The sequence below is a fragment of the Cajanus cajan genome, chromosome 6 (assembly GCF_000230855.2).
Source record: "Cajanus cajan strain Asha chromosome 6, NIPB_CcT2T_4, whole genome shotgun sequence".
Classification (NCBI taxonomy): Eukaryota; Viridiplantae; Streptophyta; class Magnoliopsida; order Fabales; family Fabaceae; genus Cajanus; species Cajanus cajan.
Genome location: NC_138522.1, coordinates 38784103 through 38908889, shown reverse-complemented (window position 1 = coordinate 38908889; position 124787 = coordinate 38784103). Strand labels below are relative to the sequence as shown.

Below are 124787 nucleotides of genomic sequence, written 5' to 3'. Positions count from 1 at the left end.
TTCTTATAAATTGATACTTTAAACGTGAATATCATTTTAACTAATTCTTAAATTTTATATCTTCATTTAAATAGCCTATTCTATTAAATTAAAGTTAAATTACAAACGGAAAAAGCAATTATACTATTTTATCTAAATTACTTTAAACTTAAATCATTCATTAGTTTTATTTTAATAAATATTTTTCTATATATTAAAAAGTAAAAGAATTGGAGTTGAGAGGATCAAATGTTATACATGTATATTTATATATTTTTTTTATCATGTTTTGATATTTGGAAAATAAATTATAATAAAAAAACAAAGTGTGACAAAATAAATAATCAATTAGAATTTCTTCTGCGTTAATAAGATGTCTATATAAAATAAAAGAGAACATTTTAAAATTCAATCAAGGTAAAATTAAATTTCAAAAGATCTAAAATTTACAGAATTGAGTTTTTCTTTTCAGCAATAGGAGTTGATTGTTAATTTTTGATGTTAACAGAGAAAGGTGAATTGTGGGTTTGGGTTTAGACTTTGGAGGCAAAAGTGATTGGGGTTGTAATAAGAGTCGTCTCCTTTAAAAGTGAAAAGTTTGAGCCCAAAAGATAATTTTGAAGCACATGTTGCCCATAACTAACCCAGACCACACACATGAAATTTTTAGTTCCCTTCTTCTTCTTCTTCTTCTTCTTTTTCAAAGAAAAGATAATAATAAAAGTGATAATTTATTTACTTCAAAAGTAGTAGATTCAGAGTAACAAGGTCTTAAAAATATGCTGATAGCTAAGGAGGTTGATTCTCTTATCATGGTTGGGATATTCTTAGTTCAACAAAATAAAAATAGAAAATTCAGGGTCATATTGATTTTTCAATTATTAAAGATATTGTCTATTACATAGATACAATTTTGTGGGCATGCAAATGAAAAAGAACGCCACAAAAGCCACTTCGGCTGAGAAAAAGAAACCCATCTCTAAAAATTTGCATTTTTCTTCTTTGAAAAAGCACATTCACAAACATAAAGAAAGTTTTTAGTTAAGAAAACACATTGGTCACGTTAAATTAGGTTTGGCATGTGGAATGAAATTATCTGCAAGTAATAAAATTATATTGGAATGCTGAAAACTAAAATTAGAAGGAGATGTCCACTTATGTCAAATTTTTGAAAAAATTAGTTCAAGAAGGGAGATACTCCTTGTCCTAGGTAATTAAAAAAGTTATTTTATTTTTAAAAAAGATCTATTAAATTTTGATTGTTTTGGGGGATGTTTGGGCTTTTTTAAATGTATTATATTGCTCTCTTATCAGGAGGGCCTAAGGCCCAAAAAAATGTATTATATACCCAAGGTTATTGGGTCTGTTTTCAAGTATGAGGTGTGTCAGTGTGTGATAATTATTTAAAAGAAGGGTTCTTGTCAAAAGTAATTCTTTTTTAATAAAATTGATTTTTTTTCGTACTCTCGCTTCCTTTTCAATATCATTTTCCTATCACATTCAATTAGATCTAAAGGGTGATTATTAATAAGCATTATAATCTCTTAGTATAAATACCTTTTAAAAATAGATAAAATAACTAGAATAAATTTTTGACCAAACAAAGTTTTAAGTTAAAACTAATTATAAAATAATTAGAGTTTATATGATCAAATTATTTTAAGCAATTTTAAATTAATTTTGAAAGAAAATATTTCTTTTATAATATGAGTGAAAGCAGGATATTTCCTTTTCATGGTTTAGAATTAGAAGATTTAATATCTTTGCATCCTCGATGTATATAATTCTACACTATCAATGAATAAAAAATATAATTGCATTGATTTAACTTACAAACTTGTCATTAAAAAAAATTACAAGATAATTATCGTAAAAATTACCAAACTTGTCATACTTGCCGATTTGAAATCAAATTATAATAATGTAGAAACTCTTCGCACTATTAGTACATACCTTATTTTCTCTCTAGATGATTTGAGTGAACGAATAAAATGAGTAACATTTCCCCTTCTTTCTTGGGCCCTCTTCTTAATAACACAAACCCAATTCTAAACCCAAATCAACCTAGCACGGCCCAACAGAAACATGGGGTTTTATTTATTTCTGTATTTATTTTGCTGAACTACTGTGGCTAATCAAAAAGTTCTTACAGCAGTATCTGGTGGTTCCCATTCTCAAGCATCAAAATTAAAAAATAAAATAATAATAATAATAATAATAATAATAATAATAATAATAATAATAATGCCTCCCAAGTCTAATCACGTGCATTTAGTGAAAGTTGCAGAAACTTATGATACCCAAATATAGATAGAGTGTCTTAAATGTGACCTACCTCTAACTAAGCAGAAGAAGTGATAATAATTGGACATATTAATTCACTGTGACATCTTTATTGTTATGTTATTGAAAGAAAGACACGCGCTCTCAATCCAATTAATCACGCTCCATGTATGTCGTTTGGTAATGGAGGCTCCAACCATTCTTGCAAAACTTGTGTTATGGACCTAATTGCCCCTATCCAACACCTTTGTAGGTCCTACAACTAAAACGCCATTAACCTAAAAGTGGGATATATAAATAATTTGTAGGTTTTTTTGAAAGCTTTTATGCAGCTAATCGATCAAAAATATTTTTAGTATAACTTTTAAAATAATTAATTTTATCATATATGATGATTTATAATAAAAAATTATATACCAAAAGGTGATAGTAGGAGTAAAATAATCAAAGAATCTTCAATGAATCACAAGTCTTCGGTAAAACATAAAAACAATTAGAGTTCAGAAAGTCATTTAAAACGCTATAATTCTTAATGGGTCTCTTATAGACCTAAATACAATGAAGTTAGTATAAATAATGACATGTAAAAAGAAAAAAGGTACTTTTGCATTAGTAGTGTCGGATTAATTATCATTACATTTGTCTGATTTCGAAAATTAATTTGAGCGTTAGAATATCTTTTATAAATATCATGAATTAAATTTATCATATATGTGTGATTTTGTGCGCCGTACATGAATGATTTGATCCAAGCTATTTAGGCAACTAAATGTACTAATATTTAAAACGTGAATTTACATGTCAATAATTAAGAAAAAGCAACTAAGAAAATCATCATAATATTCAATTATATAAAGTTTTGGATGACCATGAGTAGTATATGTACTATCTGGTTGGTCAACAAACGGGATAATCTATTCAAATTGGTAACTTCAATTAGTGTCTTATCATGGAAAGTAAGCCCACCAGCTGACAAGCTAAGTTTCACTGTCATAAGAAAAATTGCAACGAATTAGTTTAGTAAAACAGAAATTGAGGTTTCAGAAGGATGAGGCTGTGGTTAATATGTCGTAATTGGTTTTCCCAAACCCCATCTAACGGCCATTTAAATATATTGCCAGAAATCGACTCAAACTACACCAAAATAAATCATTGCATGTAACTACGCCTTCACTATACGATTCTAATTGCTTCCTTTGTGTTAGGCATGGTTTGAGCATCATTCAAGTGTTTATTTGTTCCATAAGTTACCTAGCATTTGGGTAACCAAGAGCCATGTTTTAAATCCTTGATTAAGGTCCAAGAAATTGTGCCCCATTAATGTTTGTGTAGTTAATGAACCAAAGATGGATAGAACCTTTCATTTTTATGTTTTTGTGTCTGAATGAATGGAATGATTTGTTAGTAAGCAATTCTCTAATATATCCTCACCCTGTTGCTTGTAATTGCAGATGAGTACCACTTACATCTTCATAATTAATCATGGATATATTGTCATTACTGTAGCGATGCACACGTTTAGGGTATTGAATTTTTGAAGTTGGGTTTTATATATTCACAACATATATATAGCAATTGTTTTCGAACAAAAAGTTTAGAGAATATATCCACCAACTTGAGAGAGATGCAGCACTGCTGAAAATGAAATACCCAAAAATGGCAATCAAGTTTGTGGGATTGCGTGTCTTCCTATATCCATGTTAGGGCACATGCATGGACCTTTGTTTCCACTTACACGACTCTTTTTTTTTACTGTGTTTTGCAATTTATTATGTACATACGTTTTTCCCTATCTATACAAATAACAAATAGGCTAAAAACCTAATTTGGTCCTTTATAATCTTTTTTTTGTTTTAATTTAGTTCCTCATTAATTTTTTTGTCTCAATTTGGTCTCAAACTAATTAATTGATTTCAATTTAGTATCAAATTAATTAATTAGTTTCAACGTGGGACTTCCGTCCAAATTATTTAAACGAAGTTAACTTTTGGCCACGTGGATGCCACGTAGATGCATACGTGGCATCCATGTGGATGAGATTTTTTTTTAAAACACCTGGACCGGCACGGCCCGTTCTGAAACCGGAACGGGCCGTTCTGGTTGCAAAATTAAAACACCACCAGTGACGCAGAACGAGACAGTTCTGAAACCAGAACGGCCCGTTCTGCTTTCAGAACGGGTCGTTCTGGATTCAGAACGGCCCGTTCCAAAACTGTAAATAAAATATTCTTTTCTTAATTGTGTTTTTAATATTATAATTATGCAATTTTGATCTCTAAAGTTTTAATTGAATAATTTCAGTCCTTAAAAGATTATAGTTGTATAATTTTAGTCTCACAATTTTTAATTGAACAATTTTAATCTCTCAAATATCATAATTGTGCAATTTTAGTCTTTCTCATTAAAAAATTAATAATTTTAAAATTTTAATATATATATATATATATATATATATATATAATGTTTCAAAACTATATAATTATTTGTTTATTTAAATTAACGTATATTATTTTTTTAATATATCAAATGATATTTATTATTACTAAATTAATAAAATTTATATATTATTAGTATTTTAATATTACTGATAAATTAATATCAATAATATTTTTACTATATTTATAAATAAACTAATAATTTGATAAATATAACTTAATATATATTAATATACTTTTACAAAAATATAAATATATAAGATCAGATATATATTTCTAATTAATATACTTATATTTTTATAAAAATATATTAATATATAACAAGTTATATTTATCAAATTATTAGTTTATCTATAAATATATTAATAATATTATTGATATAATATCGAAAATTATAATATACGTTAATTTGAATAGATAAATAATTATTTAATTTTAAAATATTATATATATATATATATATTAAAATTATTAATTTTTAATGGGAGAAACAAAAATCATACTATTATGATATTTGAGGGACTAAAATTGTTCAATTAAAAATTGAAGGACCAAAATCGCGCAATTATAATTCTTTAAGGACTAAAATTATGCAATTAAAATCTTGGAGATCACAAAACTGCACAATTGTAATACTTGAGAGATAAAAAATGCAATTAAACCAATATTCTTGATTAATTTTATTAAAAAATATAATAATTTTGAAAAATATTTTTTTATGGTAAAAATTTTAAAATTACTTATTTTTATAAAATATAATTATCTTATAAATAGAGTAATAATTTTTTCTCTCTTTCTGCTTGAAGAAATATTTAAATATCACTTTATAATTTTTTGCAACTTATTTAAGATTAAAAGAATAAAATGATAAAAATTAATAAGATAAATATAATAAAATAAAATATAAAAAAATATTAATATATTTATTTTATTAGATATAATAAAATAATTAAAATATAATTAATAATATATATTTTATAAAATTATTAATATTTTATATATATAAAAAATAAAATAAAACGGGAACGGCCCGTTCTAAAACTAGAACGGGCCGTTCTGGTTGCATTTTCGGTGTGTTAATTTTGCACCTGGAACGGTCCGTTCCGGATGCAAAATTAACACACCAAAAGTGCACCCAGAACGGCCCGTTCCGGTTTCAGAACCGGCCGTTCTAGGTCTAGATGTTTTAAAAAAAATTCTCATCCACGTGGCATCCATGTATGCATCTACGTGGCGTCCACGTGGCCAAAAGTTAACACCGTTAAAGCAATTTGGACGAAAAGTCCCACATTGAAACCAATTAATTAATTTGGGACTAAATTGAAACCAATTAATTAGTTTGGGAACAAATTGAGACCAAAAATTAATAAAGAACTAAATTAAAACAAAAAAAATTATAAGGGACCAAATTAGATTTTTAGCCTAACAAATATTATGATAACTAAACTCCAAAGAGTGCCAAGTTTAACATACTTGTTAGTTAACTAAACAATTAATTTATAAATATTTTTGTGATAATACGACATCTTTTTCCTTATTTAACTTTATCAGGAGAGAATATGAAAAAATGCATTCATTTGATATTTACTTAATTTTCGTGCTCTACTATATATTTTAATTATTGGTCTTCTCGTTTCGTCAAAAAGATAATAATTGCATCCTAAAAAAAATCGTAAAATAATGATAGCATAAAAAACGGTAATAATCTGTTTATATTTCAATGTATATATGTCGCTATTTAACCGCCTAATTTTAGATGGATGTTCAGCATAATTAAGAATTGGATTTATATATAATTGTAAATTAAATTACAAAAATAAATAAGGTTGAAATATTGCGAACTAAATTGAATAATAAACAAAATATATATATATATATATATATATATATATATATATATATATATATATACTATTAATAGATGAGATTGTTTTATTTGATATTTACATTTTTGGACAATTTTATTTTTATAATTATCATTTTATAAATTATTATTATTTTTATATAAATTTTACTTCATAACCACCTCTATAATTTTAATAACTACTTTTTATTATATATTATTTAAAAATAATTCAAAAAATACGAAGTGTCTTTTGTCACATGTAGTGTATATATATAATGGCTTCGACTATCATAACATTTTATTATAAATACATAATATCTACTCTGAATTATTATAATTAAACTATCAAATCAAACCCCCTACCAAACCTACTTGAAACAATAGGCTCCGAACTATTTGATGATTTGATATCTATCAATCAGAAAAGTGTTTTATCGACTTGTCTTTCCATCCAATAATTCTTATAAATATAACATTAGCAAATGTTTTAAAGTAATATTTAATGTGATTTGTCTAAATATGTATTATATTATAAATTATAAATGATTGATAAAAATTATTTTAAATATTAAATTTTTTAAAGGAATTAATACTTTTGAAAATTAAAATTATTCATTTAAAAATTTCAAGTTAATATTTTTAAACTGAACTGTATTTATAAAAAAAATAAAACATATTTTATATAAAAAAGTGAAAAAGTTGTATTGCAATCTAAATTTCCATGTGAGGCCCACCAACATTAGTATATAGAGAAAAACGGGGATGAGAAAAAGAAGAAAAACTTAGAATTACTATTTTTCCCAAGAAAAAACACTTTAAATTTTATAGGTATAATATATATATTCTATGACACTTTATAATGTAATATTTTACTTAATTTTTTGTTGCACCATTCGTGACTAATTTTGTTTGAAAAACTCGTTTATTTTAAGGATTAACTATTATCTCTATAAATTAATATTAAATTTTTTTTATGTACGTGTTTTCTCTTTAATCATACACTTTTTTGAAAATTTTTCAAAAAGTTACATATTTTTGAATTACTCTAAGTCAAATACACTTAATTGTGAAATTTTTAAGTAATAGAATAATAAAAATTAGATATATCTTATTAATATAAGTAGTACTAATTAATTTCTTTAAGTTATTTTCAATTATATAGTCTCTGAATTTGTCTCATTTTGATGTATTTGGGATGTTACAATCCACTCGATATTTTGATGAATGTTAAATATAGTCATTGTTAGAGTGAGTAAAGATTTATCTTTATATGTTAAATATGACCATCTATTTTTTATGGGAGTGTTTTAATGAACTTTATTTATGGAGAGTTTTTTAGATGCTTTTCTTCCATGAGAGGGTATTAGAGATTATTTTAACTTCTTATTCAATTTAATTTTTATTTATCATATTTATTTATAAATTAAAATTTAATATTTTTAAATATATGATCAATAATTAAAAATAATCACATGTCACAATATTAATTATTTATTATAAATTTAAAACATAATTTATATGTTTAAAATCATTTATTTATAATTTTTAAATATAATTTATATATTTAAGTATAATATTTATTTATATATATAACTTATTATAAATTTTAGGGATGGCAAAGTGGGCTGTGGCCCGCGGGCCAGCCCCTTTTTGGCGGGCCCATCATTTCAACTCGCCAACCCGTCAAGCTTGCCCTGCCAAGCCCGCCAACCCACCGGGCCAAATAGCGGGCCGGCCCACCACAACCCGCCGGCCCGCATATATATATATATATATATATATATATATTTTAATTTAATTATTTTTATGTTTATTTTATTTTGATATAAAAGATGAGGATGAAGATGATCAAGAAAAAAAGTAGAGACAACTTCTTCCAAGAGAGCTTCTAATATTCTTAAAATAAAAATTTAAAGTTAATTAATTGTATTTGAATTTGTTTTTTGGACTATCAAAAAATTTAGTTTATAAGTAATTTGTAAGTTTATAATTTGGTTTTGATTTTGGTGTAAGTGGACTAATTTCTATTTGATTTTGTTTTAAGTTTGTAATTTGCTTTTGTTGAACATATATTATGTATAATATGTATGCATTTTTAATTTCATATGGTTATATTTATTTATTTGTAGCAATTTTTTTTATTTGAATATAAAATATATATTTTTTTCTATTTTTTTTTTGTATGCGGGCTGGCCCGCCAACCTGCCAACCCGTTCTTAGGCGGGGCGGGCCAGCATCCCCAGCCCGTTTTACATTGGCGGGCTAGCCTGACCCGGCCCGTTTTTAGCGGGCCAATGGCGGGCCGGGCCAAAACGGGCCGTTGGCCTGTTTTGCCATCCTAATAAATTTTAATTATATATGACAAATACATCGTAGGATACGTGCATGTTTAAATATAAATAGTAATAGGTAATCGTATATACAATAATTTAAATAATATTTTTTTTATATATTTACTTCTCTTCATATTTTAATTTTTTCTTTTTTCTTTCTTAATTAAGATTTGTGGTACAAGTAGCTAGTACCATTTCTTAATAATAAATAAAAAAAGAGAGAGATTTAGTAATTGTGAATTTGAGTTTCATACGTGATGGTTGAGACCAGACGTTCCATAGTAATCAATGGCAATGCGTTAATGCCCTCAAAAGTTGGGCGAAGTAGGATATTTTGCTCAATACAATTGCCATGTGATCATAGAAATTTTGTTGACTTGATTATCACCTTTCAACTAGCTAATTTTCAGAACAAAAAAAAGTTCAACTAGCTAAAAATTTATTTTACGAATTAAAAGTTTTCTTTAAGTAAAATAAACTTATTTAACCACTAATTACCCTAATGAGAAATTGGGATAAATGACTTAAATTATGTTTTTATTACCGTCGTTGTAATATTTTTTTATTAATAAAACATAATAATCTTATTTGATCATAATATTTTATTTTAATTATTTGTAATATTTTAAAAAAGTTATTCAAAGTAATATTTTGAGACACATGTATATTTTGTAAGAGTTAGTGTTGTATATGCCAAATAAGATCAATATAAACAAATTAAAATTCTTTTTCTAAATATTTATCTCTTAATTGAGATTTATTAATTTTTTTTCTTGATATTTTTAATCTTACAATTGTTTATCTAATTATTTTGATAAACCTAATACTTATTTACTCTTACACATACGTGTTTGGGATTTTCTTCACAACCTTTTCTCAAAGACAGTTTTACCCATTTATTTCATACAACCTTAAATATAGAAGATCGTACAAGTTACAGTGTATATGACTAACAAATACAAAGGACAACACAGAACGTGAGAATAACATTATTGTAGGTGTACCTTAGTGGTATGGTTCTGTATGAGTCATAAGTAGTCCTTGTGAAAGGCACCGACAGTGGATATTACTATTGTTCTTACCTGCGGTGACTATTTCCTACTTAATCACTTTTCACTTGAAGGCTATTGGAGAATCACGCACAAACACAAACACAAACACAAACACAAACACAAATGAAATGACCAACGAGGTCTCAGTTATGTATTTTGAATCTGATCGATATAATTGTGGTGTGGTAGACCACACCACTTTTTGTTACAAAAGCCTATCACGTGCATTAAAGCACCACAAATATTAACTCCTTCCTCCTGAATCCTCATATGGTCGGTTTCAGTTTCACTGCACACACGTACAAACTAATGTATTTAATTTACTTTTGTTCTTTAAATACTCAATTAATTGAGGCAATCTGTGTGTTTTATGCTACAACTAATAATTGAATATATATGTTGGCTTTGATGAGGTTATTATACAATTCAAAATCAACATGTTGGATATAATTAGTAGATATATAGTTGAGACAAATGTTTGATATGTTGATCGTGTGAAGAAGAGTAGGTTTTGTTGGAAAGGTAAAGTTCGCTTGGTAATCTCTATAAAATAAATTAGTTTTCAACAAATGATATGGAAGTTGAGTTTTTCTTACACTCCTTACATTTAATATTATTTAGCTTAATTTTGGAAGAAACCTTGGAAAACACATTCCTTTTATTTTGTGTCTGCGGGCTAAAAAATTAAAAGGAATGTTTGCATGCACATGTTTCTTTCTTTCTTTTCAGTTTGGAGAAACAATATATGAAAATGTTTGTTCACTTAACATAGAAATAGAAAACGTTGGCATCAAACACGGCATGTTTTTGTGGTGGACAAAGTGAAATTCAAGGAAGTGCCAAATTTGCCAACATCTGCGGATGGCTAGAGCCGACTTATCTTACTATAATATATTTGTTAAGAGTAATGTTTAATTAAACTTTTAATTATTAAACAACACTAAGTTTAATTTAATTCTTACATTAATTTATTTATAATCAAATTCTATATAAAAATATTTGAATTTAATTATAATTAGCATTTTAGCCTGTAGATTTCATAAGCTAAATGTTTATTAAATTATATATACAAATAAATATTGTTTTTGAATATATATGTTGTAATACAAAAGTTGTAAAATGTTGTAGTTGTTTTAATTATATATTAGTTGTTGTGCTGAAGTGTTGTTTTGTGTTGAGGGACTATATAATCTAAGAATTCATTATGAGTTTAAATAGTATTGAGGGCTTTTTATTTATTTATTTATTTATTTATTTTTAATAAAAGTCTAGTTTGATTTCAAGGGAAGGAGTATATGAAATTTTTGTTTACAATTCAGCATTATAACTTCAATTCTTTAGAAACTTAGAGAGAATAATTTTAGAGAAGTGTCCTGGTTTATGAGACTCGTTATTCTCTCAAACTTCTCTTGTAGAGTGATTCTTTTCTCCTAATCTCATGTAAGTTGTGTTCTTTGTTAATCCAATGCAAGTCAGTAGAACCTTGAATTCGAGTAGTAATTTGTTCGGTGAAGACTTGGAGTAGCTCAATGCTTTTCTTCTCTTTTCTTCCCCGGTCCTCTTCGGTTTAGAGGTAAAGGAAGCTGAAAATTCTTGACATTGTGAAGTTGTTGCATTGTTGTGGTTGATTTCAACTCGAGTTGCTATTGAGATGCATGATTTTGAGTGGAATGACCCAAGATTGGGGTTTTTGAGTTTTAAAGCACTTTGAAATGAAAATGGTTATTTGATTTATAGTTGTTGCATGTTAATTTTGGGGGAATTTATATGTTGGTTGTGATGTATCTAGTTGATTGGTGTTGTTGGATGTTTGAAAGTTGCTGAGTTTCAGGTGGATTGAGTAGAATTTGTGACTTGTAGAAGTATAGGACTCGTTTTGTGTTGGGTGCGCCTTCAAGGCATCAGATGTTATTTCAACATGAAACTCCTTATCTTGTCATGTTGGGTGTAGAATTAGTGGCACCGAACGTGAGGAGAAAGACTCAACTCAAATTGAAATGAAGTCGGACATGGTTTGAATGATGTTGGGCATGAGAGCATTGTTAAGTCTCAATTATACTTCTTTTTGGACAAGACATATTGAACAATTCCACTCATCCTTTGCACCATTGCAAGATAATTGTTCTCTTTTTGATTCATTTTGTGTGCAGATATAGCTAACCCAGAATTTAGCTAACAATACCCTAATAAACCTCATTTTTTGTGCAGGTATTGAGCTAGAGAATTGAGGATAGAAGACCCATAGGATTGGAAATTTAAGGAGCTAAGGACCAGGGAAGAGTAACTGCGCCGGGTACAAGACTACCCGCATCGGGCTTGAGCAAAAAAGAGTGTCACACCTCTGCAAGTCATAAATGCGCCGGGCGCGAGACTACCCGCGCCGGGCGTGATTGAGACAAAGAGTAACTCAAACTCTCTGGAAGACATTGTGCTCGACTTAAAAGGAATTGCGTCGGGCGTGTCCTGAGACAGAGAGTAACTAAACTATCTGGAAGGCCCTACGCCGGGCGTGTAACCCTAATCTGACTCCCCAAGCTTGTATTTGAAGAAATCTTCGAGGTTTTTCTCCTCATTCGCACATTGGACGCATTCTAGGAGCTGAGGAAGGGATTTTCAGAGCTTGAGACCGTTCGTGTGTGGGTCTTTCCTTCGGTTCTTCATTCTCTCTTCCACCTCTATTTTTGTTTCACCCTCATTGTTTTGAGTGGTTCTACCCATTATTTTGTGGGGTTAGATGTAACCAACGATACTCTATTGTAATCCTTACGCTTTTAATGATATATACATGTTGTTCCATTCATTGTTCTGTATGTTTCTATTCTTAATGCTTGCTTTGGATTGATTCTCCTTGCATGATATAGGTTCCATTGGGTATTGGAAAATAACCATTGAAACTAGCTCTGGAAACAAATACCTAGTGGGAAATGTATCTAGGAATGGAGCTTGGCCCATTAGTAGTCTTAAACCCTAACCCGTAATGCGGGTGTAGGTATTGAATACTCAAGGAATTGATATTCACTATCCGCACCTAGGCTCTTGCTTTAAGGGATTAGGTTTGAGTAAACTTATGGGTTGACTAAGCAATGGATGTAACAAGAGATTAATGATTCATTAGTGTGACGTTCGGTGATATCTAACCTCACAATCTCACAAAACCATAATATCATTTCTACCCTTTTCCACACACAAATAAATATTTTTATAGTTTAACATTCCAGTAGTCATAACCTTCAATTCACATTTGCATGACAAACTACTAAATTGGAATTATTCTTTAGTCACGAATAGTCAATAAATGCTTATTTTACCTACTAGTCCCTGTGGATACGATATAATTTACTACTTGAACGACCGGTATACTTGCCGTGTTTGAGTCCGTTGATATAATTAAAATGATTTACAATGATAACAAAAGTAATTTCAATGGAAATCTCGATAAGCATTAGGAGGTCTTTAACTTGGTGATGTTGGTCGAGCCCCGGAATGAGTGGAGGCTATGTGACTGAGCCAGAACTTTCTTCCTAGACGACGCAGGGCATGAGTCAACTAGAAACTCTCTACCTCAAATGAGGTCATGCGTGATACTTTGTCATGTCAGGCGTGAGATCTTAAGGGTTTCTACCTTATCCACGCCGGTGTAGGTTGTGTAGCATCGGGCATCGGTGAGGCACAAGATTCCCTACCTAGATGATGTCGAGCATTGAGTGTATGGCGTTAAGCGTTGATTGCTAAATGAAAACATGATTGTTTGGTTGATGAATTATAGAATATAAGATAGTAGATTAATCTGTAACGTGTTTTAAGTTGCTTAACGTTGATCACTTTATATATGATGATAATTTAGGGATATGATGAATGGTTGAGAGTTGAAAGCAAGTTGAGTTGTATGTTGTGTGTTAGTGGTGTAGCTATGTTGGAAATGCTACGTGCATGATGTTGCTTTGTTGTTGAGATGGTGAATACTTTAGGGCATTTAGGCATGGTGTTGATGAGTTGTGATGATGAGTAGAGGAGATGTTGTTTGTAAAGTTGTACATCTCATTGTGTGGATTATGTTATGATACTCTAAGAACCCAATTTGTTGAAAAATCCTTCTTGGGAAGTTGAACCTTAAGAAGGGTAGTTGAGTCTCCTCTAGGACCTTAGTTGGTATTGTGTGTGGGTAAGGTCAAGACACACGATTATAAAGTGATCACGATATAGCGGCAAAGTCAAGTTATACTAATTACAAGTGACCAACTAAGTAAAATATGAAGTCAGAAACTTAATTCCTAATTAAGTATCGAAAAGGCGTAATATTTGGAGGGTTGTTGGTGGGTTAATCCCATAGGAGGCTTAGTCAAGCTAACTAATGTCGTGATAGACCCGTATCCAGTTATTCGACCTTGACATTGGTGTTAGACTTCCTAATAGTGATGACATCCGAGAAAGCAAGTTGTGTTGTGGATTAATATTCAAATTGTTGTTAATCTAGCAAGCCCGAAAAGATCATCATATGTTGTTGGTTCGGTATGGTCAAATCACTTAAATTGTTCACACTGCGTTGTAAAAGATCTCCTAATTGAAGTGTGTGATGATGCACATAGTTGCTATTTTGCATAAACTGAGCTGAATTTTCTATGTTGTATATACCGTGTTTAAAGTGTTGTGATGTATAAGTTGTGTTGTTTTGTTGAAAAATTGAGTTATCGATGTAGAGATGTCCATGTTAATAAAAATGGTAGTGTTGTAGTGATGCATTTTGACAATGTTGGATGTGAAGGTAGAATTATGATTCTGAGATGTGGTGATACATGTGTTGTCTATAATATGTTATTCATGTTTTGTGTTGAATATATGTTTTCCTTAAACTTTAACTTACCTTTACGTATTTTCATGAGGTTTGGACTACAATGAATATATGTGGTATGAGAATAGAGTAGAGATAGATTCAAGGAAAGAGGTAGTTGAGGCCAACAGGTGGTGCTGGAGTTGATGTTTTAAGGCTACCCTTGTGTAGTCATTGTATAGATAGTAAAAGTTAATTTACTAACAACTTAGGTTGTACAATTTACTTCTATTAAATTATTGTATTTATATGTTATATGTTTACATAGTTGTTTCACTTTCATATGTATGATATATAGTACATCCTCAAATATCAGTAGACTAATGACTAACTAAGTGATTAGTTGTTGTCCACTGCTAGTAGTTATGTCATTTAGTGTAAGAATTATGACGAGTCGTTATATAAGTTATATTTAAAATGTGTATAAATAAATATTTTTAATCATATAAGTTATATTTTTATTTAAGATAAATAATTTATATTATAATATAAGATTATTTTTAATTATTGATAAATTATTTAAAAATATTAAATTTTAATTAAAAAATATGATAAATAAAAACTAAATTAAATAAAAAATTCAAAAATATAGAAATATTTTCACTTAAGATAGTCCTTTGTATTTAATATATATATAGAGATTAATGTTACGATTACTATATTATTTAATTTCGTGTACGATACGGTTTTTAACTTTTATAATTTCATTTTAAAATTAATCTTTAATTAATTAACAATATAAAAGTCTTCACATTAACGAAATAACAATTGAACTCAAAATCTCATTTACATGGGATGTTCATTTTCAATTTCAATTCACACGTGAAGTTTAATTTATTTTTAATTAATTTGGTTTATGGAAGAAGAGTTTTTAATTATATCCTTGTTAGGATCACTCGAAAACTATGCAACTCGAAAGGTACATTTACGAAACTACTCGAAAGGAAGCTAAAAGGCAACACTTACCACGAACGTATTAGGAGCCTTATTTATTCGTACTTGAAATGTGGTTGAATAGAATTGGTCGAATTGAACAAAGAAGTGCTCGAAAATAGATGAAGGAGGTTATTGTAGGTTTCCCAAAAGTAGTTATGCCAGAGCGGTTAATAAAAAACGAATCGAAGATCGTGGGACGAACGGTTACGAGAAGTTATATTTTAAACCCACGTAGTGAACTTAGTGGATAGCGGTTATGCTCCAATAACGCACATGATAATTTTAACCACCCTCAATTGGCTCTATAAATATGAGAAATGTATTGATTTACGGGGGTCGGAAACATCATACTTGAAACTCTCAAGCACTCACTGCCTGCACATGTGGCTTTCGTGCATGAAATTGCTTTTGGGTATGACCATTTCTTGGCCATATTTACTTTTTCTTTCTGGATTAGGATTAGTGTAGTTTGTACTTTTCTTCTTTTAATCACATAGTCATAGATTGTTTAACTTTAATATTGTAATTCCTGTCAATTATGTGAGGTGAACCATGATTTGTATTGCAAATGTATACATTGTTCATTCTGTTTATATGAGGATTTATATGCACGAACATTATTGCTTATTGATCATTAATGAATATGTGGAAACAAGTAATTACTAAATCTTTCTACTCCATTTCTCGTTCTTCGTAAGGTTATAAAAGCATCAACTACCTAAATTGAAACACTCTTCGTGCTAGTTCAAATAAAAAGAATCCATAAACTAATTCCACCGTAAACAATCCTTCAATGGGAAAGAAAAAAAACAACAACAAAGAATTGATTTGTGATTGAAGACTAAAGATAAAACAAAGTTGGATTTGATATGAGAAAATTTGTAGTTATTTTCCACCTGTTAACATGGGCTCGAAAGCACTTTATTCTCAACAAATGATCTTAATTATTTTTTGTTAAATAACTAATTAGATTGTTCCTAGTTTGAAATAGCTAATTACAACTTAGCTTAGATTATTCTTAAGTTTGATCTAGCTAAGATGAGTTCATTAGCTACAATAAGGAGAGAATGTCATTGTAAGGATTATACATTTACCTCAAAATTAAGGGCCACCATCTTAGACCATCTTTTTTTTTTTTTTTGTTCGTCCCTAGAGTATCCATCGCCGATAGCAGTGACTAGTCTCCTCGCTACGTCGGAGGCACCTCAAAGGGTAAGATAGCTGGCCCCAAGATTTAACGTGGCTGCATACTCAAGGCAGGATTCGAACCCCTGACCTTGCTCAAGCGTAGATCAACCCCTAACCTTTCTCAAGCGTAGATTAACCCCTACCGCTAAACTACACACTTAGATTTTTACACCATCTTATCTTGACTAGAACACTATAATTTAGGTGACATCTTAAGAATTACATTAATTCTAGCCCTTAGAAGAATAGTCAAGCGTAATTGAGGAAAATAAAATGATGAATACAAGTGAGAGTTAAATCAATGACATCATCAAAATGGAACTCAGACAAACATATATCCACCTGTAACCAACACTTATATATAAACATAAGAATATTCTCTAGGCATGTTTTACTTCCCCTATCTCCTTATTGTGACTCTACCAAAATTTATTCCCACGTATTGAAGTGTTTCTTTATAGAAACACCCATTAATTCCAACAATCGGAGAACCACCATCCTAAAACAACAAGATATTTCAGAGACGACAAAAATGATTAAAAAAATTTCCAAAATAAAAGTATTTACTATATTTGACATTTAGTATTAGAAAAAGAGTTTAATTTGACTTCAAGAGTTTATATTTTACATTCTGACAAGATTGTCGTCTTTAGTATTTTGTCTTTTTCCTCTTCTTGATTTTATCATTATTGGATTTTTTCTTTAGATAAAAATGTTATCACTAATTGATAGAAATAATAAAATTAATGTGATGTACGTACCAACAACAAACCAAAAAAAATTAATGCCAAATTTATAGTTTGTTATGTATCACACACACAAAATAAATGTGAAATAAAATTAATGTGATGTATGTAAAAAAAAAAAAAAAGATTAATGCCAAATTTATAGTTTGTTATGTATATCACACACATTTCTTTTGATATAAAAAACTTGTATAAGTGTTTAAAGAGTTTTTCAAAATAAAATCATAACATATCCATTATTAAAGTTACATTTATTTCAATAAGTTTTCTAATGCTTTGTTTGGATTAGAGTAAAATACATATGAAATAGGAAATAAATATAGAAAAAGAGGAGAAATAAAAATTTTCATCTGTTATTGAATAAATATAAATAAGAAGAAAGAAAATGGTAATAATTTCTTTTATGCTTATTTGGATGAATAGATCAGAAGAAAGTGAAAAGAAATAAATGAACTATATAAAATATAATGAAAAAAATGCAATTTTTTTAGTCTTTTATGTTTTAAAATAAAATTATTTGTTATTTAAAAAATATTACAATTTAAAAAATATAGACCAAAAATAAATGAGTAAAGAGGAAGATAATTTATCTCCTATTTCATATTCCAATTGAGGGTAGAATGTTCTCTAGTGCATCATGCAGAAACAACTTTTCTTTTTCCTATTTCTCCTCCTAAACAAATGATGAAAATTTAGTCTTCATATCTTATCTCTCTTCGATCTATTTCTTCACATTTCATTCTCCTCAAATAAATAGAAGGTTAGATAAATTATGAAATTAATTAACTTATGATATATATGAAAACAAATCTTTTTTCCCTTTATTCCAGAAAAAAAAAACTTATAGATAAATAATGATATAATAACTAATCATTTATATATATATATATAAAAAAACACTAATCATTCAGTAAGTCTTAAATTAATAGTTGATTAGTCAAACGGGACGTTAATTATTTTTGAAATTTGAAGTGTTAATACAAATTTGTTAACTAACACTAAGATAAATAAATAATTTAAGGGGGTGTATTACATTAGGATTTTAAAGAACTTTTTTAGTTAAAAAAAATCCCGCGAATTTTAAAAGACTTTACAGGATTTTCATGACTTTTATAGTGTGTTTGGATGGAGAATTTACATGGAGTAATTCATTTATTTGAAGAATTTCAATTTCTTTGAGGTAAAATACCTTGTTTGGATGAGGAATTTATAAGGAATTTGAAATTCAAGCATTTGTGAAATTCCTTGAAATAGTAGAATTTCAAATTCTCCCAAAAGAGTAAGAATTTGAAATTCCTCATACTTTTATCTTCTTATTTCACTTATATATTTTATCTTATCTTTTATCTCTTCATGTTTTTAATTATTGAATATTCAAAAATATATTTAAAATTATTAAATATTATCTACTATTAATTTTTAAAATTATTAAATATTTAAAAATTAGCTAATATTTATTTTTTTAAAATTTAATTTAAAAATCTCAACATATAAATATATTTTTAAAATCAATTTTATCATGGTGGAATCAACTTATCATATCCAACCTAACAATTTAAAATTTGAGAAATTTGAATTGACTTATCCAAACAAAATATTTTAACAATGATAGAAATTTAAATCAAAGTAATTCAAATACCAAGAATTTAAAATTCCTTGAATTTGTAAAATTCCTCACCCAAACACACCATTAAGATTTTCCAGGATTTTACAAGACTTAAAATCAGGATTTTAATGGATTCTGCAAGATTTTTAAGGATTTTGTAGAATTTTCGTGGATTTTTGATATTTGATAAGATTTCAAAAAAAATTTCATACATTCAAATTTAAAAAGAGTTAAAGACAAATAATAAAAAATAATAATGTCTAGATAAATAATAATAATAATTCTCCATAATATCATATCCTCTTAAATAACATTCACCCACATATCCATAGCTATACTAGTCCTCCAAGCATTAGCGTCTTCTCGCTCTTGCTCCTAGGTTTGAATAATAGGCTCAAAAATATAATCTTCATTAACTGGTAATGTTGAAGATGAAGGTTCATCCACCGCTTCAATTAGAAATTCATCAGAACGACATTCTTTACGTAGAAAGTTATGTAGTGTTGCACATACTAACACAAGTTCTATTTGTGTCTTAAATAAAAATGGAGGTGCTGACTTAAAAATTGTAAACCTTGATTTAAAAATACAAAATATTCTCTAGATCACATTCCTTAAAGACGCATGACGAAGATTGAACAATTCTTTCTCATTTTCAGGGTCATTACCTGACCTGTAAAATCTTGTAGATGATATCTTACACCTTGAAATGGAGCTAAAAATTGGTGTTGATTAGGAAATCCACAATCCACCAAAAAATATTTACCTAATTACATATGCAATATATATAATATCAGTATAATAATAATAATAATAATTATTATTATTATTATTACTATTATTTAAAGAATAAGCATTTACCTTGAGCCACTTTAAGCCCATTCCTCCTTGTTATAGCATTATTTAGTAGCTTAGAATCATGAGCTGAACCCTCCCACTCACTAAGAATGTACATGAACTCCAAATCAAAATTACAAGCGGCTAATACATTTTGTGATATCTTTCCATGACGATTACGATAACTACTTACATCTCGCCCCCTCACTATTGCTGAAATATGTGTCCTGTCAATAGCTCCAATGCAATCCTAAAATTTAATATATAACACTTCATCGTATGGAAAATATAAATATAGTAGTGTCAAATTTAATTATAATTTTTATTGTAATATAATTAGTACATACCTTGAAGAAAGGGAAGAACATTGTGCTTTCTCTAATTTTAGTTGGCACAGTTGATCCTGGTTTAGCCATCAAAGTAGGTGCTATCGTATTCAAAGCCTTCAAAATCTTGTGAAAATTTTCACTTGTAGCAAATTGTGATCGGCCAAATGTGTTACGAATTATACAATATCGAGTATTTTGACCAATAATTTGTAGGAATGATGCAAGCATTTCTTCAACACAAATATTTTGTGTATCCTCTAGAGGTGTTTTTACTCTAAGAATTTCTCATAACTTTCGAAATACATTTGGATACATCCTATAAACTTGTCGAAATATTGTAGGATCATCGTTTAATGCTCGGTGTATATAGTCATTTCCCATGTTAGAAATTCGTTGTCAATTTAATGGGTGCTCAATTTTTTCATTACGTATCATAACTGTAAACTGAGTCAACACATGCATTAATGCATGAATTGCCATTACACATGCATACATTACATCATAAAATTCTTTGTCATCTATCTCTATGTCACCCATTTCTTTTTCATTCATGTCACTACCTTCATACATGCTTGAATGTGACATTGTACCTATATAAAACAATATAACTAAAAATAATAATATAATAGAAAAATAAAACATGCTAAAATATTTCAATCAAGTACGACCAAAATAACACCAAAACAATATAATTCCACCATTCAAAATGTGTTCATACACAACCAAAATATAAAGCCAACACTTCAATCAAGTGCAACCAAAATAACACCAAAACAATATAGTTTGACAAATCCAACATGTGTTCATACACAACCAAATTATAAAGAAGACACTCAAATCAAGTGAACCAAAATAACACCAAAACAATATTGTTCATCCTAGCTTGTACTTTATCCAATCTGAACGCTCTTCTATTGACAACATCAAGAAAAAGTCTTTCTTTGCATTAGTATCGAGCAAATCAGTCGCCATGTAGCGAGTTCGATCATCTAAATTTGGGATCTCTTTTATGGCACTCCAGATATTTCCCTTTGCCTCTTGGTATCTTTCTCTTTTCTCCATAAAGTTAGACATTTTTTCAAAATTGGAGGCTATAGTCTTAATGCCAACAAATATATTTTCTAGAACTTTGGCTTGACTATTGTTCCCAATTAAGTTAGAACTCACTCCATACTCGGACCTACTCCGCTTATGATTAATTTGATTTTCAATGGGAACCTCTGATCTTAAAGGGGGTTGAGGTGGTGAAATGCTTGGGTGAGGTGATGGAGGCTGGTAAGGTGGTTCATAATGATCTAGTATTATGAATACATCATTGTTAAGATCATATGAAAAGTTTTCCATCCCAAAATCAACGTTTTCGCCTTTTCCTTTTCTTGACGTGTGTTATAAAAAAAAATTACCACTTAAAAGTTAAAATTTCAAGCATTTTTTTGTGTTATATAAAGGAACAAATTCAACTACATAGAATAAAATAAAGCATGTCAATTAAAGAGAACAAACAGAAAAATAGAGCAAGTCAATGACACTATCATTTACATATCAGAGTTTGACAAAATAGGGGAATGAGATGGGAATAGTACTACAATATTATATATGAGCAATGAACAATAGTGCAATATTATTAGCAGAGAAAAATGGAGAAGACAGGAACATAGAAAAAAAAGATGAAAAACTCACTTGAAAATTCTTGAAACACTTGAAAAGTCACTTCAAACAATCCTTCAAAATCCGATGGGTTTGGATGAGATTGTTTTATGAATTTGGTATTTATAGATAACACTAGAAAGTCCTTCAAAATCCATCTCATACAACAATCCTTTAAAATCCTTATATTTTTGAATACTAATGGATTGTTTTTAAGTTGTAAAAAATCTCAAATGAATACCAATAAATTTTAATGGACTCTTTAGAAAATCTTGAAAATCCAGATTGAATACTACTGGATTGTTTTTAAGTGACAAAATCTTGATTGAATACCAATGAACTTTTTTACTCAAAAAATATCTTTTAAAATCTTACGAAATCCTAAACCAATACACCCCCTTAATGTTTACTTCACCTATCTACAATTCAAACCAACAAGTTAATATGTCATACAATGAATATATTTTTTTAATATAAATGAAACAAACATAATTTAAAAAAAAATATTAATTTGTTAACAATAATTAAACTGAAACAAAAATGTGGGATTTGGAATTTTATGTTCGAAAAATATTAATATTAGCTTAATTAATAAATTATGTTTTTACCAATAATTTGTAAATACTTTTCTTATATGTAATGATGATTACAAAATTAATTAGTAACCATTTTTCTTGATAAAATAACTAAGAGAGAAACTATTAATTTAATATAATATAAAAATTCAAAATAAATATAAAAAAATACATTTAAAGGCTAATATTAATATTAAACAAATGAAATTTTTAAAAAAATAATTATTCAAACTTTTAATATAGAAATAAATTATATGACATTTTATTCTAATTATTAACGACTAATACCTAATACTTTTAGTGAAGTCTTCTTTTATAACTATTCTTTTTCTTCTTGAACTCGATATTTTTCTTAAAAAGACTAAGTTGATGATCATCTAGATCGAGAACTTATTTATCAAATATGTGATTACAAAATTATAGTAATTAATTAGACATGTTTTTAACGTTTCTGAGGCTACTTTTTGCTTTTGCAAAGTGAAGATGACATAAGAGAAGTGAAGAAAACTAAATGTTGTGAATGGTTGTTGAAAGAAATAAATAGAACGTGAAAAATGGAATAATTAAAACTTAAAAAGACAATCAAACCACTATCTAATAATCGTACTTACTTGGGATTCAGACCTCAAGCAACTTAGAAACAAAATCGCATATCGTGCATATGCTTTCAACTTTCAAGCATACGTAGACGGATGTTAACACAATTATTGAAAACGAAGCAAATTAAAGCGTGAAGTAATTGAAATGAGAATGACATAACAATACCAATTCCTACTCGAATAAAATACCTGCAATTTGTATTGTTATCGACACACTAATGATGGAACCAGCTTCTGTCTTGCAATAATTTTCCTATATCACATCTAACAAAACTAGCCCACCCTCCCATTCAATTTGTTATCCCCATTTCCTTTCATTTGAAAGCTCTTTTAAAAAGCTGAAAAGAAAAACAACCAATTAGATTACGATTTTCTTTTCTCCACATATTTTTTTCTTTTTAGGCAATCTTGTTTCAGTAAATGGAGATATTAGATATGAACACTCCTCTTAACGAATTCAATAAAAGTTAACCCTTTCTGTTAGAACCAAATTGTATTGATAATTATATATATTCTAATTCAAGAGAGATTCAAAACCCAACTCAACTAATTACTAATTAGGTAGCTAAAAGTAAAGGTTTTTATTTAGTGTTAAGTAAAGATATTTTTAACCAATAGTTGAAGACTAATTTTATTTTATTTTATATATATGCATGAAAACCACTAAAATGAGTACTATCGTTTTCAATAAAGTATTTTTCATATGCACAATTATGACTAAAATCAAATCAGAACAGTTTAGACTAGGCTAAAAATTTGACTTGGTCTGAAATCTATTTACATATTCTATTTTATACAAGATCTATAAATAGATCAATAAGTTAATATACCTTAGTATTAAATATATTATTATTATTAATTATATATTAAATATAAATCAATAGAATATATAAAATATATAATATTAAATTATTTTTTAAATAGATCCACTTTTTAGGCCTACTAAATTTTTTAAAAAAAAAATCTAAAGTCTAACTATTTCTAATTAAAAAGATTTTCTAAAAACTGAGTGTAACCATTTTAACAAAGAAGCTGGGTAAAACCGTGTGATCTATATGCTGGATCTTCTTGGTTATATGAAAGTAAAAAAAAAAAAGAAAAGAAAAAAAAAAGGGAAGATAAGAATATAATATGATTAAAAAGATACATAAATTTTAGGTAGAAATGTGTGACACAAAAAGAAGGTTGGGTGGAGTGGTCAAATCTGAAGGGCATTAGACTTGGTAAGTATGTATGTATCTTGTTTAAAAAGTCACATATTTAATGATAGTTTTAACTGAAAAGCTTTGGTTCTTAGTTTGGCGTGGGAGCTTCAACAGCAAAGCGAAGCAAACCAAACGAACCAACGACGGTTAAGCCGAACCATCCTCGTAGCTCCAAACCAAACCAAAGGCGTGGCAGCGTTCTATATCATATCATATCATAACACAACAACAACAACAGATTCACTTCATTCTTAGTATCACTCACTCACTCACTCTCATTGCGATCCCTGTCTCACTAACATAAAAAAAATGCTGCAAACGGCTCCTGCCGGAGAAGCCACCCGCGGCGGCTCCGGCAGCCGGAGGGTGGTGGTGGGGGTCAAGCTGGACTCCCCCAGCAAAGAATTGCTCACGTGGGCTTTGGTCAAAGTTGCACACCCCGGTGACACCGTCGTTGCTCTGCATGTGCTTGCTAACCATGGTACTCGAGGTTTTTTTTTTTTTTTTTTTTTTTTAATTTTGGATTTTGGTTTCTTTTTTTTAACGTGATGATTGATCGGTGAAATGGGGTTGCGTAGAAACTGTGAATGGAGATGGGAAATCGTCGCTGCTTTCGCTTATTAAGACGTTTGACTCTGTTCTTGCTGTTTATGAAGGATTCTGCAATTTGAAACAGGTTCAATTCCTCACCATCTTTCTTTGTGGGATTTTTTTTTCAATTTCGATTAGTGGAATATGTAAGTTCATTTTCTGTGCTCAAATTGGTTAGGAAATGCAGGACCTAAATTTTCGTCCTTTTGCTTCCTATTGGAAACCAAAGAGGGGGGAAAAAACACGCGATTTCGAGTTTATTGAATTGCTTATTTTTTGAATTCTCTCGAGAGAATGTATCAAATTTTAATTTTTTTTTTTGGTTAGGTGGATCTCAAGCTCAAAATTTGCCGTGGTTCATCAGTGAAGAAGATTTTGGTTCGAGAAGCTAGCGGTTATTCGGCAACTCATGTTGTGGTTGGAACTACTCATGGCCTGCATAAAATCCGGTCATCTACCTTTGTAGCTAAGTACTGTGCTAAAAAGTTGTCCAAGGATTGTTGTGTTCTTGCTGTTAACAATGGGAAAGTTGTGTTCAAGCGAGACGGCACGCCACTGAGTGTTGCTGACTTACAAGGTTTCTGATTGTTTTTAGTTTTGATTGTTGTGAGTCTCATGGTAGAATTCTCAGTAGTTGAATTTGTTTTTCAGGGATTGATGGTCATCACAGAAACGGTTTGATTAGTTCAATTCATTGGACACTCAGTAAGCGTACAAAGGTACTAAGTGATGACAATTCAGGGGTGGATGCTAATGAGAAGAAAATTGGCCAGATTTCAGATCGCAGTTTAGCCAAGTTTTTTCTGGATTCAACAGAAACTGTTACAAAACCAAGCTGTTCAATTTGTGGCACAACCCTGGCATTGCCAGACCCTTCTTGCTACCAATCTGCAGAAGGGTTTTCTGGTGATGATTGTAGAGAGAATTCTTTGGCTATAGTGCCTGTGCAACCAACTGTTGCAACAAAACAGGAATTGAAACCAGGTTGGCCTCTACTACACAGCAGAATTTTATCGGACAAGCAATCTACTGAAAGATCATTGAGGCGCCCCCAGATCTCCGTGGTTCAGTGGGCAATGAGGTTGCCTTCTAGAAATCTTTCATATGCTGTAGATCGTGATGAAAAACCTAGCATTTGTGATCTAGATCAACCTGCGGCTTTAGATAGTGAAAGTGGTGCTCTTGTTCCAGTAGATTATGAAATAGGGATCGCTTCTTCGCCGGAATGCAATTCAAGAAACATTCCTAAAGAGTTGGAGGGCCTTCATGAGAAATACTCATCAACTTGCAGATTGTTTGAGTACCAAGAACTTGTATCAGCCACATCGAATTTCATGCCAGGTTTGTTTCCTAGTGTTAGTTTGATTAAGTTCAATTTAACATACTGGTTTATTTTTATTACCTTTTAATGTGGTTACCAATGTGGTTTCAGAAAACTTGATTGGGAAAGGAGGAAGCAGTCAGGTGTATAGAGGCTGCCTCCCTGATGGCAAGGAACTTGCCGTCAAGATCCTAAAGCCTTCTGATGATGTATTGAAGGAGTTTCTTCTGGAAATAGAAATTATCACTACCTTGCACCATAAAAACATTATTTCCCTCCTGGGGTTCTGCTTTGAGAATGGAAATCTGCTTCTGGTTTATGATTTCTTATCAAGAGGAAGCCTCGAAGAGAATCTTCATGGTACACAAATATACATTACTATAGTCTATGTCCCCTTTTGCTTTTTTGTGGTTTGGTAACTTTTTATTTACTTCCTTCTATTTCATGCCAAAATAGGGAATAAGAAAAAATCACTTGCATTTGGTTGGTCTGAGAGATATAAGGTAGCAGTGGGTGTTGCCGAGGCTATAGATTATCTGCATTCTAAAGATGATCAACCTGTGATTCATCGAGATGTAAAGTCATCAAATGTATTATTATCCGAGGATTTTGAACCCCAGGTATTTATCTTTTGATTGAATGACTTTTAATTTTGAATGATTTGTATTTATCAATCCTCATTTTGTTCTGCTTTATTTTATTCAGCTCTCTGATTTTGGACTGGCAAAATGGGCATCAACCTTGTCATCACATACAGCCTGCACAGACGTTGTTGGAACCTTCGGGTTTGTACTTTCGAACCCTGCATAACTATACCATCCCTTCTAATCAATGCGTGCAGCAGACAGAGAGAGAGTGTATTTGAAATTATCCTAACTTTTGTATTACGCACATTTATGCAGTTACTTGGCTCCTGAATACTTCATGTATGGCAAAGTAAATGACAAGATTGATGTCTATGCATTTGGTGTTGTACTCCTTGAGCTTCTTTCAGGGAGAAAGCCCATAAGCAGCGAGTATCCTAAAGGCCAAGAGAGTCTTGTTATGTGGGTATGTTTCTGTGGTCCTATGGTTTGGCCTCTCATTTACTTCTTATTTCATAATCATATGTATCGGGAAAACTATAATAGAAACGCACTTTCGCAGGCAGGTCCAATTCTAAATAGTGGAAAGGTGTTGCAATTGTTGGATCCTAGTTTGGGTGATAAATATGATCATGAGGAGATGGAAAAGATGGTATTGGCAGCCACGCTCTGTATCAAACGTGCGCCAAGGGCTAGGCCTCAAATGAGCCTTGTAAGTGGTCCACTTTTGACTTTATCGCAAATTGTGGGCTCTATGTCATATAATAATAGACTCCTTCTTTGCTTATGGAGTGCAATTTCCTGGACAATGACCAGACTTTATGCATTTTGCTTATCCTAAATCATGTACCTGAACCCTATAGGCTATAGCATAGTCCTTGACTTTATCTTCTTGTTTGATCACCATAGAAATATTCTCATTTCGTGCACTAGTCCTTTGTTGTAAAATCTCATGTATGCTATTGGACCACAGATCTCAAAGCTCCTTCAAGGTGACGCGGATGCAATCAAGTGGGCAAGGGTAGAAGTCAATGCTTTGGACGCATCAGATATGCTTGATGATGAAGCATGTCCACCTAGTAATATGCAGTCACATCTAAACCTTGCACTGCTTGATGTGGAGGATGACTCAGTCTCCATATGCAGTGTTGAGCAGGGTCTCACATTGGAGGACTACTTGAGAGGCAGGTGGAGCCGCGAATCGAGCTTCGATTGAACAAACTACTAGCAAACAGCTAGAAGAAGCATCCTTTTATCTTAATCTTTTTGTAAATGAAGTTTTCTTGTGCCTCTTCCGTTAGCATTGGTATCTTCTGTGGGTTTTAAATGGATTTAGGATGAGAGGTTGTTTGTGTGTGCCCTCCTCCTTTCCTTAATAATGAGGAAACTAGGCCTTATAAGCAGTTAGGCGAGTTCCCCCCTTATCATTCTATAATTGAAATGGTGTCTATTTTTGTCCATGATATCAATTCGATCGAGTTTTGTAATATGTATTGGTAAAGAGATGAAGAAGTTGTATTTTAGAGCATAAGAATCCTATTTTTTTACGAAGTTCGCACATAATCCGTTTCTTTCTGCAGCTGCATTTGTATCCAGTTCTATAAATATGTATATCTTACAAAAATCCTTTTTCGCTGAAACATCAAAATGAGTGGTAAATGGCCAATGGGTCAGAACATAAAACTGTTAGGAAACTACCTTGAAATGCCTTGAAAGTTTAAACTCACAGAACACCAAACTTTTTTGATCTGCAAGGTTATTGTGGCTGAGTAGCATCATTCAGATCAGATGTGATAAACTGTAAGTTAACCTCTAAATTTGAGAAATTGACTTTATAGACAACCTTACATAAATTGCGTACATAAGATAAACAAAATTTGATATGTTGTTCATTTTTTATAATTACGTTATAATTGAAAAGAACGGACAAATTTGTCACTGTTATATTACACATATTTTCTGTAAAGCTAATGGAATTACTGATTGTTGATTACTTATAATTTGGATTTGGACCATAAGCAAATAATATAAATATTTCTATGATTGGTTTGTATTTTCTTTTGTGGTATAATAGTATAATGGAAAAAATACATTTGTTTTTTGTCTGGCTTTATCAATTATGATCATGTGCATAATTTCACTGTGGAATGCAGCAGATGATAAGAATTCTGACAAATCAGACCGTGATAGCGGCTATGAATATGATATTGATACAATACAATATATGATTATTCATTACAGCGTTCAGAGTTTTGCATTGTATAAATGGGACCCTCTTCAGAAAACTTTTGCAAGTCTATCTCATTCTGCCTCTCCGGTGTTTTAAAAACAGGATCGGACTGACTGTCACATCGGTTGAACAGGAAATCGATGAATTGAATCGATTATGCATTCGACCTGTTTTAAATCAAAATAAATTGATCAATTTTTTAGTTCAACTAGTTAATTGGTAGGTTAAATTAGTTTAACAAAAAAAATTAAATAATTTTTTTATATAAAATAAAAATAAAAATAATTTTAAATAAGATAAAAATTAAAATTTAAAATAAAATATGAATTTATTAAAATTTATAAATATAAAATATATTTAATATAAATTTTTATTTAAAAAAATTAATAAAAACTGAATTATACAATTTAATTAATAACCCACTAATTTAATCTTTAACCCGATAACTCATGACTTAATAACTTAATTGGTTCGATAACCCGTGTCATTTTTTTAACCTTTTGAGAATTGTATCAGCACATAGCTTTCTTAGTTTATCGTGATAAACCGAATGCCTACTACTTTTTTCAATCATTCTTGAGAACTGAGACAATTATAAGACTTGTTTAAGTTCTTCAAGAATATACTATTGGAGGAAAACTTGTTGAAATTCTTAAATCCTTTTGCAATATTATAGGGTCCACTAAATGTGAGTTAAGCAACACCATAGTTGCACAGTTAGAGATGCTCTTAGTTTTATATTTGAAAAATAAGCTTAAGGAGTTATTTCACATGTAATATCTTGTACCAGTGCGTCAATTGAAACTAGATAGATATTTTTATTATTATTAAAATAGTAGATAAAGAATCACACTTCCATGATTATTAAATAAAAAATCAATGATATATCCAAATTTCTCAAACTAAATACTATTCATTTAGTAATTAGCTAAAACTAATGGTATACAACTTGATTTAAAATTTTACTTATAAAAAACTTGCATTGAGTGAAAGTAGATATACTTAAAACTTAATAAATACACTTGAAATATATTAAGTGAAAGTATAATTATATATATAAATACATTTATATATCATATATTTCATTTAACTTATTATTTATCTATATCTTTCTATTTTAATAACACCACATTATTTGTTATACGTACATTGTTTTCTTTGTTTTCTATCATTTCATATAATAGAATGTCCGAAACCGACATTTCAAAAATCATTTTAATTAATTAAAATAATAATTTAAATTATAAAATATGAAATTTTATAATAAATTTATTAAAAAATATTAATATTTTAATATTTGAAGGATGATTTGGAGAAAAATTTTAAGAGCAGTGATTCTCCCAAAAAAACGTCCGAATCACGTTCTGAAAGATTAAAATATTATTATTTTATAATAAACTTATTATAAAATAAATATTTAATTTAATATTTTATTTTTTTGGAATGATTTTCGGAATCTTTTTGGGAGGATCTATCATTTTTTAAATTTTAAAGACTGTATCGTTATTCTATAATTTATCGTACTTACATTTATTTCTCTTTTTTCCTCTACATATTGAATAAAATTTAGTGTCTACTAAATAAATTTGAGAATAAAAGGCATTCAAAGTTGGTAACAAATTAAGGAAAATTCGTTCTAAAAAAACAAATTTAGGAAAAATATGAGAGCATGAAAGTTTTAAGCAGCAACAAAGACAAAATGACAATTAATGTAATTAAGTGTAATTTAAAATTATTTTTAAAATGTAATTTCTTTTTGGAGGTACATAATGGGCTTTCATGATAGTAGTTCACATGACAAGAGCAAGTTTTCATGAAAAATTATGCATATATTTATTTTCTCTCTTTTTTTTTTTTGCTGAATTTTATTTTCTCTTTTATTTCACTTATTTATTTAACTATCTCCTTATCATACTACCTATCATAGGATAAGCAATATACATAATTAATATGATTATTTTTAATTAATTCTACCATAAATTGAAGTTTTATTAACATACCATTTACTTTAAGTGGTTGTTATATTTGATGTTAGTTATAAGTGTACACACAAAAAAAAAAAAAGTTAATATAAATGAAAGATATATGAAAAAAATTTGTTTGGATAACTATAAAAACTAATAATTATTACTTGTAATTAATATAAAATAAATTCAATTTTTTACTTATAATTAAAATTAGAAGTAGTATCATTTATCTTATTTGTCACTTTACTTGTTTACTTTTTTTCGTCTTCTTTTTTATTCACCCCATTTTGGAGTGAACACTAATTAATGCCAAATCCACATTTATCTTTTGTATGTGTATGTGAACCCTATTAATAATTTAGTGTTTGTTTGAAATCAAATAAAAAAATGCATGTCTCTATGCTCTCTTCACATCTAATAGAAGTAATAAAAACTTAGGTTATATTTGGTAGAGAGGAAAGAAATAGGTGAGAAATAGAGTGGAAAGAAATACAAAAGAGAGAAATAAGTAAGAAATAGAGTGAAAAATTGATTATTTGGTTGAAAAGAAATAAAATAAGTAAGAAAAAAGTGAAAATAATATTATGTATGTTTGGTAAGATGAAAATAAATAGGTGAGAAATAAGGTATATAAAAAGAAGAAAAGAGAAATAAATAAATACAAATAACTAGAGCAAAAAAAGAAAGAAATAGAAAATAAAAATATTTTTAAAATGAGTTTTATTAATTTATTTTTATTTTAATCAATTAAATAAAAAAATTATATAACTGAATAAATGATATTTGAAATAAAATAAATAAATAAATAAAAGTAAGTAAATAATTCTAAAGTGCTTTTTTAGATTAAAAATTAATTAAAATAATAAATTTAAATTAAGTAAATAAATTTATACTATGTAAACAATTAAAAAAATCATATAAAATTTTAAATTTTAAATTGAATAAAAAGATTTTGTAATCGATTGAAAGTTATAAAACTTTAGACTTTCATTCGAATAAAAAATTTTGCAATCGATCGAAAGTTTCTTAAATGTTTTCGTAAGTAAACGTAATTATCAAATTAAACTTTTATTTAATTGATTAAATAAAAACTACAAACGATTTTGAAAGTGAGCGTAATTAAATAAATTTTTTATTTAATCGGATACGAATGAATTTTAATTGTATAGTGTTTATTTCCGCACTTTTGTTGGTTTCAAACGACTTCAAATTTTATTTCTTGCAAATTCTACACCTCTCCACTCTATTTCTCTGAAGTTTCTACCATATCAAACAAGATGTTAGTGCATGTTTAGAACAGATTTTTGAACGTGTTTCGGTGTTTTCTCTCTGCATCCAAGAGGCAAAATACGTGAAAGCTATTACTTGTTGCTTATGGGTAGATGTGGTTTTCACATCTCCGAAAGTTTTGCAAACACACGCTTACTTTCCTCTTATTTGCATTACTTTGATGTGATTTTGTAGATTACTTGCACGTTTGTTATAACTATTCTTAGAGCAACTTTAATGGGAGTTGCTTGTCTCATGAAGCAATTCAAGCTCCGATTTCTTGTCATTAGAAGACTCTGACGTGGCAACATGAGTTGCTTGAATAAGAGAGAGAGTTGCTTCCTCAAGCAACCGTTCCTTACCAGCTATGAAGTACCGATACTTCAATTTGCTTCACGTGTCCATATCTGATACGTATCTGACATGATACTCTTGAATACTTCACCGATACGTGTCAATGAAGTATCCTAGCCTTTAAAAATATTATGAAAATTTTATTCAATTCTGATACTCTCATATACTTCACCGATACTTATTGGTGATACGTATCGATAAAGTATTCAAATTTTTGAAAAATTATGAAATATCCATTACAGCTAAATAAGATATATAAACATATTTAATATAGAAACATAGAAATATTGGTCCCTGATGAACTGTAAATGAAAATTGTCTTCTATATGGATAATTTTAAGAAAGGACTGAAATTGATAATATTATTTCTATTTGTAAATAATAAAAATTAATTTATGATGAAATAATTTATAATTTATTTATTTTAAGTAATGTACAATAAGTATGTTTTTAATTTGGATTTGCAAAATAGCAATTATATATTTAATATTTATGAATTTTGATCAAAATTACAAGTACACAATTATTATATTGTATGAACATTGATATATATGATGACACGTATCTTACAAGTATCGTATCCTATATATTTTAAAATAATCGTATCGCCGTATCGGATACGTGTCATATCTGATACGCGTATCGTATCAGTGCATCATAGCTTACCAGATTTCAAGCAGATCTTAACGAGGGCATCTCCAATGGAAGCAACTCATTTGAGTTGCTTTAGGCATTGAAAAATGAAAAAAGTGGTTCCCAGTGTGTCATGTCAGTATTAAGTAACTCAAACTCAAATTTACTCTAATGGTAAAAAAATTTAAGAAATTCAACTTTTAGAATTTTTTTCTAATCATTTATGAACCAAATTTAAATTTTTATTAAAAAAGATAATTGCACTATAATGAAAGAAAATAAATTACGAGAAAAAAATACACAATAAGTAGATATTAAAAATAAAATAAAATAATAGTAAATACATAAACATTATATGAAATTAATTTTTATCATTATTATTTCTGAAATGTTCCCAAATATGTTCATAGGAACTCCAATAGGAGTTACTTGTTCCATGAAGCAACTCAAGCCCTGATTTCTTACTATTGGAGGACTCTGACGTGGCAACATGAGTTGCTTGAAGAAGAGAGAGAGTTGCTTTCTCAAGCAAACGTTCCTTACCAGATTTCAAGTAGATCTTATTGAACAGTTGCTTGTCCCATGAAGCAACTCAAGCCCCGATTTCTTACCATTAGAGGACTCTAACGTGGTAACATGAATTGCTTGAAGAAGAGAGAGAGTTGCTTTCTCAAGTAAACGTTCCTTACCAGATTTCAAGTAGATCTTATTGAACATGTCCCATGAAGCAACTCAAGCCCCGATTTCTTACCATTGGAGGACTCTAACGTGGCAACATGAGTTGCTTGAAGAAGAGAGAGAGTTGTTTCCTCAAGCAAATGTTCCTTACCAGATTTCAAGTAGATCTTATTGAATAGTTTCTTGTCCCATGAAACAACTCAAGTCCTGATTTCTTACCGTTGGAGGACTCTGACGTGGCAATATGAGTTGCTTGAAGAAGAGAGAGTTGCTTCCTCAAGCAAACGTTCCTTACCAGATTTCAAGTAGATCTTATTGAACATATTTGGGAACGTTTCAGCAGAAATAATAATGATGAAAATTAATTTATATAATGTTTATGTATTTACTATTGCTTTATTTTATTTTTAATATCTACTTATTGTATATTTTTTCTCGTAATTTATTTTCTTTCATTGTAGTGCAATTATCTTTTTTAATAAAAATTTAAATTTGGTTCATAAATGATTAGAAAAAAAATTCTAAAATTTGAATTTCTTAAAGTTTCTTACCATTGGAGTAAATTTGTGTTTGAGTTGCTTAATGTTGACATGGCACACTAGGAACCACTTTTTTCATTTTTCAATGCATGAAGCAACTCAAATGAGTTGCTTAATACATTAACAGTTTTTGCATATGCAAAAGACAACACACATATATATACATATGCACGATTGTGGTAAACAAGTATATATACATATGATTATACAGTAATCCACAAACTATAAGGTGTAATCTAAGATTGTCAATCAAGCAACATTTATATGTGATGGTTACATCAAAGTAACCCAACAAAACTAGTAGCAAGTCATCCACCAACATTGCCTCACAAAAATCCAAACTGCCTCCAACTAACATTACCTTGCTCCTCTATAAACATGATAATCATAGTCCAATTACAAGTAAACATGTAAGAGTAAGCTAGATTTCAAAAGAATAAGCATATATCAAGTATAGAAGGAATGCAACTGTACTATAAGTATCAACATGAAAACCATATATATGCCATATCACCTTAACTAATGCATCATCATGCATTCACCTACAGAAATATTCTACAATCAAGGTGAGCAGTCTAAGTGGTTTAATCCTACCAAATCAACACAACATTTTCACACTTGCTAGGTCAACAGCCAATTGGTATACCAATTCCTCCAACATGATTTTTTAAATTTTTCCACTTAAACTAGGAAAATCTAGTATCACCATTAGGTATAACATACCTTGGTATGAGTTTACTACGACATTGACATGTATTAATCAAGTCACTTATCTATTTACTCCGCTAACTACCCTCGTGATGTGATAATTGTTAAATATGCACTCGCATTTTATTCAATTTAGGCAATTACTGATATATATATATATATATTATGTTTTTAAATATTGTTTTTGGCCACAAACTTAGTCAAGAGATAATTTCAATTTTAGTTTAATTGTTTAAATATTATGTTTTTCTTTGTTGAAATATCACATGGAGAAGATAACTTAGAAAAATATAAAGTCTCAACCAGAATTATTACTCCAAGTTATGGAAATTCACTTAGAGCTACCCAAAATTCACCTTGAGCAAATGAAGACAAAGGATACCCCTAGAAGTATTCACTTGGTTGCTTAGAGCAAGCAACATAGGTGCTCTAAGCGAATGGATCTAACCCGAAAGTCCATAAGAAACTATTATAAAATTAGGTTTTTTAGAGGTCTCTGTGTCAATTCATATTGTAATACATTCTTCTTAGTGCAATTCTAGAAATATTAGAAAGGGTTATGTGAGATCAATATTGTAATCACGGATTGCTCGAAGATTCATCTAAAATTATAATTCTAAATCATAGTGACTAAGCTCTCATTGTTGAGGATTGAGGTAACTATTGGAACTATATAATTTTGTCCTATTTTTTATTCAATAAAAGTATTATTCAATTAATTATTTTCTTATATTCTTAATGCTTGTTTTTCCTTGATCACCAATGCATGATTTCATAAAATTAATTGAGGTTGGAGAACCATTTTAAAACTACAATCTAGAGAACACATTGATAACATTTATTACTAAGAAATTGGGATAAACCTTATTGGAAGATATTTCTTAACCTTAATGCAAGATTGTTTAACAAAAATTACCAAGGAATCGAAATTTTTCTTAAACAACCTAGAATTTATCACCTAAGGAATTAAGATTTAAATACATGAGTAAGTTGTCGAATTAACTATATACTTGTAATGTTGAATGGAAAACAATAAGATTTTACATAGGAATAATTAATGAGACAATCATTTACTAATTTTATCATTGATTAATCTTTATTATAATTTATTATTTCACTATTATTCTATTGCGTTTAAAAAATTTCTTTCTAGATAATTTTAATTTCTTAATAATTTGCCTGTTTGGTACAAATATTATATTAAATAACTATAAACTCAAGCCTTTGCGGATTTGATACTTAGACTTTTATCATTTTTACTGTTACGTCAATTGGTATACTTACCAAATGAGTAACACAATACCACAAACTTCTCTAGTAATTAGATAAGGATTGTAGTCTTTGACTTCATACCATAATTTAACATTGACTAAGGATTTAAAGGAAACTCAACGATCCACTCTAAGAAATAATGCTTACTTAAGGAAGGTTTTTCAACAACTGGACTCATAGAGCACTACACAAATATTCACACTATAGGATATCCAACTTTGAAAATACCCTCTCATTTAGCCCTAAGTCAATTAACATGTTTAAATGCTTATAACATTCTTAATATCAACACCTCAATAGGTCAACAATATTCAACATATCATGCCTAAAGTACTCTTAGCATCACACCTCAACAATATTCATCTATATGCATTACCCTAGATCAATTAATATATATCCAACAACACCAATTAATTTACAACACAATTGCACCTCAATAGTTCAACCATACAACCATCTACACATATTATCATAGATCAATATATATATATATATATATATATATATATATATATATATATATATATATATATATATATATATATATATATATATATCCAACCACACCTAGCAACACACAACATGCAATAAATTCATTTAACCTATCCATGTTCACCAATTAATCATATAAACAATAAGTTGTTATGAGGCAATCCGAGCTTGGTGCTATTCATCCTACACCTAACACCATTGAGGTAGGGAGTCCTCTTCTTTGTCCATGCCTAACCCCATTCAACTCGTGGCTAGTGTGGATGGGGTAGTGATCTTTGGGCCCTCACGCCTGGCATGGAAAAGCCCCACATTCAGTCCCATTCCAAGTAGAGACAAGTCTCTCTCCTCGTGCCCAATGTCTCTCCTTTAGCACCTAATGTCAATTCAAGTAAAGACAATTCTCTCACATCATGTTCAATATCATTCAAACCACAGCTGATGAAATCACACTCGACGCTATGATGAGTTTTGCATATAACAAACTTACGAATTGGTCCTCCCTTTACCTAAAACCTAGGAAATCAAATATGCATTGCCCCAAAATATATTTACGCATCACTAACAACTCATATGTCATAAGAAATTCAACATGCAATTGCCAATTTGATCAAAATCAAGAATTATTGATAAAATACAATAATTAAAAAAATATATATACAGTGTTACATTTGGTAATATGTCAACTACATTCAAATGTGGATAAATAAGAAGCAACTCAAGATTGGTTCTTACGTCAACTAAGAAATGGCTTAGGATTGTTTATGCCAATTTCCTTTTTTTTTTAACTTAATTTTAAGAGGAAAATTGATTCTCTAACGCAAAATCAAACATGCATTATGTAAATAATATATGTCTAAACACGCAATTCGTCTAAAAGGTGCGTATCTTCTCACATATTAGAAATGTCTAATTAAAGAGATACACACAATTATTAAATAAATATTCTTTTTTAATCATTTAATATATATATATATATATATATATATATATATATATATCTTTCCCTTATCAAAAATCTCTAGACGTAAAAAAGGATCACATTCTTGTCTAAAGAAAAAATTATCAAGTGATTTTAGAAAATTAAATGTTCATAATTCTAAGATATAAGACATGTATTTAAGTTTTTTAATTTTAAAAAGATATATTAACATGTCATATACACATATTACATTTCATGTATAAATTAAATAGGAACCATGTGTCCTTAAAACACGCAATACTTTCTCAATTCCATGTAAATTGCTTGATCCTTTGAAAAGGAAAAGTAGTCTTCTCTGTCTATAATCTATAGTGGTACGGCATTAATGGCTTGAACAAGATTATTTTCCATTAAAATAATAATAAAAAATAATAATAAAATAAAATAAAATAAAACACACACACACTCACCAATTGTAAGAAAATTTTCTTTTTTCAGTCTTGAGTGACCACAAAAAAAAAAAAAAAAAAACCCGCGCGTGGAGTTATAATAGAAATCTTATCCATAGTAGAAGGTCCATAACTACTAGCAAAGTTATAGCACCTTGTATTCTATTAAACGCAACCACGCACCACGAAATTAAACCTTAGCTACGACCATGGCCACAAGTTGCTCCTACATGGTTTCCACCAAATTACCCATGGTGGGTTGGAGCGGAGGAAGAACAAGGCAAGTCAGAAACCGGAGACCATTTTTGATTTCAGCCCAACAACAAAGCGATGTTGAGGAAGCAGAGAAAGCCAAGGTGGAAGAAGAGCAACAGCAAGAGCAGGGACAAGTTGAGACTCAGAAACCGAAGCCGAAAGGAACCAAACCAAGGCCAGTGGAACCTCAGGTGAATGTGAGGAGCAAAAACATGTTAAGGGAATATGGAGGCCAGTGGTTGAGCTGCGCCACTCGCCATGTCAGGATCTTTGCAGCCTATATCGACCCAGTTACCTGCGAGTTTGATCAAACCCAGATGGATAAGCTCACCCTTATTCTTGATCCTACTGATGAGTTTGTGTGGAATCCTGACACCTGCAACATGGTTTATTCTTACTTCCAGGAGCTTGTCGATCACTACGAGGTACTTTCCTTAATTAACAAACATTCCAAGTTCTTTTTCCTCTCTTAGATTAGATTAGTTTTACTTATTACTACCACTTTTTATTATTATTATTATTATTATTATGTGTGTTGGTCTTAGATTAGTGTTAAGTTTTAATGCTATAGTACTTGACAATCTAGTGGGTAATTAACCCAATAAGGTATGAAAGGGAGAGGCATGAGATTTTAGATATGTGCTTAAGCTAGTTGTGTTGTGTGTGTTGAAATACTAACCTGTGATGATGCAAAGCAGGGTGCTCCATTGACAGAATACACGCTTCGCCTGATTGGTTCGGACATAGAGCACTATATAAGAAGGATGTTGTACGATGGGGTGATCAAGTATAACATGAACGCAAGGGTTCTGAATTTCAGCATGGGCAAGCCTCGGATCATGTTCAACAATGAAATCCAACCTGAAGATGCAATTGAGAAATGATTTGTAATATACACCAAGAAAAGTGAGCATTCATTGGTGGTTTGCATATTATTTTGTTTGTAAATTATGAAAGTCTCTAGTGCAACATTAAACATTTTTTGGAGTTGAGAAAAAGTAATGCAAACCTAAATATAGTTACAGACACATACAGTATTCTTAATTACAGTCCATAATATAGCCTCTGTTCTATATTAAAAATAAAGTGTCCTGTTAGGCTGCTTCCAAGCTTTAAGTCACATAATTGTTGTATAGAATTTCTTTGTTGAAGACCTTTTGAGTCTAATGTCATTATGGCAACTTTACATTGTAGAAAAGAGAATAAATATGATGTTGAAGAAGGACTACATGTCTGCAGAAAAAAGACACTAGAAAAACTTTCATCTCCTTTAGTGGGCCCACCTCACTAAATTTTTTTTTTTTTTTATAAAAAAAATCTTTGTGTGGTTTATATTTTTAACATTATGATCTTGGATATAAATGTCAACAAAAAAAAACTTGTATTTGAAAAATGACATTTTAAATGTGACTTTAAAATTTATTTCTGTTTTAATACTATAGTAAACTAATTATTGAAAGTCAAATGAAAATAATTTTTTAAAATTAATATCACGCTTATTTTAAATAAAAATTACACCAATTTTTTTTTCAAACACAATACTTATTAGAAGAGAGAAGAAGCAACATTCTTTAAACAGAAATTTTAAGAAATTGCAACAAAGGAAGACAACACCTCCACTACCCAAATGATAAGCCAACTAATTGTACTCGAGTAACCTATACATTTTAAATATAGATTATTTCATTTCAAATCCATTTTTAATAATACGTCATTCAGAATGGTTTTGTGTACATTTAAATTTTGACGTGTTACATTTTTTTAACGATCGAACTCAACAGTATTTTATACATCTTTATCTTTATACATATAAAAGTTGTATCGTTGTTTTATGCGGTAATGAATGGAGAGAATTTATGTATTTGGTGTTTAATTTTCTCACTCATTAATTTACATAAATTCTGAAAAATTAAAATTAAATATTTTTAAAAAATAATTTACATATTGAAATAATTTATCTAATATCTCTTAATTTTTCTCTTCATATTAATTGTTAGAGTTTCATTGTGTATTAAAAAAGACAATCAAAATTATTTAAAAAATTTATTCTATAACTTGTAAATTCATAAATTATCTTTATTTTTTTTATATGAAATCTCTGTATTAAGAAAAAATTTATATTTTGATTCCTCATTATTATCATTTCGTTTTATTTATAAAATATATTTTAAATTTCAACCTATTATCAACATTTTTCTTTTATTGTATATATTTAACAACACATGCCTTTAATTTTTTTTTTTTAATGAGATTGTTGTATTGAAGTTTGAAAATTCTATTAAAGTAGTAAATGAGACAGACAATCTGACATACATTATTGTTAACTAATCCATAAATGAAAAAAAAAATGTTGCCTTTCAAATAACTTAAAAAAAATTCTATACCAATTTGGGATGCTACAAGTCTAAGAATTATATTTACTTGAATGAAATTTAGTTATATTATTTTAAGTAGAAAAATTTTAAATTACTCTTTGGAGTTTACATGGTGTACTACCTCTAATAAAATATTTTACCAATTCATTGATAGATATTGATCATATAATAATATGATAATCAAATTATATAATTTTGTATTTTTTGTTGTTTCATTTTAAGTATATTAAATTTATAAAACTTAATTAATTGTATTGTTAACTATCACGAATTTAGGAAGATGAAATAACTCAATTAACCTATAATTTTAACATATGTAAGTTACTAACATTTTTAATCCAAGAAGTTACTAACATTTTTAATCCAAGAATAAAAGAGGAAAAAAACAATTTTACATCTCCAATAAAAAATATTAAAAGGTTAATTAATTTATGTCTAACACATACAACAAAGTGTTGTCACCAAAATGCTTAAAAGGAATTCTTACACCTGATAATTAAGATTTTTTTATTTTAATAAAAATTTATAACTCTTTTTTATTGGGTCATCCCCTATCTAGAAGAACAAAGAGGTACTATGGTGGCTTCATATCCAATTTAAGATTCAATTTAGGATCAAGTCTTGATCCTTGATTAAAAAGCATAAGTACTTAACTATTTGAACTAATAATTTTTAATATAAATGTTACATAACTAACTTTTTCTATTACCATAAAATAAACATAATAATAATTTTAAAATATAAATAAAATACACTTTGAAACATAAAATTCATCAAAAATAGTTTTTTAATTGTAAATATTATTATATAAAATATATTTTTAAATTAATAATTTGTACATGGAATAACCATACTAATAATAAAAGTAGAATAATTTTTTTAAAATAAAGTGTTCTCACTCAAAATAATACAGCTAGAATTCATTTTTTTCTAAAATTTTGGTGTCTTTTGAAATTCAATTTTTTTTATTAATTATAATTAAATATATTAGCACTTTGTGAGACCCGTGGCTGTTCCCCCTTTCTCCCTCTCAACTCTCTTTTCTCACTCACTCTTTTTCTCTCAAGCTGAAGAGGTTTTTCATTAGAGGTTCTTCTTCTCAGAAGCAAGCCGTGTGGAGCTAGTTGGAGCCGGATATTCTTTGCTCTTCTCCGTTGAGCTCTTCTTCATATTCTTCCCCGTTTCTCCTTCCCGGAAGCTCGAATTTCTTCACCGAGGTAAGGAAAGCTAGGTTTTGCTGATTTTTGGTTGTAAATGAGTTCTAAAAGCTCATTAGAGGCTTGATGATGGATTATTGTTGGCTGAGATCGAAGGAAATTCGTTTTCGGGTTTCGGGGTTTTGGGTGAAATTTGGGGATTTTTCTTTGTTTGATGTTGCATGTGTAAAAAGCTGGGATTTTTGAACTGTTGGATGGAAATGTGGAGTTTTGAACCGATTGCATGTGTTTGGATGACTAGATTTGTGCAGGTTTGATGAAAATTTTTGAACTGGTGAGAGTTACTGTTTGAATTTGCGTCGGGCGCATTTCTTCGCGCTGGGCGTGATTTGAAATGGGGAATCCCTGGGTGAATCATGCCGGGCGTGGGGAGAACCACGCCGGGCGCAATAAACCTCTGTAGGTCTCTGGTTGAGAATTGCGTCGGGCGTGATTTTATCGAGCCGGGCGTGAGTTTTTCTTTCAGAATTTGACTTTATAGTCTTCATGAAAGTTGTAGCCTTGGATGTTAGCTTCCAATGGCGCTGGAATCTCCCAAAAAGGAGTTCTAGAACTCCGGATATGACTATTTTAGTGAAGAGGGGTCAAGCTGCCAGCATTACTTATAGCTGTTGCGGTTTTTATCATTTTTAACAAGGTAGATGAAGGAATTAAGACTTGGTGTCTTCTTGAGAGTTGTAGGAAATCTTCTTATCTTTCATATGAGATAAGGATGAGTATGGTAGGAGTAGTATAACTCCTGATACGATGTTTTATGTGAAGGTTACCATTTCACAGTTAGTGATTTGGTTGAGTTGAAAGTTGTTTTAGGTGCTTAGGTTGATTGATGATGAGTTGTGTTGTGAGATGTTCACGCTGAATTATGATGTAAAATTGTTGTGCTGTTAGCTGTGTTAGCTGTGTTGTAAGTTGTTTAGCTGTGCTGTGCTGTGCTGTTAGCCGTGTTAGCTGTGCTGTAAGTTGTTTAGTTGTGCTGTGCTGTGAGCTGTGTTAGCTGTGCTGTAAGTTGTTTAGTTGTGCTGTGCTGTACTGTGAGTCGTGCTGAGCTGGGCTGTCATTGATGATTTTAATGCTGATTTATAATATTGTTGTACTATAGAATGTTGAGCTGAGTTGTGAGTAGTAAGTTGTGTTGAATACTACTTAGTTGTGTTGTATGCTGATTTGTTGTGTTGTATATTGCTGAGCTGTACGTTGTTATGCCGCTATGTCGGTGCTGTTATAGCCACTATTGTGGTGCTGTTATAGCCATTATTGTGGTGCTGTTATTGCCGCTATGCGGTTCTGTTATTGCTGATATGCAGTGCTGTGCTCCGTGCTGTTAGGAGCTGTTGTAGGCCGTAAGGCTGAGCTGTTGATCACTAAGACTAGAGGAGTTGTTTTCGAACTTTACCTCATCCCATTGTGTGGATGCAACGGCTGTGGTGCTCATGGAGCCCAATTTGTTGAAAACCCTCCTTGGAAAGCTGACCCTTGGAGTGGTATCTTGTTGTTCTCCTCTAGGTTCTTAGTGATCCCGTGTGTGGGCAAGGTCGAGGCAAACGTGTACAAAGCGACCACGGTATAGGGGTCAGGTCGAGCTATACCGCTTACAAGCGACCAATACTAACTTATATGCGTGACGACGCATTGTGTGTTTACTGCTGTTTACCGCTATGTACTGCTGTTTTCTGCTGTTATTGCTGAATGATGTGAAATGTGTGTTGTTATATATATTAAGCTGATGTTGTTAAGATGATTGATGTGCTGATAGTTGTAGCTGTTTATTATTCATATATTTAATATATGTATGTTGTTTCTTTCACTAGCTTACCCTTTGTTGTTTCCATGTGGTTTGGACTGTGATGATCATACTATATATGGGAGCAGGGCAGGGTTAGGTTGGTGTTTGCTGAGGAGAGTCTGCAGCTAGCAGATGGAGTTTCATTCTTTTGATGTATTTAGCTACTTAGTTAGCATTTGCTGGATGTATTTTGTACGCTTTGATTCTAGACGGATTTGGACCTTGTATATATATATATATTCTAGATCCTATATGTATATACTTGTTTTTTTCTGTGTAGTATTCTGGTGTGCCGTGTTGTGTGTATTGATCAGGCGGGTCGTTACACACTTAATAGATTTAATTACATTAAAACATACAAATAATCTTTATTAGTTATTTGTAATAAAATATTTTCCTAATTACGCAAATTCTCTACTGTTTTACATTTTTCTTCTTTTCATCAAATATTAATTTCTCTATCAAGCATATTTATTTTTTTCCCATCTTAATAACATACTTAATGAGTATTTTCATGACTAGGAATTGTGGAACACAAAACTCATGTAAGATATTTTTTACTTCTTTTGTAATTTTTTTCTTTTCCATTTTTCACCTTTTAATACCATGTTTAGTGCCAATTTTCATCGACTTAAAAATTGCAAAATCACAAAATGGAAACTTCAAAGGAATAACAAAACACAAAGATTTCAAATACGTAGATTCTTATCTTTTCTATATTTTTCTCCTTTTCATTAACTCTTAATTTTTTTTTCTATCACGCGTAATTATTTTCAATGCAGATGAAAAAATTGTTAAAATGTAGAATGATGGTATCCATAATTATTGTCGAATACACATAGACTTAAGGATGTAATTTCCCTTTTTAATCCCTTAAATTTCCTTCCCTTGGTCTCTATCTAATTCTTTTCTCTTTTTTTCGTTATTATTTTCAATAAAATTTTGGCGTGCTAAGATTTTTTTCTTAATTTTTGTTCTCTTCCTTTTTAGTGCAATTACTATCAAGTATTTTTAATTGTTATAAATTGTATAAAGTTGTTACATTTGATATTAAATAATTAATAATTTGAAATTTTATTTAATTGGTAGTTACTTATATATAATTGTTATAATGGTTATATATTTGTATGTAATTAAGAGAATAAATTTGATTACAATTCAGTTATAACAAAAATACTGTGCAATTATTATTAATTATAATTATCAGAAAAATAATTTTGCTGACTAAAAGTTTAATTTTGCAACAATTAGAATAGATTAGCTGATAGTTTTAAATTATTATTAATTAGTGTATATATATATTTGTAATTATATTAATTAAGAAATTGATTTTGATTAAATTTTTAGTTACAGAAAAATATTAAACATTATAGTAATTAATATTAAATATAAAGTAATATTAATTGTAGGATAAAGTAGTTGGTAATTTGAAATTAAATTCATTTATATATTAATTAAGAGATTAAATTGGATTATTTTTCAATTATAGAAAAAATAATAAATTTCTAAAAATTCAAATTAATTATAAATAGAAATAAAACAATAAAAATATTTTTTTTATCAAAATTAATAATTATTGATTATTAATCATAAAAAACCAACAAAATAATTTCCTTTGTAACAATTCTTTATGGTCATGACACTTATGGATCATCTACTACTACCAGCAGAAAGATATCTAACCACTTATGATTATATACTCACAATATCGGGATATGTATACTATGACATGTATATATGTAAATATAACTAAAATAATTACACAATTATATGCATAGTAATCTAATAAGTACGAAATGTATAAAATCATAAGTTTGTCAATCAAACAATGTCTATATACACCAACAAAAGTAGTCAAAGACTATAATGCTAACAACATGACTTAGCAGAAGCTCCAACAACTCAACTCTAATTAACCATGCCTTACTCCCATGAAATATTATGATTATCGTAGTTCCAACCACAAGGAAAACACGCAAGGGTATGTTAGATTTAAAAAACAAGGCAAGTATAGGAAATGTCATATATATTACTATCAACATCACATGTAAATCAACAATAAACACCTCTTGACCTACAACATTCACTGATTCAACAAAGCAACCAACATGCTTGAAAGCTAAACACCAAAGCAATTCAAACATTACAATCATTGTTGGGGAGTTTCTACATCAGGGAGCACTCCACAAATGGATAGTGAGTAAGTCATACAAGTGAGTTTGACACCACAACATAACTTGAAATCTGAAGGGATTAGGTAGGTGGGTCTTTCTCACTTATATACTATTCAACATGTCCAACTCTAACCAATATGACACTTTACTTCACACTTGAACTCCAACAATCATACCATACAATAAGGTATTCATCTAGTGCATATGAACAACAATCAACTCACACAACATCACATGTAGACATCGCAACTAATGCGTCGTTACCTATTCACCTACGAGGATCTCCTAACACACTTGAGTAGTCTAAATGACTTAAACTTACTGAGATAACCTAATCATTTTTCACGCCCAATATGCCCACTAGATTGACAAATAAAATGTGATACCAATCTCTCTTCTGATTTCTTGGGTGTTGCCACTTACATTAAAAAAGTTTGGTTCCACTGTCAGGACTAGCATAACTGGGTATAAGCGTACTACGATTTTGACATACATTGCCAAGTTACATATGAAATTAGCTTACCAGTTATACTTAAGGAACCACATGACCTTTCTAGTAATCAGTTAAGGGTGGTAGTCCTAAACTTCATACCTTACTCCAACATTGACTAAGGACTTAGAAGAGACTAAACAAAATCCACTACAAGAGTTTCATACCTACTTAAGGAGGATTTTTCAAAAACTGGCCTCCTAGAGCACCACAACAAGATTTCCTACATGGGATCTTTAACTTTCAAAAACAACACCTCTCCTTTAGTCCTAAGTCAATCAATATGATTTTATGCCCACAACATTCTTAGTATCAACATCTCAACATACACCATCTATATACATTATCATAAGTCAATTCATATAAAGATCAAATCACACCATTCTTGTAACACCCCGATTTTCACAGATTATACGAAGACTCAAAACCCAATAAGGGTGATTTAGTAGTCCAGAATGGGTTGTTCCCAAACTGGAACGGGTCGTTTCAAACTATTAAAAAGACCTATTTTTGGTAGCCCAGAACGGGCCGTTCCCAAACTGGAACGGGCCATTCCAAACTACTAAAATGACCCATAACCCTAGTTGGGAACGGGTCGTTCTGGTTTAAGAACGAGCTGTTCCAAACATGGATGTTATGGGTTAAACTCAACCCCAGAACGGGTTGTTCTGGTTTTAGAACGGGTCATTCCAGATGTGAATTTTACACATGAAGAATAGGTCCAGAACGGGCCGTTCCGGATTCGAAACAAGTCGTTCTGGCCATTCTTGACGTTTATAAATAACACGCTCTCGCACTCCCAAAAGCACATTTTTTCACTTCTGACTTCTTTTCTTCTACACTCTCTAAAAGTCAAGGGGAACCTAGAGGAGGAGACTAGCAAGATCCTGTTTTAGTTTCAGCTCCTGCTTATCAAGGTAAGAGGGGAGTGAGAAACCTCGCTCTGGGTGTGGAAATATATGTTGGGTAGTGGGATTGGCCATCAATCCTATGTTTGTTGTAATGTTTGTTGTATGCTCATGTATGAGGGGTTTTCCTCAATTGTATCTGTTTCATCTCTGTTTCTTCTTGAATGTTCTAATTGATGTAATTAGTATGTATGTATGAGTAAGTTGTATTGTTTTAAATATTTATTGTATGAATTAGAGTGCTCTGTGGGTTCCTGAGAGAACCTTATGAGAAACAGGAAAAATATGAATGCTTTCTGTTTTACTTTTTGATTGTTGTTGTATTCCTTGTTGAAAGAGATGTACAAATATGTATTTAATTTCGCAAATAGACAAGTTTTGATATGAATTAAAGTGCTTTGTGGAGACTATGTGAATATGAGGAGATAATGTGAAATGTGAATATGAGACATGAGATATGAGGATATGTGATAATGTTATATGATAATGAGACATGATGATGTTATATGATAATGAGACATGACAATGTTATATGATAATGAGACATGACGATGTGATATGATAATGAGACATGACGATGTGATATAATAATGAGACATGACGATGTGATATGATAATGAGACATGATAATGTGATATGATAATGCATAGAGTCTTGATTGACATGCATCATTTGCATAAATATTTTTAAGGGTACGATATGGAATACACCGCCAAGGAAGGCCCCCTTGTGTAAATTCTTGGGGATTAGTCATTGGGGATAACTCGGTTTATAAGTCCCAATCTCGCCCATTGTGTGCATGGGATGTATCTTGTGCGGCTTAGCTGTCCTGACTACACCTTGGTAGTATGTCCTTCTAGTGAGAGTGCGTAGAGGGTGTGACCCAACATGTACTCCTAGAATACTCTCGTGTATTGCTAGCGGAAATACTCCATGTGACATGTGTTACTGGCGCCACATGCATGATAATATGTAGTCCGTGTCCATTAAATGTGCATTTTAATGTTATATGTTAAAGTGATTTTTATGCCTTTGATGAGAGGAATGAGATATTATTGTTAATCTATCTATGTTATGTACAAATATATATGTTTGTTTGTGTTTGGCTATCCGATGTATATTCCTACACCGTGAGCCAGAGTAAGATGTTTCTCACTCCCTATTCTTTTGTGTTATTTTCCTTTGACTATTATACAGGTGATTATCAGCATGAGGTTGAAGATGTTGGTGGCGAAGCTTAGGCTTTAATGTTGGGCTTTGCTCTGATAGAACACATGACATCGGAGCTTAGATAGGATTAGATTAGGATGTTATTCTTATTATTTTGGAAACCTTAGCATTATTTCTTTTGTAATTTCCGCTCATTATGTTATTTGTTTAAGTCGTGAATTTGGTGCTCTCTATCTAAAAATGTTTGGTATTTTAATTATGAAAGATTGTGTTATTCAAATTTTATTATTTATGTGGTATGGTATGCGGGGTAGAGGGTGTCACAATTCTAGTGTAACATACCAATGTCTATCAACTCATTTAAGAATAACATACTAATACTCAACATCTCAATCAAGTATAGCATACCAATGCCTATTCAACACTCCAACCTTGCAACTATAGCATATTAATCAGACATAGCATATCATGTCTCATCACTAATTTCGCTTATACAATTATAGCATATTAATGGTCAACAACATCATACTTCATACAACATTCAATAAACCCATATATTTTATTCATGTTCACCAAATTATTCATAAGGGAACATGCAAATCATAACACAACTCATGCTCGACGTAACTTACCTAATGCTTGGCGCCATTGTGGCAAGGAGTTCTTTGCCCTGCCTATGCTTGGGGCTACTCAACCCATGACTAACATGACTAAAGTAGTGGGCCCTTGGGACCTCACGCCTGGCATGAAAAAATCCCATGCCCAGCCTCATGTTAATGCAAAATGATTCTCTCTCCTTATGCCCGTTGTTAATCTAGGCAGAGACAATTCTCCCACTTCACGCTTGACATGAACCACGTTTGATGCCACTTCAACCTAAGGCAATTCTCTTGACTTATGCCCAACACCTCCCTTTTCATGCCTAGCATGGGTAGAATAAGGCTTCTATTGAAGGCACATTCAACACCATGAAAGCACGCCTAATGCGACATAAGAATCTACACTTGTAGATCAAGAAAATTGCACTCCAAAACCTAAAAATTAGCCCAAACCAAACATGCAATGCAACGTAAGCAACTCAATTCCAACCCTAGCAACATGCAACAAGCAACAAGTAACAACAACATGGGTCATTCACCCAAAAATCCACTTCTATGAACTCACGACACAAACGTTTATCAAGTCATCAACTTCATCTAAGAATCATACATATAATCATCCATTCAACTCATTCACAATACATTCAACTATCAATCTATCAAGATTTGAGTTCAAGCTTCCCTTACCTTGAAATCAATCCAAAAAAAGGAAGAAGGGAATAGAAAACTCCGAGCTCCAAGAAAGCTTTGTCCCAAAACCATCAACTTGATTCTCAACTTCAAGCTTTGAGTCTATAATCTAACAACGATCCCCACATATTAGAGGAATCTAGAAAGAAGAAGGGAAGAAGAAAGCTTAAGGAACCAAAGTTTACTTCTCTAGATTTTAAAGAACATGAATTTATAAGACTCATTTTTAACAAAAATCTTAAATACCTCATTCCCTCGAGGTCAATTAGACTTCTGGCTAGAAACCCTCAAAATTAATCAAACTCTTGAGAGTTTCTTAACTCTCTAAGTCCCACAACACACCTCAAACACCATATAAACAATTATTGTTACAAAACAATAATTAACAAACTTATAGTGTTACGTCCTATAAGTTTGTTAATTATTGTTTTGTAACAATAATTAACAAACTTATAGAGCAAATTATTGTTACAAAACAATAATTAACAAACTTGATAAAAAAAATGTAATGTTTGAGATTATAAAAAATAAATTATTAAACATTTATTATAGAGCAAATGATAATTTTAAAATACATTTAATTAGTATTAATATATATATATATATATATATATAATTATTATATTAATTAAGTTATTGAATTAGATTAATTTTTTGGCTAATGGAAATAATAAAAAATAATAATTAATATTTTTTAACAACATATAATAAGTAGTATTAATTATTATATTTATATAGTAATGGTATGAAGTACTAAGATTCAAATTTTGCACATCTTGGTTAAGGAATATAAATCAGTAGCACTTATGTCAAATTTCAATTAGATTTGAGTAAACATATTTATTATTTTTAAAATATTATAAATTTAAATCTAGTAAATTCAGAAGCAAAAACTCAACTAAAATAAATAAATATATGTATGTAAAAATACTCACACACACAAAAATAATAATTTAAAAGTATTTTTCTGAAATATTAATGTATATAAACACATATTTGTGACTAAATTAATTAAGAAATTGATTTTGATTAAATTTTTAGTTACACAAAAATATTAAACATTATAGTAACTAATATTAAATATAAAGTAATATTAATTGTGAGATAAAATAGTTGAACATTTGAAATTAAATTCATTTATATGATAATTAAGGATTGAATTTGATTATTTCTCAATTATAGAAAATTAAAATTTTAAAAATTAAAATTAATTCTAAATAGAAATAAAACAATAAAAATAAATTTTTGATCAAAATCTAATAATTAATGATTATTAATTATTAAAAAATAAATCAATTTTCCTTGTAAAAAATTTAATGTTTGTGATTATAGGGATTCAATTATTATACAATTATTATAGAGTAGATAATAATTTTAAAATGTATTTAATTAGTATTAATATATATATATATATAATAATTATATTAATTAAGATATTAAATTAGATTAAAATTTTGGTTAAAAAAATAATAAAGAGTGTAATAATTAATATTTTTATCAGCATATAATAATTAATAATAATTATTATATTTAATCATTAAAAATATTTCTAAAATTATTCTTATTTAAATAATTATTATAATTTATATAGTAACTAGTATTTTAGCATATGTAATACACATGTTAAATATTTATTATATATAATTAAATTTTATAATAAATTATATATATAAATATTATATTTAAATATATAAATTATATTTAAAATTATTATACATAAATATTTTTAAACATATAAATTATATTTTAAATTTATCATAAATAATTTTATTTGTAACAAAAAAAGTTTTATCATAATTTAATTTAAAATATTAATAAATTATTATGATAAATAAAAATCAAATTAGATAAGAAATTAAAAAAATTCCTACAAATTCTTTTATTAAAAAAAATTTTAAAAAATATTCTCGTATAAGAGAAATATTCATATTTAATATATAAGTGTTGATATTAAAATTATAATTTAATTTAAAAATATAAATTAAATTATCAAACATAAGCAATTAACAAAATTAAATATATGAAAATAATAAAAAACTTATTTTGTTATCAAAAATAACTTTATTTTGAATGAAAATATTATGGATAATAACCTTACATTACAACCTGCTCATCTGACTCTTAAGTGCTGGTGTAAAAAAGAAAAGAAAAAAAGAAGAAAAAAAAACATTAGATGCTAAGAAATCATCATTGAAAGTCCCAATTCTTACTAATCATGTCCTTAAATTTTAAAAGATAATCAAAATTTCAATTGATGTGCATTTTTTCATAAGGGTGAATAACGCAATGAAGTCGGAATTCAACTGTGCCCTATGCATTTATAATCAAATCCAACCCAAGGGTTTAAATTGGAAAAAAAAAAAAACATTGTAAAGGGTTGATATCTTTAACTGGAAAGAATCTCGATCCAACAAGAGTAGTAGAAGAAAAGTGCTGGTGCCACCTGTGTAGATGGTGGGTCCCATTAACTAACTGACCGTGACCCGTGCCTTCCGGTCAGAAATGAAGTTGACGTCGTTGGATGAGATTCAGAATTCAGATCCACGTACTCACCGGCACCCCCGGTTCAGCGGTTAATAAAAATAATATAATAATATAATATAAATAGTAACAAACAATAGAATTTGCATTTATTTTGATGTTCGTTCTTCTGTTCTGTGCGCACACCACCTTTCACTCACTCCCACTCTCTTCCTCACCGATTCCAAATCCATGGCTTCCTCTATCGGCGACAACTTCAACCTTCTCTCGCCTCAACAGGTTCCGTTTCTCTCTCTCTCTCTCTCTCTTTCTCTTTCTCTTTCATTTCTACGTTTTCCTATTTCAACGAATTGTTCTGATTCTGATTCTGATTCCGCTTCGCGACACAGCAAGAGTTGGTGAAGATGCTGCTGAATAACGGCCAAGAGCACCTGTTTCGCGATTGGCCAGCTTCCGGCGTCGACGACGACCAGAAGAAAGCGTTCTTCGACCAGGTTTCGTTTCTTCCTTCAATTCAATTCAATTCAATCACATAACGTAGATCTGTGACTGTATGTATCTGCTCTTTGCTTCGCTAAACGACGCTGCGTTTTCATTAGCTCGTTCGACTTGATTCGTGTTACCCTGGCGGTCTCGAAGCCTACATCAAAAACGCTAAACGGCTCTTGGCTGATTCCAAGGCTGGCAAAAACCCTTTCGATGGCTTCACACCTTCCGTGAGTGGTTTTTCCATGCTTATATTTTCGATGTTGCATGTCTAAATATAAGCATGTATGGCGCTGTAATTAAATTCGATTATCGGTATAGCCGTGGAATGATGAACGAGACTATGGTGATCATTTTTCAGGTTCCAACGGGTGAGACTATGATATTTGGTGATGAGAACTACATCAATTATGAGGAAGCAGGTGTACGGGAAGCTCGGAAAGCTGCGTTTGTTCTTGTTGCCGGTGGCCTTGGCGAGCGTTTGGGATACAGCGGGATTAAGGTATGCCTCGTCACCCTGTGTTATTCTTAATTTGTTGCTCTGCTATTGTGTGTAATGGGGATAAACACGCATGTTAGTGGAATGTTTATTCTAGTGATTTTTTTTTTCCTAGTCTGATGATAGAATAATCTTCTTTCCCCTCCTTTCAAAACAGAGTATTGTGATGTGGTAAATGTATGTATGTCAATGAATGTATTTTAAGAAAGTTTGAGTGTATGGAAAAGAAAGAAACTCTTAAACTCCCCTACCCACCCCACCGGAGTTCTGATGGGAAAAATGGTAGAATATCACGCATGGTGTCAATGACACGCTAGAATTGCTAGCAGAGGTCCACCAAGAGAATTATTGTATAGGCTTAAACTTAAACTGCAAGCAGGTTTACCCCCATTGCAACTGCTTAACTGTCCCCTGGGTGCCAACTGATTTCCCTTATGGGAGTTACCCACCAAGCGGAATTTTAGTTGATTTAGGGGGAATTGAACCCACTGCATGGGAAGAATGAGAGTTATCTATAAAACCTAAATCACTTGTGCTGCTGACATGCATTGACAGAAACTCTAGAACTCTAATAGTGATATAAAGATTGTTGGAGTCTTTGCTGCATTTTTTCTTGTTACAATTGGGTACGATTTTCATTGTCTGTGCCTATGGGGTTATGGAAGCTTCTTACTAATGGATGTTTCATGCCTTTTCATAGTTTTAGACTCTTGGCCCTACTTCTGATACCTCATAAAGGGCGTGTTGTGTTTGTGTGTGTGGACAATTCCTGTATGCCAAGGGATTAGTTCCTGATTCTTAACTGTAGCTTCTGCTTCTTGCAGGTTGCTCTTCCTGCAGAAACCACTACCGGAACATGTTTCATACAGCATTACATTGAATCTATATTGGCACTTCAAGAAGCCAGCTCACAAGGTTAGTATCTGTTGCCATTCTTATATAAAAATAAGAGTCATGTCCGTCCTCCTGATTTGGTTACTTATGTGGTAAAACAAAAAGAAACACTGATGTGTGCATATTGATACAAACAATAGATAGTTTGTTTAAATTATACCCAATTTATATGACCAAGAGTCCATTGTATTGATGGAAAATTACTTTTTTGTGCTTAAAGTTATAGACAGTAACTTGAACTTTGAAATGTTCCCAATAGAAAATAGCTTCCTAGAAAACTCTCTGGTAAATTTTTCTTGAAAAACATTTTCTGCTGTAAGAATTTTATCGTAAAGTACTCTCAGACTTTCTTTTTTTGTCTGCCTTCTTTCAAATATTAGCCCACTCTCTTGTTTTGAATTAATGGTCGTGCTTTTCAAATTTCAACATTTAGGTGAATCCCAGACAGAGATTCCTTTTGTTATTATGACATCTGATGACACCCATGGACGTACTTTAGAGCTATTAGAATCAAATTCTTATTTTGGTATGCAACCCGCACAAGTAACACTTTTAAAGCAGGTATGTCTTTGGATATCTCTTGGAAAATTCAATTTGTATTTAATATTTAAATGGTTAAATTATAATTCAGTTCATATATCCAACACTGTTTCTGGTCTAGTCCCTACATGAAAAAACTCTACATTTTGTTCTTTATATGAAAAATTGTTTACAATGTAGTCCCTATCATTTATTAAAGTTATAACAGTATTAAAACAATTTCCTTTGGGGACCAAAATGTAAAAAAAAAATGGTGTCAACTGTAGGGACTAAATCTGATACTGTTATGACTTTGGAAAACGACAAGGATCAGTTTGTAAATGTTTTTTCATGTTGGAACTTGGAACTAAATTTTAGTTTTTTCATGGAGGGACTAAAATGAAAAAAACTAGTATTAGGTTTATGGACCAAAATTTTAGTTTAACCCTTCTTTAATTAATTCTTAACTTTGTATGTAATTCAGGAAAAAGTTGCATGCTTAGAAGATAACGATGCCAGGCTTGCATTGGAACCACAAAACAAGTACAAAATTCAGGTATTGTTGTGCAGGGTACCAGTATGATTGTGTAACTGGGAAGCTTATTTAGAAAAAAGCAATGAATCAAAAGCATTCTATTAAACCTCATAATTAGATGTTCAAACTAAGTGCAATTTATTAACCATTTTTCTTTGGGTAGACAAAACCTCATGGGCATGGTGATGTGCATTCACTTCTTTATTCAAGCGGCATTCTGAAAAAATGGTACGAAGCAAACAATTTACTATCTTTTAGAATCAGTTTGTGTCGTCAATATCATTTTTCTAAGTTGCTGACATTTGATAAATCTTTTGACTACATATGTCTAAGTAATTTAAAGAATATTCTGAATATATTTGGCATACCAAAAAAGCTATTATGTAAAACTATAAATATTGATTTTAATTCTGTAAATTGATGGGCTTGTTGTAATCTAGAAATCCAAGAAATTTAAAGTGCAAAGGGATTTTTGTCTTTTGTTTATACTTTGATCATAAATTTATATATTTATAATTTTATATAATGATTTACATTTGTTAGGCATAATGCTGGGTTGAAATGGGTTCTCTTTTTTCAAGATACAAATGGGCTTCTTTTCAAGGTTAGTTATTTTGGCATTTTGTACTTCGGACACATTTTTCTGGTTTACCCATGAATATATTTGAAGTTTTCACTGACTAGTAATTTGAGGAAACAGGCAATTCCATCAGCACTGGGTGTCAGTGCTACGAAACAGTACCATGTTAACTCTCTTGCAGTACCACGGAAAGCAAAAGAAGCTATTGGTGGAATTACCAGACTCACTCACTCTGATGGTAAGCTAATTGTTTCATCCCTCACAAACGAAGAAAGCAATGCTGATGTATGTTATATTAATGTGGGTGAGAAATGAGAATAATATATTTGTTTTTGGTGTATGTCACTGTAGAATATAACTTCTTTCTTACCTGTAAAGTAATTTGAAACTGTAAATTTATAAACATACTATTTATCATAATTAATGGGGAGATGGTAGACAATGACAGTTTATGGAAGCAAGATGGTTTATAAGATTGAACATGATCCACTGATATTGATTTAAGGGTGGTTTATATTTTTTTATAGATAATAAAATATTGTAAATATTGTGCATTGTTTGGAAATCTTGTCTTTAACCAACTGTTATACAAAGATAATAAGTTAATATGGGTATTAGTATCTACTTTAATAACACATTGCTCATAGGTATTCATAATGTTGAACCAATTTGATGTTGATCTTCCAGGTATTCACTTGAACCAATACAATTCACATTGTGAATCTGTAAATTTGTGATGGCTAAATGTTCGTCACCACTTTTTATCACTTTTGTTCTCTCTCTCTGTAAGGGTGTGTGTGCCCCTCTTTTTTCTTTCTCTCAAGGATTGAAAATGCTACCAAATTAAATTCAATTGTTACTGAGAAAGATCATTTTGTTTGAGAAAAAAGTATTTTGAGTAAGTTTAAAGTTTGAAATCCAGAACATTTGTCTGCACCAAGTAATCAGTTGCCATGTATTTTTACTATTTAAAGGCACTTTTAAATTGCTATTTCTTATACTTTTCCAGGCTTGATATTTTTTTTTCTTTCAAATGTTAATATTATATAAATAATGTATCTCTATCTTGACTTCATTATGTCAGTGCCACTATGGATTTCCCTGAATTCATATTTTTAGCATTTGATGATTAATTCAAATACATAATTAGGGAGGTCTATGGTGATAAATGTGGAATACAATCAGCTAGATCCTCTTCTTAGAGCGAGTGGATACCCTGATGGCGATGTAAATAGTGAGACTGGCTACTCCCCATTTCCAGGAAATATTAACCAAGTAACCCTCTTTCATACTTCAACATTCTCCTCCCGTCCCCTCTCTGATTGAATTTACCTTTTCAATTATCTATTGTTGGAATGATGTATTATTCTTACCTGTATTTTAACTCATAATCATTATGTTTGGAATACTAGAAATATCAATCAGTGATAACCGTGGCTTAGTTATAATTGAAACTGTAAATTATTATTATTATTATTATTATTATTATTATTTGAACTGTCATGATTATACCATGATTGCATAGAGACAATATCATAGTGACAACAGACAATATCTTATTCTAACAGTTGATTTTAGAACTTGGTGCTTATATTGAAGAACTCTCAAAAACAGGAGGTGCCATTCAGGAGTTCGTTAATCCAAAGTAATTCTTTTATACTCACTATCTTCTTTATTTGGGAAAACTCTAAAAAAACTCCCCGTACTTTGACCCATATGTTCTTTGGTCATGATACATTCAAAACATGTAAAATTGTACACATATCTTTTGAGTTGTGCACTTTACTCCAATTCTATCACAACTGTTAAAAGAGTGGATACAAAAGTACACGTCACACTATCTGGTTATTGTAGGACCATTCTGGAATCACGGTGCTTCGCATTTTTGGTCCATTTTTTAACAGTTGTATCGAATTGGAGTACAGTACACAACTTGAAAAGTTTGATTTGAGGACCATTTTGCACATTTTGAAAGTAATAGGACCAAAGTGCAAATGGGTCAAAATATAGGATTTCTTTAGATTTTCCCGTATTGTTTGCAACATTTGATTGTATTGTATGCCTTGATATTCTTTGATTGTATTGTATGCTTTTGCTACATTAGACTTTACTGTCTTTTTTTTCTTGTCTTTTCTTTTTCCAGATTGATCAATGTTAACTTCGATTTCAAAAGTTCTATAATGTTGTAGAAGAGTTAGCATTATTTTATGGATTACTTTTTATTAATAATTAAAAAATAGTAATCTGCTTTGGCTTAAGCCCACTAATACATTTTAATGAAGAAACTGATTCAGATGACTAGTTATGAGGTCATGTACGTTTATGACTTTTCACTGGTAGCTCCTTAAGCCCACTAATGCATTTTAATAAAAATAAATAAATAACTGCTTTGGCTTGAGTCCATTAATACATTTTAATGAAGAAACTGATTCAGCTGAATTCACCAACCTCCTAAAGTTCAATTTAGTATGTTGATATTGATGTCAACATTGTTATAAATAAGGAACATTAATTTTAGTCTTAATATCTTATTTGTATTTCAGTGAACCACTGTTACACTTTATGGAACTTATGGGGCATGTTTTCTTACTGTTATATCATCAAAGCTATGTTTCTTGACTGTAGATATAAAGATGCCACCAAAACTTCATTTAAGTCCTCAACTCGACTTGAATGTATGATGCAAGACTACCCAAAAACATTGCCCCCATCTGCCAGGGTTGGATTCACGGTAAATTTTCTATTGGAGAAAAGTACATAAATCTCGGCAGAGCAATGCTTATCAAGCTTGACTTTCCCATCTTGGACCTAACCTTTTAGGTTACAGATGGAGGCCATCCATGCTGATGTCACTTTAGTTAATGGATGATTGGTTGTTATACTTGGTGCAACCTCACTGGTTCTATGTAATTGTGCAGGTGATGGAAACATGGCTTGCTTATGCACCTGTGAAGAATAATGCTGAGGAAGCTGCTAAGGTACAACATAAATTCTAATGTAATAATTTAAACATGGAGAAACAAAGTTGATAAAAAGAAATAATGGGAGTATGAATTTTGAGCCCTTGATTCCCGATGGAAGTGTATATAGTACACTGATACTTAATTGTAGCAGACGGAAAATGTCTAACCAAAAGTTTGTATGCAATTGGGAAATTTGGATTTGAAATGTTATTTGATGGTTAGAGGTTTTGAATAATGGTATCTTAATTCACTGAAAGTTTTTCAAGAGAGACATTATTTCTTATACGTTTTGTTAATAATACTGAAGGTGCCGAAAGGAAATCCATACCATAGTGCAACCTCCGGAGAAATGGCCATCTATCGTGCAAATAGCCTTATTCTCAAAAAGGTAACAGCTTTTACCCGCAAGTCTTAAGTGCTAAGACGCATAGGTTTATTTCATTATTAGTAATGTCTTGATTTTTTTAATGATTTTATTGCAATTTCTATAGAAATTAGTTTTAAAAATATTGACTTGTTATTTTAGGTTTTGTTAAAGTATTTGTGACAGAATAGAATTTCCTTTAGAACACTATATGGATTAGGAAAGTTCTACAAGATTGTTTACTTGCCAGTGAAGCTCTAATATGCCTATAAAAGGGCCTGCTAAGATACATACAATTTACATTTTTGCTTACGAATGTTTTTCAAACCCATGGATCTTCCTTGTCTCCAGGTTGATTTTAGAATTCTTACGTCTGTATATCTATGCCATTTCTTACCTCATTTCGTGCCAATTTTAAAACTGCAGCCTACATCAGACAACAACTGAGTAGTTTTCTCTGCATTTTTTTTTCTCCTGCCAGGCTGGTGTCCAAGTAGCAGATCCAGTATTGCAGGTCTTGAATGGGCAAGAGGTTGAAGTTTGGCCTCGTGTCACATGGAAGCCAAAATGGGGTCTGACTTTTTCTCTGATCAAGAGCAAAGTCGGTGGAAATTGCTCCATTTCCGAAAGATCTACTCTGGCCATTAAGGGTCAAAATATTTTTATTGAAAATTTGTCCTTAGATGGGGCTCTAATCATTGATGCTGTGCATGATGCAGAGGTATGACAAGGCAAATTTATCAATATTTTATCTTTTTATTTCCTAAATGCGCATGTTTTTTGTTTAATGAAAATATTAAACTGATGCTGGAATTTTTTTTAAAAAATTAAATAGGTAAACGTGAGTGGTTCAGTTCAAAACAAAGGTTGGATCCTTGAAACTGTTGACTACAAAGATACCTCGGTGCCTGAGGTATTGAGAATCAGGGGTTTTAAATTTAACAAAATTGAGCAGCTAGAAACGAAATACTCTGAGCCTGGCAAATTTCACTTGAAGGCTTGAACATGCATCTGTTCGAAGAAGATTTAGCCCTCATGCTACATTCATTATTCTTTGTCTCTTCTGTAACGTGTCTCTGTACTCTTTAGCTCTTTTGTTCTAAGCAGTGGCATCGGAAGTTTTGCAGAGTTTCTCTCCCCTTCCCTCTCAACCTTTAGGTGTTTGATGGGTACGAGTGCTAATGTATTATTTTGTTCATAAGTTTTGCCCCCACTTTGATTTGATAAACTATTTATGCATTCCTAGTTGAAGGTGTAAAGAAATTGAGCACATTTGTATCCGTGGGTAGAAATATTATCATATGTGCATTTAATGTGCCAACAAGTTGGACTAAAGTAAAGATCAAGTTGATTGCTTTACCCATCCTATATTTTCCCCCCTATTTTTGTTACCTCCATGATCCAAGGGAAAATAATACCAAGGACATTTCTCTCGATTATATTTTAAATTCGAAAATACATAATTGTTTTCAATTGTGATGTATCTGATGCTTCTGTGAACGATCACTGGATCTGCTCATGCGTCAACTTAATCCAACCTATTCTCAACATGTTGAGAAATGAGTTGGGATGGATCCATTTTTTTTTAGTTGAAAATTTCATTCTATCTAACCGTGAAGGATTGCTGGATTGCAGGTTGGATTGTGGACCCGCCAATCTATCAAAAAAATTATAAGTTATTTTTTATTTGTCTTAAATTATCTTCAATTTTTATAATAAAATATAATTAAAAAGAGAAAAAAAATGTTACAAAATTAAAAATGATTCAAATGTTCAATGAATTGTGTATTTAATAAATCTATCAACAATATTAAAGCAAGTTCATAGTATAATTGGAAATAAATTCATCAACAATAATAAAATAAGTACAAAATATAATTACAAACAAGCCTTAATAAATAAATAAATTACAAATAAAATACTATAAAGTATAAATTAATGTCAGTAAATAAAAAGATAATTTATTTTGCTTGTATTTTCGATTTTTTAAGAGAAATTAGTCACTATTTTTAATTATAAATATTTTGATACTAGTACTATTACATTAATCATTCGTTTTTTTTTTTAATTTGGTTACAATTTATCATTTTATCTTCTAAAGGAATCTCTCGCCTTAAGAAAGTCAACTATAAAATTCATTATTAAAGGTATGGTGAAACAGAAATTTCTTATCCTCTCTGCAACAAAAAGAAAAAAAAAAAAGTTGAAATGGAAACTATACAAGCTTTCTTAAAGGGAAAACAAATCGTGCACTAAACTGATTTAGACTTTTGTTTAAAATTTTTGTTGTTGCAAACGTGAAATTTGTGCTTCCTAGAGGCAAAAAAATCTTCCTTGTGCCAAATGAGTGTTTGGAGTAGGCATGGCAACGGGGCAGGGCGGAGCGGGTTTTACGTTCCCCGTCCCCGCTCCTGATACCTGCCGGGGATAAAATTTGTGTCTCCATTCCCGTTCTTGCTCTTTTTTTTTATAAATAAATATAAACAATTTTAAAAAAAAAATAAAAGAAAAGTAAAATAATATAAATTTTTACATATAAATATTTATAATTTTGGTTTATATATATATAAATAATTTTTTAATTATATTATTAAGCGGGACGAGGACGGGAGCGGGTATGGGGGCGGGGGCGGGGTAGGTATTAACATTCCCGTCCTCGCGCCCGCCCCCGATTTTATCAATCGGGGAAATCTGAACCCGAACCCGAACCCGATCCCGATAAATACGAGTTTTTCCTATCCAAATCGGAGCGGGTTCAGGCGGGTATCCATGGAGGCGGGTTAGATTGCCATGCCTAGTTTGGAGGACATCCCAAAAAGCTTAAAATGAACAAGATGTAATCGATTATTGAGTAAGGGGGAGTGTCTCGTATCATTTGTATTCAATTTTGCCGAAACAAATGCGAATATCCTTGTTTGAAATCAGCAAATTCAAAGGGCCAAAGTGGCCTTTTACACGAAAAGACACCGAGGTTGGTAAGACACACGCACTCAACGCGCATCACATTAATTTGTTCCTTTGTTTACTCCCAATAATAATAATAATAATAATGATAATAATATAGGCAGCGCAACATTCATATGCTTCACATAACGGGAAATTACACTTATGCGACCTCAGGCTCACAACAACCGCCATTTAAACCGTGCTCAAGTTGAAAAGTTACAACTGTTCAGGGTTCTCGTTTCAGTTTGACTTCCAATGCCCCAACTAAAGTTTCTTTTTTTTTTCTATAACCCCAACTAGCTCAAGTCGACAACCATTATAATTAGTTTACCCAAAAAAAATGTCATGTTAGTTTCAACAATTTTTTCCCCACAAAGATTAATTGTACAACATATGTTGATTAATAATAAATAAATAAAAAAGACATACCCAATTGCTAGAACCTACATGAGTCGCTTTCAGAGAAAAGACCACGATTCATCAAAGAAAAGAAGTGCGAAACTTCGTGCAAATTGCCTTGAGCTTAATTAGACCATTCCCCTCCGCAATCCGCATCATTGATCAAATCGTAAACGAATTTTCAAGTCCACCTGTGAGTTATTCCCGTACACAAAGGACAACTTTTATAAAATATAAACCACAACATCCACGCATGTTACCTTTATTATTTATTCATATATTTAGAATTTACAAATACAACAAAAAATCGCATATACATGTTAGTTTTCACGCGTACCTAAGCTGGTTTAGCCATAGTTAATTCACTTCACATATTATTCATCTCTCTGACAGTATCTCACATGTTTCATACATATATATATATATATATATATATATATATATATATATATATATATATACGTGTTAGGAGTTTTGGTGACTAATAATATTTAGAACCAAAATAAGAGCAGAGAGTAGTGTATCATATTGAATATCCATTCATCCTTTAGATTTATGTTATTATCTGACAACATGTGTCTCCTAACCCCAAGTGACTTGCATCGTATTTTTGAGAAACTGGACGTGAATAACGACGGATTGGTGTGCCTTGAGGAGCTGAACAGGCTGCTCCAGATGACAGGTAATTCTTGCCATTACAGCTTAGAAGAGTTGGAATCTCTAGTGGAAAAGAAGAGCCTCGGTTTCAGCGAGTTTTTGTTCTTCTACAACTCTATATCGGAGCAGAAGAATGGAGAGAGTAGAGGAGGTGAAGACACTGAGGAGTTGGAGAGCGATCTGGTGAAGACTTTCAAGGTGTTTGACTTGGATGGTGATGGTTTCATCACAAGCCAAGAGCTTGAGTGCGTCTTGAAGAGGCTTGGCTTGTGGGATGGCAAGGATTGCAGAACCATGATTCGGTTCTATGACACCAATTTGGATGGACGCCTTGATTTTCAGGAGTTCAAGACCATGATGTTGCTTACCAAAGCTTGATCCTCATTCATTCTTCTCCTAATCTATCTCTGCTCGCAATCTCAACATGTCATTCACGTCTGAATAGAACTCTCACAAACCAATCATGTTAGGTGTACATACGTATGTTTTAAGGTTGTGTATGTGTATGTTATTGATACTCATTCTCTCTGCTGCATGCATGTTTGTAAGTCTATTGTTGTTTAGATTAGTTAATTAACCTAATGGTACTAGTGCTGTTTCAAGTGATCCATCCACTTATCCTTTTGTTTGATTCTGAGGCAAGAAAATGAAATTTTTTAAATTTAAGTATTAAAGCAAATAAATAAAAAGAGAAATTTAGATTATTCAATTTAGAGTAGATCATAAGTTTTATGAGATTGCATGTACTTCTTTTGTGTTGTTTCTGGAGCAAAATCTTAGTCATTAGATTTACATTTGCAGCAAAAACAAATGATGTTTATCAAAGATTAAAATATATTAAAAAAAAAATTATATGGTGATGTAGGAGCTGTCCAAACAATTATTTTTTTTCTTTTTCAAATAATTAAAGAAGCTATTCTAATATTAAAGAATATATAGGCGTAGTATTTTTTAAATAATTAAAGATATCTATGTAATATAGTCTTGCTGGTCTTAACACACCCTCTTTGGTTTTATTGATGATGAAAATTAAGGAGATGAGAGAAATCATAAAAAGTTAGTTGAAGAAGTTGTATATGGTTGAAGAGTTCAAAAATACAAGTTAAAGATGATAGTATAAACAGCCTATGTTGAAGAGTTTCGTTTACACAACGGATGAAAGCATGTACGACTTTAAATGGCTGTTCGTGTCACGTGGGGGTCATATAGTTTTTTCTTGTCTACTTTAAACCCTTTTCACATTAAAATAAATAAATAAACAAAAAGTCTTCTCTATATTTTCTTTATCTTAAAAGAAAAGAATAATATTTTCTTCATTCATACTCGATATTCATCTATACTTGGAAAAGGAAAGAGAAGAGATGTAATAGATGATTAATTATATTTTTTATAATAAGAAAAGATTCAAGGAATAAACATTTAACTAAAATGATCGGTTTATTTTTTATAAAAATTAATCATTTATAAAATCAGTGCATCAATAATATAGTTAAAAATATATATATATATATTAAATAAAAATACGAAAGACGTGTTATAAAATGATCTCGGTATTCCACCATCTTCTAGAGGCAAATTTTATTATTGCCTTTAGCTATCAATGAAAGGATTATTTTTTTATATTTACTTATTAAAAAAGTCTACGCTAGCAAAGACTTATTAAAATTAATAATAATGACTTAGCTTGGGTCACATATCAACGATTGGATTTTTCTAAACCCTTGGGCGGTGGCAATATGTCATAATGTTCAAAAAAACTAATTATTGTTTGTTAAATTATATATGGTTAAAATATTTTTTTAATTTTTATATTTTTAGTCATTATATTTATTTTTATTAATATATTTTAATTTTATAATTAATATAGATTTTTTAATTAAGTCTTTATATTTATATTTTTAGTTTTTTTTATCATTTTAATATTTGTTATTAACTATTTTTTTTTAACTCTATCTCTTTTGTATTGATGTGACATTATATTAATTTAAATTTGTATAATTTATATCAAATTTATTTTGTTTGATTACTTTAAATTAAGTTTCTTGATATTTCATATCTCTTTCAGTCTTTTGTATCATCATCTGCACTTTTATTGTTAAGGAATTTTCTTTTATTCTTATAAAATTGAAGACATTTACTAAATTAATACAAAACAAATAAGGTTATAAAAAAATTTAAAAAAAAATTAAAGTATAAAAATTCTATTTAAAATTATGAAAATTAAAAATATTGAAAAATAAGTATAAAAACTTAAAAATATTCTTTTAAAATTATAAAAACTAAAAGATAAAATAAATAAAACTATAGAAATTAAAAAATATATATTTTATCAATTATATATTTATACTGTACTTCAAGAAATAAAGAAATACATTTTGTTTTGTGTCACACATTTATACAATGTAAGGTATAAAAATTAAATACTTTAGATTTGAAATTCGTCTTTTAAGTCAGTTTACCAGTTATATAATTTAATATTTATCTAATAATTTAAGCAATGTTAACGATAGTTAACACCAATAATTCATTACTTAAGAAATTGATTCAAATATGATTTTCGATTTGAAATGCAATCGCGTTCAAAGATGTCATTTTATTCTTATAGAAACAACCCTATAAAAAAAATTACACTTCCTTATTAAATTATAAAAGAAAAAAAAATGAAGTGATAGGCTTAATTTTATTTTAGTTTTTTCTCTAAAAGAAAAAAATACGTAAGTTCAAACACTCTTTATATAAAAGTTCTTTAAAAAAAAGTAACATATTTTCTTAAGAGAAATAGCGAAAATAAAGAATATTTAGAAAGGTGTTATAAAAACAAATAGAAAGGCTAATTGGAAGAACTTTTGTAAAGGCAAATTAGAATAGCTTTGCAGAAATTCATGTGGAGCTTTTTTTAGGGTAGCCCAGTTCTCACTTCAAATCATGTATACTTATATTTATATTTTTTTTTATTTCATTGTTGTATATTTTATTGTATATCTCTAATTTTTATTTTTTAGGAGATTTTTTTATATTATATAGTCTCCTACCTTCTTAAACATGATCTCTTATAAATTACTAGAATTAGTCTAATAATTGGGTGAAGAGAGATTTGAATAATTAGAAACATGACGATCTAGGTTCAATCTTTATTACGACCATTTTTATAATTTTTCATATTTAAAAAAAAAAATGGTCTCTTATAACTCCAATGAATCCGGATTGCGTAGAGTAACTAGGTCGGCCACAATAGTTTGAAATTGATTGTTTAGAATTTAGATGACATTATTTAGTTTTACAACATTAACGTCATCGGGTCATAGAACATATATATTCCATGTGCAACGTAGGATACTTTCCTTTAGTTGCATTTTCTTGAACAACATATAATTTTAAAATACATTTCTATGGTCTACTTTCTCTTAGCATTAAATAAATGCCTCGGGTGCCGCAAGGACATAAATGAGAATTTAAATTTGATCAATTATCATCTTGATGTTTTATTAATGCACTATTATTTAATAATGAATTGACACATCATTAAATAAAATTAAATTTTTTTGGTGTATCCTCTTGGATATTAATTTGATATAGAGGGCAAATATCCTCTTGGACATTGGTCATGCTGTACAGACATGTCGAGTATGAATATATGATGATAAGTAATAAATTGGGTAAACCTTAAACATAAAAGTGTGATTATGCTAAATTTTAAGTGATACATATGTTATAGGTACATATGTATATCTTGAATCACATGTAATTCCTTTTTCCAATTTATAAATTATGAAATATTTTTAATATGTATAATATTTTGTTTGGATTACTACTTGACAAAAATGAGTGGTTAGAATATGACGAAGATATATGGTGTACGTCGCAAACCACAAACACCAACGTTGTAAAAATGCGGTGGCAGTTTCATAAATAAGTGGAAACTAATTTACGTCGGGTCTCTCGTAGACCGACGTAAATTAGGTAATTTACGTCGGGTACCTCTATTCCGACGTAAATTTACGTCGGTTCCCTTTAGTCTGACGTAAATTTACGTCGGTCCCACCCACGTCCGACGTAAATTTACGTCGGAGTCCACCAAGGCCGACGTAAATTTACGTCGGCGAAGCCTTATCCGACGTAATAGTTCTCCTATATTGCCCCCAAAGTCCCATTTTCATTCCCGCGCTCACAGTTTATACGAAATCCTCTGAATTACTTGAGTCTCCCTCTGCGTTTACGGCTACATTCAACGTATCCAAGTTTGTAAGTGTCAGCACGTTGGTCGTTTGAGGTTAGTTTGTTGTCCCCGTAATTTATTTGTTTTTTTTTTGCTATTTGTTCCTCTGGAACGGCCCGTTCTGCAAGGAGAACGGGCCGTTCTCCTTGCAGAACGGGCCGTTCTGCAAGCAGTACGGGTCGTACTGCATGGAGAACGGCCCGTTCTGCTGGAATTTTTTTTGTTGTAATTTGTTGATCTGGAACGTCCCGTTCTAGTTTCAGTACGGGTCGTTCCAGATGCATTAAAGAAGAGACTTTTTTAGGCATTGACCTTTAGTTTACCATCGATTTTTTAGGGTTGTAGTTTAGGTTAAAAAAATTATGAATAACTGAGTCAATAGTTAATTTGTGTTAATATATAGATAATGAATCGAAGTTGGATGAATGCAAGTCGCATTAGTCAAGAGTACAGAAATGGAGTTGAAGAGTTCTTACAATTTGCAAGAGAAAATGGGAAACCCATCAAAGGGGCATATTATTGTCCATGTGTTCGATGTTTGAATCAGATACGTCAAGAAGTTGGAGAAATACGTGATCACCTGTTTATATATGGTATTGTGAAGAGTTATACAGTATGGACATGGCACGGAGAAATATTAGACATTCCAACAATGTCAACAACTGAAAATTTTGAAGGGATGAACGATAACTTAGAAGAGATGATACGTGATGTTGGTGAAGAAAATTTTGAAAGAGCACATGTGTATGATACCTTAAAGTCTGATTTTGAGCAACCATTATACCCAGGATGCAGTATGTTTACAAGATTATCAGCAACTTTAAAATTGTTTAGTTTAAAAGCAAGAAATGGTTGGACTGATAAAAGTTTCACAGAATTGTTGGAGTTATTGAAGGAGATGCTTCCAGAAGATAACACGTTACCTAATCGCAACTATGAGGCAAAAAAGATACTATGTCCAATGGGTTTGGAGTATAAGAAGATACACGCGTGCCCTAATGATTGCATATTATATACAAATGATTTTGCTACACTGAAAGTGTGTCCCACATGTGGATTGTCGCGGTTCAAAAAGAAAATTGATGGAAGTAATGGTGAGGAAGAAATAGAGGGTCCCCCTGCTAAGGTCTTATGGTATTTGCCAATAATACCTAGGTTTAAAAGATTGTTTGCCATTAAAGAAGATGCAAAAAACCTCACATGGCATGAAAATGGTAGAAAATGTGACAACTTTCTTCGACATCCAGCTGATTCTCCGCAATGGAAGAGGATTGATGAAACATTTCCAGAATTTGGTGCAGAGTCAAGAAACTTGAGAATTGGTTTAGCTACAGATGGCATGAATCCTTATGGGAACTTAAGTAGTAAACATTGTTCATGGCCAGTTTTGTTGGTCATTTATAATTTGCCTCCTTGGCTATGCATGAAGAGAAAATATATTATGTTGTCTATGATGATATCAGGTCCCCGACAACCAGGAAATGACATAGATGTGTATCTTAGTCCATTGATTGATGACTTGAAAATGTTATGGGACACAGGAGTGGAGGTGTTTGATGCATATCGTGAAGAAAAATTTACCATGCGTGCAATGTTATTTTGCACAATAAATGATTTTCCAGCATATGGTAACCTGAGTGGGTATAGTGTGAAGGGTCATTATGCATGTCCTATATGTGAAGAAAACACAAGTTATACCCAATTGAAACATGGGCAAAAGACTGCGTACACTAGGCATCGTAAGTTTCTTGTTCGTAGTCATCCATACCGTAGATTGAAGAAAGCATTCAATGGATGTCAAGAGGATGAAATTGCCTCGACACCGCGCAATGGTGAAGAAGTATATCAACGGGTGAAGAACATTAACATTGTGTTCGGAAAGACGCAAAAGAAGTCAACTGAGAGAAATATCTGGAAGAAACGATCAATATTCTTTATTCTTCCTTACTGGTGCAAGTTAGATGTTAGACACTGCATAGATGTGATGCATGTGGAGAAAAATGTTTGTGATAGTGTAATTGGGACATTGCTAAACATCAAAGGAAAGACTAAAGATGGAGTGAAAGCACGACAAGATTTGGTGGACATGGGTATACGTTATGAGTTGCATCCTCAGTCTATTGGAAGACGCACTTACTTGCCTCCAGCTTGTCATACTCTATCAAAGAAAGAAAAAAAAAGCTTTTGTGAGTGCTTAAGCAGTGTGAAAGTTCCACAAGGGTACTCCTCAAATGTTAAGAGTCTGGTGTCTATGCAAGATTTGAAGTTGATTGGTTTAAAGTCTCACGATTGTCATGTGTTAATGCAACAACTTTTGCCTGTGGCTATTCGTAACATTTTACCATCTTCTGTTAGAGTTGCTATTACTCGATTGTGTTTATTCTTCAATGCCATTTGCAACAAAGTAATTGACCCTATAAAGTTAGATGAGTTAGAAAATGAAGCAATCACAATCTTGTGTCAATTGGAAATGTATTTTCCACCTTCATTTTTTGATATCATGGTGCATTTGATAGTTCATTTGGTTAGGGAGATTCGATTGTGTGGCCCGGTTTATCTTAGATGGATGTACCCTGTTGAGAGATATATGAAGATCTTAAAAGGATATGTCAAGAATCAATACCGCCCAGAAGCCTCTATTGTGGAGAGGTACATTGCAGAAGAAGCCATTGAGTTTTGTTCAGGGTACATGTCGAAATCAGAACCAATAGGAATTCCCAAGACTCGACATGATGGGAAACAATTTGGTAAGGGTAGTCGAAGTTTAAAGATTAGAACTGTGAGTCGAACAGAAGTTGACCAAGCACATTTGTACATATTGAACAACACTGATGAAGTAATTCCTTACATATCAGAACACATAGATGAAATCAAGATAGCACACCCTCGGATGACTGAGAAATGGGTATTGAATGAACATAACAAGAGTTTTTTAGCTTGGTTTAAGAAAAAGGTTTATGGTGAGGTTAATGCTTCTGATACACTTTTGAGACTCGCGCGTGGGCCTAACAACGATGTCATTACATTTGGTGGGTATGACATTAACAAATATTGTTTCTATACAAAAATAGAAGATGACAAAAGTAGAGTACAAAATAGTGGGGTTACAATTCAGGCTGAGGCTGTGCACTTTGCTAGTTCAAAAGATAAAAATCCCATTACAGCATCCATGAGTTATTTCGGAGTCATAGAAGACATATGGGAAATTGATTATGTTACGTTTAGAGTGCCTGTGTTCAAGTGTAAATGGGTTGATGGCAATACAGGTGTGCGGACAGATGATTTAGGGTTTACTTTGGTTGATTTGAATAAGGTCGGCTATAAGGATGAACCTTTTATTATGGCATATCAAGCAAGACAAATTTTTTATGTAAAGGATCCATGTAATGAGAAATGGTCAGTGGTCCTCGAAGGAAGAACCATGCATGGAACTCACGAAGATGAGTCTCTAGATATGCATGAGACACCGTCTTTTTCAAGCAGATCATTTGGTCCTATTGCGGACAATGAAGTGGACGAAATACATGCTATTCGAAGTGACCATGCTGAAGGAATATGGGAAAACATTCCAACCTAATAGGTTTCTGTTTATGTATTATTTGTTTTTTATTAGTTATTTTGTTGCTATATTGTTATTATCTTTTTTACTTTATTTGTCTATTCAATTAATTCATTGTTTTAATAATGACAGTTTAATTTTTTCAGGATTATGGAGGATTCTGGGTCTGGCAGTGGAAGGAGGGAAGGTAGATCTGTCACTCGATTGTCTGGGTTGACAGCTGGGCGCATTGCCAAGGAGAGGACACCGGTTGAGGTGGATCCTCGTTCTGGCAAGGCATCAGGCCCAAATGCTGCCAAGTTTAAGAGCTATTTGGGAGTCCTAGCTCGACGACATGTTTCTATTATCATTCCATCATGGGATGACGTTCAGGAGGTTGACAAGAACCTCATGTGGCAGGATATTCAGGTATATACTTTCACATCCTTTCAATATTATATAACTTAAATACATTATTTATTATTTGTTGTTATTTTCATAGCAAAATTTTGACATTCCCAACACTGAGGGCATGAGGAGGAAGATGTTATCTTCCCTTGCCAGCAGGTGGAGAGACTTCAAGACTTTCTTGACACGGGAGTATGTATTTGGAGAGCGCCAAAATGAGACTCCCTGTCTAAAGTACCAGATCACTGATGAGGAGTGGATGCAATTTTGTGCCACTCGATTGGACCCTTCGTGGCAGGTTAGTTATTGATAACTTTTACATTGACACAAATACTTAAGGTATATTTTAATTTATCTCATTTTTTTTTTGTATTATTGCAGGCTAAAAGAATAGCTGCCCAAGAACGACAAGCCAAGAATGATGCACCCCATCTATTGTCAAGAGGGGGATATGAAAGAAAAAAAAAAGCAAATGAAGAAGGCTAGGGCACAGGCAGCAGGGGTTGAGGATGCTGACCGTGTGGAGTCACCTCCCCGCCATGAGATGTGGATAGCAGCCCGGACAAAACCAGATGGGCAAATGACTTCTGAGTCTGCAAGGGTCGTTGCTAATAAAATAGTAAGTAAAAATATACAAATTAAGACTCTTCATTTCAACTCATTTAATTCATAAGATTTTTTAATCTTCCTTATTGTTGCAGGAGGATTTAGTTGAGCAGAGCACCCAGGGCTCATTTGTTTCCGATGGTCGGAATGATATCCTCACAACGGCCATAGGAAAGCCAGAGCACGGAGGTCGTGTGCGTGGTGTTGGTGGTTCTTGGAGCCACCGAGATTTCTTTGGTGGCCGATCATCGAGGAGCACTGTCGACTCTTGCAGTCAAGAGGTTATACAGAAATTGGAGCAGAGATTGGAGATGCAGTTTGAAGAGAAACTGAAGAATATTGAAAAACAGTTTGAAGAGAAGTTTGAACTTTTGGCTCGTTCTCAGCAACAGACTGCAGTTGCTCATGATGGTGTTCGAGTCAGCACTAAAGGGAGTTGTGCTGCTCCAAATTTCTCAGGGGAACATGCTCACACTGATGTACCAAACCAGTGCGAGTTATATGTTGAGGATGACCCCCCACGGTTAGTGGCTATTGGTCGAGTATTTGAGGGTGGCTCAACCATCCATGGTGTCCCTCTACAGCCAGACTGGACACGGGTTGTGGTTGACCAAGTTCAAGATGCTGTTGCTCCAGTGCCTTTGCCCAATACAGAGGTTCAACTAGTGGGGCAGGCAACCGGCACATTCTTAGCTTGGCCAAAATGTTTGGTCATGCCGCTTTCAGCACGGGCAAAGGTAATTATATTATTGCTCTTTTAGATTCTTATAATTCTATTATTGTTTAACTAATTTTGATTATTTCTTTAGGATTTTATCGATCGTGGTAAGGAGGTCATGAGAGAACCTCATGTTCATGATGCTAATATCGCAGAAGTTGAGGATGATCCCATATCTAAGCTTCTAATCAAATTACCACGATTAAAGAAGCAACCAATTCAATTGCAGTGGGACATTAGAGTTTTTGGAGTTGATAGCTCTGATGTTCCACTATACATATCTCTGCCTGATGCATTAGAGATTGTTGGGGGAAACTCCATGTTAAATATATCTGTCATACAGTTGTGGGCCATGTAAGTCATATTTTCTTTTATGAGTCTAAATTTACAATAATTACATTTAACTTATAATAATTATTTGTGTTAGGTACATGGAAAAATTGAGTGTGGAGCAAGCACAAGCAGAAGTATATGGATTTATTGAGCCTCAATCCATCCAAAAATCAGGAAACACTCAGGTCCAGATCCAACAATATATGCAAACATGGATGAGTGACTCAAGAAGACATATATACATGGCTCCATACATTGACGGGTTAGTTTTTTAATTGATTTTTTAATCATGGTAATTTTTTAACTGATTTGTTTGTCATACAATGTAGGTCTCATTGGCAGTTAATGGTAATCATTCCTAAGGAATATACCGTGGTGTGGTTTTGTTCACTTCATCGAAAACCAAGCCAGGAAATTAAAAGCCAATTACATGGGTAACTAAATTTTTTCATTATGTTTTAACACTGTAATTATATATATTGGCTAACATTTATTTTTATTTCAATTAATTAGAATCGTGTCTAGAGCTAATATATTAAGTGGAAGAGCCAGATCATCAAAGTCATTGCATTTCATATACCCTAAGGTTAGCAAATTAATTCATACAGTCAATAATATTTAAATTTATTGACTTTGGAATTAATAGTTATTTGTTTCTCATTTTAGTGTAATAAGCAACAAGACTCGTTTGAATGTGGCTATTACATCATGTATTGGATGAAAGCCATAGTTTCTGCGGGTATTATTTATTCTTGGGCGCAGGTAATTCATATCAAAATTTATTTAACTATATTTACCTTTAGAATAATTAACATTGCATATTAATGACACTTAAATTACCCTTTCAGGTCTTTCAAGATCCATCTCCATTGCCCGAAGATGAGATGCTCAAGATAAGAGAACAATGGGCAACTTTTTTTCTAAGTTTAGTTAGTTAGATATTATGTTTATAGTTTGATAGTTAGTTATTTAGATAGCATTGACAAACATGTTTTATAGCTTTTTTAGGATAATAGGATTTACATTGTCATAATTTATGTTTTTTAAGATTTATATATTATTTTCTTTTTGTCATTCAATTTTGAAATACAATTTGAATTTCTATTCTGGACTGCCTGGTTTAGATTTGGTATTCTGGATTATATTTATATGCAGGTGTTGGGTATATCAATTTACAAACGTTTTTAAAAAAAAAAACTGCCACAATTTACGTCGGACATGGCGTTGTCCGACGTAAATTTACGTCGGGCCTTGCAATGACCGACGTAAATTTACGTCGGACAAGGCCACGTCCGACGTAAATTTGTGGCATGATTTTGACCCTTTTTACGTCGGTCTTAAAAATTTCCCGACGTAAATTTACGTCGTCTTCCAGTGGCGACGTAAATTTACGACTCCAGTATTAACGTCGGACCCTTTTCCAACGTAAAAGGGTCAAAATACACGACGTAAAACACCCTTTGTGTACATGATCCAAAAATTCAAAGAAATTTTAAAGTTTGTCCAAAGTTTATTAGCATGCACACCAAAATGAATTTCAAAGAAAAGGATCAACTTAAAAAATGTGGTTATTGTTAAACTATTGAACATTTAAGAAAAAAAATATTCACAACTACAACAATTACGATTTATATTTTTTTAATATAGTTTGTGTTTGAATAATAAAAAAATTAAGAAATTCATGTAATTATTTTTTTGTAATTTATATTATTTAAAGTCTAATTTATCCTTTAAATTTAATTTACACTTTAAACACTTTTTAATAACATTATACTTTATTCATTTATATATATATATATATATATATATATATATATATATATTAAAATATATTTTTATAAATTAAAACTTAAAGTAAAAAAATTATGAAGACTTTTTAGAATCAATTCAAGACATGAAAGTGACTCTATTAAATTCACTACCATGAAAATTATGAGTATTAATCATTATTCAAACCAAAAAAATATATCATACACATTAAACAAATTATACAAAATTAACCTTTACAACAAATTTAAAGAACATAACTAAATAAAAGAAAATGATTGTACAATTTTTTATAATGATTTATATTTTAAAATAAATTAATAAAATATTTAAATTTATGTATTTACTATTTTATAAATTACTTTATTTAAATTTATTTTGTATTTTATCATTTTAAAAAATATATATTTTTATATATTAAAAATATATTTTTATAAATTTAAATTTAAATTTATACTAACCATATTTCGCACCCGGGCTCCTAGCCCGGATTAGTAATGCAAATAGGTGACCTCGGGCACACGGTGCATGACGTCAGCCCGGTATTTGAGCAAATCATACCTGATTCCGAGGATCTTGTCCCAGACCAGATCCGCCCTTCAATTATATCATATCATATCATGATATGCCTTATCTCAAGCCCAAAAGCCCAAGGCAAACCTAAATCACCTCAAGGTACGTGCATTATATATATGAGACTATTACTCATGCAAACCCTAACTTTGACATCGGAGTCTCTTTTGCAGGTACCTCCCCCATCTTGGAGCACCAATACATCAAGCAAAGGAGGCTCACCGATCTTACTGGACAGATCACCCCTACGACCAAATTCCGGTAAGAACATTTGGCGCCCACCGTGGGGCCGATCAAGACAACTCTTATCGGGCACCTGCATAGTTTCTACTAGAAGCCATATCAGACGAGTGACAGACGACGCAAGCCACTCAATCAACATGGACAGCGACGCTGCAACCCTAAGGCGGCTGATCGACCAAGTTGAGCAGATGCGACAACAGCACGACGCTGACCTTCAAAACATGCGCATCCAGCACGAAAACGACCTTACAGCGATGCAGACCGCTAATGAAGCAGACCTCGCAGCGTTACGTGCCGAGAATGAGCGCATTCGCGCCCAGCTCCCTCGACACCACTTCGAACAACCTCCGCACGAGAGCGACACTCATGAGGAGGAGGCACATTCAGCCTCCCAATCCCGAGCGACGACCAAGGCACCGACTTCACGGCCCGCCACGCACCGGTCTCATGCATCAACGCACAGATCAGGGCAGGGCACTAGCAGGGCCCCCACCCATGTCTCCGAGGGCCAAGAACCCTTCCGCCGTCATCCTTTTGTGGATGGCATCATGGAGACCCCACTGCCCCGCGGGTGGAAGCCCCTCCACCTCGACCGCTAAGACGGCACCACGGACCCCGACGAGCACATCGACTCATACACAACTCAAGTAAACCTTTACACTAACAACAACGCTATATTGTGTAGGGTTTTTCCGACCTCACTCAAGGGACCCGCGCTTCATTGGTACACCCAACTACCAGCCGGATCCATCGACAGCTTTGCCACCTTGATGCGGCGATTCGTGGCACAATACGCCACCAGCCGGCCTCACCACACAACCTTGGCCGCCTTGGCCAACCTCAGGCAGAACGATGATGAATCTCTGCGAGCTTTCATGGAGCGCTTCTCCAACATCTCGGTTCGGATCCGGAATCTAAACCCGGAGGTCGCCCTGCACGCCATGCTCATGGCACTGAAATCCAGATCGTTCGTCGACAGCCTATGCCGCGACGCCCCCCGCGACATGGATGAGCTGCGTGCCTGCGCCGCCAGCTACATTCAGATGGAAGAACACTCGGCCTTCCGCGACCAAGTTCGCGGGAAGGGCCCCGCAAAACCGGAACAGGGCCACAAAGATAAGGTAAAAGTCAATAATGACAGCCAATTCAAGAAGCCAGCCAGAGCCAACAGAAGCGGGAGATATGACTTCTACACTCCCCTAAACGCCCCGAGAGTCCACATCCTGGAAGAAGCCAGTAATAATAACCTACTAGCCCTTCCACCACCCGGCCACACCCCCAACAGCGCCGATCAGTCCAAACACTGTCGGTACCACAGGAACTACGACCACACTACTGACGAGTGCCGCACGCTCCGGGACTGCACCGAAGAGCTCATCCAGGCGGGCCACCTCGGCCACTACATCCAGCGACAGCCAGGTTCCCGAGGTGGCTCTGGAGGCCGGGGACGCGGGAGAGGTCGCGGGTCAGGAGCTCGCACAGATTTACCCACAGGGTCCCAGCAAAATGCTAACGGCGCGATACAGGCCAAAATAAGTCAGGAAACAGCGTCGGCTCCCTTACGGGGAGTAATCAACACGATTGCAGGTGGTTTTGCTGGAAGAGGCGCCAGCAACTCGGCCCGGAAAAGACACTTGCGGAACATTAGCTGCGTCCACTCTACCACCTCGACCCCGCACCCAAGTTCGCCGCCGATCTCCTTCTCCGATGAAGATTACGCCGGCGTCAGCCCTAACCAGGATGACCCCATGGTCATCGTTGTGGAGATAGCCAACTGGAAAGTGCAAAAAACACTCATTGACCAGGGAAGCTCGGCTGACGTCCTGTACTGGCCGACTTTCCTCAAACTAGATGTCCCCCACTCTCTCATTCAACCTCACACGGAGCCCTTAGTCGGCTTCGCGGGAGAACGAGTTCACACTCGGGGATACGTAGACTTGCTGACAACTTTCAGAACGCCACCAGATACAAGGCGGGTCATGGTCCGGTACCTCCTCGTGGAAGCCAACACTTCCTACAACATTATCATCGGGAGGCCAACCTTGAACCAACTCGGAGCGGTAGTGTCAACCCCACACCTCACTATGAAGTTCCCGGGCAAGGACGGTCAGGTCATCTCCGTCAAAGCTAATGAGAAGATAGCTCGGCAATGCTACGCCGAGAGCCTGAAGATCTCCTCGTCGAGCAAGCAAAGTGAGGAGAATCCCCCCACTATAGCTCCCTAAGTTTTTTGCTTAATCTTCTTTTACTTTCAGTACAAACAAGTTGTGCACTCTTTTCCCGCCTCAGTCCTCGACTAAGAGGGTTTTTAACGAGGCACGTAAGAACAAATCAATAAAATTATACGTTTTGCTCAATCCATTTCCTCACGAATTGCTTTTGTAACACTCGAAGTTAAACTGGCCTCTTACATGAAAATCCGGGGTCGAGTACAAACCTCGGGACTCTCAGCGTAAGGTCGAATTCGAACCTTAATTACGTTGTTCATTTTAAAGCGAGGTCGAACACGAACCTCGAACATGAAAATTCGGGGTCGAGTACGAACCTCGGGACTCTCAGCATAAGGTCGAATTCGAACCTTAATTACGTTGTTCATTTTAAAGCGAGGTCGAACACGAACCTCGAACATGAAAATCCGGGGTCGAACACGAACCTTGGGACTCTCAGCATAAGGTCGAATTCGAACTTTAATTATGTTGTTCATTTTAAAGTGAGGTCGAACACGAACCTCGAACATGAAAATCCGGGGTCGAGTACGAACCTCGGGACTCTCAGGATAAGGTCGAATTCAAACCTTAATTACGTTGTTCATTTTAAAGCGAGGTCGAACACGAACCTCAAACATGAAAATCTGGGGTCGAGCACGAACCTCGGGACTCTCAGCATAAGGTCGAATTCGAACTTTAATTATGTTGTTCATTTTAAAGCGAGGTCGAACACGAACCTCGAACATGAAAATCCGGGGTCGAGTACGAACCTTGGGACTCTCAGCATAAGGTCGAATTCGAACCTTAATTACGTTGTTCATTTTAAAGCGAGGTCGAACACGAACCTCGAACATGAAAATCCGGGGTCGAGTACGAACCTCGGGACTCTCAGCATAAGGTCGAATTCGAACCTTAATTACTTTGTTCATTTTAAAGCGAGGTCGAACACGGACCTCGAACATGAAAATCCGGGGTCGAGTACGAACCTCGAGACTCTCAGCATAAGGTCGAATTCGAACCTTAATTACGTTGTTCATTTTAAAGCGAGGTCGAACACGAACCTCGAACATGAAAATTCGGGGTCGAGTACGAACCTCGGGACTCTCAGCATATGGTCGAATTCGAACCTTAATTATGTTGTTCATTTTAAAGCGAGGTCGAACACGAACCTCGAACATGAAAATTCGGGGTCGAGTACGAACCTCGGGACTCTCAGCATAAGGTCGAATTTGAACCTTAATTATGTTGTTCATTTTAAAGCAAGGTCGAACACGAACCTCGAACATGAAAATCCGGGGTCGAGTACGAACCTTATGCTTCTGTCCAAGGTCAAGTACGAACCTCGATGCTTCTGTCTAAGGTCGAGTTCGAACCCTAATTAAATAATCTATCTCAAACCTGAGGTCGAGCACGAACCTTGAGTCTCTCGTTAAAGGTCGAGTTCGAACCTTAGCTAAACAACATATCCCAAAATTGAGGTCGAGTTCGAACCTCGACATTTCCGAGGTCGAGTACGAACCTCGATGCTCCCGATAAAGGTCGAGGTTAAAGGTCGAGTCCAAACCGCTAACCTGAGGACGACTTTGAACCCTGGCAAAGCACACCCCACTCTCAATACCGGGGTCAAATTCAAACCCCGGCACGACCAACTTACGGTCGAATTCGGACCTTTACTCCAGTCTAGGGTCATTTATGAACTTTCACAACAATTACTTAGTCAAAATTCGAGGTCGAATACGAATTTTAACACACTCAGTCGGGTTCGAACTCCCACGAAAAGTCCTACTAAACAAAAACTAAGGCCGACCTCGAATCTCGACTTCACCAACTCAAGGTAGAAGTATCACCATATACAAAAGCATATAGCAGACACCAAACATGTGCCTCAAACAGCGCGAACAGCCAAAATTGAACGCAAATACGGACAAGATAAAGAAAAATATATATATACAAACAAAGTTCTCAAAATTTGGTACATCAATTTAAGCCAAAGAAAAATAAATCCAGCTATTACAAAGGCGGCCTAGGCCGAAGCATCCCCGCCAGAACTGTCGTCAGCATCGTCCTCCTTGACTAGCCTCCCAAAGCGGACGACTTTCTCCACATGCATGGAAGAAAAGTCGAATCCGGGAGCAAGAAGCCGAGCCTGACGAGCAGCCTTTTGGAAGCCCCTCTTGTGTTCAACCACAACGGAGCGTTCGACCTCCGCGAGCCTCTTGTCCGAGGCTGCCCTCCCCGCCACCAGCTCCGCGAGCTCCGCCTTCAAGGTGGCAATTTCGTCCTCACGGCCACCAAGAAAGACCTCGTTACGGAAGCGCTCCTCAGCCGCCGTCGCCAACTCGCCCTTAAGAGAGGTCACAATGTCCTCCAGGGCCTGTACTTGGCCACGACTAGAGGTCACCTCATCCTCCAAGGAGCGAGCGTGGCCTCGAGAGAAGGCGACGAGCTCCTGCAGCTCCCCTACATGAGAGGCATAAGCCTCATTAGATCGCAACGCAATCTCAAGAGACTTCTGCACCCGGGAAAGGTCTCCACGCGCAGAATGGAGCTCAGCCTCGTGCCGCTTCGCCTCACCAAGGGCTGCGCTAAGAGCTTTATTCTCTTCCCTCAGGATCTTGTTTGCCTCCTTCCAAGGTTGAAGTCGGCCCCTCAACTTGGCCAGGTCCTCTTGCTGCTTAGCCAAATCCTCTCGCTGTTGGCCCCACTTAGGCTTCTAGTGGCTCACTATACCCATCACTCTCTGCAACATGACCTGGACAACATCAAGGTTGTCCTCGGGACCGACCCTGTCTATCAATCCCCGGTCCTCGGAGCTCAGCGAACCCTGAGGGAAGAACCCCTCCACAGTCACCCCCGCGCTCCACAATGAATCCATGTCGGCAGAGGCGCTCACGTTATCCAGCCGCACCTTATCTATACCCTTCCCAAAGCAATGGGATAGGTATTGAGTCCGGGCAGGCCTCTACGACGAGCCCGCTTGCGGCGCCGAATCCGTGGCAGAGGACGGTACTCCCCGCTCAGCACCTAAAAAGTCCACTTTAGGGACCCCCGGCCCCGCCTACAAAAAACCAGTCCCACGTCAAAAACAAGCAATGTGATGTACGAGAAACCACGGAAACAAGAAGACAAAACACCACCCACCTCAGCAGCCTGGGCGACCAGCTCAGCGGCCTGCACCTCAGGTTCCACGGTATTTCCTGCCTGCAAAAAATCACCCAGATCGGACAGCCGGATAACATAACAAAAGGCAAAGGGAAAGTCCGAGAAAGACGATACTCACCACCTAGGCAACTCGGGCAGCCTGCCCGGCAGTCCGGGCCTCCACCTCGACGGCCTGCACAGTAGGCTCAGCAGTCTGAGCCACCTCTTCAGAAGCCACCTGGGGTGGTGGACTCTCAGTGAGACCCACCGCATCAGCATCAGCGGCCTTGGAGATCACCTCCTCGGCACCTGGAGGGGCTGAGGTTCCCTCGGCCTCTTTCCCCCCCTCTTTCTCTTCCGACTAGCCTTCAGGGGGGCAACATCCTCCTCCGGAGGCTCAGGAACCTCGAGCTCGGTAATGTTGTAGCGGTACTTAAGCTCGCGCCACAAGTTTTTCCCCATAATGCCTGCAGATAAGAAACAGAAGCACGTCAGTAAAAGGCAACTACACAAGCCCGGCAATCTATTGAAGCGTGCAATACTCACTCTCTAGGCCCCTCTCCCTATAAGGCGAATTTGCAAGCGACAGAACGAGCTTGCAATCCAGCGGACGAGGGAGCGTGGCAAGATTCTTAATGGCGGCTGCCTCCGCGGCCGTCACCTTCTGATCTCCTAAGCCGTGAAACCTAGACGGTTTGGGATGCCAATAGAACGGAAACCTCGGCAAACCGCCGAAGTAAAACACCTCCTCTTCCAAAGGGTCAACACCCACGAGGGCGACCCGGAAAAACTCCTGCTTGAAATTTTTATACGATTGGGAGTAGGGAGTAAACAAACCCCCATCCCTACTCCCGCTCAAGGACAAAATTCCATAAGGCGGAACGCCCATCTTCAACTGATAAAATTGAAGAAAGACGCGAAGAGACACCTCTATACCTAGAACTGTACACAGAACCTGAAAAGCCCTCAAAAAACCCCAACTATTGGGATGCAACTGGCAAGGAGCCGCGTTGATGAAATTCAAAAAATTGCACTCAAACTGAGTGAAGGGAAGACAGACACCCAAATCCCTAAAAAAGATTGATATACATAGAAATGGGGGGGATCAGTAGACCTCCCCATGTACACGCCCTCATCGGCATGACAGGGCTCAAGCCGAATCAGGTGGGAGATGGAGGAATCGCAAACCCTATGCGCTCTCCGAAACGCATTCACTTCGAGGAAAGAGCGAAAAATGCTCTGAGCCTCAGCCACCTCGCGTTTGACCCAGTCATAACCAGGAACGCCTGGCTCCGGGCCCCTAGGTGGCGGCGGATCTTTCTCCTCAACAGTGACCCTTCCGGCGGCCACCGCCTTGCCACGCGCCTTGCCCCTGGCAGACGCAGAGGATCCGACACCACTTCCACCGGCCATGAAAAGAGGGAAGAAGCAAATAAAAAGGAAGTACCTGGTACTCCTCCTCAGAAAACAACCCTAACAAAGAAGGGGTTACCGGAAACCACGACGGAAGCACAAAGGCAAGAAAGCAAGAAAAGCTCTCGTACTCGAGAAGTCAGAAGAAAGACAAAGAGCAAAAACTAAGAGGCGCGAGTGGAAGAAAAGGAAAAACTCTCCCCCAAAATTCAAAACCGACGCGACACGTGTCGGCTGAAAAGCACAACTGACAACACATTTATTGCAAAACCATCATTACACAACCGTCACTTCCCTTAACGCGTCGCTCGAACGCCTTCGGGAAATGAACAGTCGTGACACATGGCAAACCTTCGGACAAAGTATAGCGAAAAGTCGCTCCCCTCCAATGAGCCCGGTCTTAACTCCTCGACCTACGGCTTTCGGAGCTCGGGGGGCTAGTGTACTAACTGTATTTTGCACCCGGGCTCCTAGCCCGGATTAGTAATGCAAATAGGTGACCTCGGGCACGCGGTGCATGACGTCAGCCCGGTATTTGAGCAAATCATACCTGATTCCGAGGATCTCGTCCCAGACCAGATCCGCCCTTCAATTATATCATATCATATCATGATATATCTTATCTCAAGCCCAAAAGCCCAAGGCAAACCTAGATCACCTCAAGGTACGTGCATTATATATATGAGACTATTACTCATGCAAACCCTAACTTTGGCATTAGAGTCTCTTTTGCAGGTACCTCCCCCATCTTGGAGCACTAATACATCAAACAAAGGAGGCTCACCGATCTTACTGGACGGATCACCCCTACGACCAAATTCCGGTAAGAACAAAATTTAAAAAGAAAAACTACGTTGAGAAGTCGAATACCTGATTTCTCACTACATACAAAATTGTGGCATCTTCATAAATAATAAATGAAATGTGACATTTCAATTATTAAAAAAAAATTATGGCATTGTGACAAAAAAAAAAATTCTTAATTCTTATGTCTGTTTTTCTTTATCATATTGTTTATTATTTCTTATGCTTTTTTTTTTTTTTTTTGCTTTATCTTTCTTATAAAAATTAATGTACAAATTGAATAACATTTTTTCATGTAATTTCTTTTTAACTGGTCATCAAAATGGATATTTATATATCAATTCTATTTATGAAGACATGACATGGTATTACAATTAAACATTAAGAAACAAAAGAATAATTGAACTATATTATTATCAATTCAATTCTCCAACTTGCATAACCCACAACCTGTTAACTCAACAAGTTTGATTGGTAGTCCTTTTTTCCCCTTACTTTTAGTCATAGGTATTGATCTATGTTGTTTTATTTTTGGTTCTTTGTTCATTAAAACTTATTTTTATTTAGTGTTTTAACTTGTATAATGTACAAAATAAATATTTATTTTATATAATTAAAACTCATAATAAGTAAATAATTTTTGTATATAAATTATATTATAATTTAAAATTTAGAATATTAATTTTAAATATATAAATTATATTTTAGATTTATAGTAAATAATTTATATTATGACATATAAAATTATTTTTAACCATGATAATTTATTTTACAAATAATAAATTTAATTTATAATTATATGAATTAAAATGGATAAAAGGTTAAAGAACCTGTAAAATTGCTATTGTAAAAAAATTCCTAAAATCGTTCAATAATTATAAAAATACTCTTATTTAAGATATCTATTGTAATTTATGTAGAGATGATTGTATTATAGACTTATTTTATTGTTGTTAATAAATTTATTTATTATTGTATTGTATACTATTTTTAAAATATTATTATCAATAGACTCATTAAGTACACGAACTTGAACATTTGAATTATTACTATTTTTATAACAGTTTTAAATTATATTTAATTATAAAATTTGAAGAAGAAAAAAAAATGAATAAAAATTTTATAAAAAAAATTAATGGATTGACAAAATAATCTAGTCTATGCCATATGGGTTAAATTGAGTTGGATTGAGATTTCTAACCCAATAAAAACAAATTTAACCTAACTAACCTTATTTTTTCAAGTAGATTGAAGACGAGTTGAATTGGTCATTTGAGACTCACCTTTTATAATCTTTGTGACATATACACTTATGTAAATAGCCTGTATAGTAGTAATTTATGATATTCTATACTTGTCTAACAGGTAAGTCAATACTTACTAGTGAGCTAATTTGACTAACTTCTTACAAGTAACTTATTTTATGACTATATTTTTTTTTTTTTCGTGCCTGGAGTATCCACTGGACCACAGCAATGATTAATCTCCTCGCTACGTTGGAGACACCTTAAAGGGTGAGATAGCTGGCCCCAAGATTTAACGTAATTGCATACACAAGGCAGGATTCGAACCCCTGACCTTGCTTAAGCGTGAATCAACTCCTACCGCTGAACCACACACTTGGGGTTATAACTATATCTAACTTGATACCAAATTGATCCATTTTATTTTATTGGCCATCATGCCTAAACAAATTAACTAATTCTTTTTCAAGCCACATTTTTGGAACCCAAACCGAACTATTTTTTACTCTTCTACACTTAACTCACTCGAATTCCCACATCTCATTTAGCAACATCATTTTTCTTATCCTTGATTTGGCAGAAGCATGTCTTATTTCGTTTCACTTATTCCTTTTCCATAAATCCCTTCACCCACTCCTAAAGAAGTCAGACAGCAACAAGGGCACTGAAGGAGCAAAGATGGGATTTCAACAGTTGTAACATATTTTGAAGGAACAACAACGAATCTCCAACGATGATCACCACACTAATAAAAATTAACAATACCTGATATACAATCTAATCAAGAACTAAAATTTAATCCAGAAAGAAAATATTATAATAGAACAGGTGGTGGGTCCAATTGCATGTTTAACTGTAGTAGTAAATGATAATAATGTACAATTAAAATACTACCACAGACTAATCAGTAATCATCAATCAATAATATAATCCTAGCTGAAGTATCACCCCAGCTTAAAACAGAATTGGCTAGCTTCCTTAGCTCTGATCCTGTAACCTAAAGGCGCCTGCAGTATTTAATTGTCTGACAAGATATGTTTCATATATTTCCACAACAAGACGAGGATGACTGTCCACCAGCTCCGCATAATATTCATTTTGAGTGAGGCAATCCATGTTGTCCAAGATCACTGCCAAGGCCGCATTTAGTAATTGTTTGCAATTGTATTGATATGCGAAGGCATAGTTTGCAATAGCTTTATCCCAATTCATTTTGGCGATCAAATACTTCTCACAGTATGTCTTAAGATGCTTCACCTGATACTTCTCTCCTAAGGCCAACAGGTTACAGGCCATTTGGTTATCAAGGGATGCTTCAGCAGTGTATAAATAGTCAACAAAAGCACGAAGGGTATCATATGATACATCTGAGATCTTGATGGTGCCACTCCGGCTTTCCGTCATATCATTCTCAAGCATTGCTTTGAAAACAGGAGAGCGACTAACCTAGTCATATATAAAATATTTTCATTAAGAACAGCCAAAACACATGAATAAATCAGAGAAACGTTAATATAGTAAATCTAATCAAGGATGCCTAACTGCAACAGAAAGCAAAACACAGAGTATGGTGCGATGGGATTTGGATTCCCTGCAGTTTGTTTTTCAACTGAACAAAATCCACACCCTTAATTTTATATTACTAGTTAAAATTAAAATTTTAATAAATATATGACACCATTGAATTACAATTGCAGGGTATCCTGGTCTGGAGCGTTATGTCCCTCGTTTATTAATTAAACAAAACAATCTGGGATTAAAAAATTTCATGTTAAATTTGGGTAATCAATACATATCTGAATTGAGACAATTCAATGTGGTATGCAACACAAGATTCTCGAATCCAATCTACATACAGCTTCAGAGTAAATCCACACGTCACTCATTGTCAAAGATTTCAAAAAGAAAATTAGAAAAACAAAAATACGAAAGGGAGAAGCCAAATTTTGATTAGAAAACCTCACTAATGCAACCTGCTAGTTCAGTGATTGATACTTCACCAAGGATTGTCAACCATGTACCAACACTTTTTTTAACCCAATTTGTTAAGATGAAGTTTAAATGTTTAATGCATTTCCCCGTGTTACCTGCTTGTTCAGTAATTGATACTTTACCAAGGATTGTTACCCAAGTACCAACACTTTTTTCAACCCAAATTTTTAAGATGAAGTTTAATACATTTCCTCCTGTCCAGTTAACAGGACGTGGTAACTATAAGTTCAAATAAATAATTGAAGCAAGTTATTCATCAGTTTGTTTAAAAGTTAGCCTTTCTCAACTCAATTGATCATTATTATAGCATATTATAATACTACTTCACTACTATCCTGAATTTGGACAACATAGGTAAGGTAACACAATCTAGTATAGCATGCAATGTAAAAGTCTACTGTCATCAGCTTAAAGTTTGATCTTTCTCAAAGGGTCATTAGATATCTCACATTAAGTATTGATATGATCAAAGTAGTATATATAAGTGGAGAACAACCCTCACTTTACAAGCTAGTTTTATAGAATGATTAATCCAAATTTGCATTCATTAGATGGTATTAGAATCTATCTTAATACTTGTTGCCAAGTCTATCAAGTTGTTATCAAAAGCAAGTAAATGCTCAATCACGTAATCTTCACACTCAAGAAGTTCAATTCTTAGTTTGAGAGGTGTGTGTTAGAAGTCCTACATCAATTAGTAATATAGTTGAAATAGTATTAACTATTAAGGAAACAACTCTTATTATACAAGTCAGTTTTGTAGATTGAGTAAGAGTCTAAACTCAAATCAACATTCTTGAAACCCTTTAGCAAAACAAGCCTTGTGTCGCATTTTGTATGCAATTACACAATACAAAGTTTGTAAAATTGAATTATGTCTAAATCTACATTCATAAGATGATATTAGAACCTATTCTAACAATTGTCATAAAGCCAATCGAACTGTTATTTGACACATGCAAATATTCAGTTCTACAAACTTCACACTAAAGATGTTTAGTTCTCGGTGTAAAGGGAGTTTGTTGAAGATCCTATATCAACTAATAAAAACATTGTATATAAGTGGGGACAAGTGGACAATCTTCATCTTACAACCATTTTATAGGGTGGAATTAGGGTCCAAATTCACATTCTTTAAGACCCCTTTAGTAAAACAAGCCTTATGCCACATTCTTTAAAACCCTAAACTCCTTAAAATCTAAATCTTATCTGCTCTAACTTATCAACACAAGAAATCCATCCACGTTACAGCTTAAAAACACAAGCTTCATCGTAGAAAGGCAAATTGATCTCATAAACCTTCCACGCGTAACTTCAATTTTTCGAATACATAAAAAAATCAGTCGAAACGAGGATCAATACTCAATCACACAAGGCTAAATCACACCGCGGACGCTGTGCAGTGTTCTCCGATCACGGTCACCACCGCGAAGACTAAAAAATCGGAGCACATCACATATATATCCTGTGGCAATTAACTCCTAATTATGAATTCACAAAAGATAAAAGGAAAAATTGGCTTACCAGAATGTGCTTGTGAGCGGGGATAGGAACAGCGGAGGAGTCGTCAGCGGGAAGGAGAACGAGGTCACCGGTGGAGGGATTGAGAAGGGGAGAGGGGAGAGCGAGGAAGGAGAGCTTGGCCTTGAGCTCTTCGATCTCGTGGCGGAGCTCCTCCTCGGCCTCGTTGGCCTCTTGATAACACTCCTTGCACGTGCCGGCGTCGTCCGCGTCGTACTCCTCCTCGCACGAGAGGCACCGCATGATGAAGTCCTCCAAGTCGTCGCTGTCGCTGCTCGTCTGCAGCGTCGCTGGCGCCGTGCACCGCCGCGGAGGCATTCTTTTCCGGTTATGTCACACTGCTGTCAGTCTCCGAATCGCTAACCAGTCTTGTCTTGCTTATATAGTCAAGGCCTCAAGGAATAAGTCGATTCGTTTCCTAAATACCTCTTCATTAATTTAAATAAATAAATAAAAGTATTGTACTTATTATGAATTTTAATCATAAATATTTATTGCCTTAAATATGTTTTTAATCCCTCAAATTTAGGGTAAATCTATTTTTAATCCCTCAAATTTAAAATTTTTGTTTTTAGTCTTTATAATTTCAAAAAAAATCTTAATTTAGTTCTTATATTTAAATTTTGTTAAGAAATTTATCAAACATTATTGTATAAAATTTACTTATTGGTGTTCCTATTAGTGAAAATATCACATTAAATCCGGTTGATATTACATAACTGTCTTAATTAGTCACTTTCAAATATGTTATTGGTGACCTAAGGGACTAAAACAAGATTTTTGAAAATTACAGGGACTAAAAACAACAGTTTTAAATTTGAGGGACCAAAAGCAACTTTACCTTAAATTTGAGGGACTAAAAATATATTTAAGCCATATTTATTTATACTAAATTTTAATTATAGTATAATTTATCTGTTTAAAATATCTATATATTAATGAATTTATTTATAATAAATATTTATTATATAGTTATAAATAAATTGAGTAAATAATTATTTTAATCTTAAATTTGGATAACACTTTTATATTCTCTAGAATTAATAAAATTTTGAAAGTACATATTGACGATCAAAATCAATTAAAAATAAAAATGATAATGATAATATATATATATATATATATATATATATATATAATCAGAAATGAAAATGATAGTAATAGATAATTAAGTTTGAAGAATTATTTACATTATAAAAAAGTTATTTGATACTTTCAGAAATAGGAGACATTTTCATTTTAAGACTAAAATAACTATTTATTTTAAATAAATAAAAATAAGTATTTATTTTGAATAAATTAGAATATACAACCTGAGACTCAAATTATTATTCTCATTAAGATATTCTCAATACTTTATTATTCTCATTAAGATATTTTAAATATTTTTTAATATTTTTATTTGGATACGTATTTCACCATTATTTTTGTAACTAATTATAATTAGTTATTTTGTTTTTCTTAATATAATTTCTCAATCCTTATATATTAAAGATAAACTTCTATCATTCTTGAATGAAAGTATTTTTAGGAATTTTTCTTCAACGAGAGAATTTGTAAAAAGAAATTTAACTTCTTATTTAATTTAATTTTTATTTATCATAATTATTTATAAATTAAATATTAAAAATTTTAAAAAATTATCAATAAATAAATTAAATATTTATGTATAATAATTTTAAATATAATTTATATATATTTAGTATTTACAAGTATATATAATTTATTATAAATTTTAATCAACCTATCAATCCATATATACTAAATATGAACTTCTATCTTATGATAGAAGATTTTTAGGGAGCTAATTTTAAGAAATTTTTTAACTTTTTTTCTAATTTGATTTTTATTTATCATGATTATTTATGAATTAAATTTTAACATTTTTTAAAATAAATTATAAATATATAAAAAATAATATTATATTATAATATAAATTATTTATCATAATTTTATAATATATTTTTAAAAATATATATTTATACAAATTTTAAACATAATTTATATGTTAAAACTTATTATTTATTAGTATATATAATTTATTATAAATTTTACTAATATCTAATAAATATTTAATCTGTATATTGCGTAAACTACAATACTAATATATATTATACACAAATCTCTAGAGTATTTTTAAAATATTTCTTTGACAAAAGGACTTATAAAAATTCTTTTAATTTTTTTATCTAATTTAATATTTTAAAATAAATTATCATTAAAAAATAGTATTATGTTATAATATGAATTATTTATCATAAATCTTAAATATAATTTATATACTTAAAATTATTTTTTATATATATTTTAAATATAATTTATTTATTCAAATATAATATTTATTTATATATTTTATTTATTATAAAATTTAACATATATAATAAATATTTAGTTTGTGCACTTTACAGACTAAAATATTAGTTAAAAGTATATTTGAATTAAGGATTTAAATTGAATAATTTATTATTTTTTAAAAAAAATTCATATATTTTGGCATTAAATATTTTGTTTGGTTGAAATATTTATAAAAAAATTTAAAATTTAAGTATTTGTGAAAATTTCTTAAAATAGTAAAAATTTAAATTCTAAAAAAAGAATTTAAAACTTTTTATTCTATTTCTTTCTTATCTCATTTACATATCTTTTATTCATCTCTCCTATCTCTTAATTATTGAGAATTTAAAAATATTTTTTAAATTATAAAATATTATCTAATTTTAATTTTTAAAACTATTAAATATTTAAAAATTAACTAATATTTACTTTTATAAAATTTAGTCTTAAAATCTTAGTATATATATATATATATATATATTATCAATTTTATCATGGTGAGAATCAAATTATTGTCCAAACTAAGAATCAAATTGAAAATTTTATCTTAGTTTCACATATTTAGTAGCTATTAAAAAAAACACACAATCCTTTTTAAAACAAAAAATATATCTCTCCTTATTACTAATAACAAATCCCAAAGATACCACATGATCAGTACAAAATATGCATTTTTCTAAATTGACATACAATTGTTCTTTCCTAAGCACATTCAAAACAGATTGCAAATGCTCAGCATGCAAATCAAGATTAGTGTTATAGATAAGAATATCATCAAAGTACATCACAACAAATTTACCAATAAACTTCCTTAAAACATGGTTCATCAATCTCATAAAGGTACTAGGCGCATTAGTCAAAACAAATGACATAACCAACCATTCATACAAACCATATTTAGTTTTAAAGGCAGTTTTCCATTCATCACCTTCTCTAATCCTAATCTGATTATAGTCACTTTTTAGATCAATTTTAGAAAACACACATGCACCATACAATTCATCAAGAAGATCATCTAACTTGGGAATTGGATGCCTATACTTGACAGTGTTGTTGTTTATGACTCTACAATTAAAACACATCCTTCATGAGCCATCCTTCTTGGGCACTAATATGACAGGTACAACACATGGACTCATGTTATCTCTCACCCAACCCTTGCTCATGAGTTTATCCACTTGCCTTTTAATCCCCTTAGTCTCTTGTGGGTTGCCCATATATGCTGGTTGATTGGGCAAAGAAGCTCCTAGAATGAAATCAATGTGATGCTCAATTCCCTTTAAAGGTGGCAAGCCATCTCGAACACTTGCCGGAAAAACATCTTCAAAATGTTGCAAAAAAGACTCAATACAAGAAGGCAATTCAAACTTGCCAAATTGGTTAGCATACAAAATCTAACTTTGATAAAACAATAAGTAGAGGGCCTGCCTTGCGCAAAGCACCCTCCTTACCTCCCTTTCTCTTGCTAAACAAAGTTGTTTTCCCTTAAGTGTTCATTTTTTTTTCTTTTATCTCTTTTTCCTCTCAAGTGTTTCACTTTTTCTCTTATTTTGATTCAATCCTCACACACCTCTAGGAGTTAAAGGCTTGAGAACCACTTTCTTATCCTGATACACAAAAAAGATTTTGTTAGTAAAACCAGCATGGATGGCTTTGGTGTCATACTGCCATGGCTTCCCTAAAAGAATATGGTTGACCTCCATTGGAACCACATCACATAACACCTTATCTTGATACTTCCCAATGGAAAGAGACACCTCCACTTACTGCCTCCCTTGTACTTTTTCTCCTTCACTAAGCCATTGAAGCTTGTATGACCTAGGATGTGGTTTAGTGTCCAAATTCAGTTTTGACACTAATTTTGAACTCACCACATTTGTGCAGCTTCCCCCATCAATAATCACCAAACAAACCTTACCATTGATTAAACATCTTGTATGGAAAATGTTATCCCTTTGAGATGCATCCACAACTTTGATTTCGCTTCCAAGCAACCTCCTAATCATATACAACTCTCCCTCCGTAGCCACCACCTCTTCATCACTCTCCTCTTATTCTCCACCACTTGCTTCAAATTGGCTTGTGTACTCCCCATTATCCTTGAGAAGAATTGTCTTATTTGTAGGACACTTATAGGCATAATGACCCATGCCTAAGCACTTGAAACACTTCACTTCTCTAATTCTCTTTGGTGGATGGTCAACTTGCTTTTGAGGTGTTTTCCCATGGTTAGAAAGCGCAACATTTCTAGAGGAAGCAATACCTTCTTTCTTGACTCTATCCTTCCAATTTGAAGGATTATAGCTAATAGAACTCTTCCTTGCTGTACTTTTTCTTTTTTAATTGTTGTTCTACTTGAATGGCCTTATACAAAAGTTCCTCCATCTCTACAAATTCCTACAACTCCACAACATCCCTAATGTCATGATCTAAACCACTAAGAAAGCGAGCCATAATTACCTTAGGATCTTCTTCAATTTTGGCTTGGATGATAAACACTTCTATCTCCTTATAATATTCTTCCACTTCCTTGCTTCCTTGAGACAATTTCTACAACTTCAGTTTCAAGTCCCTATGGAAGCTAGATGGTACATAGCGCTTCCTCACGATCCTCTTCATTTCTACCTAAGTGTCCACCAAAGGTTCCTCATTTCTAGTCCTCTCCCTTTGCAACTTATTCCACCATATGATAGCATAATTAGAAAATTCATCAGCTACAAGTCTTACCTTTTGCTCCACATTATAGTTGTTACAAGAGAATACATGCTTAATCTAGAGCTCCCACTCCAAGTATGCCTCTGGATCACTTCTACCCTTGAAAGGTGGTACATTCAACTTGATTCATTCTATTCTTCCCTCATTCCTATTTGGCTTTCCTCCTCCTCCAGGTGGGGTTCTATTCTCCAACTGATCCAACCTCTCATGGAACTCATCTTGTTGTTGGCTTCATCAATCTCTCCAAATATTGAGATAGTGTAACAATTTGAAGCTGAAGATCATTGTTATTATTTCTTTATGCCATGATAAACAAACAGATCAAAGGTAACAAGAACAAAAATATAGTCGCTATTTGAGAAACCCTGCCCACTCAAGTGTTTGCACACAATTAGGCTTTTACTATAATGAACATTCTTGTCTTTTTCCCCTCCCCTCCTTGAATTCTTATCAAACCAAGAAGAGAAAACACAAAGAATACCCACCAATCTATGTGCTACCAAGAAATACAAGAAAAACTAACAAAAAGACTTACAATGATGACAAAAAAGAAAGGAACAAGTACTAAGACAACAACTCAGAATTGAACACAAAGAAAGAAAGGAAACTATGAATTAAAATCAAACAAACAAAAAGTAGCAAAGAACAATTCCACTACCAACAAACAGGTAAGACAAACATAAAATTATATGGAAAACAACGATTAGAGAAGACAATTGATACTTAGGAATTTTATCAAGCAAGTAGTGCGCATAGGATAAAACAATGTTATATATATATATATATATATATATATATATTTTTTTTTTTTATGTTCTATTCTTTTTCTTTTTTTCAATTTCAAAATTGCACAAGGTAATTTTTTTTTATATCAATTTCAGAATTGCACAACCAAGTAATTTTTTTTTAACTTGGCTGAATTCCTGTTTCAAATTCTAAAAAATGTTAGACACAAAGCAATATGTAGATAAAAACTCACAAAAACAGAGAAACAAAATAGATAGTATCCGCGTGAACAGTAATGATGAGTGGTGCGCGTGAACAATATCGCGTGAATGGTAAAAACTCGAACCTTGCTCTGAATACCAAATGATATGAACTCTTGTTCTGTTGAATTATATTGAAAAACATTAATTTTATTTCCTTACAATTTTATTGACTATGTTATTTGGTTAAGTTAAAAATGTGATATATTTTACCTGAACACATTTGGTTTATTTATGAAAATCAATTATTTAATTTAATTTACTATTTATATATTATGCCATGTAGGATAGAAAATATCATAACTTATCTTAAACCAATTTTTTGATAAATCAAAATAGATTATGGATTGATACAAGAAATCTAACCCATTTTGATATCCTTATTTATTTTTGAATTTGCATTAGTAATTGTAAACTTACAAAATTATATATATATATATATATATATATATATATATATATATATATATATATATATATATATATATATATATATATATATATATATATATGAGGAGGGTTCAAACGACACCGGTATAACTTTAACTAAGTGTTACACCGTTCAATAACTTTATATTAAATGTAAATTTTGAAAATTCATCCGTTAGATTGAAAGTTCATATCTCTTAGATCATATATATCAAATTTTGTTAAAATTGAACAACAACTTGAAGGTAATCAAAGTGTTCATATTTTAGTATATTTTGAAATGTATATATTACGTTAATTTTGTTTTATGAGAATGAAGTATCAAATCATCTTAGATTAATATAAAATTTGATATATATGATCTAAGAGATATGAACTTTCCATCTAACGGTTGAATTTTTAAAATTCACAATTAATATAAAGTTATTGAGTGGTGTAACACTTAGTTAAAGTTACACCGGTGTCGTTTGAACCCTCCCCTATATATATATATATATATATATAAACTCCACTCTATTATTCCACACCCCCACTTATCTTCTTCGGAGTTTTGAAACTCCTCCCCTAAAAACATTGGTCATTTCGGAGTTTTGAAACTCCTCCCCTAAAAACATTGGTCATGCTCTGTGAATAGATATTTGTTGGGTCACCACTAATATAATGTTTAACAAACTGTTTGAGTCAAAAACATTGGTCATGCTGTCAATGGATATTTGTTGGGTCACCACTAATATAATGTGAAACTATTTGCGTCATTGGAAATGGAAATTTTTACTTTCAAAGACAAAAATAAGAAGTAAGATATGTAATTATTGGTTGAGTAGGTTTGGGAGAGATGTATTTTAAAATATAAAATGTACTAATAATTATTTATTAAAAATTAATAATAAAGAATTATAATAAAATTAAATTTTAGTATAATACAATCTAAAATTACTTAAATCATCAACGGTTTATGTTTTAATTTTATGATTATTATTATATTTTATTTTATAAAATATAATTATCTATTTTTAGACGAGTCAAATATGAGAATACAAACATTATTATAGAGCTTGATAATAAAAAAATATGAAATGAAAAATATTAACGCACTGCCACATTATTGCCTAACTAGCCTAAAATTTATTAACATTATCATATATATATATATATATATATATATATGAGGAGGGTTCAAATGATACCGGTGTAACTTTTATTAAGTGTTACACCGCTCAATAACTTTATATTAAACGTGAATTTTGAAAATCTAACCGTTAGATTGAAAGTTCATATCTCTTAGATCATATATGTCAAATTTTATATTAATCTAAGATGATTTGATACTTCATTCTTATAAAACAAAATTGACGTAATATATATATTTTAAAATATATTAAAATATGAACACTTTGATTACTTTCAAGTTGTTGTTCAATTTTAACAAAATTTGACATATATGATTTAAGAGATATGAACTTTCAATCTAACGGTTGGATTTTCAAAATTTACATTTAATATAAAGTTATTGAGCGGTGTAACACTTAGTAAAATTGGATAATAACTTGAAGGTAATCAAAGTGTTACACTACTCAATAACTTTTACTAAGTGTTACACTACTCAATAATTTTATATTAAATGTGAATTTTGTAAATCCAACCGTTAGATTGAAAGCTCATGTCACTTTATACGTGTATATCAAATTTTGTTAAAATTGGATAATAACTTGAAGGTAATCAAAGTGTTCACATTTTAGTATATTTTGAAATGAATATATTATGTCAATTTTGTTTTATAAAAATGAAGTATCAAATCATCTTGGATTAATATAAAATTTTGTATATATAATCTAAGAGATATGAACTTTTAATTCAACGATTGAGTTTACAAAATTCACAATTAATATAAAATTATTTAGCGATGTAATACTTAATAAAAATTACACCGATATAATTATAACTCCCTCATATATATATATATATAATATTAAGGATCAAACGTGATTGATATGAATATTTTTCCGGTTTTATTTTATATTATTTTCTTGACATAATAAAAATTAATAAAATATTAACAAACATAAAACATATGTATAAAGATTTTTATATTGTTAAATTTTTTATATTGTTTACTTATTTTATATTTCTATTTATCTTAAAATTATTTTTTAATTTTTTTAAACGAAGATCACAGATTGCGAAGTAACAGAAACAATAATTACTCCTATAAGATAATATATGATACCTATTTGCACCTGTAATAATGAGAAAACATGGAGAAAATAGCGCAATAATGTTGATAATGAAGTAAAACACAGCACACGAGTGGGAGCAATAAGAGATAGAGTCAGCGTGCGAACGAAACTGCGAAGACGCGTCGTCGTCGGTTTCAAAATACACTTCCTGCAACTTGCTGCTTCAGTTTGCAATTATTTTTCATTTCTCATTTTTATTTTTATTTTTTATCTTTCATAGTTTTCTTGGTGGCGACCCAGTGGAGTGTTTTGACTTCTCATAGCTTTTTGAGGGTTTCGGTTTAGGGAGCATTTGGGTGGTCAAATCTTGACAAAATTTTGGATCTATGAAGCTTGCTTGGTGGAAACTGTAAAACCCTAATTTTGTTCTTCTGCAGCGCTTATTGTTGTTATCTGTATTTTTCTTTTTTATTCTCTATGGGAACTGGGGATGGAACTGGCGATGCTGATAAGACTGAATGTGGTGAAGGAGTTCAGTGTTTGAAAGGTGAAGCCATGAATGGTGGGGTGGCAATTGCGGATGGGAATTGTGTTACTGAAGAGGGCAAGCCCTTGAAAAATGAAGGCATGAATAATGGGGTGGCAATTGCTGATGGAAATGGTGTTGCTGAAGAGGGTAGGCTCTTGAAAAGTGAACCTGTTTGTAATGGGGTAGCGGTCGCCGAGAAAGGGGACTCTGGTGGAGTTGAATATCTGCGAACTTATAAGAGGCGTAAGAAGTCAAGTTCAAGAGGCAAAGTTCAGGAACAATGCAGAGAAAGCGTGGAAGCTGCAAGTCATGTAGCAGATAAGGTTTCCTCTCCATATTTTTTTGTTTTAATTTCTCAATTTGCGTATGGATTTTCTGTATTTTGTATGTTATTTGCTTACGGTTTTTTAGAATTGTTTGAGGGGTATTCTGCTAGGCTTTTAGTTTTATGTTGACGTAATTGGTGAAACCTAAAAATGTGTTCAGGTTGCCACTTAGAGTGTGTTTTTGAATGAGTTATGTTCAACATAACCTACGATTAATCCAATGGGACAAAAGAGTTACTGCGGCGTTTTGTGCATTGGAATGAGTAAATGTTTGTTTAACACCTTCCAAATGATAAACCAAACACACACACTCTTAGCTTGTAAGATATACTCTGTGCCTACAACTAGTGATTGTGGTTAGTTTTCAAAGGGATGTGCTTGTTTTTGTGGGTGTGCATTAGCAATTATTTATAGTTGTTTTAGTCCGAAACAGGGAAACATATGTGACTATGAAGAAATATTATCCTTTAGTTATTTGGAGCTGTGTTTGGTCACTTATTCTTTAAGCACACACATATCCTTTAACTGTGTGTTAAGATATTAGGTTTTAGGTTTTTGGTTACTTGCAGTGACTTATAGATCAGGTAATATTTATAAAGCTGCAATTGATATAAAATGGAAAATATCAGCTGAAAAAAATGCTAAATGTCCAATTAGAAGTCAATATGATTTACATATTTGCTTTTTCATTGGTGCTCTTATTTTCTAGATGGTTTGTGTAGTTATTTGTAGAGTTATAGTCTCATTTATGTATCTTTTAGTGTACTATTTCTGCTTATAAAGTTGAGCTAGCTAAGTAGATGAGATGCATTTGATTGACATTTTGGTATTTTTAGGTGAGGTGACTGAGTTAAATCTATGAATTAAATGACAACATAATTATGGGAACATCTATACACACAAATTCTGGGTCATTAGTTTTATTTTCATTTTTGTTATTACTGTTTTGTTTTATAAGAGTAGAAAATAATGTACCTATGCTGTTATAGTTAAATTTTATTATGTTCATAAATGGAGTTAAGTTGCAACTTTGGATAAGTATATGTCAAAGTTCGGACACATCGGAAAGGATTTACAAGAACATATTGATCATGGACCATCCATGGAAACTTTGATGGCAAAAGGAGACTAATTTACTGACTTTGCTTTATTTGTGTTAGGCATAGCTATGATAAGATCCTCCTGTATTCACACATTTATTCTGTATATAAATGGATCGGCCTAGTTGCAACGTATGTGATATATATTATTTGAAATGCTGGGAATACAAGTTACTTTGACAAATTGATAGTTGATTATGTTGAAATTTGGTCGCATGAGGGGCTAAATTGCTTGGTTTATATAAGGAATGCCACAACTGTTAATGATATTATTGATGATAAGATAACATTCAGGTTAAGTATAAAATGGTACCATATTGATGTGTATAAGATATTTAATTCAAGGGTTGAGATGCTAAAAACTGTACGGTAGGAAACATGGTGATAAATTGTCTTCCTTTTTCATCATAGTTCAGTATTAATAATTAATGATTTCTTCTATTTTATAAAAATCATGCTGATGGGGTCCTACTTTTTTTGTACATTACAAGAAAGCATGGGACGATTGTCACCCTGGAAGATAAATGTTCTGAAGCACAATAAATATTGTTTCTTGTTTATATCTTCAATGCTGCATTCTGATTTTTTTTTAATTGCAGGTTGTGAAGAAACCGTGTGATGTAGCTTTAGGCAATATTTCAGGTGATTGTTCCCTTGGACAGTGGGGAAATATTGTACTAAAGCATTTATATCAGTCATTAGGTGATGGCAATGGCGGCATAGAGGGGTGCATAAGGGAAGCACTTAAGCATCATCCTAAACTTAATCATACCACTTCAGTTTCGGTTGGTTCTTCGGCTAGAATTATATAAATCCTGCTTAACTTAATTTTTTTTTGGTTTCTTTTATTTTATGTTACATCTTTTTTTGTTTGCAGAAAACTTTTCAAATTGACAAAGATGGAGAAGAATGCTATTCGCAATTTATGCATCTTTGTCATAGAACAGGGAATGAAGCTAATGGGCATGCAGATGTTATGTGTAATGGACGTTCTAGTGACTCACCTGGCCATGGTGTGACTGAGATGTGTCAGCGTGTGCTCAGTAATATCTTAACTTCAGAAAAATTCAGTTCATTATGTAAGGCTTTACTTGAAAATTTCCAGGGGGTGAAGCCTGAAAGTGTATTTGACTTTACTGTCATGAACTCAAGGATGAAGGAGCAAGCTTATGAACAATCACCAACACTCTTCTTGTCAGATATTCAGCAGGTAAATTTAAGTAGTCACTTTTTAATAGAACAATTTCTATATGATGCTTGATACAATTTGAAAATTGTAGATGGTTGAATATTTGTTTTACCTAGAATCATGATGTCAGGGCCTCAAGTCTTATAGCTGATGTATAATCTTGCTCTTATTTGTAGATAATATAATTAATGAAAATTCAATGTTGAATGCTTTATTCATCAAATGTTTGAGTTTGATTAGCTCTTAACTCTCCCTTGAACATATGCTCTCTTTGGACAGAGACAGGGTTGTTTTATCCCTTACAAAATGGGCAAACAATTTCATATTTTAATGTAATTATTTATTTGTAAAATCTTTGCAGTGTCAGGTTGCTTTGTTTAGATTTTGAAAATTTCATACACACACACTATAAAAAAAGAGGCAGTGGGTGGGTTGTGCATGCAGGTACATGTGCATAGTTGGCAAAATGATATTAGTTATTTTTGATGGGTTGCACTTGCTTTTGCACCCTCTAGTGCTTCCAAGTATCCACTCCCGGGTTTCTTGATCTTGTTTTAAGTTGATTGAGTGGGCTGTGTGTGGAAGTTCATCTGCAGAGTTGGGCACTAGTGACATCTTATCGTGTTTTCCACATAACTATCTGTTCATGAACATTTTTCTTGTGCTTCTTTGTCTCCTCTGTTTTGCACTATATGAACTTGATATTTTTTGTTTGTCCCTTAAAGTATTTAATTTTGAAAATTTCTTCAACTACATTCCTAAATGTCATTCTTGGTTTACTAGATGTTCTCAGCTCTTGTAAAAATGAAATATACACAAACCTAGAACCTTACAATAATAAAGTCAAATGTTACCTCTGATAACTGCCACACTAAGAATTCAAATTTTTGTACTACTTCTTGGTGATAATTTCCTTTTCCTATTGGCTACCTTGATCAATTAATGCCACCCATCTCTAGCAAAAAACCAAAATTTCAGTAGAACCATATTCACCAATGTCCATTTTAATGGGTTGTCTTAAAGTTTTCTAATTGGCAATATTAGAGCCCCCAACCAATTACCGTAGATATGCTAGGTAAGGAAGTAGGGGATTCAACAAGCCCCTGGATTTCAGGAGGAATGTGACAAAGGATAACCACCTGCAAGTGGCAAATGATATGAACTATGAAGTAAGGGCTAGTTAGGAGTTAGGACTTAGGATCAGAAGGGGAATATAACTGGCGAAAGTGGGGAGAAGGGGGCTGGGGGAGGAAAGAAGTGAGGAAAAGACTGGGAGAGAAATATGCTTCTTGAACTGACTGGGGTACTGCATTTCTTTTTCCTTATCTAGGGTCAATTCATACCAGTATCTTTAGACCAACCTCTGTTATTTGTATCCTACTGAATCAATAGCAAATTTACAATACAGTGACTGCATAATAAACATATTTAGTTTACTCTGTTTCTTTTTTATCAGTGTCTTAGTCTCTTAGATATTCATGTATGCTTTTTAACTGTGCTATTTTGATTTGGCCCGTTTTCCTCACTGGAATCTTTATTGGTATTCTCTTAGGCAAGTTTTTATGATCTTGATAGGTACCAACCGACATTCTGCCAAATACATTCTTTCTTGATGTTGTTTTTTCTTGAATGTTCATGCATCCACCTTGCCATTCTCATCTCTGTTATACTATTTTTCTTGCTTTTGTTGGTACTTCACTGCCCAACATTAGCTTCCATGTGTCACTTTTTTCTTAGGTGAAATATTCCAGAGTTAGTGCACTCATTTAGCAGATCCTTGTCTGCCCCCTTTTTCCCTTTCTACTAATAGTATTTGGTTTGGGAAAAAATTCAGTAGTTCTTAATCTTCCCAATGATTATATTCTATTTTGTAATTTTTTTAGCTTGCTACTACTCAATATTTTAGAAATAGTTTTTTTTATTTTATTTATTAATCTTTTGAGCACCCTGTTTCCTCCTGTTTTGAGCTGTGGTCTGTGGCTACATGCGGAGAACTCTGCCAAAAATCTATCTAATTAGGATTTGTTTGGCATATTCAATTGTATAACCAATAACCATTGAACAAACTAACCTTGTTAGTTCCTGGTTCTTATTTTGTATTACTTATTTATACTTTTAGGTTTGGAGAAAGCTTCAAGACACTGGTAATGAGATTGTTGCCCTTGCCAAGAGCCTCTCCAACATGTCAAGAACTTCGTACTCTGAGCTGGTAATAATTTTCTTCTTCAAAGCTCTTAAGTTTCATGGTTTCTTTTGCTTACGGATTTTATTTTCTTTCTATGTATTTTGCCACTATTTGCTTTCCTTTTATGCAAACCTAATTTTTCTTGACCTTTAGGTGGGAATTCCATCACAGAGCACATTTCAAGATGAAAAGCAAGTGGTAAGAGTTTTAAAAATTTTGCTTGATGTTTTACGAGATCATCATGAATGTCAGATCTGCTTTAACATATGTTCAAAATTTAGATAAGTTTTTCTCTAGCATCACGTCTAAGGAAGCAGTTACAGAGTCATAGACACTATTGTTTTTGTTAGGATATAGTAAGCTACAGTTTGTTTGGTGCTACTGTAGACTATATATTGGGGAGGTATCTATCGTCTGATATTTTGAGAAAAGATGAAATAATACTTACTGTAAATGCAATCCATCTTCCCTTTTGATGGCTGGGAATCAGAGAGGTATAGCTATGTATCGAATTCAAAAAGAATTATGAAAGAAAAGTTAAAGAAGAAAATTGCCACATGCCATTCACGATTTGTTGATTCTTAATAAGCCATGGCCAGAAGATTAACAACATAGACCAAAATCATATCTTTCCGTTTTGCTTGGTTTCATTTCATTGTAGCTGTAACTCTTAGGAGGTGTTTGTTTCATGGATTACAAGTTCACTCCTAGGAATTGTATTTCCAGGAATATTTTAATTAGAATGTTTCTTCTTGTGCATATTTAGAAAATGTGTCTGGTTTCCTAATATTCCTTGGAATATTTTTAAAATTGAAAATAATTTAAATAAAAAATAAAAAAAAAGGAACTTACAAGTGTGTTAAAACATAACTTCTCACATTCCCATGGGAATATCATTTCCCCACCCCCTCAACATGGAAATAAAAATGTAGAAAATATGGTAGGCAAACTTTCCAGGGAATGAATAATATCTGAGAATAATTTTTCAAAACTTGTAACAAATATAGGATTGTTATATTCTCATGCTTACATTCCCAAGAATGAACTTGTAATTCGTGAAACAAATGCCTCTTTAGATGTGGGGTTTCTATGTCTCTGGCCCTTAGCTTTGTTTCTCTGTTTCGCTATATATTGGAAACTGTGTTTTTGACCTAAAAAATCTTATTTTCCTCTGTTTGACCAAGAGACTTTTACAATCCCGAGTTGACAACCCAGGGAAAAAAAAAAAGAAATAGATCAAGAGAGGGTCCGAATGAAAAGAGATAATTGATATTACTATCACTAGGTATTTTACAACCTTACTTGGGAATGCCCTTTACAACTGAGAATTCAGTTCTGCATACCCTCTTTCTGCCTACCTACCCTCATAGGCTTCCCCTATTTATTACTGTTACCTCCACTAATTAATTACCATAACAAACTAATCCTTCTAACTGCCCAGGCTGATTAATTTCTTTTATTCTTTCTTCTTCCTAATATACTCTTTCAAGTTTCTATCCCCTAGCCTGTCTGTACTACACTACTACTAACAATGAGACACATGGAATGCATTACTGTTTCCTATGGCATTTAAGGATTTGCTAGAATAAGACAGGAAGTGGACTTGTTTGTTCTTGTAAGATTTTTCTGTCTGAAAGTCCTGTATGTAATCTTGCTAGATTTTTCAAACTTTTGCTATCAATGATGCACAGAATGTCAGTTGAAAATCCTTGCCATGTATCAGTACTAATTTTATTTGGTATGATTAGGGTTTTGCTTGAGATATTTATTAAAATGGTCTTGTGATTTTTTTTTTGTCATGTCAAACAGCTCTACAACCGGGAATTTGACTATTACATGAAACCAGAACAGACAGAAGAATGTGCTGTGTACAAAATTTGCAGTTGCAGGCGTTGTGGAGAGAAGGCAGATGGCACAGACCGTCTGGTCTGTGATTCATGTGAGGAGATATATCATGTGTCCTGTATCGAGCCTGCAGTGAAAGAAATACCCCACAAAAGCTGGTATTGTGCCAATTGTACTGCTAAGGGGATTGGTTCTCCACATGAGAATTGTGTCTTATGTGAAAGGTTAAATGATTCAGAGACCCCGAATGACGTAATTGGTGATGAAAGCTTTCCAACAGTTGAGGAAACCCAAAATGAATTTGAAGATAATTCAAATTGCACCTCTGATGGGATTCAAGTTTCCATTGGTGAGAAAAAAACACCCAATTGCAAAATATGTGGAAATGAAGTGGATGATGGAAAAACAAAAGTATGTGGCCATCGGTTTTGCTCCAATAAATACTATCATGTAAGGTGTTTAACAAGTAAGCAGTTAAAGTCATATGGTCACTGTTGGTACTGCCCTTCTTGTTTATGCCGGGTTTGCTTAATTGATCAAGATGATGATCAGATTGTTCTCTGCGATGGCTGTGATCATGCATATCACATCTATTGCATGAAACCTTCTCGAACTTCTATTCCAAGAGGGAAATGGTTCTGCAGAAAATGTGATGCTGGAATACAAGCAATCCGCCAGGCTAAAAGGGTATATGAGAGCAACAACCCAAGAAGAAATGGTGAAGATGTTGCAAAATCAACTGCTAATCTTGAAAAGAAACACAACAATAAACGTGCACGAGAATTGGAAAGAGGTGGAGCTATGGACATGCTTTTAACTGCAGCCAATACTCTGAATTTTGAGGAGAAAGAGGCAGCACTCCAGATTGAGTCACAGAGAACATGAATATTCTGGAGGGCTCTGTTAACCTTCCAGTTATTTTTAGTAATGGCTTTAACTTTGTTGACTGTTAATACACTATTTTACATTTGCTGCATTTTTTGAATGACTGATTTTGGTAGGCTGTAAAACTGCTGTAGTTTTCCTGACTTTTGGATACGTCACATGGAAAGACATGACTATAGAGGCTAAAGAGCAAAAGGCATAATCTGAAACTGCTGTAAGTTCCATCTGTGAGAGTAAGCAGCAGGTCAGATACTGTAGTATAGACATGGTTGATATGAAATTTAATTGACTGTTTTGCTTGCTTCACTCAGAATACTGTATTTTGGGGTTGGGATGTTGTAAGCCAATGCTTCCCAAGATTTGTATAATCAAATGTCTATTACGTTTGAAAATCAAAAGAAAGAAGTTTTTTTTTTTTTTTTTTTTCCATCGTTTAGAATTAAATATTTCACTACCATTTCTGTATAAAGCTTGTTCTGCATTGCTGGTCAAAGATCTTGCTTTTAGTACTTGTTTCTTTTTGGGAGTTCAGAATGTGCTGGTAAATAGTTGCTGCCCAGAAGTTTGCATTTTAGGCCCTGTTTGACAGCTTTCTAGCTTATAAAAGCTTTTCATTTTCAATTGAGATTTCTAACTTACAAATTTGCCCTTGGAAATTTATTGGCTTTTATAGACAAGTTAGGCAAAAATCTTTAAAAAATGTTGAAGTGCATTGGTTGATATTAATTTATTAGAGACGTTTGAGTCATTTTATTTGTTTAATTTAAATTTTTTGTTCTTTTTTAAGTATTTATAAGAATATATTTGAACGCTTCTTAAATGTTCAAGTATCAAACCCTTGGGTGCGGTTGATAATACTCCCTCCGTTTTTTATTCATAGTCATTTAAGATTTTGCACGGGACTTAAGAAAATGATTGAAATTTTAATTTTCAAAAATATTTATTACTTACTTTCCTATTCTACCCTCTATTTTTTTTTATAGTATTTCATTGGAAACATATTATCCTTTTAAATACAACATTAATTTCACATAAGTGGTTAGAGAAAAAATAGGTAGATATTAGAAATAAATAGACACAATGTTCAGTAAACATATATTAATTATTAAGGGGTAAAAATGAGAAAAAAAATTAATAAGTCATTGATTTTAGCAAAATGACAATGAAAAAAAAATGATAAATTCTGACAAAACGACTATGAATAAAAAATGGAGGGAAAACGTCGTGAATTTTCATTTTGGATTTGGTAGGAGCTGCAAGCATAAATTTAGTGTTTGGTTGTAAAACGGTTGCAATTTTTCAATGAACTATTCATCAACATGCGACTGTGTAATACCACTGTCTCCGTTTACACAACCAAACCCTAATAAACTCCTCACTCTATCTCTTTTTAATAATTTTTATACTTAAATATGTTTAGTTTTTTAAATTTAAAATAAATTTATTTTTAATTTTTCACATTCGAAATTAATCTTTTTAGTCTTTATAATTTTAAAAAGTCTTGATTTAATTTTTATACTTAAATTTTGTTAAGGAATTTGTTAAATACTATTTTATAAAATTTATCTATTGATGTTTCTGTTAGTTAAAATATCACATTAAACTCAACTGATAGTGTATAATTGTTTTAATTTGTCACTTTTAAATATATTATTAGTGATCTGAGAGATTAAAACAAAATTTTTAAAAATTATAGAGACTAAAAATAATAGTTTTAAATTTGAGAGGTTAAAAATAAATCTATCCTAAATTTAAGGGTCTCAAAACATATTTAAGACTATTTTCTATTATTAAGTCAAATAATATATTTTTTTAAAATTTATTTGAATTGTGACAAATAGGAAGAGGAAAGTATAGGAATGAATAATTAAGGGTGTCTTGTTTAGAAAATATTTTTATTTTTATTTTTTAATTTTAAAATTTAGAAAACATGTTTGGTTCGACTATTTTTAATAAAATTTTATAAAATGTTTTTTGTATAAAATTTATAATCAAAATTAATCTCTCTATATGAATTATAATAATATTTTAGTTTGCAAATATTTTACTTTTTATATATTATATTTTATATTTATTCTCATTTGAATATTCTCCTTTCATAATAGGTGGGATTTCACTTTGAAAACGTATAAATATCTCTTATATTTTTTGTATCAAATGAATAATTTATTATCTAACAAGTAACAATTGTATATCAAAATGAAATATATATTTTATCTTTATAAATAATATATATATATATATATATATATATATAATTGATATTACTTATCTTAAAATATAATAACTAAAATTTAATCACACTAAATATTAGTCAAATTTAATAAATAATATTTAATTAAAATAATTAAACAATATAAACAACATATGTAATTAAAATTCTATACAATAATTATATCTAATAAATCTTATAAAACTTTTCTACACACAAAAGAAAATATAAGACAAATCAATTAAATTATATAAAAAAATCAAGTCTATTGAATTAAGTGCGTAAGACTACAAGTTTAGAAATAAGTTCGTAAAAAAATTTAATAATTACAATCACATGACACCACAATTTTAAAAGTGCAAAAATAATGAAAATGACATTTTTTTTCATTTTTAATTTTAGTTTTAAAAAAAAATATTTTTTTAAAATTATTTTCTAAAATTAAAAGTAAACACATTTTTAATTTTTTTTTGTTTAAAAATGAAAATAGAAAACGACAAAATGAAACGTGTTCCTGACATTTTCTCTTTCCAATATAATCTTTTATTTCATAAGGTTTTGGATAAAACAAAAACTCATATCCAAATATTCCTTTTCGGGGAGAGTGAGTTGAAAGAAAACTAGCGATGTTCCTCTTTTTTCGATTGAAGTCTTTCTTTGAGAAGATTTTTAATTAAGCAGGGGTTAGGTATGGTAATCTAATCCGTTGAACTCACCCGATTTGGACGAAAAAACTCGTATTTATCGGGTTTGAATTTTTTTGGATTGATAAAATTGGAGACGAGTGGGGACGAGGATGTTAATACCCACTCCATCATTGTTCCCATATCCAGTGCTGTCCCACCCTGCTTAATAATATAATTAAAAAATTATTTATATATATATATAAACTAAAATTAGAAATATTTATATGTAAAAATTTATATTATTTTATTTTTCTTTTATTTTTTAAAAATTGTTCATATTTATTTAAAAAAAAAGAGAAAAAGAAAAAAAAAAGAAGGGGGCATGGGCGGGGCGGAGACACTCCAACCTCGCCGGAGACGAAAATGAAAATCCAGATTTTATTCCCAATGCTGAGGCGGGATGATTTAAATTGGCAATGTTTAAAGATATTTCATCTTGTGATTTAAAGCTTGTTTCCTCCTTGTCATCCTCAACCCAATCATCATGTCCATCATAAGATCTTACGTGTTCCATCATTCAAACCACCTACTTAAATCAAATCATTTGTTCCATGTTTGAATCTCCAGTCACTTTTGAAAGTAAAAGGCCTGTAGTGTAGTTATGGTAAAAATAAATAAATAAATAAATAAAGAAATCAACCTGTCTGACAATTATAATATTGTGAATTGATAAACACAAATTAATTCCAATAAAATAGCACGTGAAAGAGTTATTTAGTCTCTGCTAGTGTACACTCTCTCTAGATCTATATAAAAGTATATAAAAGTAAAGTTAACAAATTTTATATAGATTAAGGAAGATGATGTATACATTTATTTTTTACAATTTCGTATAAAAATATATGATACATTTATTAAAATATTTTTATCACATTTATCGTAGAAAATATTTTTATTTATTATCTTATGAATATTTTTAGATTAACGACATTAAATAAAATTATGTTAATAAAAATTTACTGAAATATTTAAGAATTTTTCTGTTTATATATGTGTCTAGAATATGACAATAGAAAAAATACATTTCAAAATAAATGACTTTGTGTGATTTGACAAGAAAAAATATTTTGACAATCATTGCGAAAAGCCGAAAAGAACCCTTCATGCTCCAAATGAATATTATTCCTTATGAAATGTTTCATTCATGGAGTATGGTCTATTCTTTGGATCAAATATTTGAAATAATGAAAACACCGCAATCAATTCTTGTTTCAGTTTTTCCCTTGCACTTCTTACCCTTCATTTTAATTAAGTAATCAAGCCAATACAGAAATATTTCACAATTTGCTTGCTCTCGTTCTAATTGACTAAATACTATTTAATTCAACAAACCTTTCAAATACGTCACCAATTTCAATAATTATTTTGTCTTTGCTTAAACTTTTTGACTCAAATTGTTGCCACTAAATTGATGTCAAACCAAATTCGAAAGACCTTAAATATTGCTACTAAAAAATTATTTAAGATATTTCAAATCTAGTTTGCTATACATATAAGTTGATGACCTTTTTTTATTTTTTATTTTTTATTTGTTAGGCATTTAAGTTAGCTTTCAATTTCGGCCAAAATGATAAATGCTTAGCTTCAAGTTTTGGAGTATAGGACTATAAGTTGGCACTAAACGTCAACTTTCGCATTTAAGCTTTTCCTTTTGACACTCAAATACAATATTTATACCACTGAAACATAAATGAAAAAAAAAAAAAAAAACTCCATAGCATTATTGATCTTAAACATAAAATGGAAAACCAATAACAACTTAATAATATGACGATCACTTGGTCTAGTGACGAATTATTCAACATATTAAAACATTACATTTTCCTACAACATCTTGACACAAGCATGGCAACTAGCTATAGTGGCCTGAGTCTAAGGCAGTGCTATGCAAAACAATGGTCTCCATGGTCAATCCAGGGCCAAACCCATATAAAACACCCCACTGTAGTCCTTCACCAGTGGTGGATTTTCCTTCCTTAATGGACCACCTTCTCATCTCGTCTAGTATAAAGAAGACACAAGCACTTGACATGTTTCCGTACTCACTTAGGACATGTTTAGATGCTCTCATTTTATCAGCGTTTAACCCAAGTGTTGCCTCTATTTCCTTCAAGATTGTAGGGCCACCGGGGTGGGTTACCCAAAACAACGAGTTCCAATCACTAATTCCAAGTGGTTGAAAGGTTTCTTCGAGGCTTTTTCCTATGTTCTCTGCGATCATCTGAGGAACATTTTTCTTGAGACTTAATGTGAGTCCCAGTTCTCGCAAGTGTCCCTCAATTGCACCCTCAGTGTTGGGTAGAATTGTTTGTGATGCCGAAACAAGGTGAAACAGTGGTTGCTCAATGGACGTGTCAGGGTCGGATCCAACGATCACGGATGAGGCACCATCACCAAAGAGAGCTTGTCCCACCAACATGTCCAAGTGTTTTTCTGAGGGTCCACGAAATGTGCTGACTACAATCTCAGAACATACCACCAGAACGCGTGCTCCAGCATTGTTCTCAGCAAGGTCTTTAGCGAGACGAAGCACAGTTCCACCAGCAAAGCAACCTTGATGGTATAACATGAACCTTTTGATGGATGGCTTGAGACCTAAGAGCTTCACAAGTTGATAATCCGCACCAGGCATGTCTACACCTGCCATGGAGCAAAATATGAGGTGAGTGATATCTGACTTGGGTCTGCCCCATTCCTTGATGGCTTTTGATGCTGCCTTCTCGCCAAGCTTTGGAACCTCCTCAACTAGTATCTCTTGGCAAGAATCCAAGGATGGTTCCTTATAAGTGCTTATAGTGGAGTTTTCTTTCAACATTTCTTCGCTCAGGTGCATGTGACGTTTCTTTATCATCGAATTCGCACCTGTTGTGGCCCAAATAAGCTTGTGTTATTACAAGGTTTATTTTAAATCTAAATATAGCTCAAGACATTTGTTAGTTAACACACAACATCAAAATGAATCAATGATAGTTACACAACTATTTCAATTTGTCCTTATTTCTGATACTATAAGTGGTCTCAAAGATTTAAAACATTTTTTTTTTAATTATAGAATCTAAAAAATAATTTTAAATATGAGAGATAAAAATAAATTTACTTTAAAAAAATATAAATATTTTTAACTCTGCAAATAATATTTGTGTATGGAGCATTTGTTTCAAGGAAGGATATTATATTTTTGGGAATCATATTTCTAAGAATAATATAACTCATAATGTTATTCTAAGGAATATAAGAAAAAGTGTTTGGTTCATTTAAATATTTCTTAGAATACTTTCAAAAATTTAAAATAATTTAAATAAAAATGAAAGTTATAAAGGTTATAGAAAATAACTTCTAATATTTCTATGAGAATATCACTTATGCACCCTTCCATCATGAGAATAAAACTTCTTTATTTATGGGAATATCACTTTTCCAAGAATAAAAGATATCTAGGAATGTTATTATATGACCTTCTAACAAACGTGAGAATAAATATTCTCCCCTTTCATGTTTCTGAAAATATATAAAGTTAATCCGAAACAAATGTCTCTTATATATTCAAGCCATTTATATATGTTTTTCTTAATCTTTTTATTTCGTTCCCTTTAATTGAAAAATGGCACGTTGATTAAAACAAAATAACACTCTTTATGTTGATTTTTTTTTTCTTCTAATGCGATATTATTTTTGAATCAAAAGGACATTCAAGGGGAATTCACTTGTGTGTATATAATCACCGGCAATCCACATGAATACTTAATTAATTAGGTTAAAAGATAAATTCATATGATATATTTAAATATTCATCTTCAAACAACTCGTATTCTTAATAATTTATGCACTTGTGTGGTCCAAAGCAATTTAGAACACACACCTCTGACATTTTAATGTATGCATGAAGTTACTTGAATATAAGTAAATTTTCAAAAATTTCATATACAAACGTGTATATATACATATTAAAGCATATCCTAGTTAAAAGGTGTAAGATGCAGACAGAATGAGACGATAAATATTGAGATGGTGCATGAATTTATAGATAAAAATATCCTAGTTAAGCTTACATATGCGATCGAACTTGGCCTTAAGTTGAGTCATGTGTTGGCTCTTGGTCATTCCGAAGAAGTAATCGGAAAAGTGAGATTGGTAAATGTAGTTGGGTGGATTTGCGGTACCAATGGCTAGTATGGTGGCTGGACCACGAGCTCTTTGTTTCTCATGTATTTCCTGCAAGTATGCCATTTCGTCCGGGAACCTAATCTAAAACACAAGCAAGGGAATTATTTTTGATCGATAGTCATGGTCTACACCAAATTCCCCTAGTACCTATTTATAGTGGGTTTGCCTTATATTAAAGTATATTTTCATTAATATATATTGTTTAAGTAATTTTTTTATAAGTAAAATTGTAGATAAGGAATCATATCTATATGACTATGGAGTTAATAACATGTTAGAAGATTTTTAGACCAAACATTACTGTTCACTCAGTAGTTAATCGAAGTTCAATAATATTTAATTTGACTTAAAAGTTAAAACTTGTCAAATTGAGAATCAACATAAACTTATTGAAAGAATTTTACCTTGCTTTAAAGGGATCTTTTGAGTAAGTATACCCACTAAAATAGGATTTTAATAGTTTAGAGAATGTTGAACTCACGTCATAGAAAACACTAACTCAAACTAGATTCTAGACCATTTGTGTCAACTTATGATATAATTTAATTAATTTAATATTTTTTTTTTATAAAACCACTTGTTCATAAAAAAAGTTTTGAAATCATTTGTGTCTAAATGGTACACTTCGTCCTTTCGTATGCACTGGGTGTTATGATTATGTTATTGATATTTTGTGTAATAGGGGATATATATTATCAAGAAGAGGGTTATATCTTGTTATTTTTATCGGGTTATTTGCACACACAACTCTACAATGGTAAGATATTATTTACTTTGAACTTAAGCTATCATGGTTTTGCTTGTGGTCATTACCAAAAAGACTTCTCAAAACCAATGAAGTATGTGTGTGTTTTATACTCTTATTTTTCTTCTTATTCTGACCTTACCTCTCATTCAATGAAATATTTCTATTGCATTTTTGTTATAGTTTTTATGTTATTGGTTATGGGGTTATTGGTTGTCACCGAATCCAACTAGCGACTTTGATACTATTGTTAGAGAGTATTTTTTGAACTTACTTAAGAAGATATATTTATATCAAGAGAAGAATGTTATTTCTTTTATTGTTTTTATCAAGTTATTTCAGACACATCTTTATAATGATAAGACATTTTTCGCTTTGGATTTAAGGGTTCACGATTTTGCTTTTGATCATCATCATAAGATCTCTTAATCAATGAAGTATGTGTATGCTTTATAAATTCTTAATTTTCTCTTATTTTATAGATGTGGGATCTTAATTGTATTCCGATATATGGTGCATGTAACATTCTTTTACACACTGACATCATACGAATAGATATTATTCTTAAATTAAAACTATCCTAAAAGTTTGTTTCCAAAAGATTAATTGATATTATTTACATAAAAATTAGAAAATATTTTATATTATTATTTAATTATTTATATATTACTATTAGAAAGTAAAAAAAAAAAACTCAAATGTGAATTGTCAATATTAAATTTTATAAACATTCACTTTACACAATATAGAGAAGGATTATGACACCCTCTACCCCACATACATAATTACATAATAAATAGAAATAATTAGAATCTTTCATAAATAAAACAAAAATCTCAAATATCATACGTAGAGGATTCACATTAATAAACTCATAAATAATATCTCCAATGCAAAAATTATAAAGGAAAGAAATTGATGTTTTCAAAATAGTTCAATGAAAACAACATCCTAAATTAATTCTAACTACATCCTGAAGTCACATATCCTATCAAAGTACGTACAACTGAAGCCTAAACTTCATCACCAACATCCTCATGCTGATGGTCATCTGCAACATAGTAGAAGACACACATAGAACAAACAAGGGAGTGAGAAATATCTCACTCAGGTCAGGTGTAGAAATGACGGTTAAGCAACACACAAATAAATCAATGAAATCACAACAAACACAGACATTGCTACACATTAATCAAGTACAAATTCAAGTTACACATACAACTGTAACACATACGCAGTCATTCATCATGTAATGATGTCATGGACTCGACTATAGATGAATGCATGTGGCGCCAGTCACATATCACATATCATATATCATTGGTGTGCTGCCTAAACAACACATCTAAGGTAGTTTAGGAGTACATGTAGGGAGCTACCCATACACTCTTAACTAGAAGGATGTACTGCTAGGGTCGAGTTAAGATAACAAAGCTGTGCAAGTTACGTCTTGTGCTCACAAACGGACGCAATTGAGACATCCAAATTGCACTATCCCCTAGGACTTTCCCATGCTATTACACAAGAAGGGTCTTCCCTAACGGTGTACTCCACATTGTACCCATCACATAGATGCACATGATGCATGTCACACATTCACACTTTATTGACTCAACATTTCACTTATCACATCATATGATGTTTTATGTCATTTATTCACATATCGCATTTCTCATAGTCATATTCATAAGGTCACGCACATAGGGATCCTCTTCATCATAACATTCATAAGAGCACATAATTCAAATCAAATCAGTACAAGACAGTTCACATCTAATTTGTACCTCCAAACACACAAGAAACATGTAGACATTAGTAGGGGTCACGCTCGGTGCGTCCCAACTCGCGCCTGGCGAATTAGATGCTTCACCAAAAGCGGAGTAGCACGCCTAGCACGCCCTGAGTGCGCCAAATGAATTTATTGCCACGCCTAAAGCAGAGAAATTCGTTCGACCCAGCTTCACACGCGCTTGGTGTGACTTTCCTACGCCCAACGCAACTTTCCTAAGCCTAACTCAATTTTCTTGGGAAACTATTAATTTGTGTTCGGTGGGAAGAACTGCGCCCGACGCCCTCAGTGCGAACCTACACTTCACAATCAGATGATTTTTCACAACAAATATACCCAATTTTACATAAAATACCTCATTTCTCATCAACATATCATATTCCTAATTGTTCCTCATAGGGTTTCCCCCAAAATCCACAGAGCACTCTAATTCACATCAAAACTTATCTATTTTGAATTAAACACATATTCACACATCACACCCAACAACGATCACAAAAGAAAACTCATACATCAAAACATAAAATATTCATATTTTGCCTATTCCTAGAAGCATGCATAGGCAAGGGATTAGGGGTCAATCCTGCTATCCAACAGATATTTTCACACCCTGAGCGAGGTTTCTCACTCTCCTTACCTTGATGAGCAGAAAATAAAGCGCGTACGATTCCTTGGTGATCTCCTCCTCCTGGTTCTCTTGAGTTTTCAGAGAGCGTAGATGGAATGAGAAATGAGTAAGAAATGTGAAATAAAAACTCCTGACAACTCCCTTAACTTCTGATAACTTTTATCTCTTAAAAAATATAATAATACTAATACTATTTAATAATTTACCAAAACATCCTTCCTTCCCTTATCATAAAATAATTAATACAATATATAATTGAACATACTCTTTTCCTTAAATCAAATAAAATAAACATATATGTCAATAAAAAACCTCTTGCATCACTAATAAAAATAATTACAAAATCATGTCTCGTGCATAAAATATAACTTATATAATCATTTAAATAATGTTAAAACTCTAAAATAAATAAGTCAAATATCAAATAATTTCTAAAATATTATTATTATTATTATTATTATAAAGTGTGAAACCGAGATGTTACAAGGATCTATTTATTCTAAGAATTTTTTTTGTTAGGGTTACTTAGCTCAATAATTCAAATTTTACATGAAATTTAAACGATTTAACTGTTGAATTTAATAATTGGATCATTGTTTTGGTATATCATATGATTTTCAATTTTTTTAAATGTATAAATTTAATCTATATATTAAAAACTTTTAATTCAACAATTGAATTGTTTAAATTTCATGTAAAACATGATTTATTGATGTGGATCCCTCCTTGTATATATATATATATATATATATATATATATATATATATATATATATATATATATATATATATATATATATATATATGAGTCAAGATCTATTGATATCAAGTATAAGTCTAAACACTTATACCAAATATTATACATTTAATAACCTTTTTTTTATATTGTAAATTTAATTGATTGAACCATTGAATCATATTATATTATACTCAAGGTTATATATATCAAATTTCACAAGATTTAAACTTTTCTAAATATATTTATTAAAAAATGAATATTTACTCATATTTTAAATATGATATTATATGTTTAAATAAAATAATGTGATGACTTATTAAATAATTTTGGAATCATGTAAAATTTGATATAAGTAACCTTGAATATATCACATAATTTGTGACACCCTTACTACCCTAACACATGTATAAATAAATCTTGTAAATAAACTAAAGAATAAAATATTCAACATTGATAAAAGGGTTCACATAAAATCTTCATAAATAATCAAAATAATTAAAAGTGAAATTTAGAAAGTAAAACTTGAGAGTTTACAAATTGCTTTCAAAAGAGAAGGTATAACTCTAAATACATATAAAAATTTATCCTAGAATTCTCTGCCCCGATGTCACAATATCATAGCACACCCACAACTCAACGGTTGACATTCTAGATGCCACTCAAAGCCGAATCTTCCTCACCTAAAACATCCACAAATTGTACGGCGAGAAAAGAAAACATTTATATATAAAGCACAAAAGGAAATCCACAACATCATCTCATCATGACATGAAATGTTATTTACAAGCATTTCTATAGATATATCATCATTCTATCAATCATTCATCATCTTCACATCACAATTCATAATCAAACAAATCCATTACAATCCACACAAATTTTACAATTAACACTATGTCAAGGCCATGCAACATCTGACACAAGTGATACGGGTTAATTGCCTCACTCATCCCACACCATGCCATGGGCACGCTCGTCCTTGTAGCATCACTTACTCAAGGTTCGTCTCATCCCTGGTCATTAGTGTGAGGAACCACAATCACATTACAATCCACACAAGTCTTGCAATTAACCCTATGCTAGGGTTGCACATAAGTGATGCGTGTTAATTGCCTCACTCATCCCACACCATGCCAGGGGCACGCTCGTCCTTGTAGCATCACTTATTCAAGGTTCGTCTCATCCCTGGTCATTAGTGTGAGGAACTACAATCACAATCATAATCATATCCATACAACATCTCATCTCATAGTTCAATTCCATATCACATACACAATTCCATATCACATACACAACAGATAAGTCCAACAAAGTAAGGGTTTACACACCCCTCAAGCAATTAACATCTAGATCATCAATTCTTATCAAGTAATATAAGAATAACATTCATAAATTAATATAATACTCAATGAAATTACCAATTTAATATAATCTTAACATAAATGGTAAAACCCCCAATTATTCCAAAACCTAACTCACAGACACTTTTCTACAATTTCATTCTCTCTCCCAGATCATCATTCTTATAAATTAAATATATATTTCTAATCCTCAATACATGTAAAATTTAATGGGATCAACAATTCCTCAAATAGAAATAATTATAAAATTACTCATAATCTTAAGGGACTCTTCCTATACCCAATTCCCTCATGTAACTCTACATACAAATAATTTCCTTTTCCCCCGTACCTGGATAAACAATAGTTGAAACTAAAACAGAGATCTCCTTGGTCTCCTCCTCTGAGTGCCCCTTGGTCTTCAGAGAGTGTAGAAGGAAAAAAAGAGAGCAAAGAAGAAAAAAAGAGAAAAGTGAAAGGTGTGTTTTTTGGGAGTGCCAGAGTGCTCTATTTATAGGCATCAGGTGTCTCCGGAATGACCCATTCCAAATCCAGAATGGCCCGTTCTGGACCCTTGAATCATGAGTAAAATTCATATCCAGAACGACCCGTTCTCAAACCAAAACGGCTCGTTCTGGGTTTGCATTAAAAACTCTCAACGGTCATATTTTAGAACCGTTCCAACTCTAGAATGACCCGTTCTCAATAAGGTTTAAAGGCCATTTCTAAAATCCGGAATGGCCCGTTCCCAACTAAGAATCATAGGCAAATTTAATAGTTTGGAACGACCCGTTCCATTTTGGGAAAGACCCGTTCCGAGCCACTAAATCACCTTCGTTATAGTAACTTGGAACAGCCCGTTCTGGACTACTAAAACACCCCTGTAAAATACTAAATTACCCTCATTGGGCTTTTGGGCCCTCGTACATTCTATAAAAATTGGGCTGTTACAATTCTCTCATCCTTTATGAAATTTCTTCCCCGAAATTTTTGCAATGGGTAGACTCCTCGCATCTTGCTTTCTAATTCCCATGCAACCTCACTACCTTATAGATGTACAACTCTATCAAGTTCACCAAGGAATGCCTATTATCAACAAGGGTATGACAAGTAAACTTGGTGAGTCTATCCACTACAACCCAAATAGAATCAAATTCTTAAGCATCTTAGGCAAACCTACAACCAAGGTCTATTCACACACTATCTCAGTTCCAAACTAGGGCGTCTAAAGGCTATAAAAATCTTAAAGACTTCTAGTGTTCCACCTTAGACTTCTGGCATACTACACACGAGTACACAAATTCCTCTACTCCTCTCTTCATCTTAGGCCACCACGCTTCCGCTACGCCACTCTGATACATCTTAGTAGCTCTTAAATGAATGCTAAGAATACTCTTATGTCCTTTCTCTAAGATCATCTTCCTTAATTCGGGATTACTAGGCACATATATTCTATCCTCGAACCCCTAAAACACCATCAACCTCCACTTGTAAGGGCTATCCATACCCCTACCAATTCTCTCCACTTGGTTCACTAAGAAAAGATCTAACTCCTAGGATTCTCTAATCTCATCCATTAATTCACTAGTTGCTTTTGACATACCCAATCCAATGCTCTTAAGGGTGAGCTTATACATCACGCTTATGTTTTTAACCTCCTCAATTAAATCCAACACATACATCATCAAAAATGATAGATGAATGATCATCATACTCAAGGCATCTGTCACAATATTAGCTTTACTTCTATGACCCTCTCCAAAGATCAAACACCTAGGCATAAGTTTACTAGGTACTCATACTTGGTATCTAAGTCTCACCACTCTCCTACATCCAAGGCAAACTCTCATCCACTATCTTGTCCTATAGCCTCATGTTTTATCACCAAAATGAATCATCTAAATGTGTTTCTACAATTTCTTTCAACCACCCATTCGTTACTCGAGTCATACTTAGTTTCACACTACTAGGAGTAACTTCACAATTCAAACTTAAATCCATAGACCAAGCCAAAAGGTCCATCTCTCAAATCTTAAGCGAAGATGAATGTAAAGGTTTCCTACTCAAAGCATCGACTACTACATTGACTTTACCCAGATAACAATTAAGATTAAAATCCTAGTCCTTAAGAAATTCCAACTATCTCTCTTGTCTTATATTCAACTCTCTCGGGTCAAATAGATATTTAAGGCTCTAATGATCACTAAATACCTCAAGCTTATAATCATATAGGTAGTGTCTCCAAATCTTAGTGTAAATATCACAATTGCTCACTCAAGGTCATGGTAAGGTAATTCCTCTCATGAATTTTCAATTGCCTAGACACATAAGCTACTACCCTTCCTTCTTGCATCCATACTCCAACCAACCCATCTTAGAAGCATCACTATATACCACATAAGACTTACTAAAATCCGGCAACACTATGCGATCTTTCCTTTAGAGTTTGGAAACTATCTCACACTATCCCACACAAAGACAACAATCTTCTTAGTCAATCTAGTCAAAGGTAATGATATCCTAGAAATTTTCTCAATAACTCTCCTATAATAATAAACTAATATAAGAAAACTCTTATCCTCACTAATTGACTTTTGGTATCTCCCACTTAAGCACAACTTCTACCTTAGGTAGATCTACGTTATATCTCCACTAGAAATTACAGGGCCTAGAACATTCACCTCATACAATCAAAAATCACACTTAGATAACTAGCATAAAACTGTCTGGTATATATCCTCATCCTCAACTCTAATTTGATGATACCACATCCTAAGGTCAATCTTACTAAACACACAAACACCCACTAATTGTTATATAAGGTCATTTATTCTCATATCAACATACATGCATATCAAATCATATTAGAACACCTACTTCAAACATTCATATATACCATCCCTAAGCATGTACGAATCAATCATACTCCATATAACATGTAAGATGATTTGATACTTCATTCTCATAAAACAAAATTGACGTAATATATACATTTCAAAATATACTAAAATATGAACACTTTGATTACCTTCAAGTTGTTGTTCAATTTTAACAAAATTTGACATATATGATCTAAGAGATATGAGCTTTCAATCTAACGGTTGGATTTTCAAATTCACATTTCATATAAAGTTATTAAGCGGTGTAACACTTAGTAAAAGTTACACCGGTATATTTTGAACCCTCCTTATATATATATATATATATATATATATATATATATATACATACATATATATATATATATATATATATATATATATATATATATACATATATATACGCATACACACACGCAGAATATCAATTAATTTAATAATATAAAATATTAATATTTTGGTAAAAATAAAAATTTGTTAAGTGTAATTAAAAATAATTATCCAACGTTAATCGGTTTTAATTTTTGATAAATTTTATTTAATGAATGTATAAATTAATAAGTAGTAATTAATATTTGTATTGTTGTTAAATATTTATATTATATAATTTTATAGCTATTTATTTTTTAATATAAATTAGCTTAACCATTAAATAAGTCTTTATAGTTATAATTTTAAATTAAAAATTTTCACCTGTATTAAAAAAATAATAAATTTCATGAATTTTTATTTTCGATGTTTATTGAAATTTGAAAATAATAATAATAATAAATTTAATGTATAAAATAAAATTATATGTTATTTGAGAATAATAAATTAAATATAATCTTTTAATTTATAAAAATAAGATATTAATATATATATATATATATATATATATATATATATATATATGCAGAATATGAATTAGTTTAATAATATAAAACATTAATGTTTTGGTAAAAATAAAAATTTGTTAAGTATAATTAAAAATAATTACCCAACATTAATTGGTTTTAATTTTTGATAACCCGTATTTAATGAATTTATAAACTAATAAGGACTAATTAATATTTGTATTGTGGTTAAATGTTTCTATTATATAATTTTATAGTTTTTTTTATATATAAATTGGCTTAAAAATCAAATAAGTCTTTATAGTTATAATTTTAAATTAAAAATTTTCACCTGTAGAAAAACAAATATTTCATAAACTTTTGTTTTCGACGTTTATTGAAATTTAAAAATTAATAATAATAATAAAGTTAATGTATAAAATAAAATTATATGTTATTTGAGAAAAATAAATTAAAAATTAATCTTTTAATTGATAAAATGAAGATATTAATTATATATATATATATGCAGAATACAAATTAATTTAATAATATAAAATATTAATGTTTTGGTAAAAATAAATTTTTTTAAGTGTAATTAAAAATAATTAGCTAACATTATTTGGTTTTAATTTTTGATAACCCTTATTTAATAAATTTGTCAATTAATAAGTACTAATTAATATTTATATTATAGATAAATTTCGAATACGAAATTTCTAAAAGGGGGAGAGTTGTAACACCTCAGATTTCATAATTTATAATAATAATATTTTAGCAATTATTTTAATATTTTAAATGTGTTTATTAAAGGATTCTGATATTATTTAACTACTTATATGAGCACTATTTTATTATAAAGCATGATTTATAATTATTATTTTGATAGGTGATATATCAATAACTTTTATGATTTGTATTTTATTAATAGTTATGCTTATGTTATTTGGTTAAAGAGAATAGGCGTATTTTAATTATATTATATTGTATTAATTATTTTATAGAAGGGGAAGGAAGGACGTGATGGTCATTTAATTAATTATTATTATTATTATTATTTTATTTTTATTATTTTAAAAAGGGAGTTATCAAGAGTTAAGAGAAGTTACCTTACGCTTTATTTCTCTTGACTTCTTCCTTATTCATTTTCTATTTTCTTTCTATGCTCTCTAAAGACCAAGGAGAACTAAGAGAAGGAGACTAACCAAATCTTATTCGCGCTTCATCTTCTATTCATCCAGGTAAGAGAAACCTCACTCGGGGGTGTGGAAATAATTATTGGGTAGTCGGATTGACTCTCAATCCCTAGCCTGATGTATGCCTATAACATGCACTTTACGAAAGTTTTTTGTTTTGCTTTTTGAATGTTTTATTGCTTTCCTTGTGTGATTCTAAGTGTAGATATTTGTTCAATTTCAATAATGGATGTGCTTGATAGCAGAATTGACCCCAATCCTTGACCTGATCATGCATGCCCTTAGGAATAAACAATTTTTGAATGTTTTCTATTTTGATGTTTGAGTTTTTTGTTGTATTCCTTGATGTTTACTGAGTGTGAATATGTGTTTAATTTTGAGAATATTTAAGTTTTTATATGAATTAGAATGCTCTATGGGTTCCTACGAGAAACCTTATAGGAAACAGAAATTTTTTGAATGTTTCTTTGTTTTAGCTTCTAAGTTTTCTGTTGTGTTCCTCGAGGATTATTGAGCATGAAAGTATGTTTAATTTTGAGTTTGGGCATATTTTGATATGGATTAGAGTGTTCTATGGGTTCCTATGGGAAACCCTATCAGAAATAGGAAAAATATGAATATTTTTTATTTTGATGTTTGAGTTTTCTATTGTGTTCCTTGATGTTTGCTGAGTGTGAATATGTGTTTATTTTCTAGAATAGATAAGTTTTAATATGAATTAGGGTGCTCTGTGGGTTCTTGTGGGAAACCCTATGAGGAACAAATAATTTTAAAAAAAAAAGATAAGTTTTTTTTGCTATGTTTGAAGGTGCTAATGGTGTGAGAATTGCCTTATTATTGTGTTAATGCAAGTGATGTGCTTCTATGAGTTTGATAAGGACGATAATCTCTTATATGTGACCTTGTGACTATGACTATGAGAAATGTAATATGTGACCAAGTTACATGAAACATGATATGATGTGATAAGTGAAATGTTGAGTCAATGTAGTTTGAATTTGTGACATGCATCATGTGCATCTATGTGGTGGGTATGATGTGGAGTACACCGTTAGGTAAGGCGCTCCTTGTGTAACAACTTGGGGGAGTCCTAGGAGATACCGCGGTTTGGATGTCTCGATTTTGCCCGTTTGTGAGCACGAGACGTAACTTGCACAACTTCGCTATCCCGACTAGACCCTAGCAATACATCCCTCTAGTTGAGAGTGTATGGGCACTTCCTATATGTACTCCTAGACTACCTTAGGTGTGTTGTTTAGGTAGCACACCAGTGATATGTGATATGTGACTGACGGCACATGCATGCATTTGTGAGTTGAGTCCATGACATCATTGCATAATGGGTGATTGTGTATATGTTACTAATGTATGTATGACTTGAGTTATGCTTGCTTAATGTGTGCTTTGTGTTGTGCTTTGTTATGATTTGAGTGTGTGTTACCTGACCGTCATTTTTACATCTTAACCTGACTGAGATGTTTCTCACTCCTCTATTTGTTCTATGTCTGTCTTTTATTGTGTTGTAGATGACCATCAACATGAGGATGTTGGTGATGATGCTTAGGCTTCAGTTGGGCATGCTCGGATAGGATATATGACATCGGGGCGTAGTTAGGATTAGTTTAGGATGTTGTTTCCATTGAACTGTTTTGAAAACCTCAATTTCTTTCCTTTGTAATTTTGGCATTAGAGATATTGTTTATGAGTTTATTAATATGAACTTTCTACGTAAGATATTTAAGATTCTGGTTTTATTTATGAAAGATTTTAATTATTCCTATTTATTGTGTAATTATGAATATGGGGTAAAGGGCGTCACAATTTATCCATCGTCAAAGAAAATGGGTGGATGTTCGTTTGCTTCTGTAGTCTTAGGGTTGGTATCGCATGCCCTCCAACCAACCAAGAGTCCAACAGGATATTACATTTCCACTTGCATTGAGGTATGAATTAACTTATATACCACTTTAATATATCGAACAACTACATTCTACCTAAAATTTTATCAATGTACAATTTTTTTAGATGGTCAGGAAGAGGACTAAGATTTACAAGCACGTCCCATGGAGACTTACTTGGCTACAGATTACGATATGACAACATGAATCATAACGAGGTAATACGATGTCAAATTCTCTCACACATACTCTCTTTTATTCAATTAATTTATACCCTAAACCTTTTTTCTTTTTCAGTTTCTGTAGATGCCATATAGGGGATTTGAGTACCAACACGTGCTTACAAGGATTGTAGAATATGAACTTCTTGACTGCTTTAACTTCATTTGCAGTTGTAGTTTGGCATCAAAGTGACAGAGTCCAATTTCAATTTGACTTGAAGCAACCAATCCCCAATGAAGCCCATAATCTTGATAAAAATGCACAAAATAAACATGAAAGGACATAGCGACACCAATTGGGCTGAACAACATGCAGATTGGATTTCTATTTGGAAAGAAAGATGCAAACATGTTTTTGGGCAACCATTTCAAGGGTCTCTACAACACATTCTTAAGTATTTGCAATGGTTTCATGCTAATTCAAAATTATTTCTTTGTAGCCAATATTCTTTAGTTGGTGCATCCACTTCTAGTACATAACTCCCAACATCTATAGGATTTCAACAACATTTTCCAACACCATCACAAACCTCAATGGTTGGAGATAATCACCCACCATCAACAAGAACTCCAATAGGGGACTTCATGAGCAATCTTTTTGGCGTCGACGTACACACGCCACAAAGTGCATCTGAGT

General features: G+C 32.0%; 10 protein-coding genes across 11 annotated transcripts; 8 read left to right on the top strand and 2 right to left on the bottom strand.

Annotated features, from left to right (window-relative positions):
• Window positions 1–24494: 24494 nt before the first annotated feature.
• On the top strand, window positions 24495–28499 carry LOC109797509 (protein kinase STUNTED). Its single transcript, XM_029270874.2, has 10 exons — window positions 24495–24905; window positions 25003–25100; window positions 25343–25592; window positions 25667–26356; window positions 26448–26696; window positions 26793–26956; window positions 27042–27121; window positions 27239–27386; window positions 27483–27632; window positions 27894–28499. Exons 1-10 carry the CDS (start codon window positions 24734–24736, stop codon window positions 28134–28136), a joined length of 2244 nt encoding a protein of 747 aa, XP_029126707.1. The 5' UTR covers window positions 24495–24733; the 3' UTR covers window positions 28137–28499.
• Window positions 28500–38559: 10060 nt separating this feature from the next.
• On the top strand, window positions 38560–39713 carry NDHM (subunit NDH-M of NAD(P)H:plastoquinone dehydrogenase complex). The gene is made up of 2 exons (XM_020357491.3): window positions 38560–39110; window positions 39384–39713. Exons 1-2 carry the CDS (start codon window positions 38640–38642, stop codon window positions 39567–39569), a joined length of 657 nt encoding a protein of 218 aa, XP_020213080.1. The 5' UTR covers window positions 38560–38639; the 3' UTR covers window positions 39570–39713.
• Window positions 39714–52696: 12983 nt separating this feature from the next.
• On the top strand, window positions 52697–60780 carry USP (UDP-sugar pyrophosphorylase). The gene is made up of 17 exons (XM_020356742.3): window positions 52697–52851; window positions 52962–53066; window positions 53172–53288; window positions 53420–53560; window positions 54382–54472; window positions 54885–55012; window positions 55455–55526; window positions 55669–55733; window positions 56049–56109; window positions 56206–56323; window positions 57236–57360; window positions 57654–57730; window positions 58711–58816; window positions 59004–59063; window positions 59356–59436; window positions 59894–60133; window positions 60248–60780. Exons 1-17 carry the CDS (start codon window positions 52804–52806, stop codon window positions 60413–60415), a joined length of 1803 nt encoding a protein of 600 aa, XP_020212331.1. The 5' UTR covers window positions 52697–52803; the 3' UTR covers window positions 60416–60780.
• Window positions 60781–63059: 2279 nt separating this feature from the next.
• Window positions 63060–64081, top strand: LOC109798046 (putative calcium-binding protein CML44). Its single transcript, XM_020358245.3, has one exon. It carries the CDS (start codon window positions 63313–63315, stop codon window positions 63790–63792), a length of 480 nt encoding a protein of 159 aa, XP_020213834.1. The 5' UTR covers window positions 63060–63312; the 3' UTR covers window positions 63793–64081.
• Window positions 64082–67153: 3072 nt separating this feature from the next.
• LOC145959058 (uncharacterized) lies at window positions 67154–72314 on the top strand. The gene is made up of 2 exons (XM_083077026.1): window positions 67154–71874; window positions 71958–72314. Exon 1 carries the CDS (start codon window positions 68037–68039, stop codon window positions 71205–71207), a length of 3171 nt encoding a protein of 1056 aa, XP_082933152.1. The 5' UTR covers window positions 67154–68036; the 3' UTR covers window positions 71208–71874; window positions 71958–72314.
• A 704-nt stretch (window positions 72315–73018) lies between these two features.
• LOC145959059 (uncharacterized) lies at window positions 73019–74349 on the top strand. Its single transcript, XM_083077027.1, has 6 exons — window positions 73019–73254; window positions 73328–73495; window positions 73563–73667; window positions 73747–73819; window positions 73900–73995; window positions 74082–74349. Exons 1-6 carry the CDS (start codon window positions 73019–73021, stop codon window positions 74169–74171), a joined length of 768 nt encoding a protein of 255 aa, XP_082933153.1. The 3' UTR covers window positions 74172–74349.
• Window positions 74350–76586: 2237 nt separating this feature from the next.
• LOC109796268 (uncharacterized) lies at window positions 76587–78041 on the top strand. The gene is made up of 2 exons (XM_083076198.1): window positions 76587–77792; window positions 77907–78041. The coding sequence occupies exons 1-2, from the start codon at window positions 76587–76589 to the stop codon at window positions 78039–78041; spliced, it is 1341 nt and encodes a 446-aa protein (XP_082932324.1).
• Window positions 78042–85396: 7355 nt separating this feature from the next.
• LOC109797111 (BTB/POZ domain-containing protein) lies at window positions 85397–88526 on the bottom strand. The gene is made up of 2 exons (XM_020357029.3): window positions 88142–88526; window positions 85397–86071 (listed from the first exon to the last, which is right to left on the bottom strand). The coding sequence occupies exons 1-2, from the start codon at window positions 88454–88456 to the stop codon at window positions 85604–85606; spliced, it is 783 nt and encodes a 260-aa protein (XP_020212618.1). The 5' UTR covers window positions 88457–88526; the 3' UTR covers window positions 85397–85603.
• An 8328-nt stretch (window positions 88527–96854) lies between these two features.
• Window positions 96855–105254, top strand: LOC109795828 (PHD finger protein EHD3). Of its 2 annotated transcripts, XM_083077025.1 has the most exons (7): window positions 96855–96966; window positions 97060–97631; window positions 99334–99519; window positions 99612–99944; window positions 102043–102132; window positions 102262–102306; window positions 103918–105254. In XM_083077025.1, the coding sequence occupies exons 2-7, from the start codon at window positions 97257–97259 to the stop codon at window positions 104836–104838; spliced, it is 1950 nt and encodes a 649-aa protein (XP_082933151.1). In that variant the 5' UTR covers window positions 96855–96966; window positions 97060–97256; the 3' UTR covers window positions 104839–105254. The 2 variants fall into 2 exon arrangements, with proteins under 2 accessions (XP_082933151.1, XP_020210962.1); XM_020355373.3 differs by having other exon boundaries at window positions 96862–97631.
• A 4175-nt stretch (window positions 105255–109429) lies between these two features.
• LOC109798137 (chalcone synthase) lies at window positions 109430–112035 on the bottom strand. The gene is made up of 2 exons (XM_020358369.3): window positions 111786–112035; window positions 109430–110598 (listed from the first exon to the last, which is right to left on the bottom strand). The coding sequence occupies exons 1-2, from the start codon at window positions 111961–111963 to the stop codon at window positions 109589–109591; spliced, it is 1188 nt and encodes a 395-aa protein (XP_020213958.2). The 5' UTR covers window positions 111964–112035; the 3' UTR covers window positions 109430–109588.
• Between the last annotated feature and the right edge of the window lie 12752 nt (window positions 112036–124787).

Coding starts and splice junctions, on each gene's coding strand:
- LOC109797509 (XM_029270874.2), top strand. CDS start 24,734: ATGCTGCAAACGGCTCCTGCCGGAGAAGCCACCCGCGGCGGCTCCGGC. Junction 25,593..25,666: donor GAGTGTTGCTGACTTACAAG/GTTTCTGATTGT, acceptor TTTGTTTTTCAG/GGATTGATGGTCATCACAGA. Junction 27,122..27,238: donor GACGTTGTTGGAACCTTCGG/GTTTGTACTTTC, acceptor ACATTTATGCAG/TTACTTGGCTCCTGAATACT.
- NDHM (XM_020357491.3), top strand. CDS start 38,640: ATGGCCACAAGTTGCTCCTACATGGTTTCCACCAAATTACCCATGGTG. Junction 39,111..39,383: donor AGCTTGTCGATCACTACGAG/GTACTTTCCTTA, acceptor GATGCAAAGCAG/GGTGCTCCATTGACAGAATA.
- USP (XM_020356742.3), top strand. CDS start 52,804: ATGGCTTCCTCTATCGGCGACAACTTCAACCTTCTCTCGCCTCAACAG. Junction 55,527..55,668: donor AAAACAAGTACAAAATTCAG/GTATTGTTGTGC, acceptor TTCTTTGGGTAG/ACAAAACCTCATGGGCATGG. Junction 55,734..56,048: donor AGCGGCATTCTGAAAAAATG/GTACGAAGCAAA, acceptor TACATTTGTTAG/GCATAATGCTGGGTTGAAAT.
- LOC109798046 (XM_020358245.3), top strand. CDS start 63,313: ATGTTATTATCTGACAACATGTGTCTCCTAACCCCAAGTGACTTGCAT.
- LOC145959058 (XM_083077026.1), top strand. CDS start 68,037: ATGAATCGAAGTTGGATGAATGCAAGTCGCATTAGTCAAGAGTACAGA.
- LOC145959059 (XM_083077027.1), top strand. CDS start 73,019: ATGAGAGAACCTCATGTTCATGATGCTAATATCGCAGAAGTTGAGGAT. Junction 73,820..73,899: donor TGCATTTCATATACCCTAAG/GTTAGCAAATTA, acceptor TTCTCATTTTAG/TGTAATAAGCAACAAGACTC. Junction 73,996..74,081: donor TTATTTATTCTTGGGCGCAG/GTAATTCATATC, acceptor TTACCCTTTCAG/GTCTTTCAAGATCCATCTCC.
- LOC109796268 (XM_083076198.1), top strand. CDS start 76,587: ATGCGGCGATTCGTGGCACAATACGCCACCAGCCGGCCTCACCACACA. Junction 77,793..77,906: donor CGCCACCAGATACAAGGCGG/GTCATGGTCCGG, acceptor CTCACTATGAAG/TTCCCGGGCAAGGACGGTCA.
- LOC109797111 (XM_020357029.3), bottom strand. CDS start 88,456: ATGCCTCCGCGGCGGTGCACGGCGCCAGCGACGCTGCAGACGAGCAGC. Junction 86,072..88,141: donor CCGCTCACAAGCACATTCTG/GTAAGCCAATTT, acceptor ATATATGACTAG/GTTAGTCGCTCTCCTGTTTT.
- LOC109795828 (XM_083077025.1), top strand. CDS start 97,257: ATGGGAACTGGGGATGGAACTGGCGATGCTGATAAGACTGAATGTGGT. Junction 99,945..102,042: donor TCTTGTCAGATATTCAGCAG/GTAAATTTAAGT, acceptor TTATACTTTTAG/GTTTGGAGAAAGCTTCAAGA. Junction 102,307..103,917: donor TTCAAGATGAAAAGCAAGTG/GTAAGAGTTTTA, acceptor CATGTCAAACAG/CTCTACAACCGGGAATTTGA.
- LOC109798137 (XM_020358369.3), bottom strand. CDS start 111,963: ATGGCATACTTGCAGGAAATACATGAGAAACAAAGAGCTCGTGGTCCA. Junction 110,599..111,785: donor GGCCAAGTTCGATCGCATAT/GTAAGCTTAACT, acceptor GGGCCACAACAG/GTGCGAATTCGATGATAAAG.